The following is a 119205-nucleotide window of genomic DNA, read 5'->3' on the forward strand; positions in this document are numbered from 1 at the left end:
AATATCAAATTTGGGCTTTTCTGAAATCGGCCACAAATTGGGAAAAAAAAAATTGAATACATGGGATGTACCCACTTGGGTATTTTTTTTCTAAATGGAGAAATTATTTTTTCATTTATACCCTTTCTTTTCTTTATTTTTCCCACTAAATTCCAAAAACTTTCTCCATTAGGCAATCATGTACCTACATATGATGTATTTTCTCCACATATTGATTCAGATACATGGATGCCTGGAACCTACTAATCTCGCAACATCATAGTAGGTTGTGGTTTTATTAATCTCTAATAAATTATTCTTGCACAACTTACATTGAAAGGGGAATCTCTCGTTGTAGTAAAAATCATTTCCTCTTACACAAATATCAAAAATCGAGTCAGCTTTTATTATATATATATATATATATATATATATATATATATATATATATAATGGGGAAATAGGCTCTCCAGCCGTAGAAGAAAACATATTTTCTGCTACACTTATATTCACATGATAGGTCCCACCATTATTAAATAAATAAATAAATAAAAATTACTGTGAAGGTAGCTGAAGATAATTTTCTCCTACAACATGAAAAAATAATCTCCCCTATAAAATTGATAAATCCCACATTTATTTGTTTTTACTGAAGAGTTTACAAGTTCACGAGAAACTATTAACCCTTATTTAAAACCCTTTTTTTATGTCAAAATTATGCATAATAATTAGTTCTTCTAGAAGATTTACACTTTTCATATTACAGAACAACTTCTATTAGCCCTTTTCTTATCCATTTTTCTCTTCAACTCATTTGTCTAGGGCTAGGCTCGCAAAATCATCCTTCAACGGCAAAAGTAATCATAGATGGAGCTACAATAATGGTACTTGATCATGTTCGTTCATTGTTGGGTAGTATATGCAGAGTTTCATGTGAGACAGTATTTCCGAAGATTAAGGTACGAGTATTACATAGACTACAAAACGAGAGGGATTGAAGTGTCAAGTCACACGCAGCATTGCGTATAAACAACCAACGTTACGAAAGTACCATGGAAATTTAAAACTATCGTAAGGCTAAAGCAAGCAAAATTTCTTTGTCCACATATTTATTCACCGGAACACGTAATGTTGGCAAACTAAAACAGGAGAAAATTAAGTCATTCGTTTGCTCTACAAGATATTGATGCCTAAGAAACAGCATGTCACTTTATCATAAACTTACATGGCTACAAATGTTAAAGACATTACTAAAAAAAAAAAGGAACTAAACTTTAAACTGAAAGTAACTAAAATCCCCTACTTCTAGACACATACTGAGACCAGGTAGTGCCTTGTTCGGGTGTCCCATAGGGGTGCCCACCACTTGGCTGTATATTGTTTCCACGGGGAGAAGGACCCAAATGAGGGTCAAAATTTCGTTGGCCACGCGTTACATTCATAGGGGCATGCATATATTGCGTTGACATAATTGACTGATGGGGTGAACCCGCAAATGATTGATTCAGGATGTGAGGTCTAACATGAATGTTGTGCATTGTCTGATGGGGAGGAAACTGATTATGTGAGGTTTGAGGCTGCCATTCAGGTATATCATCATCATCATCATTCCAGGGTTGAATTGTTGCCCCAAACTTATCCTGCCAGTTTACTGAAGATACATTTGCTTTGTTTTGCCCATATCTCTGTACAAGCTCCCTCATTTGTTCTACAGGACGCGATGGAACTTGGCTAACCGAGTGAAATGGGACCGATCCTGGTCCCATAGGTTTTTGGACCAAGTGTGATGACGGATTTGAACTGCCAGAGAAATTGAACTCTGGGAGGTCATCCTCAACTCGGGCCGGTGCAGGCCCAAATCCGGGAGGAATATCATCATCACCATCAGATGGGGGTCCAGTCTCGGTGGGCTTAAAGCCCGTAGGGGGCACTGCTTTTTGAGTGGAATTGGCATTTACATTTGTATCTTGCTGTCTCCTATTGAAGTGTTGCCTTTTAGAGCTATGTTTGTGGTGTGATGAAGTGGTGGGTGATATAGACGTAGTTAAATTAGTTTTCCTCCATACAATAATACCAATTAGGCCATTATCAATAGAATTAACAGCCTCAATTTGTTCCTTTGGAAGTATCTTGCTAAGCATTTCAGCTGTTTTTTTATGAGGTGGGCAAAAGTAAAGTTCAACTCCATGGACAGGCTCGGCAAATCCCACTCTCTCGTCTGAAATGTACGATTCAGCCACCTGCATGCAAAATTATCTAATATATCAAAAACAATACGCAGCTAAAAAGTAGATATGAGAACCAATCTAATAATCATCATTTTACCTCACGGAGTGTTGCATGCTCGTCGGGCGAAGACCCTCTGGAAACAAAATGTAAAACCTGCCATATAAAGAAACTTTTTAATTATACATAGCCCAAAATGAAAGTCACGTGAGAAAGTTTCATCAGCTACACTAATTCCCTTAAAAGGAAATATTAATATCAAAACAGCATGTAACCTCAGTCAGGCATCATATTCAAACCAGTTAACCACGCTCATATCCCAACATTCTAATGGTCCCATGCCTGTTATCGATACTAACCCAAAGACTCAGATTTGTTATCCCCGTTAAAATAGGAGAGAATTTTCGGGATGGATTTTTTACACCATTTTTAATATAAAACAAATTCTTAAATTTTTCAAACCCCCCCCTCTTCTTTTTTCATTTTATCTGTCAAAATACTTTTTAAAAATATATCTGATTTTCATGAAGACAAAGGCTCAAAGGATGAGAAGCTTTTTTATTCAAGTCACCCGATAACATAATATATTTACCAAAAACAATCTAATGTCGTAATACATTTTAAGTGGCATTGTTAAAAGCTACACAATCCCAGTATTCAATTTTTACCCCCATAACATACATTTCTTGTTTCCTAACTTTCTACTCCAAAAAATACACCATCCTTCCAGCCTTAAAAACTAAGCGTCATTTGTCATACACGACCACCAACCACTCCACTGCCGCCTTTATCTCATCAACAAAGGAAAAGGAAAAGCAGCAAACAAATTGTGCTAGTAAAAATACTACACTTTAGATGCGGTGAAAGAAGGAATTAGCATCAAACTGCAACATAATTTTTTTTAATCATCGCTTTCTGCATGGATGTTGAGGTAAACAGACAAGATAACAGTCTAGCACAACAAAAGGAAACTTGAGATACCATGATAGCACGACTTCTTGAATGTTGAAGCTCTTGCAGAAATTTCCCAAATGCATCAAGTCGAACCCTTCCCTTGATCTCAAGAAACCCAGGCCAGTCTTTCACTGAAGTTTTCTCACCACTTCACAAAGAATATAACGTAAGATCAGAAAAAAGCACTTAAAGAAATATTAATTCTCTTCAAAGAATACATCTCAAAACTACATTTTTGGATAGAAATAAGTTAAAAATGATGCCGGGTGGTCCTCAACATAACACAGCGACTCCACCACCCAGATCTCTCCAATTGAAAAGGAGGAGGAAAAACAAATAAATCCATCCAACTCTAAAGACAATATTGTTCACCGTTTTCAAGACAATCAGAAAACAACATCTAAAATCCATATGTTTTGGACTGGTTGAATGACACAAAAAGCACAGAATAATATACTATGAAGTTAACATGCCTACTTACCATACCAACAATTAGGAAAGAAGTTGGCAGCAATAACAATTACAGTAATTGTCTAGAAGTGTGTTTAGTTAATGCTCATCAAATATATAACTGAAACTAGCTGCTTAAAAGAAACTACAAAAATCAAATAACTACTATTTAAATAGTACCACCCCCACTTTGGGGAGGGGGTGTCTAATGTCAATTTTGAATCTTGTGAAGAAAGAATGATATTCACAAGACAAATGTTTAACAACCTGACCAAAACCATATTCACAGACAACAATACTCATTCACAGTCACATAAACCAAAAGCTCCAACCAACAAAAACTCAATTAATTTTTTTTTATAAGATGGCATGTAAGAGTGCATGAAGTTAAACCATAGTACTTATAAAAGGAGAGAAATTAAAACTAAGATTCCAGACCCTAGAGAAATCTCATGAGGCTTGTTTTTCATAAATATATGCATAAGACTAATGCTTCTGCACAACTGGCATTGAGTTCAACTAGACTATGAAATTTTGATCCAGTGAACACAAAGGACCACATTAAATAAAGGATAACAAATATTTAATGCAAGATTACATGCAGACTTAAACAAAACCATAAGTCTATGCCAAATAAAAAAAAAGCAGTAGTATAAATGAATGAGGAAGGCATATATAGTTCCAAATTCTAATATCAAATGGGAAGCAGGATCTACATGACAAAGGAAGTTGCTCGGTCAAATAATCAAATCCAAAGTAGCAACTTATCGTAAAAATGTACCAAAACAATTAGTAAATTACCTTTTATAGATGCTTACGACTGAACTAGTGGTAGACATATTGGGTTGAAGCATTCCCTCCCAGAGGCATTCACCCTTAGTGAGGATTGCAGTTTTCGAATACGAATTATTATTGCCATATCTCTCTTCTGCAAGAAGCTGACTGGGTCTCAACTCAGCATCACCGGAAGCAGACTTCATGTCATCAATGGACCTTTCCTTGGCACGATCATCCGTCGACTTCATGCCAGCTTGCTTTTCACCGTATCTTGTATCAGAAGAAATGGCCCCAGATTCTGCATTAACCCTTTTTTCCTCTTCAACATCTGCATTTACACATGTGCTCTGAAACTTCTCAGACTTATCACGGGTTACATCAACTTTCTCACTTGGAGCTAAATCAGAAGATTGAGATTTAGATCCAACCTCAGAATCATTCTTGTCTGAGATACGTGTCACTTTTCCAGAATCTTCTGGTAAATTTTCAAATGGTGGCTCAAAATGAAGGGATTCCATGAATTCATCAAGAGAGACAATTGGCGGAAGAAAGTCAGGGTCCTTCAATGCATCATCTGTCATAAGCTCTTGCATTGGATCAGCCCCATCATTGGAAGAAATGGTAATGGAAAATGGATTATCATTTTGTAAATTGCTCTTATCACCATCAGTGTTCACATCACCTTTGACCACATCAGGCTTGGAAGGAGAAGAGCCGGCTTCCACATCATTTTTATTTGTTTGGCTTCGAGCAACTGACATTGTGCCACCAGAAACCTCCTCCACTGACACATTGTCTTCATGTTCAACTTCCACTTGAAATTCACCTTTATGCGTTTTCTTAACCAAACGTCTAATATCACCATCAGAATCAGGTAAAACCACCATTTGAGCAAGCTCCTCAGCCTTGGCTATCCGCCATTGGGAAAGCTCTTTTGAAGCAAGTTCCTCTGCAGTCATGGAACACAATTGTTCTGGAGGAATTTGACCAAACATAACCCTTTCTCTTAGTTCAGGATTGTTGCGATCTTTCAAATTGAATAAAAGAGACCTCCCCTTCTCTTTGTACTTCTTATTCACACCTCCAAACAATTTGAAGAGTTCTTCTTCTATCCTTAACGCTAAATGTTCAGGTAAAGCGACCGATTCCTTACAACCTCCACCTATTTCCTCAGGTTCCAGTCTCTGCTCTATGTTAGTTTGACTTCCCCTTTGATTTTCCATGTCCACCATATCAGATACTACCCAGGAAAGACCATTTCCTTGCAAAAGTTCATCTTTCATAAAGAAACTGTCACTGAAAGGAACATCATCCGTAGTCAAAGTGTAACTTGACTGAAAGTCTTGCTTATCACAGTTCAAGACTTGCATAGAACTCATTATATTTTCATTGTTTGATACATTTGTGGATCCCGCTTCATAGTCCTTGTGTTTTTCAGAAGAATCTTCATTAGATGTTGTTCTATTTCTGTGCTCCCCCATCACATGGTCAACTGAATCAGCTGCAGAAAAAGCGGAATTAACGGATTGAGAAATTTCCTGCCTTCGCTCCAGAGGAGTATCAATAGATGCAGATGCTGACCCGGGGCACTGGGAGCTATTCTCTAATTTACCTAGAGTATTGGCAGCATCATTAAGTGTATGATTGTTTGTGACCAGAGGTTTATCTTGCTGAGAAACCAAGGCCAGAGCAGCAGCTAATGACTCTCTCATCTTGGACCTAACACTTTCAGATGATTCAGTTTGAACCTTGGAGGATTGTTTCATCAGGGTATTCGGACTTTTAGAATTCAAGGACCGAGGAGTCCCAGATTTACTGGAAGTCGAATCCATCTGTGTTTTTCTCTTACTAGATGCTGCTGAATGTTGGGGCCTGGAGGCACTTGACAAGGATTGCATCTGTGGAGAACCTTTGTTTGATGCATTAGATACTTGCTGCAACCAAGGTCTGTGTCCCATTTGAGCAACTCGCTTGCTAGATGTCATGGAGCTACCGGACAATTGTTCCATTGGCGCCTTCCTCTTGGGAGTTGTTGGCAGTTGCTGTGGCCCCAGATTACTTACTTGCGCTTCTACCTGCCCACTTTGCACGATTGAAAGGGGTAAGCCCTGAGACCTGGGTTCCCTAGGCGAGGCTCTCAATAATCCAACATGATCATTTGAGGATGACTGTTGCTGTGACATAGGATCACTGGATACAGGACCCAAGAGTCCCATTTCCATCTGTCTCCCTGATGAATCAACTTTATTCCCAATGGGATCCAACTGAGTCATCTGCATGCTTGGTAACGGCTCTGAAACCAGGTTGTTGGACATCCCAGACCAGTAGCATTAACCATATAGAACACACACACAAAAAAAAACACAACGAGACCTGAAATTATATTTTGACATGAAACAGTTAAGAACACGTTACCAGCTTCATCATCAAGAAATACTCAAATCAAACGACAGACTAACAGAACTTGTCCCATAGCAACACAATTTAACAGTCTTCAATAAAGATAAAACAAAATCCTATCCCAGTGTTTACTCAAACAACCATGCAGTGGAGCTCAAAGCACATAGAAAATTAAATTACAACAACCGTTTATTCATCAAAGAAAAGCAAAAAAGAACATTTTCTAATTTTCCACAAATCCATCCAGGTGATTTAATTTTAATAAAAGGGAAGCAGAAGAAGCAAAAGTTATGAATGGCATCAACAAGCCTTACTTGTTCTTATAACGAAGGAAACTAATCGATAGAATGAAATGAATCAATTATTAAAGGGTACCTACCTTGACACCGTAATATCGTGAGGTAGCGAATTATCGATGAGCGCCGCTGAAAGCAGAGAGTGTATGACTGCAAACCCTAAGAGGATGTTCGATGAGAGAAGAAGAAGAAGACGATATCGAAAGCGCAGGCACGCGAATAACAAGTTAGCCGCATCTCACATTCGTTCGTGATCCTTCTATAAAGTTTTTCCTTAAACGCATCGTTGCAATAGCTAGTTTAGTTTTTCTTTTTTTAATTAAAATACAAAGCAATCCACAGGTTTAGCCCAGCTTAATTTTTAATTTTATATTTAAGTGTGAGAAAGATATATATATAAAGAAAATTATCGAAAGAGAAATTGGGATGTTTTTTTTTTAATTTAAATTTTAAATAAAAAATACTAGTTTAATTAAAATGATTAACTATTCTATATAGGGATAGGATATTGTGACACACAAGTTATGTTACACCCATGTGACACCCAGTCAATCTCGCCGTTAGATCGCTTATGTTGATCCAACGGTTATATTTATTTCCATCTTTGTATGGTCATGATTTCCCAAATTTAATATTTTATATTTATTTCTACCTTTGTATAGTTATGATTTCTCATATTTAATGCTTTCACTTTAAATTTGGGAAATCATGATCATACAAAGATGAAAATAAATATAACCGTTGAATCAACATAAGCGATCTAACGGTGAGATTGACTGGGTGTCACATGGGTGTAACATAATTTGGATGTCTTCTTTATAATAGTACAGTGTTTGGCTTATTTTAAAAGGTGAGGTCTCTAAGCATGACCTGTATTTTTAATAAAATAATATAAATACACATCAAAATATTATAATATAAAAAGATTAATTTTTAAATATATAATATTGAAATATAGGTTTAAAGTAATTTATTAAAATATAATAAATTTAAATTTAAATAATTTTTTAAAATACACTAAAATATAAATTTGAATTTTAAATATTAATGTTAATTAAGTGCAAAATATATAATGTATATTTAATATAAAAGTGAAAATTAAAATTTGATTTTTATAATAAAAAAATAATAAATAAATATAAATATTATTAAAATTTATTTTTTAAAATTATTATATATATTTGCACATATAAATGAATTTTCAATTACTTTATTTTTTGGTAAACATTTTCAATTACTTTAAATTAATTTAAAATTTAATTTTATAATAAAATTTAATTCATTTTTAATTTTTTACTTTTTTCCCTTTTGATTCAATTTGTAAAATTCTATAAAGCCTTAAAACACGGGTTGAAATTTTCTAAAATAAAATTTCAATTTTTTTATCTTTCCAATTTTCTTAAAGAATCAAAATAATAATCTATTTTTAATTTTATTTTAATAGATAACGAGTAAATATACACGATTAAAGATTTGTCTTTTTCCTTGACCAAAAAAAAAAAGATTTGTCTTTTTCTTTTGATGCAATTGGTTATGCCTCAAAAATTATCAATTGTATTGATCCGTGCAAGTTGATGTATATTTAGTCCTTATTTTATTTCCATATTATGTAAAAGCCTTCTCAATTTGAAACTAAAATTGATAATTTTGAGAATATGAATATTTTTTAGAAGGAAATTTCAATTATAATACATCTAAATTCTGCTCCCATGCAGTCTCAGCTTTCCAACGTAAGACACTAGAATGTTTTGCATTGAGAGAACTCTCCTCTTCTTTTTATCTAGGCACACAAAATAACTTAATAGGAACTCTCCCTTCTCACCTTCCCCTGCACAGCAGCTGCAGAGTGCCTTGCACCTGCAAGGTCAGGCTAATATGACTTTCCCCTGTAATAGTTGACTTGGCTCACTCTTCCACTAGCTTAGAACCTATAAATACCCCTCTTCACCACCATGAACACACACAATATCACTGTTTTCATGAGTTGTTACTCTGTCAACTTAAAGAGCCATTGCAGCCTTTCAAACACCACTTCTATTTTATGAAGCACTGACACTTCAAAAACTCTAACGTGTCGTGTCCGACACTCTTCGACACTCCAACACACATTATAGAGATTCAAAAAAAAGTTCAAAGGTTGTGTTGCGTTGAGTTTTTAGTTCCAACTATTAGATTTGTTAGATTATAATTACCATTTTATTGAGTTTAATATAAATATTTAGGATATCTTATGTTTCTTTGCAAATTTGATGAATATTATAAGTTTAATTTCATTGTTTTGTTAAATTATTGAATATTAAATATAATATACACTACATAAATTAAAAATATTATTTAATATCAAAACGTGTCCTAACGTATCAAAATCTAACATTTTTTAGAATTAACGTATCGAAGTGTTGTGTCGTGTCACGTGTCCCGTGTTGGTATCAGTGCTACATAGCTTCTATTGATACACAATGCACTTGCACTTGGTACCTTCTTATATAGCCTTGGTCTATATCATTGTTATTAAAAACACCCCTACAATGACCAGTGATCATTATACGTCAACACCCCTTAGGGTTACATACTTGGCTCTCTAGCATCCCTAACGGTTCAATAATTAAATTGTTAATATTTTGAGTTATGGTTTCAACTATTGTACTCTTTCAACTTTTTTATGAACAAACAAAGTGGCCATAACCTATTATTTACTTAATAGAATATGTCATGTTTTAAGTTTTGATAGTGCAAATCAGTCCTTATATTTTTTAAAAATAAGCCAAGACAAGCTTATAATTTAGCTTGTGTCAAGCAGGCTTAAAAATATTTTTGTTACAAAAATATAATCTATTTAGGTTAAAATCTGACTTAACCCATTTTACACCCTTAATTATAATATTTAATCTTAGTTATTTACAATAAGGTATGCATCGGTACTATGTATCTATTAATTTAAATTTTTATTAAGGATAAAAAGTAAATAACGATAAAGATGTTTGAAGTTATTTATAAATATTATATAATAAAAAGTAAGGAGTCATTGCAAATTGATAAATATTGTAATTTTATACTTTTTGATTCATATTTTTAAAATTTTAAGAAATAATTATTAATAATAATTTTATAAAATTATATTCTTATGACCTAATTCTCCTTTAATTATATGTGAAATTTAAATTACACAATAGTCTTCAGAATAATATCATTACATGTTTAAGCAAATATCAATTTCTATTTCACATTTAACACTTTATGATACAAAGTATTTATTAAAAAAATGTCCATAACTAAATCAAATGATATAAAAAATAAATAAATTTTGGTTAAATTTATTTATTTTAATAAAAATTGATTAATTTGATTTGAAAATTAAATTTTTATCTTTTTTGGTTTGGTTTGAAACCAAAATTATACTTTTTTCCACTTTAAAATACTGAAATTGCCCATTTCACATAAAGTGTTTAATCAGTTATCGTGAGTTTAAATATCTAATAGAGTAATACATCCATCATGTTACAAGAAAACAAAAATATTTCCTGCGGAGACAAGAATTGATGGGAGGCCATTGATTTTTTTTTCTCTCTCCCAATCACGTTAAACACAAAATTTCTTGCCATGTAAATTATCCATAGGTTAAAACATTTAAGTCATCTGCTAAAAAAAAATAAGTCCGATTTCAAAAAAAAAATTGGTAAAAAAAAAAAGTTTCTTTTTGATGTGATACACTCTCTTTTTTTTTTAAATGTCTTTTGTTGAGATGTATAGTCCCACATTGGTTGAATGTGCAACTAATGTGGAGTTTATAAGGCCTTGGGCACTCCCACCCTTTGAGCTAGCTTTTGGAGTGGTGTATCCCAAGGTTCTTTACATGGTATCAGAGTCTCGCCGCCCCCCACTTTCTCTCGTGGAGTTTCTTAGCACAGGTAGGCTAGGCCTGTTGCATTGCCCACTCTTCAAGCCTAAAGAGCTCTTGTGTGAAGGAGCGTGTTGAGGTAATACATCCCAAGTTTACATCTTTCGAATAAATGTTTGTATTATAGATTGAGATTATTTTATTATGAGCTGTAGTTTCTCCATTAAAGTTTCAGGAATTCAACTTTTTAATGAAACAATCACACTTCGTAATATGATAATCATAATTTTGTTAATAATTCGTATTATAAAATATATTAGTAATAAAATAGCAACATATCATTGCACAGTATGTACGAAAGAAAAGTGACTTCACTTTGTGAGTAATGTTCTTCTCGCAGAAAAATATCCTTCAGAGGTCTCTCTTTTTTATCCCTTACTCTCCATTTTTTTCTCCCATCGAAGTTCTCCTTGAACTTTGAGAGCTAAGAGAAACAAAACTTCTGTGCAACTATAATTCCCATTCACTTACAATTCCTGTAACAGTGTCAGCTATATGATAAGTAGAATACAGAAAGCCATTGCCACGAATGAACCAACTTAAGTTCCACCAAGAAAATGAAAACGTATATATGAACAAAAATGAAATGGAATGAATGAACTCAGAATCAGACATCCATCCAAGGAAAAGAGTAGGCAGCATAGGAGACGCTTTACAAAACTACAAAGTATGTATATGACTATATGTATATAACTAGATTAGGATGAGGTACTGGCTAGGCCATTATCAACCCCCGAGACTGATCCTGTTACATTCTCACCCACTTCACTCTTGCAAAGCGGGCATAATGCATTCATCTTCAACCACTTGTCTACGCAGTCTTTGTGGAAAAGATGAGAACAAGGCAACTCTCTCAGCTCATCGTTATTTTCATACTTCGCCAGGCAGATGCAGCAAACCTGCAGACAACCATAGAAAGTACAACCATACCACAGTCACGGCAAGTAGACTAACTCATCCAACACAAAAAAGAATCGAAAGTCATCACCAAAAAAAAAAGAAAAAAAGAATTGAGTCCTGATACAAGAAGAAAGGCATACAGTGACGTAGGATTTTTAAGAGACAAATTCAGAAAAACTTGAAAATTAGGAGTCTATTTCAACAAACAGCTGAAATAGCAAGCAAACAGGGCTTTCAAAATTGCAATAACCATAGCACTAATGCACACAAGAGAGAAACAATAGCAGACAATATCCAATGAATGCTTGAATTCAAAAGTGATAGAAGATTAGATAGGCAAAACTAATCCAGGACAAAAGAGAATGATATAGGTAGGAAAATAAATGGGCCTCCCCATTTTGATTCAATTTACATGATGAAACTGCATAGTAACCCATGAACCACAAAACCTGCTGTCATTCCAGAATATCGAATGATTACAGAAACTAAGCAGGTGATTGTAGATTTTTCGCTCTGCAATTATCAAAAGTTGATGACAACAGCACTAACACCAAAGCAAACGCTCGTTACCTGATAGATGGGCATATGTGACAAAAAATTTCTTAAGATTCTATGATCAGAAAAAAGTTTTTCAGAGACAACAGTTACCCAGTCTCTTCAAGGAACAACATAATGAATTAGAACAGGCTTACAAACTATAACCTACAAGCCTAAAATTGTTCACTCCATAGACCAAGCCAAAGAATCAGAAGTTTGATCAGATGCATGGTTTTTCATACACAAATTTACAAAGTGTGATTAGACAAATAATGCTAGGAGTTAGGATGTTATAAAGTTTTACTGAAAAATCCTGGATAAATAAAGATCAGGTTCTACTTACTGCATCTTCTCCAGAGACCATTCGTTCCTTTTCAGTTCCTGCAGCTACAATTCCACCTTCACCAACGGCTGAGTTGCTTTCATCCCTGCTTTTATTTTTCTTCACTTTGAACTTGTAAGTCGGCAGAGCATTGATAGAGTCAGAGGTTGCACCTTGGGTTTGTGTCAGATTCTCTCTAACCCCGAGGATGGAAATTATACAAGGCAGACAGCAGCAGATTGTGGCACATAGAATGAAGGGCATAGCATAACAGATGCAGTTGAAAGTAAGAAACACTACACATAACCTGCCAAGCAAAAGGAAGCAGATATAATCTGGAGTCTCTGAAAAATCAGAAGATTAAATGTAAGAGCTGCTGAAAGGCTATACCTGTACAAGTTAGGAGCTTCATCGGCAGATGAATGTCCTCCAAATATCCATACATTTCCAACAACAAACCATATAGCAAAAAAGCAATCTATGGCAATTTTCAAGTATTCCGCAAGTAGCTTCAGTCTGCTTTTTAAGTGTAGGCAAGGGCTTAGCAACTTCATAAACTACTCACAAATGGAGTTATAACCATTGATGATTTAACAATAAATTTTCAAAAATGAATGAATAAACAGGGAAATTCAAGAAACAACCTTGACTTTTTTCTCAATTATTACAGATAGGTTCTCAAATCTCCTGAATTCTTTAGGCTAAGACAGTATCGTTTCTTCTCAAGAATACCCTTAACATACAAGCACTCTCCATTAAATCCCGACTAGCGAGGGTGGGGGCTCTTACCATACAACCAAAAAAAAGAAATACAAATTTCAAATTTTTGAATGTACAATAACATTGATGCGATGCAAAATAGCACCAACAAGACCTTATTCTCATCACATGTTACCAGTACACTAAATGCTGATGGTAAATTGATATACCATTTCCCATTCAAACAGAGACAATGATTGTACTGAAGGATCAAATAACAAGCTCAAAGTAATCCACCATTATCATAGTTTGATTAGTTAGAAAAGGGAAGCACCCCGAGAGAAAGACATGGACTCAAGGAAAGAACATTTTGTTACATAGCTATATATTTGCTCATACAGAAGAGGGAGGGAAGGAAATAATGTCCAAATCAGAAACCCTACCAGGCCAAAAGCTAAAACTTGTGGACTAAAATGTTCAAATTCAGAATAGATCCTAGGCTCTCAAACCCATCTTCAACAATAGTAAAGAGGATTAAACAACTATTGAGCTCTATTGTGAACTGAACACCAGAGCTTTCATCCTTTTCAGTGTTTGTTATGGAGAAAGCAACTTTGGAGACACAGGAAAACCAAGCTCTGTGAAGGCCCTAGTTTAAATAAGACACAGAAAAATAGCAACTAACGAAACATTTTAGGGAATGATAATCTCATGTATTATTTAATATGACCACGTAATGTGAGACAATCACAATCTTAACAATTTATGAACAAATCAACGGACAAGATCCATTCCCAAATATTAATTTAAGCATAAGCAATTAACAATGACAATAGCAATTGGCAATTGAATACCTCCTATTCATCAACCATGAATCTCGATTGCTTCTAGATGATGGAACATTTTCTCCTCCTCCTCCGTTTGTCCCTGAAGGAGAGGTTTGAGATGATGAATCTTGCTCTCGAACACGGTTATTTCGATTGTGATAATATCGCCAAGCGAGTAAAGGAAGGGTAGCAACACATCCAGATGCATAACCGACAATCCATGCAAACAAAGGGGTACGAGGATGCTCATGCTCATGCCTTGACAAAGACAAAACAACAACAGACGCAACAACCTGGCTTACTGTGAGGATTACCTCAATACATATCCATAACCCTGAATTCAATACACTATTATTATTATTACTACTACTACTACTAATACTACTACGCCTACGTGTCCTAGAATTCGATCCATTCGAACCACCACCACCACCACCACCAGGTACACCAAAATCTATGCTATTAACACGTGTATTGTCATGAGTAGAGGTAGAAGTGGAAGCTGAAGCTGAAGCTGAAGCATCGGGAATCGCACCCGTTATGTCAATGACATGCGACATCAGCAACGGGTAAGTTTCAGGTGGACCTTCAATAACGACGTCGTCCATCTAAGTTCACCACCAAAGGAAGCATAGCATTGAGCTGATAAACATTACAAAATCAAAAATTACAGTGATGCCATTTTTGGTTGTTTCTGAGAATAATTATACAATGTTTGAAAAAGGAGGAAGGGAAAAGGAATAAAGAGGTTGGTTATACCTGAAGTGATTATTGATTTGCGAAAGAAACACGTTAGTTAATTAAATGACGGAAAGTGTTGAATGATATTCAAAAACGATCCGGCACTCAAAGAATCCCAATCGAAACGACAGAGAAGACGGAAACGGCAACGATGACGGTTGGGAAGGAAGTGGGGCCCCTCTATGTATGACGGAGAAGGCAAAGATCGTTTAGCGTCACCACTCACCACTCAATAAACCTTTTGAAAGCCAGTACCACCGTCTCACACAGTAGCCTCATAGATTATTCCCAAATCATAAAATCTTTCCCTTTTCTTTTCTTTATTTATTTATTTATTTAGAATTTGGTCATTTTAAATGATATAAGTTATGTCATATTAGGAGAGAGATAGACACAGAAAAATAGAAATCATGGAAAAGAGAAAGTGAGTGATTTTTTTAATTTAAAATTTAAATAATTTTTTTTCTGTGTGTCTGTCTCTCTCTTAAAAGGACGGAGTGTTATGTCATTTAAAATGACAAATATTTTTCCCATTTATTTATTATGTTTTCTTTTATTTAGTTTTGTTTATTGAAAACGGGAGTCCAAAACGGGTTTAGTTTAAGGATTGGTCGGCCCAGCTTGGAGCAGGCCGCGCCGGTAAGTTCAGTGGGTTTCGAATATTGAGTCTCATCGCCCAAAAGCCCTTTATTTCAGTTTGGGTTAAAGACAAATTTTGTAAGAGCCGGCTTAGTACTGAAGGAAATGAAAAGGTTATTAGTTGATATTATTTAAAGTTTTATAATAGTTATATTATAGGAAAAGTAATTGTGTAATCTTATAGAGATTCATTTTGCGTGCCGTAATTTCTTTTTTCTTCAAAAAGTGTGGATCCCACAAAATGTTGTGTGTGTAGAAAAATTTGTTGTGTCATGTTAAATGACAATTACAAACTCCTATTATTTATAAGTATTTTTTTTAATAAAGTGTTATTCTTGATGATTATTAGGATAAAAGTGACTTAGATTGAGTTGAATTAGGTTAATGAATCAATGTCAAATCTTAACGCATAAATCTTATAATTTGGGTCATTTTTGTATCAAAATATTATTTATCAATAGATAAATAGAGTTTAAAGACTGTTAGAAACAAGAAATGGAAATAGCCATCACTTAATTGGAGTAAAATAGTTGTAATTGTTCGAAAGTGAACACCAATGTCAAGTTAAGGAGCTGGTAATTGTATCTACTAAGCTAATGAAAAGAATGACTGGCAATGAAAAGATTAACATTCAAGGTAAAGCCCAATGGAAAAACTCAAAGGAGGTGTGTATGTGTGTTTACGGGAATGGTGAGTGCTCCGAAACACAATGTGGGTGATTTGGCCCCTTTAGAAGTATTGTTCGAGTGTTTATACTGCTCCCTAGATAGTAATTTGGGGGAGGGGGGAGGAGTGGTCCTAGAGTGCGGCAAGTGATGATTGCGGGTGAAGAAATGGGCTACAGGATCATGGGTCACACACCTCACGTCCGGGGTTGGTGGGCTCATGTCTTAGACGGTTAGATCGTGGGAAGTCTAAATCAGCCTTATGCGAGCTAAAGAGTTGGAGTCATCCCGAAATAATAACAAAGATAATAAATGTGTATACTACTTTTATGGATTTAGACACTCAAATTTTCTTTCCTTTCACTCGAATAAATTGTAATTATTACTTGAACTTATGACATCTTTTTAAAATTAGTTTCATACTAATTACTAGCCTGTACTTAATTGTTAAAAAGACATAATAAATACATGAGAGAATCAAACTTAATAACAGAAGCATATATAATACAAATAAATAAATAAAATTATTAGTATTGGTATACTGAATTGGTATAGTGATAAGAGATTTAGGTAGCTTATATTAAGTTATGCATTCAATTTCTACTTGTATAATATATATGAGCTTATCGTTTCTCAAGCTGCTTGAGATAATCTTATCTCCGACTAGTAAATCATAACCGTACAAAGATGGATCAATAGAGATAAAAGAAGAGAGAGAAAAAGAGAATCATAACTATTTAAAGATGAATCAATTAATATAAGAAAATAAATAAATAAAACGACGTAATTTTAAGATAGCCGAAGATAAACTTATCTCAATCTGCTTGAGAAATGTTTTTCCCAATATATATATATATATATATATATATATATATATATATATTAGCATTTGATTAAACTGTTTAAATATATTTGAACGAATAATTATTATCTGTTAATACCCAAAATTCTTAAAAATACATACTATCTATCGGTAATTTAATAATTTTCGGATCTGTGTAACGAATTACCCAACTCCTTTAAAAAATACAGGCGTAATGCATCTGCACAGACACGCGTATGAAGCTGTCATGTCCATAGTTTTACAGGCTTACTTTACTGTCCTGACATTTTCCTTTATTACATACGCTCCGTTACACGAGTTTTCTGTCCAAAATCCACTCCTTCCGCAAATGCATCTCAAAATAAAATAAAATAAAACACAATATTATGGTAAGTCCACCGTGCCAATTAAATATAGATATTATTGTTTCTTATTTTGTAATAAATAAAATTTATTTTCTACGCATATAAATATATATGGGCCACATGTTTATTTATTTATTTATTTTTTTGGAGTTACCCCACCCTAATTACCTCTTTGAGACGAGTTGGCTCCCTCCGGTATCCCCACAAGCTTCGACTCTTTGAGCCGGCTATGGGACTAATCCGGAGTGCGGGGTCAGTGATGGCTAAAGGTTCAGCCCCCTCCCCAAGAATGCATTCAGCGAGAATCGAACACATGTCCAACCCTACTAACTCAGCGCCAAGGAACCAACTGAACTGCATCTATTGAGTATTTTTTTATCTTCTCCTCATATGAAATACAGATATTTTAATATGTGTATATAAAATAAAATTATCATGTATAAAACATTATTCCCTTAAATATATCATATATGCCAATACAATGTAATAAGTGCCATTATCACTATTTGATTATTTTATCCACAGACAAGGGAAAAGAAGTTAAAACCGGCACATTGCCTCATTGTACTTTTTTTCTCTTTTGTTTATTTTTTAGTTCCATGGAGTTGGATTGGATCACATTATTCATTAACAACACGAAGAAACAGCTCAGACTCAGAGGGTTTCATTGCCCAAAATCACACCGGAAAACTTCCTGATCTGCAAATATCACATTCCCTCTTTTTTTGATTTGCGCAACCCTCTCTTTTCTAATAAATTCAACCACAATTTCCTTTTCTCTTTTCTTTATTCCCGAGAAAAATCAGAAATGGCGGGTTTTTAATGTTAATTACTCTCTACCCTTTTTGTAATGCATTTGCATTTTCTCTTTCCCTTTCTCTTCCTCTTTTGGCTGTCACCCACAATCTTAAAGATTTGATTTTTCACCAATGAGTGCTGCAAAATCGCAAATTTCCCTCGTCCCATTTAAAATCTCCATCTCAATCTCATGCGGTTTCTCTCACATTGCTGGGAATTTTCGCTTGCTTCCATGACTGAGATCTAGGGTTTCTCATCCTGTTTCTTCCTCATTGTTCCCTTTCAATGCTCTTGTAGAAGAAGAAATCAACGTTTTTTGGGTTACATTGATTTTGTTCTTTCATGGGTTCCATCTAAAGCTTCGAAATTTATCGCTTTCAGCTACTGGGTCGCCATGCTCAAGCAATTCCTCAGTAAACTTCCTCGCAAGACATCGAAACCCGACTCGGACGAGTCATGCCGCGGTGACTCGTCACGCTCGAGCTCCTCCCGGGAGGATTCGCCGCGCGCCGCCGGTAGAAACAACCGGTCAAATGCCGGCAGCTCCTCGGGTCGAACCAACTCCGCGAAACGAACTTCCTCGTCGGCGGTTTTTCCGGCGAGCACCGTGTCATTGATTGAACCGTTGGTGCCGTTCAAGGATGTTCCGAGCTCGGAGAAGATGAACCTGTTTATGAGCAAGTTGAGCCTTTGTTGCGTCACGTTCGATTTCACTGACCCCGGTAAGGATACGGTGGAGAAAGATGTGAAGAGGCGAACTTTGGTTGAACTTGTTGATTTTGTGGCTTCTGCTGGGTCCGTAAGGTTTGGTGAACCTGCAATTCTTGCTATGTGTAAAATGTGTGCTATTAATCTATTTCGAGTTTTCCCGCCAAATTATGGGTCGAACCGTGGTGGTGAGAATGATGATGATGAGCCAACGTTTGATCCTGCTTGGCCACATTTGCAGCTTGTGTATGAATTGCTGCTTAAATTTATTACTTCTTCGTGCCTTGATGTCAAGGTGGCCAAGAAGTATATCGACCATTCGTTTATTTTAAGGTTGTTGGAGTTGTTTGATTCGGAGGATCCTAGGGAAAGAGACTGCTTGAAGACAATTCTGCATAGGGTTTATGGGAAGTTCATGGTGCATAGACCCTATATTCGAAAATCTATTAACAACTTGTTTTATAGGTTTGTGTTTGAGACTGAGAAACTCAATGGGATTGCTGAGTTATTGGAGATTTATGGGAGCGTAATCAGCGGGTTTGCTTTGCCCTTGAAAGAGGAACACAAAATCTTCTTGTGGAGAGTTTTGATCCCCTTGCACAAGCCAAAATCTATGGGGGTCTACTTCCAGCATTTGTCCTACTGTGTTACGCAGTTTATAGAGAAGGAGCCCAAATTGGGGAGCATTGTGATAAGGGGTTTGTTAAAATATTGGCCAATAACAAATAGTCAGAAAGAGGTAATGTTCCTGGGTGAACTTGAAGAAATTTTGGAAGCAATTAACATGGTAGAGTTCCAGAGGGTCATGGTCCCATTGTTTTGGCGAATTGGATGCTGCATTAACAGTTCGCACTTTCAGGTAGAAATGTACATATTTTATGCACATATAGTGAATCCTTTTAGTAAATCCTCACTATCTACGTAGTGCTATGTTATTTTCTTATAGGAATGAATGAAATCCATGCCCTATAACTATAGCTTGCATGGTGCTCTATGATTTGCTTTTACAGTCATATTTCTGCAGTAGATTATTAAGCAAACTAGCGAAGACCCTCTTATAGTCTCTCTAACATGTAGAGGAGAGCCTCTGCTTTAAATCGGGTGTTCCATGTTTCACACCATATGGGACTTTTGCGCATGTGTCAGTCTCATTGGGTTGGAAACAGCAGTTCATCCACACCAGGGAGATTGAAGCGAGTCCCTTATTTGCTTGGTCTGAGACACAAACTCCCATTTAAATTGAAGGCATTCCCCTCGTAGTAACAGTCTCTTTGCAAAAATACAAAGATAAGGTTACATATAATCGACCCTAACTCCTATGTGCAAATTGGGGAGCCCTGTGAACATGGGTTTGGCCTTGTCCCTCATAGTAACCTGGCTTTTAGGAGTGGGCTCTCCTCAATGTCAGCAGGTATCATAGCCTGGTTTATCCGTCCTTAATGGAATTGATGTAGGACCATGAGTCCCATATATTGGTTGGATGTGAGTCACTAAACTTCCATTTATGCAGAGGTTTTCCTTTACGCCATAATGCTTTGGTTCAGGTTCAAAGTCAAAACTTGTTGCAACTTTTGTTGAGGGATTCTTGTATTTAGGTGCTTCTTTTGATTGCATTAATTTTGGGTCATGGGTTACTGATAGGATGTGAAAGTAGTTTTTCTTGTTTCTTTAAAGCTCAGCTCTCCATATTTTCTTGAAGTATATTTCCAAGTTCCTTGAACCTCCACTTCGGAATGGCAGCTGCCTTTCTTGCCTTTTTTGAATCAATGATTTCATTGCTGCATTTTTTCTCTATCTCAGTTGTTTCGTTCAAAATGCTTGTTGATTGCTAAAACATATGTTTTTTTTTATTATTATTATTGAACATGGATTATTTCAGGTAGCTGAAAGAGCCCATTTCTTATGGAACAACGACCATATAGTGAACTTGATTGCTCACAACCGTCAGGTGATCCTGCCCATCATATATCCAGCTTTAGAGAGGAATTGTCAAAGCCACTGGAACCAGGCAGTGCTCAACTTAACTCATAATGTTAGAAAGATGTTCATGGAGATGGATGAGAAGCTGTTCTTGTCTTGTCATTCTCAGTTTAAGGACGAAGAAGCAATGCTAAGCTCAGCAGCTGAGAAGCGAAAGGAAGCTTGGAAACAACTAGAGCAAGTAGCCAGTCTTCAGCCTGTAATTGGAAATACTGCTGTTTTAGTGTCTCCAATTTGATAACCTGAAAATGTATGTATGTATTATGTATCTCAGACCCCCCCCAATCTTTATCTCTTTCCTCCTCTTATGGTGGAAAACCACAAGAAAAGTGGTAAATGGCTGTTACTGTGAGTAGTTTCTTTTTTGGGTCCTATATATATGCTTTTGATGCTTCTGGCAGCCGGATGTTGTAACTTGTAACATACTTTTGATTGGGAATGTATGGTAGCAATTTACCTCCTCCTTATAAGAGTGATGAGAAGGACCTTGCAGCTGATCAAATCATTTTCTCTCTAAGAAAATCTGCTGCACGCGCCCATACTATGTAACAAGTGAGCTTGGACCTTGGAGAATAACCAAGAAGGATTTGCTATACAGGCATTGCAATTACGGAATTAATTAAATAATTATATAGTACATGGTTACTAGTAATTATTTTTATTTTTACGGGATCAAGGTCGAGTTTTTATTCTTTAAACCTTGTTCTAATGTGTCTGCTACCTCACAATTGTGAGTTAAAAACAAGGTACCCCCCGCCCAACACGGGTTAAAGCACCATTTTAAAATTTTTGAGCAAAAAAATTGCTCAGTTAAAGTTGATTGGATAAGTTTTTCCAAAGTAATGCAGTCAAACATGTCACATATGCTAACGGGACTCGTGCCACGTCAGCACCACATAGGCAGTCTCATTATCGTAAAACTTCGGAAGGTCATAACTTGTGATTCGGGTATCCAAATCAGATGATTTTTTTTTTGATTTCACATAACTTTTCGAGATCTACGCAATGACATCTCATTTAACATATTCTATCTCTCACAAACATAATTTGAAGATCTTTTGAATTTAAACGCGTGATTGTGGTACAATTGTTACCAATTCAAATTATGTTTGTGAGAGATAAAATATGTTAAATGAGATGTCATTGCGTAGATCTCGAAAAGTTATGTGAAATCAAAAAAAAAATTCATCTGATTTGGATACCCGAGTCTCAAGTTATGGTCTTCTGAAGTTTTATGGTAACAAAACTGCCTACATGGCGCTGACGTGGCACGAGTCCCGTCAGTGTCAGTGATGAGACTAGTCCCGTCAGCATATGTGACATGTTTGACTGCATTACTTTGAAAAAAACTTATTCAATCAACTTTAACTGGACAATTCTTTTGCTCAAAAATTTTAAAATGGTGCTTTTCCCACCTAACACGAGCTTATTTATAGTAGGCCCGGAGTTTGTGAGCCCTAACCAAAAAAGAAAAGAAAAAAGAATTGAGAAGTAATTTAAAAAGAAGATAAGAACATAAATAAAAAAAAACTTTTTCATTATTAGAAATGGAGCACCCAGTGAAATATTGGCAGGGAGCTTATTAAAAAGATCCCCCCAACACACACACAAAAGAATCTAAATACGCATTTTGACAGTTGACAATATCTGACTACAGTTGTTGTTATTCGCTTCATTACAACTACACTTCAATTATCTTTTTTTATTGCTTTGTAAAATTGCTGCTTCGAAGATATAAATAACCGTAAAGTGAAAATTTAGGAGTTTCGGAGCCCTGCGATTGATTCATGGGACATTGACCAAACTGACACCCTTTCAATAAAAATTTATCGGATTGTCATGCCAAAATTTTTTTTTGCCAAAATGCCACGTCACAATTCCGCTGGTCTGACAAGCGAGAATGAACTGGACACGTGACAGCGTCTGAATAGTCAACCATTCTAGCTAAGCAGCTCAGCGCGAATGACAGAATACTGACACGTGGCAGAAGTACACAGGCATTCTCTGCACTTGCCTGTACTTCTGCCACGTGTCAACATTCTGTCATTCGCGCTGGGCTGCTTAGCTAGAATGGTTGACCATTCAGACGCTGCCACGTGTCCAGTTCATTTCCGCTTGTCAGACCCGCGAGATTGTGACATGGCATTTTGACAAAAAATAATTCTGACATGACAATCCGATAAATTTTTGCTTAAAAAATTACAATATGGTCTTTGTCCCAAAGTTTCTTTTTCTTTTGGGTCAAAAGAAAAGGCTGGACTTACAATAGTTCCTTGGTCCCGGTACATTTTTTTCTTTTCTCTTTTTCTTCCCACTCGAACTGGGTAGGTCTCAATTCCTGGAAAGATTTTTCTTTTTTTAACACAGCTTTCTTTATGGCTCTTTGATCGATCGGGATTTTTTGAGATTTTAATTTATTAATATGGTATTTGATTCATAATATTTATCAATGGAGGTCATTTAGTGAAGCGAGAGAGACCCAGTGTCACTGAGTGCTGTGACTCTCCCTTTGTGTCACTCACACATTTTTTTTTTTTTCAATTGAGTTACGTCCCCTCTCCTGGAGCACTTATAGGATTGTGCTAAATGAAGAGATAAAATTTGTTTGTGAAAGATAAAATATGTCAAATAAAATGTCATTGCGTAGATCTCAAAAAGTTATGTAAAATTTAAAAAAAAAATCATCTGATTTGGATACCCGAGTCAAAAGTTATGACTTTTCGAAGTTTTACAATAACGAGATTAATGAGATTGTGCCACAATTCTATGAGTGTCCCAGGAGAAGGGTCGTCACTCAATTAAAAAAATATAAAAAAATAAAAGAATGTGTGAGTGACGCGTGGGGGAGAGTTGAGGCACTCAGTACCATTGGTCCCCTCGCATCACTCAATGACCCCTATTAATAAATACCGTGAATTAAATACCAGTTTAAAAAATTAATGGGATAAAAACCTCATATGGGTGAAAGAGCCCTTTCTTTATAGCAGTCAACATGTATTACATTTTTTACTTTACACAATTGGTTCAAAGTTCAATACTTCAAGATTGAAATTAAACGACAAGATAATTACTATTATTTATATATAGAGTGCATGGTTTAAGCATCTCCATGTGGAGGAATTCAAACTAAGATAGAGTATTTGTATAACCAATCCTGAACATCTATGACAAAATTTTGCCATTCACGTTAAATCCTTTTGAAGCTTGCCTAGAGTTTATGAATTATCACTCATTGCAGCAAATGGAAAAGTGCATGTTGTAAAAGACTAGAAGAAATAAAAATCAACTGTATGTAATTTTTATTACACACTAACGTTTCGGTACAGAAGTAATCTTAAAAACAGCTACATGGCTTTGTTGCATTATTGGCAACCTTAGTACTTCAACTCACTGCCATCATGTAACAATCTCACGTTACAAGGAGATCTGGACGAACCAGAATTTTTTTTTTTGCAAATAGGACGAACCAGAATTTGATACCATCTTACCCGTTACCACTCCCAATTAAACCCTAAACCATCTTACATGTTATAAGTGGGGATTAATAACAAAATTTAAAAGGTAAAATATATCACAACCGATGATAATATTACGATCACTGTACCAGAAATTCCGAAGTCATCCTTAGTCTTTAGAGATGCTTAATTTACACTTGAACCTGGAAGAGTGACTGCACAGGTTTTGGAGACAGCTTTGCCACACAATTGAACTGTCACAGGAAGCAAGAGTCACTGTCAAGTAATTATCTCAAGACCTTTTTCAGTAAAGCTAAGGACAGGCACATTATTTTGCCGGTTCATATACTTTAATCCGATGGAAAATAGGTTAAAGAAAGCTGAATTGGAAATCCTTCAATACCCCGTTTTCTAAAGAATTATACAATTACAAATATTCCAAATTGGACACGTTTTATATTTACAAAAAGGGGCCCCGGAAAAAACGTTCTTCTGAAGCGTATAATAATATTATGTATGTTTAGTGATATATAGTGATTCTGGTGTGTGACTAGAGGAGTTAAAAACTTAGTCAAACTGAAAAAAGAATAAGAGCTCGTAATATTATGTGCCCATTTCTAACCTTCTCTTGTTTATATTTCTCACGTATAGCATTCAGGGGACACCCTTTGGTATTAAGTTGCAGATCTTTCAGCGCTAAAACAACAGTTTTGAGCTCTGAAGCTTTGTAGTTTGTATAGTGCTCCAGAGTTGGATTCTGCAAATAAATACACGTGACTTTTTTAAATTTATTTACGTCTAAACAGGGGTGAATAGTCAACTTGAAATTAGGTAGTAAACAGTTCATACCCATGGATGTTCTGACTGGTTGAGGGTCCATCTGGCAAGGAATAGAGCAGATGCAGCTATAAGAGAAGGTAGAAACTGCAAGAATCTGTATTCAACAAGAGTAAGCTCCGCTAAATAATTTGCCAGGAATTCCAGTTCAACACGAGGAACCTGTATAAAAGGATAAAGTTGACCAAATTGATTTGCATTGTTCCTCTCAGCATAATAGAATCCCTTCTGAAGTTAAATTGTGGATAACAACTATAGTACCTTGTAAGAACATTGTGCTGCTTGGATGAATCTCCTGAAGGCCAAGATAAGGTGAAGGTCGTCATAGTTCAATGAAGTTTTAACTAAGTGGCATTTCCCAACAAAACGTGGATATAAATATGTAGTACATACCTGAGAAATGTTTTGGTTGTGGGAACAGATAATTGAAAACGCAAAAGGTTTAGTACTTCACGTTCCATTTTCAATACCTGTCAAATGCACTGATTAGGTATTTTATACATCAGTCATCATGAATACTACTTGAAAAAAGCTATACAACCAAATACTATACCTCTTCTTTTGTGTATGTATTATCTGTGATGAAGCAAAATTCCTCCACTTGAGGAGCACAAATCTCTTCGTACTTTCTTAAAGACATGAAAGAAAAGAAACGTCTTAGACCGAATGATATAGAAAAAAATAGATATGATATTTTACATTGTCACTTATCAGCATCCCCAAATGCATCAAAGATCAAGGTTTTCGTGAATAAAATTAGAAGTTTATTATAGATTTATTAATGTCCAAAGAAAGTTTCATTACTAGCTTGTTACAAAACAAGATAGAGTACAAAAGGACAAATTCCATCGCACAAGGTTCCCCAACTTTATAAAGCTAGGGGAGAGGGTCAAATTATACACAATTTTACTCTTACAGTTTTACAAAGAGACTATTTTTTAAATTCAAATCCATGACCTTTCGATCACAAATGAGCAATTTTACCACTGCTCAAAGGCTTGTAAAAATATAAAGAAAATAATGAGAACAAAATTATATTATGAAAAATATGTAAAATTATCAACCCATACAACTCCAAGAACAAGTAAAAAGCCATTGGGATTGGTTTAGTAGTGAGGGGATTGGGTGGTTTGCATGAAGTCATAAGTTCGAATCTTAGTGCCACCATTGTATCATTCAAAACAAAAAGAACAACGATTAAAATAAGGGAAAATATACTCTTATGTTGTAGGAGAGAAAAATTCTCTCCTACACATACATCGATTTCCGTGTTACTTTTTTATTCTTTTATTCTTTTATTCTTTTTCTATAGTGGGTGGATCCCACACATGATTATCTCTATTGTATAAGAGAGTTCTCTCCTATTGCATGAGATTAATAAAGCCCTTAAAATAAATATATAAGGGACAATGAAAAATAATAACAATCATCACCATACTAGACAGAGGATGATAAACCGATTGTCATTATCAACTATTATTTTGAAAGCATTGATGCCCTCCCTAGTTCAGAGTTCAAAGAGAAGCATCAAGAAGTCTTTGAGCTTGGGGAATTTGCATCTTAATCAGGACCGTTACAAAGTATGGTACTTACGATGCAATCAGCATGCAAGTAACACCAAGCAACTGGAGCCTTTGTTTCTGAATCAAACTTGTTGAGAGAAACCGATCAATGAGGTTCACTGTCAGGTAAAGAGTGTTTGGAACCAACTTATATTCCTCAGAAACCTGAAAGAGGATACAGGAAACCTTCAGCAAACCCACAACCAAAACTTGATGGCCAACTCAATAAGCAGTAATTTGAGATTGTGCATTTCAAACATGACTATAGCAGGAACCTGATAATGAGCTATACATATTCAGCTCATTGTCAGTATCCTATCATTCAATGATTCAACTACGTTTCGATTCAAAGGCAGTAGATGAGAATTCAATGAAAAGATTATAGCGACGAAAAGGAAAAGCTAAAATGTCCTCAGGTATAGAAATGTACATAATGCCAGTCCAGACTAACCTCCACAAGCCAATCAATCAGAATTCCGCGCATGCTTGGAGTAGTATCTTGCTGCAACTTATCCATGTAGTTGGTTAATGGTCTCCTATCAAGCTGGAGAGATTTCACCAAAACTTACCATCAACTTTTTTTAGTGAACCTAACTATGCTTCTCTTTACTTAGCACTAAAATAGTATTACTTTGTAAAGTTTTTTTATGCAGCAATATTGGTATTATAATCATATTATATTGTTACTAAACAAAATCTCTCTGCTATCCAAGAATACTTGATTACACTACAGCGGATGCTATACACTGAAAGAATCTTATTATAATTTTATAATGTAGTCAAACCGGGACAATAGCAGACATAGCAGAAGCAGTTGAGGTTTACCTCATAACATTGTTTAACAGAAGCAACTGAAATTGTCACCAGTCACATAAACAAATACAATAGTAGCAACTCTCGGGAAAAAAAAAAGCACATTACTACATCACAAACCTCTGTGACCCGAATATTGTTGTATATATCAGGGGCATAAGAACTCCAAACTTGAGGATCCTTTAACTCTGAGTCAATGTCCACAATGGCCTTGCAATCTGAGGCTCCTAGCTTCTCACAAGCCATATCTATTTCCGCACAATCCAATCAAGACAACAAAACAGTAATTACGGGATGCTAACTTCTAAGATATTATCTTTCTAGTGAACTTGCGGCATCTAGTAACTTCTTTTTATGTGTTATCAAAAGGGCAATCATATAACATTGTAACTCCATGAACTTGAAAGTTCCCTCTATAATAATAATAGAATTTGCAGTCACCAACTAATAATTATAAGAAATACGGTTCAATTAATTAAGAAATATATAAGCAACAAAACATATTTTTGTTCGTCAGGTAAGAAGCTCAATAACTTCTATGTCCAGTAGCATTTCGTGCTTTGTATGTTCAACCATAGAGTTGCATAAATTTCATCTGTACAATTAGTAATTTAGTATGACGTGTTATATACCTAAAGTCTGTTGCATACTAGTAGTGACATATGAGATTATTTGAAAAACCTTTGCTTGGAGAGCTCAAGTGTTCATCAGATTTTTCGGAGTTTTCCATTGAAAGCTTGGTGTCTGCTGTAACATGTTCTCTTGTGCTATTGGACATACAATGTCCTGCTGGCTCTTCATCCTCCAAAGTTGCTGCAGCAACTGCATCATTTGATTCTACCGTCCTTACGGTGAATAATTCTTCAGCTAACTTTGCTTTAAGATCCTCTTTTGATGACGAAACTTCAATGGAGACACCTGAAGCTAGCTTTGTTTTTTTCTTCTTATTAACTCCTCTTGCCTACGTAATGGATAGTTATATGCAGACGAATTTGCAGCTTAGATAAATTATGAAAATCATTTATCGTGAGGAAATAAATGACAATGAATCAGATGTTTTTGCATTTTAAAATGAGAATAAATCACGGAAACAAAAGTTTACTTCCCTTATTACTAGAATTATAAAATATTGACAGTTTGAAATCTGCATTTGATGACAAAGTGAGTGTTTCATGCTTACCAGAACTTTTGATGCTTTAATAGACTTATCATGTGATTTTGCGCAGATGTTTGTTACATCTGTGAACACTGCCCTTTTCTTAGGCTGAAGAATAGCAGGAACAACCTCAGAATTTTTGTTCTCGGAAGCTGCCCTTTTTGGATTTACTCGAAGTGCGTTTTTTTGTTCATTTTTAAAGGACGGTGGTCTTGAGTAGGGGGGAATCCCTCCCAAGGCTCTAGCCCTTGCTCTAGTGATTCGGAGTGGACGCTCTTCGTCTTTGGCACAAACTGTATTTACTTTATTCATTGTGCGTGCCTCGAAGAAGAGCAACCCAATTGCTTTAAATGAAAATCTTGATCATACCTGTTCTTCAAAGACCAAATTTCCGTAAGATAACAGCAATAATAATAACAGTGCCTGAGATGCAAACAAACCAACAAAACAAAGCCTTGACGCTGCAGTAAAAGAAGAATGGCATGATATATCATATATGTTATGTTCAACAATGGGCTTCATCTTTTTAAATCTTTCCTCTGTCTATCTAATGTATCAATCGCACAGATTAAGGTACTCTTCAAACATCCTGTTCTTGATATTTACTTGTAGGAACAGCTCGGGCATCCCCGATCTCCATACAATTATACCTAATGAAAAGCTTAAAAATGAAAGCTAATTGTATCACATCAACAAGTCCAATTTAAATATATCTTGAAATCATCTTCAATTTAAAAATTTATGTTTTGGACTCGCATATACTCCGACCTGTATCTGACAACTTGTAGGGTGATAACTATCATGGTTACTTATTAGTGGTGAACCAATGCTCTTTAGCAAGGGATAACATCAATGGCTGATAACAGATACCATTATTTTTTTTTTCTGTCTTGAATTTGATTTATCAAGATATATCAGACATTAAGCAAATCATTGAAAACAGAAAATAAAATGAATTGTTTAATTTCCCATGCTTAGTCAAAAGTGAAAGCTCGCAAACAAAATGTATGAAATCAATGCTCGAAAAATCATTTTTACAACCATGATTTTAAGAAAAGTAAGTTATTCACGCTCCAATCCGAACACATTCAAAATTCTCACGAACAACGACCAAGCATTTTCATTTTATTCTGCGTACACTCTAAATTCAACGAGAGAAAAAAAAAAGAATTCACAAAATCCGCATGAAATCCCATGTCCTTAGACTCTCGTTGCTTGAAGCATAAAAGAAAAAAAACGAGCACAATTTATCTAGATACAAAGTAATGCAGCTCAATTCCAGATCTATACACCAACACAAACCAAAGCAAAACATAAAATTAACGCATTCAACATCAGAGGACAACAAAGTAAAGTTCCAGAAAGAAAATAAAAAATAAAAGAAAGAGAGAGAGAGAGAGAGTGAGCTAAGTTTACCTTTGCAATGGCAAGGTCTAGAAGAGAGAGAGAGTGTGGTCCGAAAAAGAGAGGAAATAGAGTGGCTGTTATAAGGGGAGAAGGAGGAGCGTGAGTGAGCGGGATAGAGCCACAGTTCAAACTTCAAAACTTGCAACTCTTCCGAAACGCTATTTCCACTTCCCATTTTGCTATTTCCACCAATGTCTCCACTTAAGACCAATCTTGTAGTTAAGGTTAAAACTTTTGGATTAGTGGGTACTTAGTTTATGTAAGACCAATCTTGTAATTTAAGGTTAAAACTTTTGGATTTGTGGGAAGTTAGTTTATGGGTTTTATAAGAGTTATGTCGTAGAAAAAATGATTGTGTTATGTTATAGAGATTCTTTTTGCGTGCCGTAGTTTTTTTTTTTTCTTCTTCAAAACATGCAGGTCCTACAAAATGTTGTGTGTGTAGGAAATTTTTTTGTGGTCACATGAATACAAACCTCTTAGTTTATATATACAATTATAATTGTTAGAATACAGAAATCAACGGTGATTAATTTAGTAGTAATAGTTGTAAAACTTTTTAGTAGTAAGTATAATCGCCCCTTATACTTAGTACTTTTTTTTTTCTTACTATTTCTTACTGCTAACTATTGACTTACACTAATCTAATGATTCTAATAGTTATAATTTATTAGAATTTAGTGATTAATTAATAAATATAATTCAATAAATTAGAATGGTTAAATTGACAAAAATCAACAGTTGAGTTAGTAGTAAAAGTAAGTATACTAATTAATGATTCAACCTTTTTTAATTTATTAGTTATAGTTACAACCTTTTTTTAGTTATACTTACAATTTATTAGAACAGTTTTTTGTCAACAGTTGAGTTGGTAGTGAAAATTAACGGTTAAATATAATCCAACTAATGATTCTAATAGTTATAATTTATTAGTTATACTTACAACCTTTTTTTTTACAACCTCTTACAACCATATCTTATCACCGTTGATTTTCGTCAATCAACGGTTATCATTTAATGTGAATTAATAATTAATTAATGAGTTTAATTTGCTAAAATGATAACCGTTGATTGACAGAAATCTACGGTGATAAGATATGATTGTAAGAGGTTGTAAGAAAAAAAGTTGTAACTATAACCTTGCTCTTTTATATATATATATATATATATATATATATATATATATAACGTATTTGAAATTAATGGATAAAAAAATTAATAATAGTTGTTATTACTGATTTCGAATTAATCTAATAATAAACAAATAGATGATAAGAATGATAAGTTTAAAATTATGGTAAGTCTAAAATTAAAAGCCGCTTCATTGTCATTCCAGCTTTTGAAAAATTCGGCAATGCCAGATGCAATGTTTAACTTAATTTGCCGTATCAAATTTTTGAGATACTCATAATTAATAATGAACGCGAAATTACGGCGCCGAATATACGATAGATTATTATTAACTTAAATGGAATTTTCATTTTATTTTTCTTTATTTAATGGGAATTTATAATTGTGATATTATCCACCTATTAAATTAAAATTGTCTGTTGTGTAATTTAGCACTGTGATATTTTTTATTAATGGAAAGAAATATTTTTCTCGTGAAAGAATAGAAAATGATTAGTTTTATGAAATTTGAACATTATGAATATGTTATTTCATATGTTTGACTTCAATTATCTACTGGCAATCAAATGACACGACGGTCAACTGAATTAATAGTGGAATTTATGAAAATTAAAATTAAAATCCATGACAAAGAATTTATGAGAATATTTGCACATAATTTACGTAAAAAATCTAGATTTGTGAGTCAATGTAAACAATACATGTAATAATATTTTCTTTTCTTTTCACAACAAGGAATAAATTATTTGGAGTAAAATACTTTTCATGCACCTACTTTCTTTGTTCTCCTATGAGTTTTCAAATTTTACAAATTCTAATCAAAGTTCGACATTTTGAATTGAGATATGTTATTGAATTTTAAATTTATGTTTGGCATACTTTTCAAAGTTCACGCTCACAAAAACAATTAATTTAAATTAAAAACCGAGCTTTTCTCGACTCCGAGTCAATAACCTACGTATTGTTTCCCGCAAACAATAATAGGAAATGGTGATGGTTCCTAATCAATATAGTATTCAACGTAAATTATCAAATGTTTCTTCAATATTAATATTATAATCAATATGGTGTTGGGGCTAATCACACACCATTGAGTTTTATCCAAATTAGTGACTCTTCCGGTTATTGTAACAGGATAGGCTGTACTGCCACGTGGGATGATATCAATGGATGATGATCTTGATGCCATTAAAGCGTGTTTTATCCATCAAATAATGATAGTTTAGTTGACATTAGGAAACTGAGCAGGTGAGATAAGAGCATGTGTTTAATTATCGTCTTTGAGAAGGGTTTAAAATCTTAATCCCGATATCCGTCCCGAATCGGACTAGTCGCGAAACGATGAACCAATTGAAATATTTTCAAAAATTAAGAAATGTGTTTTATCCAGAATAAATTGGATGGATACCTATAAGACACTTTGACACTCAAATCAATATTTTAGTGATGAGCACAAGTAATTTAGAAGATGATTATACTTGAATTTTGAGTCTCTAATATATAATAGCGGCATGATCCTCTTGTTGTCTTATTATATAGTCTTAGTATAAGAACATGTTTTTAATTAGTAGATTATGGTAACTTTGTCAACCTATCTCGTCGGTGCAATATGTTTTGATGAGCTATGATGTTTAGATTTGATTGGAATTTCGTGTCTACTGTCAACCTTTAGCTATTGGCTATAAAAGGGGCTTATGAGTCATGTGATTGTGCAATGGCGCAAGATGAGTTGTGCGTTTTAATATTACGTGTATGTGTTATTTGTGTGTTTTCTTCCTTACTATTGAGCCTTTGGACCATTTATAGAACTGAACCTTTCATGATGTTTAATGAATCAAGATCAATTACTCCTCAACCTGTTGCTCATGCCATAATACGAGGAGCAGAATGTATTGTTGTCACGAAATCACATTTTCGCGGGATATATGTCCACGAGTATTGTTGTAGTAAAAATTTGTGGATTAGCATTCAGTATAGCTCCAGATTAATTATCATTCGTGTTAAGTAATCACTTTTTTCAAAAACTTAAGTTGTAAAAGAGATATATAAATGGTTTAATATTTTATATTGTATATATAATATGTCCACACAAAAGTTAAGGTGAACAATATGACAATGATCGGATTTTAGACCACTGATTACATAAGATGTTTAAAATTAATTTTATTACAAATTTAAGTTATTAAATGAAGACACAGTATATAATTAACTGTGTTAAAAAGTCTTTAGCAGTGCGATACCACATGTATCATCGTTACTGTAACATTCTTTATAACTAACTATTATAGAAAATATTATATTATTTCTTAAATTATATTTTAATAATAATAACAAGAAATATAGAGGAATGTAAACTTAGGAAAATCAACTGGTTACGATCACTACACTGCCATCAACAATTTATACTTATTATTACCACAATAATTATATTAAACTTTTAAAAATATTGTGATAATATTATAATCAAAAAATTATTCACAAACATTAAAAATCATAACGTTTAATGGAACATAATTGATTCTTGCCAAATATTTAAGTATAACACATATTTGGGTATTAATGATTTTTTATTTTTTATAATATTTTAGATATTTAAATAAGCATGTTACATTTGTTTGATTGCATTAATCATTTTTTACAAATATGAATTTATAAATATAATTTCTTTATTATATATATATATATATATATATATATATATATATATATATATATGGGAAGTAATTATGATTACTCTTCATTATAAAGTTCCATTTTTGACACTCTTAATTATAAGTTCAAAATTTTACCTAATTACATTTATATATAAGGAGAAGTGTGTGAACTTAAGTCCTTTTAAGAGAGATACATACAAAGAAGTAGCATCCACATCTTTATTTTTTGTCTTATTTTTTTGAGTGAGACTCACACATCTTTGTGTCTATTTATCTCTTTAAAGGACCTAAGTTTGTGTCCTTTAAAAGGACACACACTTTTCTCTTATATATTTATATATATATATGGAAAAAATATTTCTCAAGAAGCTTGAGATAAGTTTATCTCTGGCTACCCTAAAACTACGTCATTTTATTTATTTATTTCCTTAAATTAATTTATTCACCTTTAAATGGTTATGATTCTCTTTTTCTCTCTCTTCCTTTATCACCATTGATCCATCTTTGTACAATTATGATTTAATAGTCGGAGATAAGATTATCTCAAGCAACTTGAGAAACGATAAGCTATATATATATATATATATATATATATATATATAGGGCTTATCGTTTTCTCAAGCTGCTTGAGATAACTTTATTTGTGGCACTAAATTATAATCGTACAAAGATGAATCAATTAATATAAAGAAATAAATAAACAAAACGACGTAGTTTTGGGATAATCAGAGATAAATATATCTCAAGCAGCTTGAAAAATATTTTTCATATATATATATATATGGTTTAATGTCTCTTATATAGTAGGAGATAAAATTATCTCCTATTACCAGGGGTGGTAAACGAACCAGTGGCCTTTGACTTGGCTCGTGAAGGCCTGAGCTTACATGTCTAAAATTGTTTGTTGGAACCAGGCTTGAACTTGTATAAAAGTTTGTTTAATAAAAAAGCTTCAGGCTCCAATTCAAAAGCTCGGTCATAGAGCCTTCCAGACTGACCTAGTATATTAATTTATATTTTTATTTTATATTTTTGTACTACATTTATTGGTTAATACATAATTTTTGAATGATTTTATTCTATATTATGTTGTTTAGATGTACATTGAATTTATGAATATTTATTGAATTACTAATGTTGTTGATTGTATATTCTATTTGGATAAATTTCTGTTGTCTTATTTTTTTTAAACAGGCTAAACCATATTTTTATTTTTTGTAAATAATTCAGGTCACAGGTCGATAATTATATTCATAACAGGTAACACGTTTGGTCAAGCTGACACATTTAAACATAGGCTTAGCCTTTTAATACCAAAGCTTGGCTCGGCTTGACCCATTAACACCCCTACCTATTACACACGCTTAAAAGTGTATGGGGCCCATATATTTTTCTCTCTCTTCTTTTCAATTGACCCCATATGGCCTCACACACTTTAATAAAAAAAAATTTGTAAAGAAAGTTTAATTCAACGGTTGAACCCGCTCATAATCTAGTTACTTCCATACCAAGCTGCATGCAATAGTTTGACTAATTATCCCCCTCTAAATCTTATCAATCCTCCAAAACAAATATGAGAATATACTCAACACTACCTGTACTGCTATACAGAAGGCAAACAAAATCACAGTGAAGGTCTCATCTCTAGATATTAACTTATTTGAGAATGTCAGACCTGCAATCAATCCTCTCTTTTTATAAAAATGAAAAAGGAAACAAATGATGAAGATAGCATGGGAATCGGTACGTGACAGGGGAGAAAGAATAAGTTTTCTCTCTAATCAATTTGCGTTGCTACATTATTTTAATCATCTTCGTACGTTGCTACGTTGCCAACTAATATAAGAATAAATATCATTTTTGGTCCCTAACAAAAAATTTGGTACTCGCTTTAGTCCATTATAAAAAAAATTAGTCACCTGATCTGTATGAAATTCAAAGTAGACCCATTTTGGTCTTTTTGAAGAACTAATGTAGATCTTTTTTGAATTTGTGGGGATCACGATTTTAACTAAATTGATCCATTTTAAATTTTTTAGGGACCTCGCGACTAATTTTTTTTTGTAAAGGACTAAAATGGAGACTATATTTTTTGTTAGGGACTTAAAAAGGTATTCACTCCTAATATATATTGAATCAAGAGATAAAAAGGACCTGCAACCAAGAAAAAGAAAAAAAGAAAAAATTGAAATCATAATTTTATGTTCGCACTTGCGAGAATTTGCCTGCAAGTGGGTCCGCTACTGCCTACAACATGAAAAACAGAAAACTCATATATATATATATATATGGTAAAATCATTTCTGCAGCCGCTTTACGTACAACAATGATAGGTGTATGGTTATGATTCCCCACATTTAATGCTTTCATCCTTTGCATGGTTATGATTTTTTGCATTTAATGCTTTCAAGTATATATATGGTAAGTATTTGATTACTGCACGCACAACGGCTGCAGACATATGAACCCCTATATATATATATATATATATATATATATATATATATATATATATATATATATAAGGAAAGTTATATTTACAACCTATTTTCGTTTACAACCTCTTACAACCATATCTTAACCGTTGATTTCTACCAATCAACGATTATCATTTATTGCGAATTAATAATTAATTAATGAATTTGATTTGCAAAAATAAAAATCGTTTATTGGCGAAAACCAACAGTTACGATATGGTTGTGAGAGGTTATAAATGAAAATAGGTTATAAGTGTAATCTTCCTCTCTCTCTCTCTTTCTGCCATCGATTATAACTATGTACTCTGAGGAGTTCATAACTATAATATAATTTTTTTTGTCTCTCTCCACGTTAGCTGACAACTTCTAAAGAGAGAAAAAAAATAGTTTTAATATTATAACTATGTACTACCCAGAGTACATAGTTATAATCGATGACAGAAAAAGATTTTTTTGCTGCAACTTTAACTATATATATATATAGAAGAAAGATCCGTTACAAATTTGTTTTACAAATTACACTAAGTATGACCGGTCATACACTCTTGATTGAAGTATGACCGGTCATACTTAGTGTAGTTTGTAAGAGTTTGTAAACAAAAAGTTTATATTTGCAATTTTTTTTTTACAAACTTGTCTATGTAAGGGCAAGTTATATTTACAATTATTTTTTTACAAACTTGTCTACGTAATGACGTGGAGAGAAAGGAAAAAGTAACTTTAATATTATAACTATGTATTACCCGTAGTACATAGTTAAAATGGATAGCTTGAGATAAGCTTATCTCAAGTGGGTGGAGAAATATTTTTTTCATATATATATATATATATATATGGAAAAAGTGTTTATCCTTTTAAATGACACAACTTATATCCTTTTACTCTCACAAAGAGATGAGACCCATATCTTTTTTTTTTTGTCAACTCGCTCTCCTCCTTTTTCTATCTCTCTCTCTTTCTTAAAATGACACAACTTTACATCCTTTAAAATGACACACACTTTTTCTTATATATATAGGGTAAAGTATTTATTCAGTCACTAGATATAAGTTATCTCCAGTGACCCTCAAAACTACGTCGTTTTGAATTAATGAAGGGTCTTTTCTTAATTTTGTTTATTTTTTTATCAGATGAATTTTATCGAAACACTCTTCATTAATTCCCCTAAAAATATAAAAACATCCTTCATTAATTCAAAACGACGTAGTTTTGAGGGTCACTGGAGATATCTTATCTCCAGTGACTGGAGAAATACTTTATCTATATATATATATATATATATATATATATATATATATATATATATAATCATTTCTACAGCCACTTTACGTACAACAATGACAGGTGTATGATTATGATTTACCACATTTAATTCTTTCCTCTTTTGTATGCTTATGATTTCTCACATTTAATGCTTTCACATATATATATATGTCAAGTACTTGACTGTCGCACATACATCAGTCACAGAAATGTAAAGCCCCCCTACACACACACACACACACATATATATATATATATGAGTTTACATTTCTTCAGTCGCCAACAGTCGATTATTTATTATATATATAGGTGAAAACATTAACTATAGGGAAACATAACAATACAAAATGTGAAAACATTAAATATGAGAAATCATAACTATGTACCTGTCATTGCTGAATGTCAAGCGGTTGGAAAAATAATTTTACCACATATATATATATATATATATATATATATATCTCACTATAATGTTTTGGGACATCTAATTGTTTTCAGATTCTTAATTAATAACAAGCACAACATTACTATGCTGAATATCGGATGGATTATTATTATTTTAACTAGATTTTATATTTTATTCTGCTTTATTCAATGAGAATTTATATATCTCTTAAATTAAAATTGCCAGTTAAGAAATTTAATTAGTACAAAGATTTTTCATGAGATTAATCGGGAAAAAAATTATTTCTGACCCCTTTTTCCTCCTGAAATAAATAGTTTTATGAATTTTTCGCATTATATATATGTCATTTCAAATATTTGACTTAAATTATAGACAGGCGGTTCAAAGACACGACGGTCAACTGAATTATTATTAGAATATGTTAAAATGAAAACCAAAATCCATAACAAAGAATTAAAATGAAAACCAATATATCTGCACATACTTTATGTAAAAAATATAGATTTGTGGAGTAACATATACCACTACATGGCAATCTGCAGGCTTGCCAAGTTTACAGGCGGCTTCATTGGATTTAACTTTTTTATTGGAATATATAAATATAATTGAGTTGTATAATAAGTTAAGTGAAATTAATATAAGTGGAAGGATTAGGTTGAGATGTGATATAGGACATAATATTGATTGTGGTAGCTAATTATTAATTGATTTATGATATGTCAGTAATTTATTAAACTAATACACTAAATTTAGTTGCTCAAATTAAATGAAGCACTTATCATTAATTAAGTAGTTGTTGGCCAATGATCCACGAAGGCTGGGGTGGGAGTGTCCAAGGTTTTATAAAGGTCATATTAGTTGCCCATCTAATCAATATGAGACTATACATATCAACATGCTCCTTCACACAAGAGCCCTTTGTGCTTGAAGCGTGGATTATGCACAGGCTCAAAAGCTTGGGATACACCACCCAAAAGCTAGCTCAAGGAGTGAGAGTACCCAAGGCCTTATAAAGGCCATATTAGTTGCTCATCTAATCAATGTGGGACTATATATCTCAACAGCTATCATTATGGGTTGACAATGTGAGGCTCCTCCGAAGAAAAGGATTGGCGGCTTCACTGCTTCGATAGAAAGGCTCCAAGTTCTATTTCCATAAAGAAAAGGCAATAATTTCAAAACAACTTTGTTTTTTTCTTTTTTTTTCTCTTTTGTAGAGTAAAAGCAACCTTAGACGTATCTTTCAAGTCTCAAACATAAAAGTCACATCTCAGTAACTCTTGATTTTCGAAACCAGCATGCAGTAATATATATAACTATGTATTTTCAGCAATTACCGATGAAGAATATCACGTTTGGCTTATTTGAAATGATATATAATAAAGGCCCGCGTTTAAATCTTTCACTATGAAGAAAGCATTTTCAATAAGGACTTTAGTAAATAAAGGTTGCTCTGTATTTCAACCATGTTATTTATGCAATTAATCTACAAAAACAATCTCAAGTCACCTATGTAAAAATCAATAGAAAGACTTTGTTGCCTTATCACTTGTCGACAATAATAAGGGGCATCCCCCAAAATTGATTATCCCCCTATTATAAATACAAATATACTACCAAATGGTAGTAGTTCAGTTGGCGCATGGGAGCTAAGTAGGTGGGGATGAGAATATGTGTTCGAATCTCTCCAATATCACTTTTGGGAGTGATTTAAAACCTTAATCCCTTAATCCTGGACCCGTCCCGAATCGAATTAATTGCGAAGCAATGAATCGATTGGAATATTTTCAAAAATAAAATAAAATAAATAAATACAAATGTGCTTAACACATAATGACATAATACACATCTTTTACATGAATAAATTTACTTGTACAACGTTAGAGAGTATCTTGCATATATATCCCCACCTTATTCCAATAAAGATCCATGAATTAAAATTGTATCAAATCGGTTGTAGAGAACGATAATTTCCAATGCACTCGTAGCTTGTTAAGAAATTCAATGACTAGTGCGCTGTTTTTTTCTTTTCCAATAATATTATTACTATAGTACTAAGATAAAAGCAAACTAAACCCTATTGTCCATATATACTGATCGGACCAGATACGGTTGGGATGACCCAATGCGTATTAAGTCCAAATCACACACGGTTGAGACTTCTTGGGAGGTTACTAGCCTGAGCCTGGTATTGCTGTTGGGGGATGAGCTTGAGCTCTTTGTCCTTTGTCCTTCACGTTGCTCCAGATGGGGGTACCTGCGAAGACACTCCGATGCTTAAGTCAGTATCAGAGGCATGTGTTTATATTGTGAAAGTAAAGGATGATCGTACCTTAGTGGTACAACGTATGTTTATATAGTAGTCGAGATGTATGCTTGTAGGATGCCTTTCTTCAGGGTGAAGGCAAAGGTTCCTTGGTACCAACGTAGTGTGGCTGTCAGTGTTTAAATGTTGAGGAGCTTGCCGCCATGGTGTCTAGTAGTAGAGTCATAGCGAGCTAGAGCTGTCCATAATTTACTGGTGTGAGGGCGCGGTGGTGTTGCCTTGGCCCTTAAGTTTATTGTCTGTAGAAGGTATCTTGTTGCGTGGGGAACAAGTACATCCTGCATGTCGTGAGGAGGTATTGCGCCATGTAGGACGCGATAGGGTCATCGTGCTGGTGTGTCGCGATAGGGTTATCGCGCTAGTGTACCGCGACAGGGTTATCGCGTCTGTGCGTGCCCTTTATGCCTTTATTCTGGGTCCTATATGGGCTTGGACTTTCATGTGTTTATTAGGCTCTGGTTAGGCCTATATTATATCCGGATCATATATATAACTATTTCAGGCGCGGGTTGTGGTCCTTGGAGATGCACGTGGGTGGTTCAAGCTTGCAAAGAAGCAGTAAATTAATAATTATAAGACTATAATTGATGCTTTTGCAAATCTAAATAGGTTTGGAAAGAGTAGGAAAAACCTATATTACCCCATTACAGTGACAGGTTGGAATTATACATGGGGTTTTAATTTTATCATATGACAGAGGAATGGAGAAGGCTTTTGCAGAATTTGACTGCATGTCTATACGCACGGCTATGGGTATATATAGTTCCTCACCACCATCACTTTCCAGATAGTGCTTTGCAACTTGATGTCTTATGTCCCTATCTAATAACGTGACTTGCCAAATATAACACTAATTAAGAAGAAAATATATCAATAATTCAGAAAGCAAAATCTTTTTCTGATTTGCTGAAGAAACCCCCGAGAACTTGTTAATCCGTAAAAAGTTCACCGGAAAATTTTCCCTATAGAATACAAGTTGTTTGACATTAATTGAACATTCAAATAAATGTTAAAATTTGATAATCATCTCAAACTCTTGTCTCCGTTTCTCTTTGCATTAATATTGCTAAATTTCAATTGGATCATATTTATTTAATTAATGTCTAAGAAAAGGGATATATTTAAAGTTTTGAGGCAGGGGGCACCTGCACTTGTGCCAGCGTGTGCAAGTGCAGGCACAAATATTTGAAAATAAAAGAATAAATTATCTTTTAGGTCCTCAACAAAAATTATAGGGTCTAATTTAATCACTTAGAAAAAAATCTCGACTCGTGATTCTCTTAATTTCAAAATAGACCAATTTGATTGAAATCGTGATACCTCTGAAATTCAAAGAAGATCCACGTTAGTCCTTCAAAATGACTAAGATGAGTCTATTTTGAATTTCAAATGAATCTCGAGTCGAATTTTTTTTTCTAAAGGATTAAATTGAGTCCCGTAATATTTGTTGAGTATCCAAAAATTTTAAAGGAACCACTTATTTATATTCTTTTGTTTTTAATACATTTAAAATTTTTTAAATTTATTTTTGGAGGCGCAGCTCCCGAATCCCAACCCTAAATATGCAGACATAAATAAAATTTTCTAGGTCCTGGGAGGAGAGGAGAAAATCAAATAATTTATCATTTATAAACATAAATTTAAAATAAGAACATAACAGAAAAATAAATATAAGAATTTTGAAAAAAAAATTATGTATATCTTAAATTTTTTTTTCCTAAAATCTTATATTTTTTTATGATAATAATAACTATTATAAAAACATATGTTTGATTAAGTTTTTTCACGAGAGAAGCTTCAAAAAAAAAAAACATTTTCTTACTAGTTTTAATGTGAAGAACGAGGACGCTCGTGTGTGGCCGTCTATCAATATCTCATTATGACATTCTTCGTGTGGTGCAATAAAGAAGTATGTGTTTGTGACATCATTTATAAGTCTTGACTTTTTTGTAACATAATTTAATAATGATATTTTTATATGCAATTTGAGTAATTATTGGTTGAGGACTATGATGTAATCTTTTACATTGTACATTGAACTGAACCGGTTGTAACTAGAATGAATGCAAGAAGGTGGGAATATGGATTAATGAAATGAATAAGAGGAGAATAAAGAATACGTAAATATTTCTATGAGAATTATTTAAAATATTTTATGGCGGACGTGGGCTCTCTTTGTTTTATTTTGCATTATAGACGAATTTCACAGCATGATATGATCGATGTTCCATGCATCGGCAGCTGCACACACAAATTGTTAGTTTCTTTATCTCAACTGATTTAATGGTTATCCAATTAATTTGGTTTGAATTGGACAAAATGATAGAACAAATAAAACTCTTTCTATCAAATTCGTCATAAATTGCTAGCTGTGTGAAAATATTATATAAATACCTTTGAATAAATTATTGTTGTTTGATAAAATTATATTTTTTTTAAAAAAATTGATTATCTCACAACTCTTTTTAACATGTTCAAGTTACATGAAAAATCTTAATTATTTATCAAAATTAACGGTCACAATTTTCATAACGAAACTTGCTAAATGAAAAAAAAAACATTTTAATTGTCAATATTTACTCTATCAATAAGTAAATAGAAGAACATTCTCCAATATTTTTTTTTAATTATATTGAATTTGCAATACATGACTGCATAACTTGAGTAGTAAAAAGTGAGAAGTTAGTCTACGTCAACATCACAACTTGCTTACAAGGAAATTATTTTGATATTCATATGTTTTTCAAAGTAATTAACATTCAAGATGAACTGTTTTATTTTCTGATGACATTTTATATTTTAAATATTTATATATAAAATTAATTATTAACAATTATAAAGTAAACACCTTAAATATTGTACTCTTATATGTTAAGGTTTATCTTAATTCAAACTGCATGTGCAAAAGTGACAAAGATGTTGAAATTGATATTGAATGGATGGTTATTGAATTTTCTAATGAACTTAAATGTTTTGGGATTCCTAACCATACGTTTGCATTGAAAATGGATGTTCTGGTGATATTGCTAAGAAACTTCAATCAAGCAAGAGGTTTGTGTAATAAGACAAGTCTTATTGTGATTGATTTGCGATTAATGTCATTGTGCTAAAGAAGTTAGTGGGAGTAATGTTGGAGACAAAGTTTTTATTCGTGGAATGAACTTGGTGCTTTCTGACGCGAAATTTTCAGTAAAGTTTCAAAGAAGGAAGTTTTTATTGACTCTTTGTCTTGCTCTGGCTATTAATCAAAGTAGGGGCAGACATTTTCTTATATTGGTTTGGTTTTGCAACGCCGATTTTTTTTGTCATAAACAATTATATGTTGTTAAATCAAAAGTTAAGCGAAGAAATAGTTTGAAGATATTAATTTCCAAAAATAAAGGTGATCTTGTGCCGTATGACAAAGAAATATATGGGTATGTTTAATTGTGTTCTATTTTTTATTTTATTTTTTAAAAAATCTGTTTTGTAGAATAGTTATAGAAATATATGTTTTTTTTGTATTTTTTTGTTTTAAAATTTAAAAGTCTAAATACAATAAAAAAAAAACTCAGATATATTCTCTAAATTTGATTTAAAAAAAAAACAGTTACAATTTTTAATTTTTTTTTTTTTACAAAACAAGTCTTGTTAAATGGATTTTTTTTATTTTTGTTTTGAAAACTAAAAAACTATTTTTAAAAACAGGATTCCATCAGAGGGACTATAGTCTTCAAAGAGATTTTTCATAAAATTTCAATTTGATGAATCACTTATTGCTTGTCTTTTGTCATTGTGTATTTTATTAGCATGTTATCTAATTAGTGTTTTATTTTAAAACTTCGTATGATGGGTCTATCAATTTTACTATCTCCACACTCTTATATGATATTATTAAACATAATCTTGAAAATATTGATGATATTTCTCATCATGTTAATCGTGGGTTATTTTTAAGACAATTAATTAATATTAACTAATCAAGTAAAAAAATTAGGGAATGAGTCATTTTCGAGAGAGTGCTAAAAAAATAAAAAAACAATTAATTCGTTTATAAATAAATGAGATATCATATTTGCATAAGAAGATTTATTTATTCTTTGTCACGCTAATATTTAAATAAGGAAAAGGAGTAATGTAATGTAATCACGTTCTCAACATACATACAAATTGGACATTTAATTATGGGTAGAGTGTGTATTATTTTAAAAGATGTAAAGTTAGGTTATTTTAAGTGAGAGAAAGAGATAAATCATGGAGGAGAGAGAGCGGACAAAAAAAAAAGTGTAGGTCCCACCTCTTTATGAGAGTGAAATGACACAAGCTATATCATTTAAAAAAGAGAAACACTTTTTCCTTGAATTATTTATTACTCACATAAAATTATCATAAAAATATTTCTGCAATTACTGTAGATAAATTATCTACATTTACTCATAAAACGATGTCGTTCTGAGATTGAAAGATTAAAAAATTATAATTATAAAGACTATAATAACCCTGAAATAAATTAAAATTACAAAAATAACATGATTTCTGTCTCAAAATGATGTCATATTGAACTTATTGCAGATAAAGTGAACCCGAAAATTATGTAGGACTTACATAGAATCATGGGAAGAGGAAGAGAAAAAAAAAAATGAGTCTCATACATCTTTATATTTAGATATGAGGCAAGTTATATTTACAAACTTTTTTGTTTACAGACTATACTAAGTACGACCGGTTATACTTTAATCATGCAGTGTACGACCGGTCGTACTTAATGTAATTTGCAAAAAAAAAATTTGTAAACGGATCCTATCTCTTTAGATAGATATATATATATATATATATATATATATATATATATATATATATAAAGATAAACAATAATCTCTTTATTTATATTATTCATTATCTAAAATTGTCTCTCCAATGTAAGAAATAAGACAAAGATTAGAACTTGATTACACATTAACACCAACCAACGTTACAAATATACCCACACACAGAAACCGACTCAGAGAATGAAAGGGAGGACAACAGAGACAGACATGCGCCTATTCAAATGAACAGAACACAATAATCACAAAGTAAGAACCTTTTGCTTTTTATTGCTCTCTCTCTCTCTCTCTGAAAAGGACTGATTCTCCTCTTTGCTTTTACATCTTTTTTTTTCCCCAGAGATCGTGCTGGTTCTGCTTCTTCCCTCTCACTCTCACCTCTGTGTTAGTGTAGCAGCTATGCAGAGTGAGATTCGTATGCGATGGCCGTGCTGAGAATGGCTCAGCCTCAGCATAACAATGGCAACAACAACAACAACAACAGCAGCAACAGCAACAGTGTGAGCGAGCACTTGGTCAAACCGGTCCTCCATGATTTTCTAGGCATGAAGCCAAATGATAATTCACCTAAAACCGCCGATATGAGGTTGTCGGAAGTGTCGACAACCCTGTCTGTTGCCGCCTCTTCCGCCGGTACACGTGGCCCCTTCTCCACCACCTCTGACATCGGTTCTGGTGAGTGACCTGTGATCCCTCTCTCTCTCTCTCTCTCTCTCTGTAAGTGGGGTATCTTGGTCTTTTTATTCTTAACATATTTATTTTTGTGTCTTTTGATTTGTTTTATTTATTTATTTTTCCTTAAACATTTTTTCCTTCATTCTCTAATGTGTTAAGCTTTCACCTACTGCGTTTTTAGTTAGCCAGAGTTTTTTTTTTTTTTAAATGGCATGTAAATTTACTGTCATGGTTTTTCTTTACTTTCTTTTGATTTGCAGTATGGTGTTTGGTTTGATTCTCTGTTTCTTATTTCTACAAGTATTATTTCATTTACTAATTGAGACTGGGAGAATTGTATTTATGCTTAAAATTTCTGTTGTTTTGGACTGAAATTTTAATCTAGCTATTATTATGTGTTGTTATCGTTTGTGCATTGGCTAAATAATGACGATATCATTTTTTTAGTTTTTTATTATAATTATTGTTATTGTATCGTCTCACTTTTTCTTTTTTTTTCCTTCTTGGTTTTTTTCATCAACAAATGAGCGTTCTTACTCCTTAGTACTCATTTTTTCTTTTAAAGAAATTATAGTTGAAAATACAAACTATTTATAGAAGTTTCTATTATCTTGTAAGGATTTTGATTTCTATGAATGTAATGTTTTTGCCCTCATCAATTTGGTAGAAAAACAGGTAGGAAATCATCTTGAGGGAGTTCCATTCTATGGTCCTAGGAGTGATTTTTCTGGCAGTGAGATGCCTAACAGACTAGTGGGAAACAAGAGAAGTAATTCTGATTCTACTTTTATGGGTTCCTCCCGAGATGCCTTTCAAATGGTCCCTGACTCCTTTCAAAACTCACATATGATGAAGGTTACTTTGAATTATTTATCACATAATTCTTCTTCTCCAATATTCTCAATAACCCAAAAATGAAAAATACTTGTGCTTTGGTCTTCTTTTCTTTGATATCTTGAGTTTTGTTTTTACGCAGGTACTCCGGAATGCTGCTGGAGGAGAGAGGTCTAGAAGGGCCAATGATGATGAAGTGTTACTTGGTATGCAGTCACCGAAGCCAACTTCTGCTTCTCAGATATTTCAGCCTCCCACCAGTAGTAAGATTGATGCCAATAAATGGGAACGATCTATTCTCATGAATGTTGGCCCTTCCATGCATCATCCACCGCGTGGGGGACAATTGACACCTTTTGTACACCAAATAGCTTCAAACAAGATTAGGGATACCAATGCTGGTCCTTCATTTATCTCTCAGCCAGCAGCTGATGAAGGATCTAGAACTGGAATCAAGGGCCTTGGAATTTTAAGTTCTATAAACGCAACTGCTACTGCCACTGAGAAAACTTCTTCTGCAGCGCTGCTTGGTGGAAGTAGGCCAAAGCCTCCAACTAATATAATAGAGTCATCTGTACCTCAAAGGTAAATCTATCTTATAAATACAGTGGCTCAATTCCCCATGGTTCTTTTTATTTTTCACTACCTTTACCTCGGAAAAAGGAGAAGCTGCTTAATTTTATATCCTTTGGTATTGACAGCAGTCAACATGGGCTAACATCTGCCAGCCGCCAGATGACTATTTTTTATGGAGGTCAAGCTCATGTTTTTGATGATGTCCACCCTCATAAGGTTTGGCCTCTGATTGTAAGCATGGCATATTTGTTTGCTGCATTTAGTTAAATCAGGCCTGAAATTAGTTTGTATTTGTGGATCATTACAGGAAACAATTTGTATTTTAAAATTCAGTTTGTGATTTATTCTTGTGGGTGATTAAACAATTGTTCTTTCTATTAGTAAAAAATTGGAGACAACATTTTCCTCAAAGCCCCATGACATGCAAATTTTAATCTCTATCGGAACTTATACTGTAATTCTGATTTTAATTGAGAGACATGTCTTGATATTCTGAGTTGATTTGCATTCCACACTTATGTTATAGTTTCTACAACTTATTTTAGCTACTTATTGCAATATCTGGTGACTCTGCTGAACCTATAATTGCTGCTAGAAAAGACTTTATAGCAAGCGATAATACATTTACTTAAGTATTTGACCCAGGTGAAATCACTTTTGAAAATTGCCTTTTTCTCGAACTGATCGAACACTTACTTATTCAAGCTTTATTCTAGTTTTCCAGAATATATATTCTGTTATTTTTTAATAGAATATATTTGATTATTTTTATGGGTTTAATTAAGACAGTACTATTTAAAGTCGGTTTATGGTTGCATTTTGTATCTTCTTTTTTTCAGGATTTTTTGTCTTGAACTATTCAAAATGTTTCCTGCTGAGATTTGGAAATTTCCAAAATTCTCTTAACATATTGCCAATGCTGAGTTAAAGCTAAGTTCACTCATCTGTGTGCAGTAGCAGTATTCCACATGGGATTTATTGCTATAGCTGTTTGGATCAAACGTGAATCTATCAAAAGAAATTTGGGGCTGGCTTAAAAAAATAAAGATTGTGTTAGACTCGCACACAGACTTCGATCAGGAGATTAGAGCATTTAATTGCTGTATGTTGTTGATGAAAAATTAAATGAACTTTCATGGCTTGGACTTGGAGAAGGTCCAATGTTACCTTGTGTCTGGATTTTGATGATAATTTTTAGTGCAAATGATGGATCATGTTGTGTGTTAGAGATTTAATATAATATAAAACCATTTATGTGCCTTCATCTAATAACTTAAGCTTTTGATATAGTTGGTCTATAACATGGTATTAGAGCCTCCATTGCCAAGTTATTTAGAGTTTTGATTTTTGCCGCCTCCATTCTTCTAAACAAAAAAAGGAAGTTGATTTTAAGAATTAGTCAAGTGGACCTTTGTATTTTCCACACTTCAAGCCCAAAGCTCTTCTGTTAGGAGGCATTTTAGAGATCTAATATAATATAAAACCATTTACGTGTCTTTGCCTAGCCATATAAGCTTTTGGGATGTTTGGTTATGACAATATACTCTTGGTACTGAAATGATAAGTTAGCAGCAATGGGAAGTGAGGATCTGTTAAGCATAAGCATGAAAAATACAAACTTGCCTGATAGAATTGATCCATATTAAAAGGAGGTCATAGAAGAGAAAATGAAAATTTCTGCGAACGTAACTGTCATTTGAGTTCATAGTCTAACATAGAAAATGCTAACCATAAAAGACACAAACTTGCTTAATAGAATTGATCCATATTAGAAGGGGGTCATAGAAGTAAAATTGCTGCAAACAGCAGTAAATGCCAACAAATTTTGGAACTCAAAGCAGTAAATGAGATTCCAATGCTGCACCAAATTATGACTTGGTTAGCTCCTTTGTACAGATACTGTTCTTCTGTATATCTGTTACAAAATTGTCTTGTACACAGCACAAATAGTGTATGTATGTTCCGTACGCAACAACAAAAACAATAACAATCACCACCAAGCCTTATCTCACTATGTGGAGTTGGTTACGTGGACCAACCGATGCCATTGGGTTCAAAACCAAATTTTCTGTAAATGGTTTTTCCTAATGTTATCCCAGGTCTTCCTTTGTCCAGTTTGCATAATAGCTAGGTTTGAATTAAGTAAAGAGCAAGCTATGATGTTCTTGAAAATTTTCAAGACCATATATGTTTGCTTGGCCTTCAAAGCCTCATAATAGAAAGTCTTTTATTTTTCACTCTGTTGAGTCTTTCCTTTGATCTGAAATTTTATGTATGCAGAAATAGGCAGTATGGTTTCTTGTTTTATCATGACATCTGCATGTTCTCTGATGTATGCAGGCAGATGTTATAATGGCTTTGGCTGGGTCAAATGGTGGATCTTGGTCAACAGCATTCTCGCCGAAATCTGCTGTAAAGCTGGTTAATGGTAGTAACTTGCACAGTGGAGAAAATGAAACAGGTATAGTGAGTAATGTCCCATTCCCACAAGAGCTTCATGGGAGATTGTCTATCATTGGCAGTTCTAGCCATGCCATTGGACCTGGTGATCGAGTATCTACTCTTGCAGGTAATCCTCACATAGTACATGGTTTGATTTGGCTACATTCTGCTGTCATATCATACCTTCCAATAGGAGAATACCGATCCTTGTGTCATCCTTTTGTTGACCTTATAGGCCTTGCTTTCTGAGTTCAGTCAAATATTCATCACATCCTTTCATATAGACCTTGCTCTTAAACCAACTCTAAATATTTTCTTGATTTTGGTTGTGGCATGAACCATAGAAAATGCTTCTCTTGTATAGGTCAAATTTTCATTTCTTTTGACCTGTTCAATTTGTTGTTGATTGCTAAATAACTGATCATAGGGGGACACCAAGGAAGCATTTTAGCTAAAGAAACAAGAAATCCGGTTCAAGCAACAGATGCCAGTTCTGAAGACAAAAGAGCACAGTGATATTGAGTTTGAGGTTGAAAGGTTCTGTTACTATTTATTCGAAGGCTCAAGAATTTTCTCTTTATTCTGAATACTAGTGGGTGCATCCTCTTTTGTCAAATTTTCTTCTGATCTTTTAACTTATTATTATTCCCCTTATTTAGTCTTTTTTCTTTATGTGGGAAGCAAGAGCAGGATGTTTGTTTAAAGAGGCCTAACAGAGATATCAGATAAATTTATGAAGTGCTTTCAATTGTTAAAAGGAAAATATCTTATATTTGCAGTTCCAAGACGCCATTCACCTTCACCTTATATCAGGAGATGCAGCTCCTTTATAGGAATAACTTCAGATTATGAAACCTGAGAGGTGCCATTGCCTAGTCTTATAAACACTATGCATCCTACAAAAGCCGTTCTATATAGTGAACTATGAGGAGAGGAATCTCTTTGGGTTTTTAGCGCTGATCCCGAAGATCTTAAAGAGCGTACGTGTGCTAATAATATAATGGGTTGATATTTTCATTTAATTATTGGTTCTAATAATTGGTGTACAACTCAACTTTTGCATCTAGTTATTTACTTTCATCATCTAAACTCAAATAAGGCTACAATGATGAGGGACATTTAAAATATGTAATAATTAGTGAATGGTGTTAACTATCTTGTTAATAAACAACCCCTTTTTTTTCCCTTTCTGAAATGGATTTCGACACAATGGCGTACAAGTAAAAAAGTATATTTGTCTTGGGCCTTTGCCCTTTCAACCACCATAAAAAATGTTAAAATGTAGTATAAACCCATCTATATTACAACCATAGATGGTATTAAATCCCAATATATTGCCTACAACTCTTAAAAAATTGTACAAAATTATAACCATAAAAAATGCTTTATTTTATTGTCAAATAAAAATTGTACATAGTAGTCAACGAATATGAATCATCATATCCAAAACTGCACCTCATGCATTTGTTTTTACATGCAGATGATCTTGTTCAATACATGTCTTGAGGACAGCATGAACACAGAACCACACTGTTTTAACCGTGGTACAGTAATTTGTGCAACTCAACCTCTAAGATGTCAGCGAGTTTCACTTGGAACTTTGACACTGAAACCTCTCATTCTTTGCACGTTCTTCCTGCCATTAAAGAAAACTATTTATCAAGTCAAAAAACAAAACAAAAAAAAAAGTAAAAAATCGAAGCTATAAGAATGACAGTAAGCAATCTAATGTGTACAGTAGTACAACGAACGAAGATTCCACCTAAAGCGCATATTTAACAATGTCATTCTTAAATTAATGGATGCTTTATACATACACAACTATCGATTATGGAAGGAGGAAAAAGGCCCACATGAAAATTAAACCCATGAATAATTGGAACAAAAATTTCCCCAAAATGCTCAACTCTGCACCACCTACGCTGCCATCTGATGAATAAGGAAAAAGCTTACCTGAAAAGCTTTCAACAGAGAATAGCAGCGCTTTTGCTCCCCGGTTGCTGCAGCATACCTATCCTTAAGATCATTGCGAATTCTCTCTTCTTCTTGAAGCCCTATTTGAACCTTTTCTAGCTTCTGCACATATGTGCAGCAATTAAAACTTTTAATCATTGAAAGGACATTTAGTGAACGAATATAAACTAAAGGAAGATCATAAGAAAAAATCACTTTATAGTCAGTCTACTAAAATATTAACATCCACGGCAAACCGAAAATATAAGGACTTTTAGTATTAATAAAAATATTAGGGTTTTTCTCCATAAAAGTCTCATGAAATTAAACATGGAATTAAAATATTTATTATCTAAATTATAATCGTAAGGACCTAATTGATAATGTATGCCAATTGGCAAATCAGAACGGAATGAATTTGCTTAACTTGGCATTTTAACCAATTTTTGGAGTTGCTTATAGAAGTTACAATTAAATAAGTCAAGTGTTTTATTGTAATTCTATAAATATATTTAGATACCTCCTGTGTTTGGAAAATATAAGCCCAAGTTGCTTCTAAAGCTCCTGCTGACATTTTTGGAAGTTATTTGTGCTTTTTATTCTTTAAATACAAAGTAATGCAAAACATTTCAAAAATGACAATACTCAGATTAAGTTTTTTATACTTACCTGAAGATCTTTATCTGCTTGTGGTACTATTTCCCGAAAAAAGCATAAATGTGTATTACTTTTTACAACTCAACCTTAGGAACTAACTTAGGATTGAATCATTGTAATTAAGACTAATATATATGGATACCTTGTGTGGATTGTCCAAGCACACAATTCATCCCTAATCAAATTAGTTTTAGAGTTCCTTAAATCAACATAACACATCAATAGCTGCTGTCAACTCTTCCCAATTTATCATTTACGCATACCAGAAAATAGCTATACCTGTTGACTTCCCTTGACAATTCCTTCCATGGAATGAACAAGTTTAATACGACCATCAGTGCTACTGAAGGCCTCTTGAAACTGCAATAAAGCGAAAATATAATACATAACAGCAGATTCAGATAACATTTAAAAAAACACAGCCAGATTATTTCTTAACAAACAAGACAATGAAATGTGAGGTCAAACAACTTTTATTCTCTGCTACAATAAGGCTTTGAGTTTGTTAATTACCAAGAGACAAGAGGTATTCTATAATGACCCTAAATGGTAAATCTTAATTAGAGATTTAATTTAAGGATTTAAATTCCATAATTAGATTTAGTGAGTGATTCCGAGTATTTTGACTGTAATCATGACTATGTTATGAACAGTGCGTTCTACCGGAGAATTTACAGTTTTGTGAATTAACCGGTAGAGCTTAAAAAGAGCAAAATAATTTTAGAGGCATAATTTGATAATTCTGACGACAAATATGAGTTCAGAACGAAAAATTGTATAGTCTGGCACTTTCCGTGAAAATCTCGTGAATAGTGTTTCTACCGGGTATTTTGTACTGCTGTTTAAGCAACCGGTAGAGCCCAGAAACAAATAATTGATGAAATAAGAATAAGAAAGTCCAATATATGCCAAGCAAGTCAATATAGGCCCAAGAAAATGATAAGTTTATAAGTTTAAGTTTCATAAGTAAATGAAGTACAATTAGTGATTCACAGTGCATTTCGTCAAAAACGGTGCAAAAATCATACTGTGAATTATGAATATTGTTTTGTAAGAATTAAAAAGTAATATAAATGATTTTAGAAAAATAAAAATATATTTGTAGCTTTGAGTTAGTCCGGGTTAGTTTAAGTGAAAATACGCGAAAGAAAAATACCCAGGTAAAAGGCCACATGTGCTCACCTTCTTAAGTCACTTAAGTCTCATTTCCAAATCAGTTTCTCTCTCCTCTCCTCACTCTCAAAACCGAGCTGCAGCCATGGGGGAAGGGTTTGGGGTTGTCTTCTTCCTTCTTTGATTTCTCCATGGTTAAGCCACCAAATCTTTCACCCAATATACCAATCTCATAGGAAATCGTCCAAGGAAGCTATTCCACCCCTCCATTTGAGCTGATTTCGTTTGTGGAGGGAGATATTCATCACTCCATTTTCGGTTACTATTCATTGGAGGAGAAAAAGTGAGTTTTTGATGAAGTTTGGCTTGGAGATTGCTCTCTAGGCTTTGTACAAGTGTTTAGAGGTAAGAAACCTCTACTTCCATGATATTATTTTGATGAATTAAGTCATGAAATCTATGAGCATGTGTGGGTAGGGAATAATTGATTTTAGAAATTGAAATTGATAATGGTTTGTTGTTGTTTAAGAAGTTATATGGTAAAGTAAGCATCAACATGTAATAAAAAAATTGAAAAGCCCATGGTACTTCCCTCCCTAGGTTTCGGCCATTATGGGTCACATAGGGTGCATGGTGCAAAATTTTATTTGATATATTTAGAGTGTCTAATGTGTTGGAGTGAGTAGGAATTTGGTAAATTAGTGTGAAGGCCAAAGGGGAAAAAAATCCTTTGTGTCTTGATTCCCCATGTTTCGGCTATGGAGAGTGGTGAGGGACTTGATGTCCCAACATTAAGTTGGAACAATATGGAAACATACATTTGTATGTGTAAGTTACATGTAATTAAAAAGAAAAGAGCCCTTGCCTATTCCTTATAGAGTTCGACCTATAGGGTATTTAGGAATATATTTTGTACATTTTATTTTAAATAAAATGTGTTGCAATAAATTGTAAAAAAATGATGAGTTTTGAAGAAAAATAGCATGAATTATGTTGAAAATTCCTAAGGGAATGGGTGATTAAATTAAAGAATCCAAACGAGTATAAGGTGGTCTAGACTTGTGTATTGGCATAACATTGGCAAAAACGTAAAGAAACGAAAAGAAGCGATAAAATGTATGCCTTATGTGAAAGCTAGGCATGATGGCATTTTATTAATTTGTATTTGTGGATTCTTGCTCTAGGTGTACCTAGGGACTAAAAAAGAATCAAAATCTCTTGAAGATATATAAGTAACTTGAGCCACAAGTAAGCTGATTGTTAAAGCTTCAAGAGGTAAGCTCTATGTTTAAGGAGTCTTTTCCTGCTTGAGTGCTCCATCATGGTTAGTGAACTATGGTTGGACTGTATGACTGTCATTAGATGCTTTGTATAGATGCATTCATATAGAGATATTTGATAACATGATTTGTTTTGCTCTGATATGACTTCTGTAATATGATTTCTGTAACAATCTCTGGCCATTGATTGTATAGTACCCGGATGTCCGCTTTGGGGTCCTCCCTCGGGACTGATGGTGTACACCTCTGATATGTCTGGTTCCGCTTTGGGGTCCTCCCTCGGGAACATGTGCGTTGATTTCCGCTTGGGGTCCTCCCTTGGGAATGACGACGCACACCTCTGATATGATATGGATAAATCCTCTGTTCTGTTATGATATCTGTTATATGTTGTATTCGTATACTCTGTATCTGACTTTCGTGCAGGAGTGAGCCAGGGGTATGGAGAATTCTCTATAAACCTGGAGCTTATTGAGATTTGCAATCTCACCCCTCTTTGGGGACATATTTTCAGGTGCCCAGATTCCCGGTGAGTCCTCACTAGGCAGGGACACGACACGTGGCTGAGGCAGTTGACAGATCGGATTTTGAGTGGCTGTAGGCTACTACCTTTTTGGAGTGTTTGATGTATTTTAGTATTTTCGCATTTGAGGGATCATGATATTGATCCTTTATTGTGTATATGGCCTGTATATGTTTTGTACATGTCTGTCGCTTTGATGCATGTACATTTGGGTATTCAGGCACGTTATATGATGAGGTAGTATTCAGATATGTTTACGTGTTGGATTGCATGCTGTTAGATATAGTGGCACTGAGCCAAGTTATGCATGCGCCCATGGATGGGCATTTGATTATAATTGTATAAACTGTTTATCAGGAAATGCTTCTGTGAGGGATTGGAAAATCCCCAGTTGTCCGATTTATAGAGGAAACTCTGCCCGATTTTCGTTTACGACGAATGAGAATTTAAAAAGAAAAAGAAAAAGTTAGCTCGTATTTTCAGAAGTTAAGTCTTCCGCTGTTTTCTGTTTTATCATATGTATGTTAATTGAACCGGCTCGAGACGGGGATGGTACATATTCATTGTAATCCTTGTTGTATTAAACTACACAACATTGGTGCTATTATATAGCAAACCAATTGAAGAATACAAAGAGACACACTCAATGTGGGACTTCTACACTATTAACACTAACACTCTTAACACTCCCCCTCAAGCTGTAGCATATAGATCATATGCTACAAGCTTGATACATAAATAATACTCCCATTAGGAACCAAAAACAACAATGCTACATCAACAAAATGAAATGACCATGTACAACAAATCAACTGGAATGACCATCAGTTTGAAGAGCTGACAAAGAGACAGTGCTGGAATGGACATCAGAGCATGGATGGTGCCAGAATTATCATCGGCAAGACAACTGAGCTGACCAGGACATCAGCATCAAGATCCATCTCAGACATTTCATTTAACAGTTGGTGAGCAGCCGTGGTTTCCCCTTGACTATGCTACAACCTTATTACAAGAAGACCAAGTAACATAACATCAAAATAAATCTCCTAAATGAGAAACCAAAAATCAACAATGTGCTAAAAATGGCGTCGAAATGAACATCAACATGGAAGATGCCAGAATGATCATCGGCAAAGACAATTGTGCTGGAATGACCATCAGCAACATGGACAATGCTCCCCCTCAAGAGGAACTTCTAAACAGTGCCGGAATTATCATCGGCAAAGACAATTGTGCTGGAATGACCATCAGCAAGCAACATGGACAGTGCTCCCCCTCAAGAGGAACTTCTAAACAGTGCCGGAATTATCATCGGCAAAGACAATTGTGCTGGAATGACCATCAGCAACATGGACAGTGCTCCCCCTCAAGATGGATGATGAATAGTATAAATACTCCATCTTGGGAAGAAAGAAGATTAAAGAAAAACAAAGCTTCGCAGAATCGAAAAAGTCGCTGGAGACGGCGGTAGGTCGTCGAAAAAGTCGTCGGAGACGATGGTGGATCGCCGAAAAAGTCGCCGGAAAGTCATCGGAAAAGTCGTCGGAGACGGCTGTCAACGGTGGACGACGCGGTCAACGGTGGTCGGTCAACGACAACGATGGTCAACCCAACAACTTCCCAAGGATCATTCTTTTCTGATGTGACAGATCAGTCTAAGCTGCAGTCACAGAGCATACTAAGAAAAACCCGAAAAAGAAATAGCAACGGGAATCCCTCAAGGAGGGTGATATCTCTCTATAACCATATTGAAATTATGGAAAATAGAACTAAGTTAAACGGATTAAGATTCCTCTTGTTAGGCTCTAGATACCATGTTAATTACCAAGAGACAAGAGGTATTCATTGTAATCCTTGTTGTATTAAACTACACAACATTGCTGCTATTATATAGCAAACCAATTGAAGAATACAAAGAGACACACTCAATGTGGGACTTCTACACTATTAACACTAACACTCTTAACAGAGTTCAAGAAACTTCTTCCCAGAATATTATGTGGAATCTCATTGACATTGTTAAGAGATGTAATAAAACCATTCATGTGCCTTCATCCAACCGCTTAAGCTTTTGATATAATTAGTTCATAACATAGTATCAAAGCATCATTGACCAAATGGTCAAGAATTCGCCTTGCAGACTCCATTTTTCTAGATAAAAATTAAATTTCAATAAATAAAAATAGGCTAGTGCATTATCCACGCTTCAAACTCAAAATGTTGTTGCATGATATTAGAGTAGCTATATTGTATACTGGACAGCTGTGTTTATAGTCACAGCTGTACCCAGGGTTATTTGTGTAAATAGCCAACATATTAGTTGGTAAACTGATGGTGACGTGTAAGCTTGTAACAAACTTAGTTGTCCTATAAAGGGAACGCATGTGTACTGTTTTCAAAATATACAGAATAATATGAACTATTCATTCTCTCTCATCTTCTCCTTCGTTCTCTCCTTTCTCTCTCTCTTTCTTTGCTCACTGATTTCTCTGATGGTATCAGAGCTCTCTTTCTGAGGGCCTGATACAGATCCTCTCACTCAATGTCTTCCGCTTCGCAACCACGTTCTCCGTCAGCTTCAGCCACCGGAACAACCGCTGGAAATGGATCAACAGAAATTCAAAATCGATCGTCTTCTCCGTCGTTGTTCACTCATCAAATTTCTGTTAAGCTAACAGAAAGTAATTTTCTCCTCTGGAATCAAGTTGTAGAGCCGGTAATCACTTCTCACCAACTTCATCACTTTCTTATGAACCCTAAAATACCTCTTCAGTATGAATCAGAGCAAGCTCGTGTTGAAGAAGTCATTAATCCTCTGTATACTGAATGGCTTCGTCAAGATCAGATGCTCTTGTCATGGATCCTTTCTACTGTTTCAGAAGAAGTCTTGAATGAGATCCTTGGCGTTAACCATGCATACGAAGCTTGGGAGCAGATCCACAAGTTCTTTCAAGGAATGATGAGATCTAAGACTCATCAGCTCATATCTGAACTTCGTACCATCAAGAAAGGTGGGAGATCTGTAGCTGAGTACCTTAGACGTGTAAAATCCATCTGTGATGAACTGAAAGCTGTTAAAAGTCCTATTTCTGTAGAAGAACAAACTGAGTTAATATTAGCTGGTATTCCTCTTGATTTCAATGCATTCGTAACCTCTGTTAGAGCTCGTGAAAATCAATACTCACTAAGTGATTTGAGAGTTGAACTCATTTCCTACGAAATGATGCTTGCAAGGCAGAATGAAACTCTTCTGTCAGAATCAATGTCTGTGAATGTAGTTCAGAAAACTCCTACTGATCAAAAGGAAGTCTCTAGGTCTGAGTTAACACCTACAAGACCTCCATTTGCTGCTATGGAAGCTAACCAGAATCAGAACATGTACAGTCTAAGGCCTTATGGTTCAAATAGTGAAAGAGGCAGAGGAAGGTTCTATGCTCGAAGCAATAGAGGAGGAAGAAGTCGTGGACGTAGCAATATCCAATGTTAACTTTGCTATAAGTTTGGACATGGAGTTCAGACCTGTTGGTATAGGTTTGATGAAAACTTTATACCTGAGTTCTCTCCACCTGAAGCTCCTCATTACTTTCCATCAACACAGTCTTCGTTTCAGAGATCCTATCAATACAACAGAACTCCTACATCAAACCAACCTCAAGCTCTGTTGACCACAAATCAACCTCAACAGCAATGTAATCAACAAGCCACTTAACAGCAATGTAATCAACAAGCCATTCAACAACAAGACCTGAAATCAGCTACACAGTGAATAAGGCTTGCCAATTCATGTCTCAACCTCTTGAAGAACATTGGGCTGCTGTCAAGCGGATTTTGCGTTATTTGAATGGTACATTACATCATGGTATGCTGCTGCAACCATGTAATCATAGTCATCTGTTTTCTGTCACAGCTTTTTGTGATGCAGATTGGGCTAGTGACCCTGATGATCGACGGTCCACCTCAGGTGCTTGTGTCTTTTTTGGATCAAACTTAGTTTCTTGGTGGTCTAAGAAGCAAAATCTTATTGCTAGATCCAGCACTGAAGCTGAGTATCGCAGCCTTGCCCTTGCCACAACAGAAGTATTATGGCTTAAATCTCTTCTTCATGAACTCCAAGTTCAGTTTCGTACACCCCTTGATTCTCTGTGATAATCTCAGCACGACGTCTCTATCTCATAATCCTGTCCTTCATGCCAGAACCAAGCATATGGAACTTGATATCTTCTTTGTCAGGGAACGTGTTCTTGCTAAGGAAATACAGGTCTGTCATGTTCCAGCTCTTGATCAAGTGGCCGACACTCTCACCAAAAGCTTATCTGCCTCACGGTTTGCTGTTTTGAGGGACAAACTCAGTGTGGTGGATTCTCATAGCTATCTCCATCCACCCTGAGTTTGAGGGGGCATATTAGAGTAGCTATATTGTATACTGGACAGCTGTGTTTATAGTCACAGCTGTACCCAGGGTTATTTGTGTAAATAGCCAACACATTAGTTGGTAAACTGATGATGACGTGTAAGCTTGTAACAAACTTAGTTGTCCTATAAAGGGAACGCCTGTGTACTGTTTTCAGAATATACAGAATAATATGAACTATTCATTCTCTCTCATCTTCTCCTTCGTTCTCTCCTTTCTCTCCCTCTTTCTTCGCTCACTGATTTCTCTGACATGAAGGGGCATTTATGAGATGTAATTAAATCATTTTATATGCCTTCACCCAACAGTTTAAACTTACGGAATAGTTGAATTTTGATAAACATAACTTTTAGTACATCCAAAACCAAAATGTACTACGATATCTTGCTCAGGTGGCATCAAAATTTATAATGCATAATCACATAGCTTAGACAGTAACTCAAGTATTCGTATTGTTAAAATTTTATGGTTTAGGTAGAGACAAAGAAAGAGAAAGAAAAAGAATATTCAATGTAAGCTTATATGATATGTGTGTAATAATGTACAAAATACTGACCCAATGGTCTTATTTTTTATATTAATAATTAGGTGGAGTACTAGTGTAGTAATCCTAGTACAAGCACAAGCCCAATAACATTAGCCCTAATGAGAAAATAAAATAAACCAGGAAATACAACAAATAGGATATAACTCCTAAGATTGCTTCCTAAATTAGAATATTAGATGACTAATTTATTCCACAATATATTCTAAACTCTAAAGGTGATTAAAATATTTAAAGATACAGTAAAATATTATGAGATATTTTGTAGATGTTCTAACTCTCTCCTTCAGGAGAAAGTTCACCAAGTTTTAAACTTGCTACAAATGAGCGCTTCAAAAAGAAAATAACAAGTATAAAGTTGACTCTGGGCTCCAAAAAACACAACTGGAAAAACAACTAAGGAAAACTGAAGATTCAGAATAAATGAGCATTGATGAAAAGATAACTCAGCAAGATGCCTTAAATGATCATTAACCTAAAGAGCTAGTTGTAACCTAAGAAAAAGAGACATAGCTGAGATGATGCTTGGCAGAAAGCAATTATACAGGAAAACATAAACTTCTCCAAGTCCAAGAATAGAATTTGGAAGCTTCAAACAAGAAGAAAACTTAAGTGACCCAATTAACAGAAATTAAAACTGGAAATTAAATTTGGGGCTGGGGTGAGTCGCAGCCAACATAAGTCACCATTGGAATGATTGTCGACAAGAAAACAAGTAACCATTACAATGATTCATCAGCGAGAAAGAAGTATAAGTGGGTTTGGGTCATCTTTCTCACTCTCCCCCTCAATGCTATGCCTGCGTTGGAAAACCAACAATAATACCATTCAAGGGAAGAGTTTCAGCAAAGATGAAGATTTAATAAGAACATAATGAGAAAAGAAGGAAAAGGGTCACCAGAAAGTGAAGCACGATGAAACAACAGAAGTAGAAGAAAAAACTACAGATTTGATTGTGGCATGTTTGGTGCACGGCCAATGGGGAACAAAATCATGAGGATAAAGACGTTGTTGTAGTGGAGCTCCAAATTTTAAAGAACTTGGCAACAGAATAATGATGGGACCAAGTCATGAAGGATGATACTACTCTGATACCATAATGAATACTCAATACTCTATAAGATTATATTGATATGGTGTGTACTGTGTACTAATGTACAAATATTGACCCAAGGGTCTTGTTTATATTAATAATTAAGTCAAGTTTTAGTGTAGTTTTACTCTATGTAGCACCGATACGACACGTGATACGACACGACACTTCGACACGTCAATCCTAAAAAATTATGGATTTCAACACGTTGGGACACGTTTTAATATTAAATAATATTTTTAATTTATATAGTGTATATTTCATTTAATATTTAATAATTTAACAAAAAAATAAAACTAAATTAATAATACCCATCAACACGTTATAAAGATGGAAGCTTTAATAAAAAAATAAGAACTGGGATGAGAGAGAGATATAATATCAGATAGAGAGATCAAATCATATTAGAGAGAGAGATCAGAGACAAGGAGATACAACAAGAGCGTGATAGGAATTGACAACAATGATGCTGAGACGATCTCTTATCTACTTAAGGGGAAAAAAGACAAGAAAATAAAATTGATATGATCATGTGGAAGCTTTATTAATATATTTTAATTTAAAATAAAAAAATTAAAATAAAAAATAAAAAAAAATTACGAAAATACCATTTGACCGTGTCGGACACGGTCAAATTCGCGTGTTGGAATGGTCAACGTGTCGGAAAAAGTTGACTGCGTGTCCGACACCGTGTCGGAGCGTGTCGGACACGACTCTCCCTATTTTTACAAGTGTTCATGCTTCCTTGGTTTTACTAGTACAATCCAAGCCCACTTATATATTAAAGACCAACCCTAATTAAATAAGGAAACATAATATGGGAAATTGCTCCTAAGATTGCTTCCTCTATTAGATGACTAATTTATTTCACAGTATATTCTAAAGATCATGTAAGATATTCTAAAATATCAAAGATTCAATAAAAACATCAAGAATATTTTGTAGATAGTCTAACACATACGTATCTCAATTGAAATGAAAAATTCAATACCAGTTATTGTTGAAATGAAATGAGAGATTAAAAAATGGTTATTGTTCTAGTAATCTTTAACGCTGATAGAATCCAATGGTGACAGCATAAAAAAGAAAATGCTCAACATATATATTCTTCACGGTGAATGATTATAATGCAGCTGAGTTAGACTCTAGTTTCACAATAAAAAGGTTTCAGTTAAGAGAAATAGTAAGGTGCAAAGATACAAAATGCTAAGAGTTTACAAGGAATATGAAGGTAACATGAAATACCAAGTCGTTGAAAATTAAAAACCAAAGAGAATAAAACTTTAAGAAAAAGACAAATTCAAAGCAAGGACATATCATTGGATCAGCAGAAGCACCAAGCAGTAAGCACATATACTACAAGCAGAAGAAAAATTGAGTAGATGCAAAGCGTAAATATTTAGCATTTAAAAAAATCACCAAAGCAAATGCTAACGAAAAATTTACAACATGCTCAAAATGCTCCAATGAATACCTGTGAAATGATCGAATTCAATAAAGATATTTCCTTTAACATCAATTCTTTCATTTCTAGAAGAGCATTGTAGGTAGCATAGTATTTACGAGTTTGTCGATGTTTTCCCTGTAGATTGACAAATACCTATAATAATTAGAACCACCATAAATATGATTGACTAGGTTTAACAACAACAAAAAATACCCCACCCCCAAACTAAACTTTTTCTCTTTTCCCTCTTTTATAATCAACTCTCTTTTTTAGCAAAAGAATTTAAGAACCTGGATTTGAGTATATAGTTCTGAGAGCCGGTGTTCATACCTGCCCAGACACGAACAAAGAAATGCCCAGTAAATGATATATTTAAGACAACTGGGTTCTGTATTCTTATCTAGCTAACCCTATCGGATCAGACATGCATGACATTGCTTTCCTCTCTCCCATGCACCAACTCCATAGTTATTTTTTTAGAATTCTCTTTCATATTACACATTCTATTTCATGTCACACAGGGATACATTTGTAGCAGGGACATATCTCCCACATAAATGAATATATTTTAGAGACTAGTAGGGCTGAAGTAAAAGTAATTGATAAGAAAATTTCCTATCCAATAAGAATGAAAAAGAAGATTAATCAGAGATATTTAATTTTCAATCCAATTTTAAGCATTATAAGTTGCTTTCTATCCTGTAATCAAGCCTTCCAAAGTAGTTTAGGAAACAAAAACATTGTAGAAATTAGGAATATAAATTTAATATAAAAACAATTCTGTAGACATTCATTGAATTCTTATTGTCCCTATCTCAAGTTGAAAGTGAGTTCTAATTGCACACAATTGGAATGAAGTAATGTTCACATTCTACTCCATTAGTTTTAAGGAGTAAAAGAGCATTAGAAAACATGTGCAAATGAAATGTGAAAGAAAATATCCTGGATGATTTTTAGTTGCACAAAACTAGTACCAGGCAAAGGACATAATCAACTTCATTCAGCAAAGAGTATTAAGGAGTATAAGGACAATGGAAATCATGCACAAGTGAAAGGTGAAAGAAACAAACATACTGGATGATTTCTGATTGGCATGGTTGGTCATCAATTTGTCGTCTTACTGCCACAATATCCCTCAGTCTAGCAGCAAGTTGCTACAGAAAGAGAAAAAAAGCAGGAAGCTTATAGTAATTGAAATAATGGAATAAGCAAGGATCAAGAACTAATCAAAGTAAGTGTCACAAAATAACAATGAAAAAGAACAGGAGAAAAATCCACTCCCTAATTTTTTTTTACCTTTTTCATCAAATCAAGTTTTTCAAGTAATTCACTAGAAGAATGATGCAGCCCATCAGAGAGGCTCTTGTAATCACATTCATTTGCTACTTTCCTCTCTAATTCACTAATCTCAGCTTGAAGTTCTGAATGTTTAGAATCACGACTAAATTGAAGGTGTTTTTCCTGCCTTTCTAGATCCTGAACTAAGAGTGAATAGTATAAGCAACACATAACATTCAATATTAGATGATTAAAAAATTTAGATAAATTACCTGCACTATTCTTCCAGTTTGATAAATTGAATATTAAATTATAACAAAATTCACCTTCAAAGACGTCATTAAAGAGATCAACTTGTGCACCGCAGAATCAGTACCCTCCTTGTTGATTCTATCCCGTAGATGATCTAATTGTTTCACAACATTCATCTTCCGGAGATTCTGTAGTATAAACATAAATAGAATAGCCAAATAAATCCATCTAGAACATAGATGTACATATTACTGAGGATAGCACTTAGAAATAAAGCAAAGGAAGTGGTTATCCAATTTCTGTTAACGTTAACAGGTCAGACAGGAAAGGCACAAAACAAACAATAAAAGAAGATTACAAAAAGGGGGGAGGGGGAATGAAGGCATGTTATCATCACAGAGGAGTCAGCTTCGTATCTAACATCTTATCCATCTCACCAACCAGTTCATCCAAGTTGCCACTCAATGTCTTTATCGAAATTTTATGCTCATCCTCTTGACAAACCTATGGTTCCAAATGATACGAAAAATCAGCAACTGAATCAAACAAATAATAAACACAAGGTAAATGCGGAATGTTGCAACAAGCATACTACATAATCAGAATAACTCAAATGCTCATCCTCCAAGCTTCCATTTCATTGTCATCAAATAGGTACATAACCAATACTTTCATTTCATGAAACTATCATCAGAATGAGATATTCAAGAGTTTCAATAACAATTAGCAAAGAGTCTAATACCTCACTGAAACAATGTTCTTTTGTTGATGAAAGGCGTGACGTAAGCCATTGAATAACAGGAAAAAGAGCCTCAGTGTCAAGATCTCGAACATGGGAGGGTCGAAGCGGGTGCGGGCATCCTACTAATCTTAAAGATTCCTCAATGCACTGTGAGTTTTCATCGTCTCTGCAACCCAATTAAACAAAAGGGGAGAAAACAACGGAGAAAGGCGAGTTAGGGGAATTGAGCGCTGAAGCAAACCCTAACCAATTTGATTGACAGGAAGGAAGAAAGAGATACTTGCATTATGTTGTTGGCGTTGGCGTTGGCGTTGAGGGCGGCGATGCACCAAGAGAGGCCACCGGCGATTTTCTGAAACGGTGGTGCATCGGAATTTGTGGCGTCGAGATAGCCGGCTGCATAGAGCAGCTCCAAAATCTGCTCAACAGAGTCGTTGTCCTCCTCCATGCGCTTAACACTTCAGTGTTTCTTTCTTCTTCTTTTTTCTCTCCTCTGGTTCTTCCTTTCTTTCTTCTACTTTTGTGAATTAGAGAGTCTTAAATTAAAATATTTTATTATTATGGTAGAAGAAAATGAGAGATTTATTTTTTAAATTTAAATATTAAATAAAAAATAATAGTTTTAACTAAAATGATTATTCTTTAAAAGGGTTAATATTTTCGTTATTATTATTGTTATTATTAGAAAAAAATATTTATCATTTTAAATAACATAATTTTATTAAAATGATCATGTTTTGACATATATTTGATGGTTTTTAATATTCTCTACCCTCCACAAAATTAGGAAGAGAGACAAAGAGAGTAGGGCTGTTAACGGGCCGAACCGAACTGGGTTTTGGTCTTAAAAAGTTAAGCTTGTATTTAAATGTGTCAACCTGACCAGGCCTGTTACCTTTTATGAATATAATTTCAGCCTGTGACCTGTCTTATTTACAAAAAATAAAAGTCTGGTTTAGTCTGTTTAAAAAAAAAAGACAACAAAATTTATCCAAACAAAATACACAATCAAAGCACTAGTAATTCCATAAATATTCATAAATTTAATGTATATCCAAACAGCATAATATAAAATAAAATCATTTAAAAAGTCTGTTTAATTAATAAAATGGAATGAAATGGATTGAGGAGAGAGAAAGGGCTATCACAAGTAGTATAAAAAATAAAAATTAATATATTAGGTCAGCCTGAGAGACTCTAAGACCGAGCTTTTGAATTGGAGTCTGAGGCCTTTTTATTAAACGAGCTTTTATACAAGTCCAAGCCTGATTCCAACAATTAATTTTAAACATATAAGCTCAGGCTTTCACGAGCCGAGCCAAAGGCCCCTGGCTCGTTTAGCACCCCTAAGTATTGTGCAAGAAGAGAAAGAAGGAAATTTTTTTATCAAAACACAATAGTTTCACTTAAAGTAGCACAAAATTATATTATTATTATTATTATTATATGGCGACAATATTTGTCATTTTAGAAAATATAATTTTGTATCATTATAAGTGAAATTATTGTATATCGATGGATTTGTACCTTCTTTTACCTCCATAATATTCTATTTTTCTCTCTGCTCTTGATTTTATAAATGAGAGAGAAACTAAAAACCCACCAAAAGAGAGTACTTTCACTTATGAATTTTTTGTCCTCGATCTCTTTTTCTTTTTCTTTTTTCTTATTTTGTTAAAATCTCTTTTTCTTTTATTTAAACATATTTGGTTTTTTTTCCTTCTAGTTTTATTATTATTACTTTTAGGGTGTGTTTGGTACAAGTATTTCAAAGGGATTATTGGTAAACCTTCTTTGGTAAATGCAATTACCATGTTTGGTAGAAGGAACAAAAATCAGTTCTCGGATATTCAAGGATTACCGGTAATTTAATTTATAAAGAAAAATCACTATTCAGATTACCAAAAATAATATGGTAATTCAAAATACCAAGTAAAGGAAAATCACAACAATAAGTTTTGAGACAAAAATACCCCAACACACATAAAAACCTAAACCCAATCTATCAATTACAAAAGTAAAAATAGTTTGGGGTTATTTTTGTAAATTAACCTCATATTTCAAGTCATATTTCGTTCTAAACCAAACATGAAATCAGTAATCTTTACCCAATATTTCCGGTAATATTTTGGCGAACCAAACATCTTTTTCGTAAGATTCCAAATAAACTCAATTTATATTGTATTCCCATTAATCGTGATTTTCGGATACCAAAAAATTTCTCTCATACCAAACACACCCTTAGTCTTTTTTATCACTGTTAAATAAATATAAGCAAAATAAATAAAAGAAAAAAAAATAAGTTTCCAACACATTTGGTCTTATTTTTTCTTTTTAATTTAGACTTTTTTTTAGTCTTTTTTTTGGTAAATTTTTTTAGTCTTTTTTGTTACTTGTTGTAAGTTTTCAACAAATTTATTTATTTTTTCCTCTATTTTTTTGTCCTCAGTTTATTTTCTTCTTTTTGATTTATAATTTTTTCTATTTTTATTTTTTCCTTTAATTTTTTTATAAGTGTTATAAGTTTCTTATATATTTGGTCTTATTTTTTTTCTGTTATTAGTCTATTTTTTCTTTCTTCTAAGAAAGATAAAATAAACAGATTAGTTAAGTTTTTAACAATGTTAAGAATGAGTTTGGATAAAAAAATCATAGGTGATAAGTAATTAAAAATTTTATAAAGAATAAGTGATTCAAAGTAAAACAATAGGAGAATTTTTGAACTTTTATCTTAAGAAAGCAAAGTAACTCAATAATTGTACTTTCTAATTCGACTTTCTAAAATTAATAAACTGCAAATACATTTATGCTCGATCTCTGAAAATTAATTTGGTGGTCTCTCTCCTCTCTTCTTTCTGTCTACCCGGCTCATGTGAGCCGAGTTTACCAAATATTCACTTCTGATCTCTTGCATTTTTTTTTCTCTCAATATTTCACTTACTTGTAAGCCCATATGTGTCCTTGTGAAATTGATAACGGGTCTCATTATGTATAAATAAATATTTAATTCATCCTTCTTTAGATTTCTCTTATTTTTTGGATTTCCTATAAAATGAATAAAAAGAAGTTTGTAATTGATGTTGAATGCACATTAAAATCAGTCCAATTATTCTGTATTACTTGAAGGGAGTCCTACAGCAACCCCTTATAAGTCCTTGCACTCTATACATACACAAGACATGCATCATAAGTACTGCGATCAAAGCCCTGCAAATTCCTCAAGTACATTTTCTTTCTGAGTTGAAATATAGTAATAGATGTATGCCCCATAATTGAATGGCCTGTAACGGAGAGGAACCTTAATGAGTAATGACCACCTCGTCCTTTGGCACTACAAAAAGCGCAAACGAGTACCTCTCTTTATCTCCACTCATAACCACTCTTGAGTGTGGTTGCATGACGCCTCCCATTGCTCCATGCCTATTCATTAGTTATCATCATAATTATAATTATTTAATAAATTAATAAATCCATAAGATTTGTTGGGTTTAGTATGCTCTTTTCACTTAAGCCCAATAGCTTTAGTGAGAGTGAGTCCAAAATCTAATTTTAACCCATGAAGCTTAGGGTTAGTTTTAGATTGAGTAGGATATATAAACTTTTTTTTCTCTCTGCTGTCTCTTCGGGTTACAGACATCAGAAACACACCAAATAGGCAGAAGTTCATCATCTGAACAGTTGCCCACACGACCCCCCTGATCCCCTTGAGTCAGACGGGAAGATCAACCGTAGAGCGAAATTGCGACCGTTCGAGATGCGTTGCTGCTAGATCGTGGGGCTTGAGAAGGAAAACTGAACGTGAGAAATTGTCACGCTCGCTACTTCACCCCAAGTAATCAAAGCGATGTCTTTATTCTTCATCACATCGTTACGATGAGCTTCCGCGTTTCTGATCTAATGATATACATTCATTAATTATAAGTAGCTACACACTAGGCACTAACTAGTATATGATGTAGAAAGTGGAACATCAATTAATATCTACACTTCCATTTATATGTACATACCTTTAATATATCACCAACAATGACCACAAAGCCATCTTGGGTTATATTTAATTGAATCCATTTGCCTGTACCCTGGACTTCATTTTGGAATAGAATGGTTAAGGCGCTTTTGTGTGAGCTACAAGGGCAGTCTCCGAGCCATTGTTACTTTCAGGAACTTTGTACTTGATCAACCTTAAACTGCTAGTGCCCTTTCATGTTTTTCAATGTCTGAAGTGTAATGCTTCGGAAGGCCATAACCATCCACAATCATCTTCATGATAAGGAAACTCAGTTCTAGCTTCTTTGAGCTCATCGACTTCAATGTCTCGCTGCATTCATCATCCCCAAGGAAAATAATTTAAAAGAAGAATACATGTATGTACTAGTTAATAGTAGTTATTTCTCCACCATAGTTATTGATTTATTGTAATGGTCCCATGTTCAGTTTTTGGAATACGTACTCCAATGTGTTTTTAGTTATATTTATTGAATTCTAAATATATATATGGAAAGTGACAATGAGTGCCGGCCATCGTATATTAAATGTCAAAACTACGTTTGAACCTCAAGCATTTATTTGATGGACAGAATTCATACTTAAAAGAAAAATTAAATCATGTTTTTAAGAGTTTTTTTTATTCATGCTTATATAAATTTTATTTTATTTTATATGGATTGATCATAAAAAAATAAGATTAGAAATTAATCAATCTTACACAAAAATTAAGTTACCTGTAAAAATATAATATGAAAAGTGATATAAAAAAATTTGATGAAAGTAATGTATAACAAACATTATTCTATTTAAATCTAGAAAGAAACCCTTCCTATTCTATTATAATTCAAAGGTGAATACACTTTTACTTAACCACTTTATAAACGATAAAAAAAATTCAACTATTGTATATAATTTTATATATTTTAAATGTGCATATGTCGGAATATAAATACACTTAACTTATAGTATTTTTATTTGTTATGAGCATATACGTTACAATGTACTTCGATTGATAAGCTATAGTTTTTATTAGTTACTTTTTTTTATTTTCAATTTTCCATAGCGAACATTTCAAAATAGGGTGGGAATGAGAATTTAAATGGTTTTCCTCAATTTTCTATTTGTATCCATTTAAACAAGAGTTTAACTTTGATAAATTGGCAGTATAAAACTTTTTAGAGGAAGGTTATGTTTACAATTTTTTTTTACAATCTCTTACGACTATATCTTAACACCGTTGATTTCTGCCGATCAACGGTTATCATTTATTATGAATTAATAATTAATTAATGAGTTTAATTTGCAAAAATCATGACCATTGATTGACAAAAATTAACAGTATTAAAATATAGTTGTAAAAGGTTGTAAAAAATTTTTATAAGTATAACCTTCCTCAACTTTTTATACTATTGTACTAAAAAAAATAATTGATACATTATTGTACTAAATTAATACTTATGCAATGCACAACATGATTTAAAAAGTAATTAGTATATAATAAATAAATAAAAATTAATAGTTCATTTTACATGATTCATTTAGTTGTGTTTTTTTAGATACAAAAAATTACTTCTTAAAGCTGAATTCATATTCCATAAAATTAAAATTAAAATTTAGATTAAGTAATAAAGGAATTTGTTTTGTCCCCATAATCACAAGTTTCGAATTCGAATCCTAATAATAATAAAAAAAAAAAGGATCGTGTGAGAGTCATTATCAATATGGATCCAACAAAAACCAAAAACCAAACCGAATTAGTTGTCTAGTCAAGACTCGAGTAGACATGTAGGTTCAAAGAGAGAAATGGCAGCAAAAGCAAAAACCAAATGTATTGAAAACAGAAAATAAAAAACAGGCCCCATGCCATGAGTTTCATGAAGCATACAACTACCGAGTAACTAAAGGGGAAAGAAAAACGTACAGCAAACTATAATAACCAGTCCATGATACAAGAACATAAATAAATATCCAAGTTAAGTTTTAAATAGAAGATGGGACGACAGTTTAGGGAAGACAACATTACAAAGGTTAGTAGCTAAAGTTACATAGAAAAAGGGTAAATAAACTACAAACATGTGTCATCAACACTGACAAAGACCTTACTCCATTGCCAGAATCGTCACTTCCAGAGCTTGATAAACTTGTCATGACTGGCAGAAGCAACCAAACCATGTACACTTGAAACAGCCAACGCAGTAATAAGACCATCATGAGCAGGCAGTGTCATTGTCTTGTTCTCGTTCATGTTCCACAGCTCCAATGACTACACAGCATTTACTAAGTGTAAGAAGCCAAAATTACAATAGTATGGATCACATTTACTCTCCACTCATCCAGGATAACATACAACCACAAGATCATAGCCCCATTAGCAGCCACATCATTATAACAAATACAATCTACTTTCTTTATGTATTATCAAAGTAACTTTCATAATCAAATAACTTTTATTCTGTATATTTCAAAAACATCTTTATCATCCATCATACTCAGGGACACATGTGCATAAGGTGCTCATAAAAAGGTTCCCCACTCCTTTTTGATAAAGCTTGAGACTCACAAAAACCCCTTTGTTACAAAACCCTATTCTTTGTGTCCTAAATGCCATATTAGGGGGCAAAGATGACAAACACAACCAAAATATTCACCAATATCAAAAAGGAAAAAAAAAAATTAAAAATTCAACAAAAAGAATGTAGACTTGCCTGGTAACAGCCAACGACCAGTAATGAAGGGTAAGTTGGGTGGAAAACACATGAGTGAAACTTATTGCCGTTACAGCTGAGCTCATGAACACATTCCCCTTCACTCCCTGTTCCAAGGTTCCAAACCCTGACAGAGTCCTCACTCACAGATGCCAGCGACTCTCCAGACGGGTCCCAACACACAGAATGTATTGGTTTTGTGTGTGCCTACAATCATAGGACAACATTCCAATGAAGAAAGTCAATCATCCACTTGGGACAGTATCAAAACAATTAACTAAATGAGGAACGTAAAACTGGCAGAAATCACCTAGACAATGAACATACAAGCTCCAATGATGTTAATTGTCAGGTTATATAAATACACTGTTGTCAGAGGGGTTTGGTTTTTATAGCAACTACGACTAATGTTTCTTTCCTTAACTTTCCTCCAGCAAAGACAGATAAATTGGCAGTTTGTTTAGAGGCTGGGAGCAAATGCAGGTGAAATCATCATTGAAACAACATTATAATTCTTATAACGTGAGAGCATATCTTGGCTAGACTCATCAACTAAGGCTACAACTCCATAATCAGCATTTTTCACAAGCAAGAAACTCAATCTTAGTCTTGAAGAGCAACACGAAGACAAGGTAAAATTACCACTGTCAGGATGATGAAAAAAATAGCAACGAATATATGGTAATAATAGACAATTGTGCCAGATCATATAGTAAACAGATACTTTGCGACAGTCACAAAAATTATAAATTATAACCAAATGGGTAGCTATCAACCCCCTCATCTATTAAAATTGTGTCTCCACAATTATGAACAAGCCCAAATATATAAAACAAGGATTTAATAAATTCGCAAAATTAATGAAGGCAGAAAATGGCTTAAATATAGGCATCCGATTCATTACATAGAAAATTTTATATGCGCATATCTTTTGGCCATCTTGTAATATGTTATCACTAAGACAAGAAATGATCCAAGTTACTCTCCTGACTAAAAACAACATTCAGTATAAATTTCAAGTTTAATTCTGAACCTCTAAATATAACCAGATAAGATAAAAGTGCAAAACTCACTAACTCTGACTCAAGCAGAATTCCAAACCTCTCATTGAAGGCATTTATTTTACCTCCAACGGAGAAAATAAAAAATTAAGCAAACCAACCTTTAATGAATATCGGCATGCTTGAGTCTCCACATCAAGTATAGACACTATGTTATCTGCAGCTGCAGCAAGGTATCTCCCTAGACGAGGTTGAAATCTCATCTGGGCAGTGCCACCCTAATCAGCAAGAAAATTGTCAGTTAGCGGATTTAAATGAATACATCATCAAATTAATACAAAAGCTACTACAGAAATTTTATTTTGCACAACAAAAAGGGCATCGTATTACCCAAGTTCCAGCAAAGGGTTGGACCCACTGTGTAAGTCTTGGTAGCTGAGATATGCATATAAATAAGATAATAATGACTAAAATTCTACCTTGGAGACTCTAGCACAACTGCCATTGTTTATGCTCCAATATCGTATCTCACCATCACTATCACAGGAGCAGATCAGGTCATCTTTATTTGGGTGAAAATCTAGAGACATAACAGATGCAGAATGTCCCGTAAAGGTGCGAAGTGAATAACCAGGCTGCATAGTAATTACAAATTCAGTTAAAGCAGAATACCAAGTAGAAAAAAACACAATTCACCAACTTCTAAACAAAGCCAAACAAACTATCCAAAACTGCAATCATTAACAACATCCCAACAAATAAATAGACCTAATGTTCACATCTACATAAAATAACAGGAAAACTTTTTCCGAGCCTTATACAACTATAATAAAAACAATACTAAACATTTATCTAGCAATCAGAAAATTATGCATAGATCACATGATTTTTAGAAAAAGACAATTAGAACATTAGAACTCATGGTGGAACTCAACATCTATGTTGAACACAATACAATCTCTATAAACTTCTAATTGCTAGTAACAGTAAATACTACAAACAATACGAATTCCTTAAGCTTCTAAAGCACTACTCTTGCACCATGAAAGAAAAAAATATAACCTTTTTGCATAACAGTCTTTGAATAATCAAATTTTTCATTACAACTCACCATGAGGACCATAGCATTATAGAATAGTAAAACCGCATCTAGGAACTCATACACCAGGAAACACAGCCATTAAACAAAAACATATCTTGAGGCATAATATACTTCAAACTCAAAACTTAGTAGTTATTATGATATTATGCTACTGTTTATAATTTCAAATAAAACAAGCACATCAATAAGTTGTACTATCTCACTATCTACATATTTTCAGTGAAAGATGGCCACCTACACATCTCTATAACTTCGTGGTGTGGCACACTTCAAGGCATGGCAAATATTAATATTTGCAACATGCAAAGTCAAGTTACTTCAACCCTTTATTTCGAAACAATTTCTCTAAGGTGTATACTATCACAGTAAAACAGCAAAGGAATCTACTAACATTGTCAACATCCCAAACCCTGACAGTTTTGTCAAATGAAGATGTTGCCAGACGAGGTATGTTTGGACTGAAACGGACATCAGTGATCAAAGCTGAATGCTCTTCAAGAGTAGCTTTTTGCTTTAGAGAATCTGTGTACCATAGAACAGCCTGCATTACAAAACAATCAGGAGGGAAACGTCATATTGTTCCATATCTGAATAGAAAAAAAAAAAAAAAAAAAAATGCTTTTTTTGTTTTTCAATATCGTTCAAGCAGGACAGCTGCACAAGTTTACAGCTAATTTCAGGTGGTTGAACAAAGAAAGTACTAAATAAATATGCTTATCAAGAACAATGCTTTCACTGACCTTTTTGTCATGGCCACCACTTGCAAGCAATTTCCCATCAGATGAGAAATGGCAACAAGAAACTTTGCTTGTGCTTGCACGTACAGAATTTACATCAGAAAATGTGAACCCTGAAAACAAAACAAACTCATTCATTTAGCTTCTGACTTCTGAGTCATTGCTTCTTTGTGCAAGTCAAGGAATTAAAGAGTGACATTACAGATCCACATATAAAAGAGAACAAAGCACACCTCTTCTAAATTCTAAAACCCACATACATTTATCAAAAGGAAAAAAAAGGAATTGCACATTACATAATAAACATTCTAGAGTGTATTTGAGAAAAAAACAAAAGAGATATCACATGAATCATTAATTGTTGATTTCGGTTTAAGTCAAGATTCGTATTTTATTGTAATTCACCATTAACATAACAAGTTATCTATTCAAAGAAAAGAATGCAATCTTTTTGCATTGGAGGGAAAATTAGACATACACATAGACTTGAGAAACTCTTTTGCAAGGATGATGCCAGAATATTATGATCAATAAAAAATGGTGTTTACTGCACCTTTGCTTACATCCATACAACGACCAACAGTATCTCTAGGGTCTGTATCATCATGGGATAAAAAAGACTCAACATTTTCATCTAGAGATCCATCCTCCACAAAGCGATCCACATCAGCCTGCAATTCAAGATCCTTATCACCCCACTGCCAAAATGGAATGGCAATGAGTCTACACGCAAGGAACTAAATCATTCCTTCCATCAATTGAAATGCACGGAAAAGCCACTCACCAACTGGTTTGACGGTGATGTAAGAGTTCCAGTGCCATCAGTGCCAAACATCATTAGAGGCTTTGAAGAACTGCCACTATGAGGCAAAGCAGGCATTGATATCACATCTCCAGGCGTGTGAGTTGAGGGAGTCGAGGGAGCTGAACTTGGCGATGGGCCTGTCGTATTTGCAGTTCCAGAACTATTGGCAGGACCTGAAGAAGATACAGGCTGCTTTCTCTTTCTCCCAATCTGGTTTTTTGAAACCTTGAAGTGCATTCAGAAAACCATGTTAGGAACCTTTTTCATACTCTTCGTAAGGTACATAAATCAGAAGTCTGTCAAATTCAGGGATAGAATGCATAACCATGTGTTTAATAGAAATAATTGTCAAAATATTCTGCCAAGACATTGGCATTTTTTCAATATATACAGTTAACACTTACAAAGAAACAAACAAGTAGTTGAAGTTATGATTTCCACATTGTTAAGTGCGGAAAATAAATAAATGCATAATAAATAGCCTCTTCATTTGTAGCTTTGACAAATGGATCATCACATATCTGTTCAGAAGGGTTCAAAGAAATAAGTAAAAATCTTTTCCAACTACTCAGTTTTAGAAGTTGAGGTTAAGGAGATTATATTTTGCAATACTTGAACTCAAAACCAGTGAAGAATACAAGGAAATAAATTCGCCATCCCTTATTCCAAACTGCTTCCCACCATATAAATTCTCAAAAGTCAGAATCATAACACAAATCAGTTGCAATGTCCAAAATTATAAAAACATAATAACAGTAAAACTAAATTTATGAGGAGACCAACCCTGAAAAGGAAGATATGCAAACAGCTATATAGACAGGAACAGACATAAGAGGATTAAAAAGGAAGTTAAATCTTGATGTGACTATGTTAGGCATGAGGCCCAGCCACGACAGAATGTTGAGTGTAGGACCTGGAAGATTTGTTCCTGAAGGAATAAAAAATAAGAGTCCAGACGCTAGTTAGTTATAGTAGTTAGGAAAGTTAGGATCAAAGAGGATTTATATAGGCAGGAAGTGTAGAGGATGATTGGTCAGGTTGGAATAATAGTATGTGTGACTGATATTTCTCAGTGTAAGGGTATTACCCTTGTAGAGAGGTCTTCTCCTTGTATTCTTTCTCTCTCTCCAAAACAGAATAACAGACTCCATCTCTCTGGGTTTTTTTTTTTCCTCTCCCAACCATACATTCTGCAACCCCTATTCTATTTTCAAACGGATACCTATCAGACTACTAGTTTTAGGCAAGGAAATTTTTAATCATGCAACTGAACGTCAGAGCTTACAATTTACAGAAAGATAAATGGCTACTTCAATATACTTTAGAAAATAACCTGATTGTGAAGAATAGAAATTCGCTAGCCATATTTGTCAATAATTTCACATTCTTTTAAAAGTCAGAAGAAATATATTGCCCAATGATTCCATACGCAATAAGGACCCAAGAAACGAAGTATTGCTCGAATAAGCGTGTGATATCGGCAACTATAAAAGGACTGACCTGATCATTTCCCCTAAATGAGTTTGACATGCTACCATCCACAGTGACACTGCCACCACCTCCCCCTACTTTATCTTGCTGATGCATGCTATGATTTGATGTCTGGGATTGCGGATTCGAAAGAGCATGCTGCTGAAGTTGCTGTTGTTGTGCATTGGTGCTTGACTGTTGATGTTGCTGCTGTAACTGAGCCAGTTTCAACTACACATACAAAAGCTTTCAGGGGATGGATATCATGAAACTTTTCCTAAATATAAGAAAATTATAAATAAAACAGTTTAACAAATTACATAAGAACTATACTCAAGATAGAAATATAATTAAAAGAAAACTACCACCTTCATTAGAATATCTGTATCTCCACGAGGAAAAGGAGGGCCACCACCTTGAAGAGGTGATCCAACATTTGATACCACATCACCAACAGTATTTGAAAGACCATCCTTATTTAGGCCCCCCATATTCCTATTACTCAAAAGCATTCTGAGTCTTCTACTTTCTTCACTGGCAGATGGTGATGCCAAATTTTGCTGTGCAAGCAAAAGCTGTTGCTGATGCTGAGGTGTCAACATTTGAAGTTGATGAAAAGGCTGAGGAGCCTGTATGAAAGGTTTTTGTTGCTGGAGTAGACCAGAGCGTAGTTGCTCGAAACCCTAACAAAGGATAGAAAAGGCTTAATAGTGAAACTTAATTACTGAATTGATCAGTCTCAACAATTAAAGATGCTGCGATGAAAAAAAAACTCAGTAGGATGATTGATAGAGACTTCAGAGAAGAGGCCACCATTTCTAGAAGATGATGGAGGTTTCGTAGGGTCAACAAATACAAGCAAAGGTGAGCTACATCTGCCACTTGGGCACAACTCAAGTAGCAAGGATGGTACAAGATTAGGTTAGAGGTTCATATGCTATGTACATCGTGAGAGAGAGGAGGGCCACATCCTCATATCACTCTCTGCAAAGAAGACTACAGAACACAGCAATTTTGAAGGATATATGATATGACATCAGATTAAGATAACATAATATATCCACCAGGAGAATAACATTAATTAAAATAAATATAAAATAAAAAGATTACTCACTGTGAGTGGCCACCCTTTCAGAGTCAAATTGTTGTCACCTTGATTTGATCCTAACACAAGAAAATCTCGTTTACTCCATTTATGTGCAAGGATAATAATAAGAAGTCATGGAAAATTTAAAATTAGATCTACATCCAACCATGAACAAACTACAAGAAAAAAAAAAATCAAACTCCATCACCTGCAGCAAACCAGTTACCAAATAACATAAATCAGTAAGGGGGAAAATGATGGGAAAATACCAGGAATTGCTATCAAGGATCCTTCAGGACCCGCAGCTCTGGGATTTAAGATGGGATTAATCTCACTCTTAATATCCTGATTCAAAGAGGCAATCAGGAAAAACAGCTGATAAGAAATATAGGAAGTAATGAGATTACTTAAGAAAAAAGGTATACCATAGTAGACCCTGGTAATTGCTGGCTACGAGCTTGAACTTGTGGAGACATCCCACCAGCAGCACCGTGCAAAACTTGCCTGAAATCAAGAAATTTGGTGCTAACAAAGTCAAGACCTTTAACTACAAAGAATGCTGGATGCTAAGACAACTGAACCCAAAATACTTCTTTTTTAGTAAGGAGCAGATGAACATTGATTCTTCAAAGGCAGGACGTCCAGAAAAGACTAGAGGATAAAAAGATCATCTTTTTGTTTCACATTAATAAAGTAAGCTTCATATCATAGTGTTGAGATATATAGTCTCACATTGGTTGTATGAGCAACTAATGTGGAGTTTATAAGGCCTTGGGCACTCCCACCCTTTGAGCTAGCTTTTGGGGTGGTGTCTCCCAAGGTTCTTTACATGGTATCAGAGCCTCGCCGCCCCCCACTTTCTCTTGTGGAATTTCTTAGCGCAGGTAGGCTGGGCCTGTTGCATCATCCACTCTTCAAGCTCAATAGGCTCTTGTATGAGGGGGCGTGTTGAGATATATAGTCCCACATTGGTTGTATGAGCAACTAATGTGGAGTTTATAAGGTCTTGGGCACTCCCACCCTTTGAGCTAGCTTTTGGGGTGGTGTATCCCAAGGTTCTTTACAATTGTATAATATTTGTACAAGAGTTCTCTATTTAAAGAGACTAAAAAACCTAATGGGCTAAGCCCAAATACACTTATAGAGTATTATAAGTATTACAAAATAATAATAAAATAATTCTATTATTTACAATACTCCCCCTCAAGCTGAGGAATGGATATTTATCATTCCCAGCTTGGTAGTAAGTTCTTGAAATCTATCATTAGGAAGACCCTTGGTTAAGACATCAGCCAATTGACGACCAGAAGGAATATATCGAGTAGTGATCAGTCCACTGTCTAATTTCTCTTTAATGAAGTGGCGATCAATCTCAATATGTTTGGTTCGATCAGGTTGAACTGGATTGTTGGCTATACAAATAGCTAACTTGTTATCACAAAGTAACTTCATAGATCCTTCATATCTCACCTTGAGATCATCTAGAATGATTTTCAGCCATAATAACTCACAGATACCTTGAGTCATAGCTCGAAATTCTGCTTCTGCACTTGATCTAGCAACCACATTTTGCTTTTTACTTCTCCATGTTATAAGATTTCCACAAAGAAAATACAATAGCCCGAAGTAGACCGTCGATCAATCACAGATCCAACATAATCGGCGTCTGTATAAACTTCTAAGGATAAGTTTCCTCCTCTCTGGAACAATAGTCCTCTACCTGGTGTGCCTTTCAGATATTGGAGAATTCTGTCCACAGCTCGCAAGTGTTTCTCCCTCGGATCATGCATAAATTGACTAACAACACTAACTGCATAAGCTAGATCAGGTCTGGTATCAGAGCCTCGTGTCCTGGGTTCAAATCTCGCCGCCCCCCACTTTCTTTCCGGTGGAATTTCTTTCTTCGCACAGGTAGGTAGGCCTGTGCATTGTCCACTCTTCAAGCCCAATGGGCTCTCGTGTGAGGGAGCGTGTTAAGATATATAGTCCCACATTGGTTATATGGGCAACTAATGTAGGGTTTATAAGACCTTGGGCACTCTCACCCTTTGAGCTAACTATTGGGGTGGTGTATCCTAAGGTTCTTTACACATAGTATTTCATATCAAACTTAAATTAGCTAAGCCAGAGACTAATTAAGAACAACTACCTTGAATCTCCAGAACGACTAAAAACAATACGCAATAAAAGCTAAAAAAATTTAAATAGAGAGAGAGAGAATCACCCCGAAGGCTGGCCAGTAGCTGCAGCTGATTTCAATATTGAGGCATGATTTGAGTCCAAGAGTTGACCCATGTTCTCACCAAATCTTTGCTGTATAATATACCAAAATAAAGCAATGAACATATGTGTCATAAAAACAGCAGTTCATCTTATAGTAAGATATAACGTGAACATCCCCTACCTTCATTGCCGCATCATCCAAAGAATCCCTCTGAAGGGGCAATTTTAACCTCTCTTCATACATCTTTGTTGCCAGTGCATTTGCAGTTCCAGGGTTTCCAACTAACCCATTTGCACTACCATTTAAGAGATGAGCCCTATCCCTACTTTGCTGTTGTTGTGGTGGTGGTTGTTGTTGCTGTTGTTGTGGCTGCTGTTGCTGTTGTTGTTGCTGCTGTTGCTGCTGCTGCTGCTGCGCATGCCTCTGCAACAGAAGCTGTTGCATCTGCATGTGTTGCTGCTGCTGTTGTTGCTGCTGTGACTGCTGGGGCTGTGACTGTTGCTGTTGCTGCTGTTGTTGCTGCTGCTGTTGCTCCCTTGCCTTAATTAATTGGGTCTGCAAATGGAGTTTCACAAACCATAAACTTAAAGTAGTACCTCAGTATCATTTTCTCTTATCTTAGAAATTCTTCCGTGATATTATAGATTCCAGTATGCCATTTCGCAAGAACAGCAAAGATAATAGATGATTAGCTATAGATACCTGAAGAAGTTATCCAAACTGAAATGGTTGGGTACTTCTTAGTTATTACTCGGTTAAAACAATATAGTCTATAATTTCTACAGTTTAATAAAGCGACCAAAGCAGCCCAGTTTGGACCAATTTGCCTGTTTAGCACCACACTAAGGCGCAAAGGCCCCTCACAAAACTTATGAAGAGACATAAACTGATCATGATACATTAAAAAGGAATCTGGAGATGAAAAGGAAATGTAAGTTCTCATCACAAATAGGAGAAATATCATTAACCTAGCCAGGCAAGTGAATTTATAACAGGTTGAGACACATCATAGAACTAGAGACTCATCAAGTACACAAATAATCACAGGCTCAAACGAGAGATTGTAGTGTCAAATTATACTGCAAGTCACAGCAACCTGGAAATAAAGATTAAACATCTTTCAACAATATTCAACATCCGCGTCACCTTCATCCCAGACTAGTTGGGATCAGCATTCAATGAACCCAAATAAAAGTAAGAACAGATTGAGGGAAAAGAAATAATAAACAAGAAAATTATTATATATGTATATATGTATATATAATAAAAAAAATTAATAAATAAATAAACATAGAAAAAATCTATCCCTCCACAAAGCTAATAGCTTTCCCCCGCTCTGCCCTAAGACAAACTGTTCGCCAATCTATTTCTCATTCATTAAGTCTTGTTTAATTAATTTTCCCCAAGTAAGTTTAGATTGACCTCTTCCTTTCTTTATGTCAGCTCTCAGCTTATGTTCTTTTTTTTTTGGTAATCACTCTCAGCTTATGTTCTTAACCGAGCATCTAGGAGTCTGCAAAAATATGCCCAATCCATCTCGATCCATGTTCTCTCGTCATTTCTTTCACGGTATTACTCCATTTTTTTGTCAAATATCTTTATTTATCATCTTTTAACAATATTATTGAATAAAATCCGATTCTAAAGAAAAGATCCTAACTTTCCTTATAAGCTAAACTATACAAAGAAAGCAAAGAACAGCTAACCGAATCAGCAATTAGATAAGAGGTGCAATAAGGTTAGCTAGAGAGACTGAAAAGTTATACTCAAAGGAATGCATAAAGTTATACAAGAAAAGGTATAGTTCGACTTTTTCAACAGCCAGTCACATTCAATTCAAAATGTGACTATGTCACAATACTGCTTTTTCTTTGCTGAATTTCTAGCACCCTCATTCTACTCAAATTTAGCATGAAAGAAGGTTGCATATTCAACCCAACCTCAATATAAGATGCGGCAACCTCTGAGTGCTTCTCATTAGTCCTGGCAATAAATATGTCCCAGAAAACCGACCACCACTCGAACAAAAAACCACCAGGGGCATCAATAGCTGCAATCCCATATTGCCATCGCCAATAAATAAATAAAATGGACAAAACCAAAATGGAAGTACAATAAAGATGCCAGCGTTAAATCCAGCTTCTTTCTTTAATAAGATCGAAGTTTTAAGGCAACTCACCAACAGGGTCCGAAGATACTTTTCCTTCAGCTTGAAAAGCCTGAGCAGAAGCCTTCAAATCCCTCTTTACTAGGTAATCATGGATGTAAACATCTAACCTAAAAGCTCACAGAGGAATAACAGGTTGCATCAGCTAAGTAAACAGGGAGAGGGAAAGATTGCAACTTTACATCGACCATTTCACAAAACAGACAACAAAAATCCGGTGAACAACTACAGAAAATCGAAGTTCAGCGGCAAAAATTAGCAATATCTAATAAAATCCAGTAAAGTTGCAAGGAACTACAAACCCTAAGAGATACCTAACAAAATAAAAAAAATGGTACTTTTACTATACGAAATAAAGTACAAAACTGAACCACGAATCGGGAAAAACCCATAACCCAAATCAGCAAAGGAAAGGGAAAAACAATTTAAGCATGACCCAAAAAAACTCATGCAGAAAAAGTGATACAGAAAAAGAAAAAGATTGAAACTTGCATCTTATCAGCTTCCCAGTTGGTCTGAGACATGGTTGTGGAACAAAAAGATGAGTCTCTGTAGAAGATAATACTGAGGGGTTTTGGATGAATGAGTTGGGTGTTGTGAAACCCAGAAGCAGGAGCGGAATTTTCTTGCTACAGCTGCGACAGAAGCATTAGACAAGAATGGAAAAAGGGACTGTGGATAGACAATGATGCAAAATAGAAAGGAGAAGAAGAAAATCCGATGGATCAACAGAAACAGCAACAACGCCTCTATATTCTAGGTAACATTTTGGAGAGAAAAATATTATTTATACGTTTTATTACAATAAAATTAAATTTATTCACGTTTGATTATTTATATACTTTTGAATAAAAGAGATTATACTTATTACATCTCTTTCCTTACAAGTTAACAACCTATTACAATAAGTGGCGGAGCCACGAATTTGTAAATGTTAAAATTTGAAAATTCAATCAAATAATTTTTTTGGCTCAGGTCGTAATGCTGGCTCTGTCACTGTTTACAATGTCAATTTAATAATTATAATTTTTTAGATCATATTTATTAATTAATTATTAATTTTTAATAAAATAATTATTAAATTGATAAAAATCAATTATTAATATTTATTTATAAATAAAAATAAATTATAAATATGACCTCTCTTCTTTAATTATAAAATAAAAGAATTTGTTTCTTGAGATTTTAAAATTTAACTTTTGAATTATGTAATATTATCTTGATGATTATGTACGCTACATTTTGGATAAAAATATATTTATAAATATATAATTCTATAGTTCACATTCATTAATATTTTGAGATATATATATATATATATATATATATATATATATATATATATTCAGTTTTATTTTTCTTGTATCACATAAGAGAAATCATATTTCCGATTCTTACTTCGATTTCAGTATTCTATTTTTTTTTTAAAAGTAAAGTGGATCTCACCATTTGTTCCATGTGTAAGAGACAAGATTTCTCTTACGTGGCATAAGAAGAATAAAACTCATATACATTATATGTTAAAGGTGAAATTGAATAAAAAATTAATTTATTTATCCTTATGTATTAGATTATAAACAACTTTTTTGAGAATAGTTGAAAAATAAAGATTTTAAAATATATTTTTTAGAAAATAACACATGTCAATTTTTATTTTTTTATTATAAAAATATTTTTTAAAAAAATATATATGTTTTTATAATTTATGTTTTTTATTCTACTTGAATCAATTATACATTTTCATTACAATCTTGATTTTTTTTTATAATTTTAATAACAAATTGCATTATTGTTAATGAAAATAGTAAATTATAAAATTATAAACAAAAAATCAAGATTGTAATGAAAATGGTAAATTATAAATATTAATCATAGATTGAAGTGACAAGAAATTTATCCATATTAATTAAAATCAAAAGTTTCGAGTTTGTAATTTTTATTTTTTTAAAGTGGGGTTAGATACCTGTATTTTAATAGAGTCAAGAAAGACCGTCCAATCTTTTTAAAGATTTTTGAAAAAAAAAATTATATATCATCCATCAACAAAATTCTTATATCAAACTGCAGGATTTGAAGTCATGTCTTTATGAAACATTGATCAAACCCATGATGCTTAACTTTGTTGACTAATTTTCATTTTTTACAACCGACACTCTTCTTTAGTTCTTTTATTAGAGCATAACTCTAATCTCGCTTGCTTGAAACAAAACTTAACAAGTTTGTAAAATTTATAAAATATCTTGTTTACTCTCGTACTGAAAATTAAAGAAGAGGTTATATTCACCATCAATTAAACTTATTACTTTTTACTATTTTTTTTGTAACTGTCGACTTAATCAAATACACGCTTGTCATTTGATATAATTTTTTCTCTCTCTTCCATCATTTACTCTTTCTCTCAACTTCTTCTTTCAATCATGTTTTAGATTTTCAGAAAAAATATTTATATAGTTACTGTATATAAATTATCTGTATTTATTCTCAAAACGATATTATTTTGATATTAAAATATTAAAAAATTAAATTATAAAAACTATTATAACTCCAACCACAGAAAAAATGAATAGTTAATTTTTACTATCTAATGGTTATAGAAAAGGTGATAAGAAATGATAAAATTAATTGATAATAAATATAACATTTCTCAAATATTAAACGAAGATGAAGCATAATCTGTGCCTAACTTGAAATGCCAACAAAGAGTTTACCCAAAAAAAAAATGCCAATGAAGAAAGAGCCGTAGTACCATGCTTCAAAAAATTTCTCCTATTTCAGGTTCAGTTGCAAACAAAACTAAACTTTTTGCGTTATCTTGAAAATCATTGGGACAAAGTGTTTAGATTCAAAAGAACCAAAACTTTGCCTTAAAAAAAAAGCTTTTGGAATCAATTACAGAATACACATATACAAAAGAACAATTTGGGACAATCATTAATTTTACACGATTGGGGAAATAAAATAGCAATATGCTACTGTACTCAGTTTATTTTCTGTAATACCACAATTGAATTATTGAATTTATCAAGACACATTTTATCACGTGAAGTTAATTGTGTCAATTGGACTAGTCTTCTTGATTGAGCAAATTTAATTCACATGAATCTACCATGTGGCAAAATGTTTGTAATGTTAAAGTCTTATACTATTGAAATCATTTGATCCAGTCATCAGGACTCACGTCCTTTTACCACGTGATAAAAGGTGTCTTGTTAAGTCTAATAATTAAATTTTAAGAGTGACGGGATGGAAAAATAATTTTTCAGGTATGACATTCTCACATTTATTATCTCAACATGTGACACTTTAATTGTTATCCAACTAACATACTCAAATTTCGATTACATCAATCAAAATCCGAAGACTTCCTTTCTCTATTCTTCATAAAAAAATAAATAAAAAAATGCCAAATTTTGACAAATTCAGTGTTCATATGCTTATGATTTTTTTGCTGGATTCGTCTGAGGAAAGTGTTAGGCCTTCGTTGTTAACTCGATTAAGGGCAGAGAATTTTAGAAATTGACATCATATTTTTTTTTCATATAGTTTTTTTTTCTGTAATCTTTTTTATATATCAATAAGGATGAAATTGTCATTTTAATTTTTAATATCATTGTAATACTGAAATTTGAACTTATAACTTTATATAAATTATTCAAATTCTTCATCACTAAACTAATGAGATAATTATATTTTTTTTTTAAAGAGTTTAGTGTTTCTTTTTGTCACACAGGAAATCTACTCATAAAATATCGCTTCAGAATTTGAAAAGAAATTTTTTAGAATGTTTTGAGATAATTAAAGTCATGAGGGATAAACAAAATTCTTACAATATTCTACGTATTTTTTCTTTAAATCCCAATATAATAACGTTTTATGGTTGTTAGATAAAACTTTACGTGAGAAATATTTTTTAATAATAATTAATGAGATATGATATTCTACTTACTTTCTTTTTATTTACCTTATCTACTAATCTTTAATATCATTATATTAAAATCTAAAAAGGAGAGCAAAAAATGAAATTTTGATCAAACGATATTAAAGATGACCTTACCTACTAATCTTTAATATCATTATATCAGAATCTCAAAAGAGGAGAAAAAAATAAGATTCTGATCAAATGATATTAAAGATAAATAATTAAGGTAGGTAATATATATATAGGTTTTTTGACCCTTTTGCCTCTCATTAATTAATTAATAACCAGTTTGCCCCTTCCCCGAAACTATCCACCATCCTGCCCCCATTTAATCGATCAAGTTGAATTTATAGTTGATTAAATTGACAAAATACAGGAAATAAGAACCCCGAAATTTAATCGACTACAAATGCATCTTGATCGATTAAATTTCGGGGAGATTTAATCGACTAAACATATTGTTTAGTCGATTAAATTGCGCAGGATCAGTTTTCTAAAACCCTCTCATTCTGCAAAGGGGGTTATTTTCAAACCCTAATCGATTAAGAGCCCCCAAAATACCATCTATTCAAGAACCCACTGAATCCACCCCTTGTTGTCCCATTGCACCATCATTGGTTTACTCCTTGTGAAACTGACATTGTAGGTAACGTTTTGCCACTTGCATTGTGTTTTAAGTTTTGGTTAATTTTTTTTTCTCCTTTGCATGATATTGATTCTGTTTTTTTTTTTTAATGGTAGAACGTTGTTTGAGTTTTTGTGGCTTTATGTTATGGTCAGGGTGTTGATCTTGATGTGAGGGGTAGGGTTATGGTTGTTGTTTTATGGTAGGGTTATGGTTTCGGTTGGAGGTTAGGGTTAGGGTCTCTGTTTTTACTTTAGGGACAGGGTTAGGGTTTTTGTTTTATTTTAGGGTGAGGGTTTAGATTTTGATATTGATTTTTGAATTTTTTTTGATATTGTTATTGTCCAATTGATTTTTGTTATTGTTATTGTCCGAGTTATTGATATTGTTTCCACTTGCATTGTAGGTACGCTTGTTAAAATGGCTGGCCATAGAAGATCAAGATATGTCGAAAGTGAGAGACGCACGAAGCAACGACAAGATCAGCCGTCTTCGTCAAGGCCAAAAGACGAAGAGCCTGCTACTGTCAACCTCCCATTTGGATACTTGTTTGAGAATGATCCCTCGGTTCATGATACATTTGTATGTGACTATGTGAACCGACCTTTATGTCCTCCGAAATCATTGGATACAACATTTTTTAACGCGGAGGGATTTGACACTGTGGAGATGTTGGAGGCAACACAACTTAGGGCTTTGGCTGAGATGTTGTGTCCGTATTCAGAGCTGATGGTGCGGGCCTTCTACCCTAACCTCAGCTATATACAAGGTGAGTTGAGGTCGAGGGTCTGTGGGGTGGATATCATCATGACGACTCTGGTATGGTTGGAGTTACTGGGCTATGACTTTGATTTTGCGCAGACTGTTGAGTATGGCGCAGATAGCAGTGTAACACTTCCTGGATATTCCCGAGGTGATGCCGTGGAGGACGCCAGGAGGCCTGATATCGGACGTGGGCGGAACATTCACTACACGGTGGGGCTGCTTAGTGTAAAGTCTTGTATACTACATTATGTCATCGCCCACATTTTGTTTCCGCGAGCTTTCAATCATTCTAGGGTTTTGGAACATGACATTCCTATCATGTGGGCTATCCGACATAGTGTTATGGTGAACTAGAGGCACTATATCTGTTGGTTTATGTTTAAGGCCAAACATAAGGGTGCACTTCCATTTGCTTGTCTGGTACAGAGGATATTGATTCACTTTGGTGTTCCCATGGATATTGGTTCATTTAAAACTTTAATTTACTATCTTACCACTGCTAACAGGGTCAACACGAAGTGGTGGCATAACCTGGGAACTTAGGTTTTCTGAGTTTGTGTCAGCGTCAAAATTTCCCTCTACGTCCGTATCTGTGGTGTCACCTAGCGGAATAACACTCTCAGGTTCACCGTCGTCATCACTGTCCATATCCTCCTCATGCTCATCCTCGTCTATTTCACTCAGTGTTATCTGACTTAAGACAGGTGTAGGTGCAGATAAACCGACGACTCTGTCTTCTTGACTCTGATTTCTTTCATGCATAGGTGCAGATGAAGACTGACCACAGTCCATTTCAACAAATATCTCAATAAAATTTTGAAATTTTTGGTCAACAGTTGCATCTATGACACATTCCACATCTTCATCGTCACATATATCGTTACCAATGTAGAATATAGCATCCTTACCAACAGTAGACTCTACCCTGCGATCATCCGTTGAACGCATTGGCTGCCTTGTAGCCCCAATTTTTGGTGAATTCTTCCCTTCAGCTTATTGTACGTAGTGCCCCGTTTGATTTTCAACATTTTCGTCTTTCCTTCAAATTGAACACCATTGGTGCCTTCATAATGCTTTCCATCATAGTATATCATTGTAACATACATGTTTGGATTTGAGCTCATCTTTCACACGAATTTGGGAGTAGGGTTCGGATTCTTGGGGCAACAAATGAGAATATAAGTGGAATGACAATGATTTCACAATATTAAGGGTTTACAGATGGTGTGATGCAATGTAATCATGATTAGAAGGATAAGAGATGACAAACAAGAGATATAGTGGGTTACAAAACGAAAATATTTCAAATGAGATCGAGAAATAGCTGCATATAGGGTTTTCTGCCCAATTTAATCGACTAAATAATATGTTTAGTCGATTAAATCTCCCCGAAATTTAATCGATCAAGATGCATTTGTAGTCGATTAAATTTCGGGGTTCTTATTTCCTGTATTTTGTCAATTTAATCGACTACAAATTCAACTTGATCGATTAAATGGGGGCAGGATGGTGGATAGTTTTGGGGAGGGACAAATTGGTTATTAATTAATTAATGAGGGGCAAAAGGGCCAAAAAGTCTATATATATATATATAAAATAATGGGAAATATTAATCTACACACTAAAAAAGATATAGGTCCCACTTAATTTTTTTTTCTCTTTTCCTGTGCAATGGGACCCACATAAAATTGTGAGCGCAACATGAGATAAATATCTCCTGTCGCATAAGAAAATATAATCCCTAAAATAATATATCCATGATTAATTAAAAGAGGATGGTACTGCTTTGTAGTGTGAGAAAATTTTGAAAAGTAACGAGTATAGTTCTTTTTACATTTAAAATAAGATAAATGAAGGTTTCATTGTCCTAAAAAAAGTTAATTATTTATTCAATAGAATAATTAATTAATTTATTCAATAGTATAATTAATTTACCTTTAAATTATTTCAATATTTCATATTTTATGTTAAAACAGTGTGTATATGTGAGAAATTGAATTTCAAAAAATACAATTAATTATCTTTTTGTAAATAAATTAATTCAAACTTTTTTACTATTTAATTATATATTGTTAAGAGATTAATTTTTTGACTTTTATAATTGTTTAGAAAATCTATCTCTTTTAATTAAATTTTTATTATTATCTTTTAAAAATATTCTCTCAAACGAACTTTAATTTTTTTATACTAGCATATTTCTTTTGAAAAAGATAATTGTTGAGCAATTTTTTTATTTAATCTGACCGCCTAATGAGAGAATTTAAATTTATATTTACATCCTTATTTGAAAATTTAAAACTGTATCGTCCCGTGGTAACAAATTCAATATATATTTTGAATTAATTTGTTTTATGTTGTATGAAATAATGTATTTCCTACACACATAAAAGTGTAAGGCCCATATGAGTTCATGTGAAAAAAAGAGAGATAAAAAAATATAAATCTCATATATTTTTATGAGTTTATGAGATAAATTTATGTCTTATAATATGATAAACACTAATCTCTATATATTTTGGTAATAAAATGAATTTTATTTCTAGCATAACCCTTTATCTTTTTCTTTTTTTTAAAGAAAAACATCCTTTATCCTGCTTTAATTATAGAATAACATGTCCATTAGCGTCGAAATAACTGAGCATAGTCATAACGTATAAGTAATTTTATTTTATTTTTTAAAGGATAAGACTCGAGTCTTGAAAAAATACTTGAGAAATTGTATCACTTTAGTGTTTTGAAAAAACAATTTTATACATGTTACCAAAAAAAAAATTATACCTAAATAATATAAGCTAAGAAATATGAAAAATAAAATAAAGAGTGTTAAAGAATACACATTTTTCCCAAAAAAGAAAAGAAGAAAGAAATAGCATGTCCATCATTATTATATTTTCATTCAACCGAACAGAAAATTGGAAGCTTTTCTCTGACAGGATGCAGATATCATAATGGCGTTCCTCCATTAAATTACAGATCTATCCCTTAAATCCTGTCAATTTTTCGTACGAGGCCATCACTTTTTAGTTAAATTACTAAAATACCCTGAGAATGGTTAATAATAAATTTGGTTTCACACTTTCACATTCCATAGTTTAATTTAATGAATTTTTTTTTTTTTTTTTGTTAGAGAAATTTTGTTTCTGTCACAGTCATTAAAGAGTAAGTGAATCTTATTATAATAAAAAAAGAAAAAAAATTAATGAGATTCACTTACATTTTATGTGAAAGAAACAGAAAAATAAAAGATTAAATCCTTAATTTAATACTTTTAAGTTGTATGTATGTTTTGATAAATCCAAATTCAGTGGGCAACCATTTCATTCATACGAAGCCTTCATGTTTTAGGAAAATTTCGAATACCAACAAATATTTATAAATAAATCCTGTTGGGTATATAATAAGTATAGCTTACGAAATGGCTCCGGTCCATCTAAAACGTGTTGTGAAAGCGCGTCTTCATATAAATAAAGGCAATCATAACTCTTAAGCTTCGGCTGGCCAAACTATAGTTAATAATAAATGTGACGATGAATTTGTAACTAAATTAACACTATATATGTATTATGTACTTTATAAAAATAACAAGGACTTCCATCGCCTCAGAACCTGTATATTTTCTTTCAAAATTATATTTGAGGCGTAAAAAACGAGTTACACGGTAATTATATAAGTTTTGATAATTTTTTGAGTTTTTAAATTAATTTTGGGCTTTACTTCTCTCGTGTTATAGAAGAGAAGTTATTTTATGTTGTGAGATAAATTAAATGAGGCCCACTAATTTTTTTAAAAAGAAAAAAAAAGAGGCACTTCTTTTTATGTGAGTGTAACATGAGAGATGAATTTTATGTAACATAAGAGTATAATTTTCCATTAATTTTATACGGTAAGCATAATTAATTTTCTGATTATTTTTTTTTGCATTTTTATAAATTCGATTCTAAACTTGACATTCATAAAATTTTTAAAAACAAACATGCTTACGTAGTTATGTTTGCACTAGGGGTCTTCGTGGTCTAGATTGGATCGGTTTTGGAGGTAAAAATCATCCGATCCAATCATTTCGGTTTGATCATATAATCATCCATTCAGTTTGGATTTATTTTCAAATCCGATCTGATCCAATCCAATTTTTTTCGGTTTGGATTGGATCGATTTTCAGTTTTTTGAAAATTCTAAAATTTATTTCATGATTATTGTGCAAATAATATGTTTTGTATAAATGGGCTTTGTAGTTTTTTTTTTAAATACAAAAGCATTAGTAAACTATAATATAGTTTTTTTTTTTACAATGAGATATGAAGCTCTACAAAGATAAAATTTTGTTGATGAGGTGTGATTAGATTTTTTCTTGGATTTAGTTGATGGGTTAATGGGTCTTGGGTTTAGAATTTTTTAGGTTATGTTTAGGGAAAGACCCAAATAGGTAGAGGGGAATTAATATATTGGATCGGTTTGGATTGGATCGGTTTTCATCAACCTATCCAAAAATCGATCCAATCCAATTAAAATTTGCGGATTTTTTTTCGATTTTTGATTTTTCGGTTTTCGGTTTATTTTGTTATCGGTTTTTCGGTTCGATCACCGCGATTTGGATGGGTTGATGAACACTCCTAGTTTGCACAACAAAAGTGATTCTATTTTAGTGTTCAAAAAAATAATTATTTTAAATTCACTTGTAAAATATTATTTCAAACACAAGTTAATTCTTTTAACTTCAATTTTATAATAAAAAAATTGGATTTATATTTTCTAAAATTACTTTAAATAACTTTGTCTAATGTTCGCCGAAACAATATCATTTTGGAACGAAAAATCATAATTTGTAATTTTAATTTATTTCATGATTATAATTATTTTTTTGGTTCTAATTTTTTATTTTTTCAATCTCAAAACGACATTGTTTCAATGAATATTAGAGAGAATTATTTAAAATAACATTAAATATATTTTTTCAAAAAAAATCAATATCAAAATCAAAACTCTGTCTATAAATACACGTAAACTCTGCAAAGTGCAAAGACATCCTTATATAAGAGTGACTGTATGCATATTGTGCCGGGTGTGAAATTATATTTTGAGTAAATATTATTTTTGATCCTCAACAAATTTCACGATACCTGCTTTAGTCCCTAGCAAATAAAAAAATTATTTGTGGTCCATAAAAAATTCAAAATAGACCCATTTAGTTGAAATTATGATTCTTCACAAATTCAAAAAAGATCCATATTAATACTTGGAAAGGACTAAAATTGATTTATTTTGAATTTTTTAAAAATCGCGAATAATCTTTTTATTTGTTAAGAATTAAAGTAGACATAATAAAATTTGTTGAAGACCGAAAATGATATTTATTTATTTTATTTTTTTTGTTTCTATAATCTATATAGTATACATGATCCGATGATAGAAACAATGTAAAATACAAGAGCTAAAGTGGCGCAGGGGCAGGCAAAGGTAATTTAACGCATGTGGGACTCTGTAAGGTTGCACAGTGGCCAGTGATCATCGAAAGTTTTGGATTCAGTCTTCAATCTCCATAACTTGGAACCTAGTTCTTTTTTTTTTTCTTTTTTCTTTTTGGTAAGCGGAACCTAGTTCTTGACATAATAGACACTACAGACTATGAACAACACACGTTAACTGAAACAGTGGTGTCGCAAGCTACGCAAACACAGTACAAAATGTACAATCCATAAACTGCTTCATTCTCTTCTCTCTTCCAATATCACACGTACGCGATACCAAGGTTGATGTTTTAAACAAGCGTGTTCGTCGTCTGGATTGGATCAAATTTGTAAACAAAAATTATTCGATCCAATTTTGATCATGTAATCATCCATTCGATATGAATTTTTTTTCAAATTCAATTTTTTTCGGTTTGGATTGGATTTGATTGGTTTTTGATTTTTTGAAAATCTTAAAATTTGTTTCATAATTATTGTATAAATAATATTTTTGTATATATTAGCTTTATAAAAAAAATTCTTTTCAAATAAACAAGCATCAATGAACAATAAAAAAAAATTTGATAATGAGATATAAAACTCTACACAGATAAAACTTTGTGGATGAGATGTGACTAGGTTTTTTCTTGATTTTAGTTAAAGGGTTAATGGGTATTGATTTTAGAAATTTTTGGGATATAATTGGAGAAAGGCCCAAGTAGGTAGAGGAGAATAATATATTGGATCGGTTTGGATTGGATCGATTTTTATCAATCAATCCGAAAATCGATCCAATCCAAGTAAAATTTGCGAATTTTTTTTCGAGTTTTCAGTTCGGTCACCGCGATTTGAATCGGTTTGGTTCGGTTGATGAACACCCCTAATTTTAAACATGGTCTGGGGTAAAATCCCGGCGTTGCCCAAATATAAATATTTATTCAAATTCAACTTTATAATTGTTAAATTAAATATTTCTTTTTTTCAATTTATGGCAATTTATAAAAGTGAAAAACACTTCTCTTATGCTTAGAAGTTGTCAGAAATAATATCTTTAAAATATTTTTATTACTTGTAAAGATCTATTTATTTATTTTATTAGGATTTAGATTTGGTATGGGTTAAGCCTATTAATATTTCTTTATAGGGTTTAATAAGTATAATGTTGCATGATATAAGAAAAATTTCCTACACTCACAATAAAGAAGAGAGAGAAAATAGAATGATGAAAGAGAAAAAAAAAATGTGGACCCCACCTTTTAGTTGTGTGTGTAAAAAAAATTTCATGGGTCATGTAACATTATACTCATAAAACCCTTCTTTATATATCGTATTCTCCTGAATCAATTCAATATACAAATTTATTCTAATATTTCTCTCGTCTCTTGTTATTTTACAGAAGTGTTTTCTACTATTGGTGACACTTCGAAAATCATGTCTCTCCTTTAAAAAAAAAACTCGTGGGCTCACAAAATATTCTCTCTACGGGAATCTTGAAATCTCTCCTATTACGCGAGAGGTTAGAGGTGTAAAGCTCTTTATAAAATTATTAAAATCCATTTTAAATGGCGTACATCTTTGAGTATTACATAATCAATAATTATTCTTTAGTTTAGAGACAACAACATATTTCTCGATATGATAGGGTTCCTCAAGAATACTAAGTTTGGTAAGTTAATGTAGTGATACGAGGTGTATTGTAGTGCCTCCTCAAAATTTGTCAATTTGGGAGGGTTACTCAGCAATACCAAGAATCCGGGTAGTAGATAGAATGTGTTAAATTAGATTTTGATTTAAATAAGTCAAATTTAGATAAAATATTTTGAGTCTGTTATAACATATTAACCCGATGTGGGTTAAATTACAGATTTTATCTATATTTAAAAATTAAAAGATTTTGCCTTAGTTTGCTAGTATATTTAAGCCTATCAAATCTTCAAAATCTAATAAAAATTAGAAAAATTTATTTTTTTATGATTTAAAAGAATTAACATATATTTTTATTATTTAAATAATAAACCTATCATGTTATATTTGATTAAAATATACTACTAGCATTCATGGTCGATATGGTAGTTGTTGTAGGACAACACTACACTGTCTCTGGTTCGAATGCTGGTAAGTTAAGAAAATATACCACGTTAAGGATGACTGAACATAGGCTAGGTCATGGACTTTTAATAAACCATCCACTTTATTATATCCCTATAAAAAATATGGTGGACTTAATTCTGAAATAATTATTTTTATGAATAAGAAGTGTGATTTGAAAAGGTATGTCTTTTCGTTGTCAAATGTACGTGTCTTTTCGTGTCGAACGGATGTGTTGTTTTGTCGTAGAATATGTACCTTTTGAATCGTGATCTTACGTTTTTTTATAAATAATAGGTTGAGTTTTTTCAACCGTATTTGCATTCTTCTACTTCTGTGTGGTCAGACATAAGTTGAGTTCGATGGGGCTATTCAATGTGGAAGTGCCGCCACAAGAATAGAGGCAATGCATTCTATCATGGGATTCAATTATCCACGAATCTTGGGCACCATAGAGAGGGCAATATTGTTTTAAGGACACAGTGTCTAACACTAGGCTCAGATTTTTCTTTGTTGCATTCACATATTTTCGTAGGTACACTTTAACTATGTATTGTTGAATGTTTAAATTTCTTGTGTGCATTTCATGAGATTGTGAATATTGTTGAAATGATTCCTCTAACATAAATTAACCCCTCTTAATGATTTTATTACAGATAAATAAGATCCAATTTGTTAATGTTGGCTTATATATTAATAATATTTATGTTTGGGTACAAATCAAACTCATTGTCTAATGTACATGTTGTTAGGATGGAAATGCACTGATTTTATTGTATAAGTCAAGCTTGTGAAAATTTGTTTTTATAATAAAATGCCTACTTTTTGAATGTGAAATGATATCAATTTGTCTGAAGTAGTGTAGGTTGTATGGTGATACATTTTGTGTGTATTTGGCAAGTTCTTAGAGATAATTATAGTTAAGAAAGTGGGTAGACAGCTTAGCACAAGGTGGCCCCAAAAGGAAAAAAACAGTTAAATGCTCTTGCAAGTTGCTACCATGAAGCTCTATTGACTAATGGATCAAAGTACAGTGGACGATGAAGATCACATAAGAGTTTGGGACTATAAAAAGCACAAAGAGACACATCTGCAACACTTTTTCTGTTCCTCCAATTCGCATGTCTTGTCCAGGATAATGTGGTGCTAGGCTTTTTCTTTTCCCTTTTTTGATTTTTAATTTTTGTAATTTCCTTGTAATTTTGAATTTGTACTTGGAGATTTTGTGCATTGTAAACTGACTTTGAATCTTGGATTTGTATTCTCTAGTTTATTCTGAAATTTTCTAGTTTATCTAACTGAAGTTGTGGACCAGTTATGTAATTTGGATCAAAAGTTCTTTTATCTTCTTGTTAATGGATGTTTCTTGCCTTTTATTCTTCCTCTTCGCTTTTGTTATGGATCTTGAATTAATCACGAGCTAAATTCATTTAGGATTAGATGTACTGAAGCTTCATAGGAGTTGTGCTTTATGAACTAGATTGATCTATGAACACATACCTAGTTTGTGCATTGTGAAATTCATGCTACTGTCAATTGATATTGATCTGGTCAAATATCAATTGACTACTTGTGAATAATAGTTGGAAAATTATCGTTATAGAAAACTCAATGAACAATGGAGTTAACACTAAGAATAGTTGTTAATTTCACAACTTGAGAACCTTTGTTTTGTAAATAAGTTTGAATCAAGAAACATAGAAATGTGTAGTGTTGAGTTAAGCAAAATAATATCCTGGAAGGTAAAAACATGTTGTAGCAGGTTCGGTTGGCTAGGGAAACTGTTATAGCAGGTTTATTCAGTTCATGAAATTGTGAGTCTAGAGAAGTGGAATCTCATCTAATCCTATCCATTAACCCAATCTTTCTCTGTACATGTACTTTCAATAGTAAAGCATTAATAGTTCATAATAATTTTTGTACAATTACTTTGTCATTTACTATTATGAACCTGACATAAAGGCCCATATTCCAGAAGGTCAAAGAAAGGCGAACGACTAAGAGGAAAATTAAAGAATTATTCTTTAATTATACTAATCATGGTGCGACAACAATAGATCAAGAACTAGACCCCTAATGTTCCTAAGAGACCCATAAGTCCACTCTTATCTCGTAACCCACCTATAAATAAGGGGTTAAGCCCACCAGGTATATACTTTTGAACCATCTATCTCTTAGCTATCATTATGCACACACTCCACGCTTTGTCTATGTCGACATTATTATAGTGCACAATGATCCGCTATTTTCTAAGGTACATATCTCATAGGTACCTGAGAGGGCATATAGATAATATATAAACATATCAATCTCTGATTAGACATCTCAGTCCTTCTAAGATAGAACATTAGCACCGTCTGTGAGGACGATAAATTTCGATTCCCGCCTAATTCTGCTGAGCACACTTAAAGCAACGATACACAAACTTAAGCAAAACCACCATCTCTCTACAACCTTTCTCTTTCCTCCTGGTCTTTCGTGATACCCAAGAAATGATCATACAGAGAATACAAACAACATAAAAAGGGAAAAAGCCAGGGCTTGGACCTGTGAACAGTAGCACACACAACGGTGAATCCTGAAACTCAATATAATGTATGATCTTCAACATCAAAGGCTCGACCATAAACTATAAAATATAAAAAATACAACTTCTGCTACTCAAGAGTTTAGACAGTACACTCATACAATTCTATATGAGGGAACAATATCTTTTTACTCATTCATTTACTACTTGTGACCGTGTATACTTGCACGCGAGTTCTTGGTTGAAATTGCATACCCACTTAAGAACCGAACACGTGTTTGACTATGTTGTCTTTATCTCGTTTCTGTATGTTTTCTATAAATTTAATTGGAATACATTCTTACAAGTTCAAAAATTGTAGGCTTGAATATGCTTATTCTCCTTTTCAATCATCTTGGCATTAATGTATGTTAGTCTATAGAGTGAGAACCCACTTCCTATACACATTCAAGAAGTCAATTGAATTCTTTGCCTAATTATAATTTCAATCAATGTTATCAGACCCAACCCAGTCATTGAACTGGTTGGGGTATTGGGTCATTGGTTCAACCGGTGAGTCACTGATCGAACCGCTTGAACCGGATAAATAAATATACTTTTATATTTTAATATTTAATTTTTTTAAAAAGATTATAATATAAAAAAATATTTATGGCATCAATAAAACTGACTATTCTGTTGGGGTTAAAGTGGTTATTATGTTGTAATTACATGGAAATTTCTTATAAGTCATTGGTTGACATTCATTGGCTAAAGAAATATACTAGTTGAAGATTATGGAGATATAAAGCCACTTTATTTTGAAAAAAAGGTTGGGCAGGGTCAGCGCAAGATAAGCGAATCCTGACAAGTTCAACGCTCAAATCATAATCTGATGGCGTGTTATCATACCCAATGGAGAAAATCTACCAAAAAAAAAGTACCCGTGATAATTTCGTCTGTTGTCATCCTCATTCTTCTTTTTTCTTATTCTTCTTGTCCTCTCTGTCTTTTTTCTTTCTTCTTATTCTATGGGAGTTGTGGGTGGATGGGCGATTAGGATGCAAAAGAAACTCGAAAGAAAGACTTTGATGAACTCCAAGAGCTCAAAAGATATTGTCAGTTTCAGTTTCATCTCGAATGAAACTCAGTACGCCTCCGGCGCTTCAGATCTACAATGCAATGGCTCCCGGTCCCTCATTGGGTTTGGCACTAGGGAGTTTTTTTTTGACCCAGCGAGTCACCAATTTTCGTAAAACTGGCCTATTCACTCCGGTTTACATCGAGTCACAACAGTTTGTTTACATGTCCAATCCATTACTCTAATCGGACCGGTCACATTACTTGTTTACCAGTTTTCGGTTCGAACCAGCTGGTTTGATTTTTATAACACTAATTTCAATCGAATTATTATGTTTAGAATAAAATATATCTTTTCATATATATATATAGGGCAGGATATTCTTACACCGGTGTAAGAGTTAGAAGTCTTACACTCAATCTTAACCATTGATCCACTTGCATCCAATTGCTCACATTACTAAAAAATTTGAGCCATTAGATATAAATGGAATCAACTTATAAGATTGAGAGTGTAACTTACACTGGTGTAAAATAATCCTGACCCTATATATATATATATATAAGGGAAATTATATTTATAATTTATTTTTTCATACAATTTTTTACAACCACTTTTATTATTATTGAATTAAAATTAAATCAACAGCTCTCATTTGATATTATTTGTGATCCAATGATAATAAAAATGATTTTAAGTGAAAAATATTATAAATATATCCTCTCCTTATATATAGAGAGAATTGAATTAATATAGGGAAAGATTATACTTACTACTTATTTTTCTTACTACTTCTTACTATCAAATCTTAACCGTTAATTTCTGTCAATCTAACAGTTATAATTTATTGAAAATTAATATTTAATTAATAAGTATGATCCCATAAATTACAACCATTAGATTGACAGAAATCAACGGTTAAGATTTAGTAGTAAAAGATAATAATAAAAATTGATAGTAAGTATAACCTTCCCCATTAATATATTTGAAGAGGAATTTTAATTGACACTAAAACAAGGATTACTCATTTTTTATCATAATTTCAGAAGGCCCGTGAACGACAAGTCAAAACCCACATTGCAATGACATTTTATGTTTTGTTTTTTTAAGGCGTGGGGGGACCCAACCCAAATTTGTAGTTACCGTAAATTCTAATGCTTGGGTTGGGCCTTGAATATGTTTATGCTAATAATTGTAGTTAAATAAGGAGCACGAGCCTCTTTTCCCTCCTCCCTAATGAACAGATTGACGCCTCTCATTGCCAAGTATTTTCTTCATTTTATATCTATTTTATGTAACATTATGAGATATCTCTTCATTATCAGAGTTGGAGACTATTTCTTATTTAAATATCAACTTAACCCTTATTATAAAATACTTTCAATTGCAAGAAAGTCCACTCAGATAAAGCAAAGTTTATTAGCATAGACATATATATACCTCATAGCAGAGTCGATATCACTCAAATTATTTTTCTTATATCCAAAATGTATGTGTAATAGTAGAAAAAGGTGTGTGAGCGAGGTAATTAAGAGGCCTACAAAACGGAGGTGTGAAAGGGTGGATACTGAGAGGTCATTCTCTGTGGCTGCGACACAGATCTTCATGTGTCAGCTTAAACCAAGCTGCTTAAAAAGCAACATACCGCTGAGATCAAGTGGCCCCCAACCCAGAACCTGAATCATAGAGATTAGAGAATGCTCTACTGCTACGACGACGTCCTTGTCATGATTCATGACGAGGGAGGAAGGAGGGGACCCCTTAACTACGACCTTATATACATATATCATCATCACCTCATCACTGCTCAAAACAAAATATAACAGTTCTGCTTTTGGCGTACACTCCACAACATATTAATAAAAACAAAATTTCACGTTACTGATATTTCTGTATGTATGTTTTTCTTCGATAATGATAATTGGATTCTACCTATTCAATGGTATATAAAATTTTAACACGAGAGGATTCACTTCTGTATAAGTAACAGTATAAACTGACAAAATATTGAAAAGGGTGTGTTCTATATATGTACACGTAGGCCCTGTGCGTTACATGCATGCACAAGAATTTTATTTTTTTTCTTTGCATGGTGATGGGCCAGTAATGAAGGTATTGCAGTAGCGACGAATATTGGCATGCATTCCGTTTGAATCGATTCAGACCTGATATTATCAGTACCTATGCCATGACTTGTCATGCCAATCTATGTTTTGCAAAGATACGCCCCCAATAAAAAACATGTCTCTGCTGTTGTTCACCCAGGAAGATTATCGTGGAAACTTAGTTGAGTAGATCACACTAAGCTATACATAAAACACTTATTACACTATCTTTTTTAATGGACCTGCTGATCATGCAAATTTGTTTTACTACAAGATAATAATGTATTAATAAAATTAAGTTCTTTTTTTTTTTCTTCTTCTAAAATCAAGTTCTAAGAGCATTAAAATTGAAGTTGGGAAAGGCGTGGGAGAGTTTAAAAGGCAGAGGCATGTGTGTATATGGACTAATGGGGAGAGAGACAGAGAGGTTAGTTTGTTTTTTTCATTGTTGTTGAATACTGTACTACTGTATTGTATATATTCTGTATTTTGAATCAAATGAAACCATACGTACACATGAATTAAGTCCCCTCCCTCTGCAAGAACGGGTCAGCAGACGCAGTCCGTACTGCGTTAACAAGCAGGGAGAGAGAGAGTGAATGACGTAATTAGTAACAGAGGAAGGCGTGCCTGGAAGCGTGTGACAATGGAATGGTATTTGGAATTTCTAAGAATATTTTGGAGAGAATCATAAGATAAGACAATAAGAATGAAAAATATCAAAGTTTATAACTTAAAGAATGAAAAGGTTATAACTTATAACCACAAAACTATATATATAATGACATCTGATAATAACCCCAAATTAATTAAGGTAATCATTTACCATGTGTCTTTTACAAGAAATTTTAACTTGTTTTTAGATTAAAAGATATATCTTTCATTTTGAATTTGCTGATGTAAGGCAATAATAAATAATTTGTCCTGAAAATGAATGCCTTGGTTATAAAATCCTCATTTATGATTTAACTCTATTGTTGGACTTTTCTCCATGAGATTGAGGAGGACCCTTTGTCATGTAAGATAGGGATAAGAAAAGGGAGAAAGGGGTTTTATGTACTAAAAAAAAAAAGAAAAAAGAAAAGGAAGAAAGGGAATATATAGTCTCCGTCAATCAATATTGATCAGAGGCAGAGAGATGAGAAGGGCTATGTATCAGAGCCTGAGGGCTTCTTAGCAACTTCCCAGTGGACCTTTGTCTCGATTATCAAAGTCATGGTCATGGAGTGAGTAAGAGAGAGATGATATCTGTTTCTTCATGAAACTCTCTCATCTTTACCGAATAAGAGATTTCATCTTACGTTTTACGTTGACTTGACTGCATCTAAAATGTTTTGTTATTTATTCACATTATTATTACACCAAACTCCCGCACATTATTGACTAAAAAGCATGCATCCCCATGCTTAACACAACCTTTCCATGCACTCTCCCTTCTTTCTTTCTTTTTTGAAATAAAAAAAAAGTGCGTGGTGATTATATAAGTGCAAAAATAAAGTGTAAAAAAAAATAAAATAAAATCAGAATTCAAGTGAATTGCATTGTTTGTAAATTTTTCCATCCTACGAAGCGTTTCTCCTTCCATGCTTTTCAGATTACAATGTATTTTCCCCATATTTCTTTCAAATTTGTGGAATTTATATAAGAAAGAAATGCTATTAACGATTTAATGAACTTGTTATGAATAAATTAATACCACCTTGGCAACAAGCAAAAATCAAGTGTCGAGAGTCTTCTAACTCTAAGCAACGTTGTTGACTTTTCAGTTTTGACTTAACCCTTTCACAGGCCTCACAGCAGCACCGTGCCGGGCTCCAAAATCTTAGCCTAGTTTGCCACCATCAAATACCATTAATGATTAAGTATCTCAGCCTAAGCTCTCATGTTATGAATTCCCTTTCCTTTCATCTCATTCGCAATAGTGCGTACTTATTGAATTATGCTTATATATATATATATATATTTTACAATAAAATAAGTCATTTTTAATCGTTGCCATTATATATCTTTAAATAACTATAAACAATCCCAATTCTAGTGAGATCCTTACGTTTTTGACGAGAAAATCTTTGTTACAACTGCTGTAGATACATCCATGTTAAAAGAGTACCAAGTTATTTACTCCATTGCATTAAAGAAATTTTCGGATTTGACGTGAGTTAATTAGTTGATGAGTTGGAACTTGGAAGGACAAATTCAAATAGTTTGATTAGATTTTTATAATTTTTTCTTTTTATAAATTACAGGTATGCTATTCGGAAGACAATTTTATTCAAGTCGGTAACATTCACATTATGGTGTGATTAGCTCTTCCAAAAGAGATTTTTTTGTATTCCCAAGACTTACCCAAGACTTTACTTAAGAAGAATTAAACATATACCACTTGAATCAATCTCTTTAGTAGATTTGATAAGTTAAATGCATTACATTAATGTAAATTTACACTATTATCTGACGAGTTTGATATCTTTTATGGGTTTACTTTTTCTGCAGTTACTGCAGATAACTTATCTGCAATAAGCTCAATATGACGTCGTTTTGGGGCAGAAATCATGATATTTTTGTAATTTTAATTTATCTTTATATTTATAATTTTTTAAGATTTCAATATCAAAACAACGTCGTTTTGGAAATAAATGCAGATAGCTTATCTGCATTAACTGCAAAAATATTTTTCCCATTTTTTATATGTAAACTTTATTGTTAATTTCATCAAATAACAAGTGACAAAACATTATTATATGATAATGTGAATTTAAACTCTAAAAATATTTATTCCCAAAACGTCAACGATGATTAATTGGGAAAACTATAAATTTATTTCATATCAAGATTACTCACTAAGGGTAAAGATTATGTTATAAAAGATAAAAGATAAAAGACACAACAATAAAATTAATATATAGGGTGTTAATTTCATATGATTAGGTTCAGTCAAAATTTTATATATATCTCAATATCTCTTTCCTTCAATATATTAAATAAATGAAATTCAATTAAAGCTTATTAATAGTAATATAAAGAAAGAAATAGATACAATTTTTTTTTTTTTTTTTTGGTACATATAGATACAAAATTTTAACATACTCAAGTCATGAAAAAATTATAATCAGATAATATCAAGCTAAATATAAAATGATAGTAAATTGTTAGTCTATCCTCACCCTATGCAAGTCACATACTATTCGGGGAAGGCTTTTGAACTATATTTTCTTTACATATTCATATAATTAACATTTAAAAAATATTAATTTCAAATAATTTATATAATTAACTTATATTATAAAACCAAAATTTATTTGTATTAGTTATTTTAAAATAAATTGTTACTTATAATATATTAAAAAGGAAAATTTTACTCATTTTAACAATTAATATATATGCGAAAATCAGACCGTACTAAGAGCCTGTTTGGATCTTCTTATTTTTAAGTTAGAAGTTACTTATAAGTTAAAGCTAAAAAAAAAGAGCTTAAAAGAAGAAGCTAAAAGCTGTTTGAAAATTACATAAAAAATTTCGTTTAAAAATGACTTAAAAGCACATATTTTAAGAAAATTATCTCTCTCTTTATCTTTATCACTCTTCATTTAAAAGAAAAGCACACAATTCAAGAAAAACAAATAAAAGCTTAAAAAAAGTTCCTCCTAGGAGCTTTTAGTTTTCAGTTTTTTTCTTCATTATAAAAAAAGTGCTTTTCACTATAAAAGTTTTTCCCAAAATCTGTTTGACCTACCTTATGCTTATAAGTAGCTTCTAGCTTAAAAAAGAGATGATCCAAACAGACACTAACTCAACTCGAAATATATGCAAAATATATTTAGCTTCAAAGCTACCAAAGGGCTTCATAAGGTCTATTTTGTAAAAAAATTAAAAACTATATTATTTTTTTTTGTTTTTATTTTTAGAATTAAATTTAAAGAATATATCCTAGTTATTTTTATTTTATGTTTTGACTTTTAACTTTCAAAATAAAAAAATATAAAAAACACCTATTTCATTAATTATTTTACAAAAAATAATTAAGAACAAAAAAATCACAACACAGTCGAACAAACGATGCTGGAATTACAAAATTGTTCATGCGGACAAAAAACACTAGGAGGTTGAAAAGCTAGTACAATTACGAAATTACACATGTTTATTATGTACTCTTGAGCAAAATGATATGGGAATTACAGTATGTCTTGTCCTTAACGGTCTTCCACTGATTAGCGATGTCTTTAGCGATCTTAACGGCATCAGATGCTGTTCCAAGAAGACCTCTTCTTGTGAACCCCACCGTATACAATCCATTCTCTCCCTTCCAACCTTCGGGAAATGACGTTTTGGGCATTCCATCTTTGGTGAAAGATTCACAGCTCTGCATGCAGTTTCATTCATAATAAGTAAATAACATATTATTATATATACTTGAAATTAAAAAAAATTGGGGCCATTTGTTAGTAGTTTAAGTAGTTGAAAATTGAAGTTTTAAGCTAAAAAACAAAAGAACAAAAGAGGGTACTTTTTAGGTGCGCTTTTACAAGTTGCTTAACGCGATATTTCATGATGGTTACACATCATGAAAAGTCACTAGAATAAAAAGTTTTGAATTTGTTAAGCGCCCGACCCAAAGTCATTTTATTCTATCAACTAATTTAACTCAAAAACTTAAGTTATTGGATGAGGCTATATTAATAATTTTATATATCTCAACATTCTCTTTATTTCTTGCATCAAGAAAAGAAACAATTTGTAATTTTCTGCTCTCTCTACACGATGTGATGACTGATAAGTGATAAGTCATAACTATTTCACAATAAGATAAAGCTAAAAACACATAAGATCAGGTCCATTTTTTTACCTTGAGCCAAGTGGGTACGTTGCTCTTGTATCCCGTTGCCAATATTATAGCTTGGAACTCATATTCTTGTCCATTCATAAATTTGGCACCATTTCTTGTTATCTCCTTCACACCTTCCATCACCTGAAATAAACCCAAAATTATCTCAGCTATTAGACTCGATATATATACAAGGTAAATTTGCAATTACAAGTACATTATTAATACTCGATGCATCAACAAATTAAATGTACGTGCCTTTATGTTACCGGATTTAATTTGTGCAACTTGTCCAACATCAAGGACAGGGGTTTTCCCAGTGGCAAGTTTGAGTTCAATTGGACCCATCTTGGGCCTCCTGATGCCATAGCGATCGGTGTTTCCCAACATGAAGCTAGCAACCAGCAATAGAAACTTGTCTACAAATTTTAAAGGAAGATATCTAAACAGTGCCATAGCTATTCCATAAGTTGACAAACCAAACATCTCCCTTGGCAGAACATGTACCTATATCATAAAATTAAGTCAGCAAAAAAAAATGACACACTTGCTTAGTTACCCAAAAGATAAAAAAATAACCAAACATAATTGACACAAATGGTAACAAGTATGAGCCCGAGTCATTTAACCAGAAGTCTCGAGTTCAAAGCCATGTACTGAAAAAAAGAATTTGGGATAGCTGCAACCTTTAATAGGGTGCACGAAGTGGATGTAGTCCAAAGGATGAATTGGTTGAAAAAACTGAAAAAACAAAAAAATAAAAAATGAAACTTACTGTGTCTCTTGCAACCATATAGGGGATGGCTTTGTGCCTGCAAAGGTCAAAGCTAACTTCCATTCCTGAGTTACCACAACCAATCACCAAAACCTTCTTGTTTTTGTAACTAGAACCAGACTTGTACAAGCTGGAATGAACAATGGGTCCAAGAAACTTGTCCATCCCAGGAATTGAGGGAATAATAGGCTCAGCATTCTCTCCTGTAGCAACTATAAGCCACGGGGAAATGTACTGAAAATCATGAGTTCTAACCACCCAAATTTCACAACTTGGATGAAACTCCGCACTGAGAACAGCTTGGTTGAACCTTGGGTGAATAGAGAATCGTGAAGCATAGGAGTCCATGTAGGAGATGAACTGGTACTTTGTAGGGTACTTTGGGAAATTACTAGGGAAACCCATTAAGGGAAGCTCACAGAACTCTTTGGGAAGGTGGAGTTTGAGACGGTCGTAGGTCCTGTTTTGCCAAAGAGAAGTTATGCAGTCACTCCTCTCAAGAATCACGTAAGGTACTCCATGATCAGAGAGACAAGCAGCTACGGCTAACCCTGAGGGTCCAGCACCTACAATGATAGGTCCTTGAACCCACACACACTTCCCTTGCTCTCGTCGTTCTTGGTCTTTACAAGACCCCATGTAATAAAATCTCTAGGGAAAGTGTTCAAGAATTTAAAAAGAAGCAGAAAGAAAGAGAGAAAAGAGAAAACTTATAAATATATTTATTTATTTAGTTTGAGTTCGAATCCCTTTTTGTTGCCTCGTATTGGTACACTACTATATATATTGTGACGGTAATGAGTGAGTGTGAGTGATATATTACGGAAATATAAAGAGGTAGGAGAGGGTGGCGTGAAGTGGGAATGGTCAGTGAAGTGATTGCATGGAAGGGGGGTGTGCAATGCATGCCCTTTTAAATGCATGCAGGCAGGGGATAGAGAGAAACAGATTTTGTGAGCAGTACTGAAGGGTAGAGAGAGAAATTGACAATATCCAACAAGCAAAGACTTGAACAGAGAGATGATGCAGTTGAAATTGAGGCGTGAAGATTAAGGAAATGATCTCACTTTTTTTTTTTTTTTTGAAATCGATTCTAATTATCTTTTTTGGAGGGGAGTTCGACTCTTTGAGTAGTTTATAAGACTAATTCAGAGTTCGGGTGTGAGTTCAAGAATTACGGTATTTATGCCTCTCCCCAGATAGTGTTAGTGGAATTTGAACCGAGGTCTTCTCCCACCACTCAGTACCCATGCTACCAGTGAAACAACTCATTTGAAATGTTAATTTATTAATTAATTTTTAAATGCTTCATTTGATTTTTATCCACGATAATAATTGACATAATTTTTTAATTAATTATTAATTTTTTAAAAATTATCGTTTTCAGATTAACAGAAACGAAGATAAGTATCAAACTTTTTAAAAAAAAATTAGTAGATACAAACTTTTTAATTTGATATGACTTTCAAATGATTCTGTAGCATATTCATTACTTCTTTTTTCTATTTTTATAAAGAAATAAATAGATGGAAATTTATCTTGTTTCAAAGTATTTTAGGGGGGAGAATTTGTTCAGAGACGTTTCGTACGTGAGGAATTTTTTTTGACCTGGAAGAAAAATTGCAGGAGAATATGATGAAATTTTTTTGTTGTCGGATAAATAACGAAAAAGTATTTGCTTGGATTAATTTTACTAAGGTATGTTTTGTTGATTGTAAAAAAAGATAAGAATATTTACCGAATTACCTTTTCCACACCTAAACAATGGCTCACCAATCGATGTTTGATAAATGTACTTTGAAGCAGGGTATTTTAGTCACAACAAAGCGACAAGAATTTGTCACTGACGGAAAAAAAAGGTAACCACCTCTACGATTGCATAATTTTCGAACCCATTCACGAACAAATTGAAAACACCATAAACTTTTTTCCCAATACATTTTTTTTTCATTCCTCCTACCAAACGTTGCTTATTATTTTTTCTATCCTATTGTCCTGGCTAATTTTTTTTGCCTCCCTACCAAACAGTCTCTTAGTACAACCGTGGCGGTTAGTATTAAGTGAAACGGGTTTTTGTAATTATATATTTTAAGAAATATATAATTATAATATTAATTTTTCTTTTTATGTCAGTGGACAGTCCAACAATTTATGGTGAAGAAAAAAAATAATTTTAATATTATAACTATGTCTGCAAAATATATAATTATAATATGATTACTATATATAATTATAATATGACTATTGAACTGAATACTTGCTGTAACGATTGTATTAAAAAAAAAGGTTGTTTTGGGGGGCCATCTCAAACTCTGTTGCTTTCTGCCGCTTATAGCAGGCATCAGACTAATTAAGAGGTGAATTATACTGCAAATTTTCTGATGAGTGAGCCTCTTTTAGCTCAACCCCTTTAGAGTGCTGGAGATTGCCCCCAATAGGCACATGATATCTCTTGTTGGCTAATTCATTATCAACCAGGCCCGGGGAGGTTTATACTGACTGGTTTTAGTTTGGTGATCCGTATCATTTATAAGACTGTTTCAAAAAGCTTGAGGCTGTGAAACAAGATTTGGAGTCATTCACGGTTCCAACCCACACACACAAGGGACGAAGAGTTCTTCGAAGTGCGTCTGTCAGCATTAGGAATAGGTGGTGCTGCGAACCGTGAGAACAGAGTATATATATATATATATATATATGCGTGAGAAAAACTTCTCGTGTTGCATATTGTTGAAGTTCTCTCTCTCTTTCAAAATTGCCAAAAATAAAATAAAAATTGAGTGAGAAAGTAAAACGAGGAAATAGAAAATAAAACATGTTAACCCCAGCAAAATCTTTTTTTTTTTTCTCTCTTCCAAGATAGACAAAAAATTTGAGAGAAAAAGTAATTCGAGGAAAGAGAAACTAAAATAAGGAAAGATAAAATAAAACATGTTAACCCTAACAAAGTCTTTTTTTCCTGTAACATGGTGTATATATATATATATTATTATTATTATAAGAGATAATTTTATCTTTTATACATATAAAAAAATATATGGGACTCATGTTTTATCTTTGTCTCTCTTCCTTCACATGAGATTCACACACTTTTATTAGTTTATGTATGCGTAGGATATAAAATTTATCCCCTGCAATATAAGAAACATTAAACCCTATATATATATGGGGAACCTTACTACCAATTAAGTTTACCACTTCTTACACTAAATCTTAACCGTTGATTTCCGTCAATCTGGCAATTATAATTTATTAGATGAAACTTATTAATTAATTATTAATTCTTAATAAATTATAACCATCAAATTGGCAAAAATCAATGATTAAAATTTGATGGTAAAAAGTAATAAACTTAATTGGTGGTAACTATAACATGCCTCAGATATATACCAAAAATTGAAGCTATTAGATGAAAACCACTTTCATGATTTTACATTTCTTTATGTGTGGCAGAACAAAAATTGCATTATAATATGTGAAATACTATTCTCGTTTTACATGAAAGTAGGTTTCTCATGACATATAGAGAAACTAGGTAAAACCCATCTTTAAAGGGTAAAAAAGAAGAAAAAAAAAAAGAGGAGGTGCAATTTTAAAAATGAGATAACATGAGATAATTATCTCATATAAAATAAGAGTAATATTTTTCTTATAATATATCCAAGCAATTAGATGTCTAGAGAGGAAGATACACTCAACGTGCACAATGATACTTTATTTATTTTGGATAAATCACAAATATTTTTTTGTGAGAATCAATCCTATTCGAGTATAAAATATCCATGTTATGATGGGATTAATTCTTAAATTTTTTTTATCTTATATTTATAAAAACTTAAATCCAAAATTTTGGTTAAGTGAAATTAAACATGTATCATTGACACTGCAACAAACTCTTTTTCTATCACATCGATACTTTAATTCAACGACGAAATGAAATCCGAATAACTGACTTTCAGTGAATGTATTATAGTGTTTTGATACGGGAATCTACAGAAACAGGCACTGAGATTCATATGCCAGAAAATCTACCATGGAAAAGAATATCTAGCTAGGGACTAGGGATCGACAGGGATCTTCCATAGAATATACACTTAGTTGGAGTCCATTACTCTACTATTCAAATTGATATTACAATTTGCACATAAAAAGTTGACATCATTCTTACGTTATTACTTTTTAGCACATTTTTCTAAACTATTTTTTTTGTCAAATAATGAATCAAATAGTGTAAAAATAATTTATTTATGTGCAAATATTATTTTCAGTTATAATAGTGCATGTGGTTGCCGTTTTGATACATATATATATCATTTGCATGAGGAGGACAAAAAAAAAAATATTTCAAGGGGTCTACACATGAGGTAGGGAGAGAACCTAGATTTAATATTCACTAAATACATTTTTTATAAGGGATGGAAAATTTTAAATGTGACTAAATCTCAATTTAGAATTAATTGCATAGTCACTTTAAAAAGTTGAAATTTATAGAAATATTCAGGAGCAAACTTATCTCAAAAAAGTAATTATAATAAAAAATATCCAAAAGGATATAATTGTGTTAAGAAAACTTCAAAAAAGAAAGAGTCAATAAGAGCAAGCACCCTCTAGCGCCAACAATCTCCGCCCTGATTGGAGCCATGCAAGTTGAAGTTATCGTGAAGCTAGCACGGACTGACAAAAGAACACAGAGGGCCATTTCACTTTCCATAATGATGTATAATTGAATGGAAACAACTAGCAAGTGAAGCTTTCGAAGCACGTACCAACGAGGCAGTGTGTGTATGTATATAAATATATATGGGATTTGCATTTATTATTTAATATGATACAACAAACTTGTTTACACACATAACATTTTGTAGGGCCCATACTTTTTGAATAAAAAAGAAAAAAAAAATTACAGCACGCAAAACGAATCTCTATATCATTACACAATCACTTTTCCTACGACATAACTCTTATAAAACTCAATATATATATATGTGCAAATGCTTTTAATAAAAATGTTACATTATTTACGCACTAAATTGATACATTGTTGTTTACCTTTTTCTTGTGTTGTTTGGTAAATAATAGAAAAAATATGAAAATTGTACGTAATCGTTATTGTAATGAAAAATTAAAAGACACTCACTAATCTTTTTCAAAATTGTTGATGATATAATACCTAACTAACAAAAATGACCTTGTATTGCTCCATTTTAATTGTTGAGAACGTAAGCGGTGCGAGAATGATAACGAATTGAGAGATATTAACTAGATTTCGGTAAATGGAGTAGAAAGAAACTATTTAATACATAATAGCTATTTGGTTTATCTGATTGACAAGAGCTAACAAATATACAGATGCATGCAGGTGCATATATATATATGCTTTTAAAAAGAAAAGAAAAAACTCTGAAAAGGGAATTTGAAGGATTATGTATGTGGTTTATGAGACAACGACCAATTTAACACAATTAGGAGAAAAAAATATCAATATTCCATACCTCCCAAATTATCTTATGAAACATCACGGTTTAATTTTGTTGTTGGACCCAGCGTTTTTGTTACATATTAAAAGAACATGAATTAGTAAACTCACGTTCTTCTACCATTTGGCAAAATGTATGTAACGTTGAGACTAACATTGCTCACTCAATTTTAAGAGTGGATAAGAAATAATTTTTAAAGCATAGCATTTTAGGAATTTTTTCTTCAAAAAAATTTAACATTTTGATGGTTGTCAGGTGGTCTGAGTCTGTGAGACTGAATAAAGAGATGTTGGGTCGTTGGCGGCCACATTGACACTAACAGGTTCGGCAAAAAAATTTAATATATTATTATTTTAATAAAAAGTTATAAAAATATGGCCATTTTGAATCAATTTAGGCACACTATAAGAAAATTCACTTTTATGTGACGACAAAAATTGTCATTAAAAGATATAAAAATTGTCACAAAGATATTTTTGTGATGATATTTCACTTCGTCAACATTGATCACTAATATTAACGTCAACATTACATTAGTTATGATATTTTGATACAACACTAAAATATTCTCGTACAAATAAGGCAAGTTTGCCATCTAGAAACAGCCTAAAAAAGGTGAGACAAGTCTCGCCCAAAATAGACGAGACACGACTCACTAAGCTACTTTGTTTGGACAAGATCAAGCCCCTAAACTGTCTACTAATTAGGTGAGATTGGCCAAATTCTCCTTTATTTAAACTCTTCTACTCTTCACGCTCTTCACAACTCTTCTTAATCATAAGTACTCACTCCAAGATACATTATCACTTGCTTATTCATACTCTTTTTTGTATTTTTGTTTATATACTTAAAAATGAGTTCATTTTCTGATTCTGTTCATGTTGTTTTATACTATAATGGTGGGAGAGTGAAAGACCGACATGGTGTAGTTTTTGAAGATAGGAAAAGGCCAATACGTATAAAACGCAACTCAACTTTTGACCAAATCTCCTTCAATGAGATGTCATTGCGTAGATTTTAAAAAATTATGTGGAATACAAAAAATATCTAATTTAGACACCCGAGTTAAAAGTTATGACTTTCGAAGTTTTACATTTAAATTATTAATTTTTTTGTGCCATATATTAACACCGTGTGAATTATGCCTTAATTGGATGCGACTATGCATCCTGTTATGCCTAATCAGGATGCGGGTGGTCACGTCCTTTTTGGACGAGACCAAACATATAAATATGTAAATTAGTTCTACACTATTATTTATTCGTAATTTATTATTAAAATAATAATATTTTGATTTTTCAGCCTATTCCGCATAGTGAAAAATACCTATTTCCACTACGCTTTAACAAAAATAGAATGCAAACTTGTATTATCAATGTATGTACTTTAAATGTAATGACTATGAGAGGCAGAGGGCTGAGGCCCCTGAATCATATATATATATATATTATCAGATATTGTGTCATGTTGCATAAAAGGATCGAATAAGAGAGGAATATACTATACTCCGAGTTCAACAATGATCGATGCTACTCGAAGCACGAATATCCTTTTTATCGTATATATAGCTTTTTCTTGTTTCCGTGCTATTTGTGGCATGGCAGCTTTCATATTGGGACGACAGCTTCGTCAAACCTTTCCTAATTTTAATCTCAACTAACAAAGAATCATTTATTTCCCACTCGATAGGTACGTCCCACGCACTATCTCGCTAGCTACTGATTTTTGGTGTCAACCAAAACAAAAGCTACTGTTGTTCTTTTATCAGGTTTGCTTTTTCATGGTATGCATTCATGCATCATGCATGTTTTGATATCAATCATTGATAGTTTTGCTCTTTTCTGACAAAATGAGCTCTCTTCTCTTCAAAACATGGCTATCACTGGTGGGGCTGTAATCATTGTTATTTTGGTTAATAACAAGCTTGATCAATACCAATTTGACTTGCCAAAATGATAATTTTTTATTTTTAAATTTTCAATGGGCTTATGATTATTGAACTAATCCTGTACCCAATCTTTGACATATCTATATAGGTGGCGATGACTCTCCCAAAACAATTTTTTACATTTCAAAGAGCTAAACCGAAAATTTCTTATCAAAGGGAACATATTTCTTATCATTTAAATCAATGATTATTGATACTATTAACTATTTTTGGAATTAGTTATTTCTCTTGTTAATTATGTAAAGTTAGAAAGTTTTAGGTACCCCTTAATTTGAAGAAAGTGGTGATAACTAGAAGCATTAAAAATAATACATATTCGGGATAATTTTTTATATACACGGGGTGAATACTAGTGTGTATATTTAGACAACTAAAATTAAATTATTGTATACCTTTTTATGCCACACAGATTTAAATGAATATATGTTGATGAATACTTTAATAGATGTAACAGTATACATTAAAAGCATAAAAAGTCTCTTATTTTATTTTTTTTGGTAGACAAAAAGTCCCTTATTCAATTGTACATAACAAGAAATTTCTCTTTCTCTGGTAGCCCAGAAATAATATTTATACAATTCAAGGTGCACCACTTTTCTCTGCAAATAACTCTTCTACCATTTAGATATTAAAAGACCATAATTTAGTTCATGTCATTACCAATTTAATTATCGGAGGCAAGTTCTACGTGTTTGCTCTATAGCGCGTTTGGCCGCACGATTTGTAGGGGGCAAAAGTGCATTAAAATTATTTTTTTGTATAAAATATAACATATTAAATCAACAATTAAGATCATTCATGAACCATGTGTTTCTTTAGTCTACTAATAAATCGTGTTTCGATTTGATTACCAAAAAAAAAAAAAAAATCGTGTTTCGATTTAGTAAAAAAATGTGAAATGCCTTTAGACTTTCAATGTAGTAACATTTCTTTAATTCTTGATGTCAAATGTTACTATTTTTAAATAATGATTTTTAATATTATAAACCAAGTTTAACCGAGGAATTGCATGTGATTATAGGATAATTCATTGGTAAATAATATTTAATCTAATTATAATTTTTTGTTAAAATTGATAAAAAAAAATTTGGTAAACAAAATTGATAATTTTTTCTATCCATATATGAGTTGAATTCTTTTAATCTAAACTTTTCTCAACCAAAAACCAAGTTTTTAGACCATTTTACAACACACAAAAATAATATAAAACAGATAAATTATTCTTGAAAATGTTAAATATCATATCTAGTTAACTTGAAATTAATTAAATGTCCAGTTAAAACAACATAATAATAATAAAGTAAAAACTGAAGGGGCCTCTAACATTATTATCGATGTCCTCGATTATATATCCAGCTAGTTGGATTTGGAATAAATCGGAAGGAACATAGAAATGACCAGAAAAAGGAACAAATCTGTAATATCATATATCTAGCTAAAATAGATAAAAATTTGGGATTTAGATATAAATAAAAATAAAGGTGCTGGTTTAAATAGAGATAAAAATTTACTTTTTAAGAAAAGTGGATTACCATAAGTAGCACCAAAGAAAAATTCTCAGAAAAGATAGAAACAAAACCTAAGACCTAGATACTACCTAGTTTCGGTCCAAAGATTAAACACAAGTTTTTTTTTTTTTGAAAATAGTTTAAACACAAGCTTTGATATCTATCGAATCCTCTAGAGTCCATAGTGGAAACACTCGGTGGCTGTGCACTGCTTTGAAAATTTGAACGGGAACCCTCGTCCCCTTGCCATAAGAGACCCAACAAAATCTACTTTCTCAGATTCTATCATCACCCAAATCTAGCGTTTTCCTCTAAAAAGAAGTGAGTCAACCACCTATTTGACTCTATCTAGTTCGTACCATGTTTCATGAGAAATATCTTTCTTTTTTTTTTGGAAACAAGAGAAATATCTTTTTAATAAAGTCGATAATAATAAATATCAAGAGATCTCCTATAAACTACTTTTGAATACTAATTTGTTTGTGTCTCCTTTAAAACGACAAAAATGAAATTTTTATAAAGTAAATTTGTTTATAGAGAGTAAATAAATAAGGGTCACACTTTACAACCGAGTAGGAAGTTTAATTTGGATAAGGTTCTTCTTTTAAAATGAAATTCCTGCCATAAAAAACATTTCAATTTAAAAGTTAACGAGAGTAGGTAAACATCAATTAGTAATTTTATATTATGCTTTTTAACACCTGCTATAAGTAGTTATACATCGAGTGATTGTATTTTGCAATACATTTTTTTAAAGTATTTCTGGTTTTATATGCTCATTTAATTTAAATGTAGCTTTTTAAAAAAGAAGAGTAAAAAAATGGTATTTTTTTAAGCCAATGTTCCTGTCTTTGAGCAGTAAGTCAAAATAATCCCTCCAAAATTTAATTTTATTCTCCACTTACAACTTATGTTTTCACTTTTGCATGTCTCTTAATAAATTTTTTTAAAAATATTATTTTATTTTTAAATTCAAAAAACATTTTTACTTACAATTAAGTTTCACATATTACATTCAAACATAAAATAGCTTTGCCATTTAAAACAATTCATCATAATAAAAATAATAAATAAACAAGGTCCTGCTCACCCAAACATATCCTTAGGCTTTGTTAGGGAGTTAGTTTTAGGAGGGAAAGGAAAGGAAAGGAAAGGAAGAGTTTTATTAGTCCATTCTCTTGTTTGTTAGTTTAAAAAAATGGGGGAAGGAAATTGAAGATTTTTGCAAAATCCTCCAAAATCCCTTTCACCCGTAAAATTAAAGTTCCCCTAATTTTGGGGATTTAAGGAGAAAAATATTAAAATTTACTTATTTACTCTTAGTAATAAAATGTGAAAACTACATATATGTGAATCATTTTTAAATGTGAAACTATTAGAAAAGTCTCAAATACCTACAGAATTTATCAACGAAAAAATTTCATAAAAAATAAAGATGAAATATTTAAATAAAATCATATTAAGTCAAAAATAAAGACAAAATTTTTCCGTCAAAACTAGAGATGAAATTAGAGACAGAACAAGATTTTGTCATAATCACTGACATACGATAGAAACATTTCTCTTAGAATTTCCGCCAAAATTTAATCAAAATTCTTGATAGAATTTAAATTTCGACGAATGATTGAAACATTTCTGTCAAACTTTTCAACGAAAAATAATTCCGTCAAAATTTTTGATTAAACACATTTTCATACAAAAAATTCGACAGAAAATAATTGCGTCAAATTTTTTTAAGAAAAATATTTCGGTCAAAATTTTCGACGAAAAATATTTCACTCAAAGTTTTCAACGGGACGCATTTAAAGCGAAAATTTTGACCAAAAATATTTACGATTTTTTTTCCGTATATTTCAGTAAAAAATTTCGACAGAATTTTTTTTTTGTCAAAATTCTTTATGTAATCTAAATTCTCTCGAATCATTTCCCTCAAAAATTTTGACGAAAAATATTTCCATCAAAATTTTACACAGAACACATTTCAATTGAGATTTTTTGATGGAAAATATTTCCATAAAAAATTTTGATGGAAGAAAAATTTCCTCAAAATTCTTTACGAAATTTAAATTCCATCGAAATTTTGACAGAACATATTTCCATCGAAAATTTTAGACAAAAAAATATTTATGTAAAATGTTAAGAGTGTTAGTGTTAATAGTGTAGAAGTCCCACATTGAGTGTGTCTATTTGTATTCTTCAATTGGTTTGCTATATAATAGCACCAATGTTGTGTAGTTTAATATAACAAGGATTACTATCATTTCCTCTTGTATCTATGATATTCAACATGGTATCTAGAGCCTAACAAGAGGAATCTTAATCCGTTTAACTTAGTTCTATTTTCCATAATTTCAATATGGTTATAGAGAGATATCACCCTCCTTGAGGGGTTCCCGTTGCTATTTCTTTTTCGGGTTTTTCTTAGTATGCTCTGTGACTACAGCTTAGACTGATCTGTCACATCAGAAAAGAATGATCCTTGGGAAGTTGTTGGGTTGACCACCGTTGTCATTGACCGACCACCGTTGACCGCGTCGTCCACCGTTGACAGCCGTCTCCGGCGACTTTTCCGATGACTTTTCCGATGACTTTCCGGTGACTTTTTCGACGATCCACCACCGTCTCCGACGACTTTTCCGACGACCCACTGCCGTCTCCGGCGACTTTTCCGATTCCGTGAAGCTTTGTTTTTCTTTAATCTTCATTCTTCCCAAGATGGAGTATTTATACTATTCATCATCCATCTTGAGGGGGAGCACTGTCCAAGTTGCTGATGTTGTCTCCGCTGATGTTAATTCTGACACCGAAGTTCCTCTTGAGGGGGAGCACTGTCCATGTTGCAGATGGTCATTCTAGCACAATTGTCTTTGCCGATGATAATTTCGGCACTGTTTAGAAGTTCCTGTTGTGGGGGAGCACTGTCCATGTTGCTGATGGTCATTCCAGCACAATTGTCTTTGCCGATGATAATTCCGGCACTGTTTAGAAGTTCCTCTTGGGGGGAGCACTGTTCATGTTGCTGATGGTCATTCCAGCACAATTGTCATTGCCGATGATAATTCCGGCACTGTTTAAAAGTTCCTCTTGAGGGGGAGCACCGTCCATGTTGCTGATGGTCATTCCAGCGTAATTGTCTTTGCCGATGATCATTCCGGCATCTTCCATGTTGATGTTCATTTCGACGCCATTTTTAGCACATTGTTGATTTTTGGTTTCTCATTTAGGAGATTTATTTTGATGTTATGTTACTTGGTCTTTCTTGTAATAAGCTTGTAGCATAGTCAAGGGGAAACCACGGCTGCTCACCAACTGTTAAATGAAATGTCTGAGAGGGATCTTGATGCTGATGTCCTGGTCAGCTCAGTTGTCTTTGCCGATGATAATTCCGGCACCATCCATGCTCTGATGTCCATTCCAGCACTGTCTCTTTATCAACTATTCACACTGATGGTCATTCCAGTTGATTTGTTGTACTTAGTCATTTCATTTCGTTGATGTAGCATTGTTGTTTTTTGGTTCCTAATGGGAGTATTATTTATGTATCAAGCTTGTAGCATATGATCTATATGCTAAAGCTTGAGGGGGAGTGTTAAAAGTGTTAGTGTTAATAGTGTAGAAGTTCCACATTGAGTGTGTCTCTTTGTATTCTTCAATTGGTTTGCTATATAATAGCACAAATGTTGTGTAGTTTAATATAACAAGGATTACTATCATTTCCTCTTGTATCTATGATATTCAACATAAAAAATTTTGACGGAAAA

The 119205-nt window shown here is 33.1% G+C and overlaps 8 protein-coding genes and 1 pseudogene across 14 annotated transcripts; 2 read left to right on the forward strand and 7 right to left on the reverse strand.

Moving 5' to 3' along the window:
* Nucleotides 1–1085: 1085 nt before the first annotated feature.
* On the reverse strand, nucleotides 1086–7292 carry LOC133291872 (uncharacterized). Its single transcript, XM_061490206.1, has 5 exons — nucleotides 7166–7292; nucleotides 4411–6759; nucleotides 3187–3307; nucleotides 2305–2361; nucleotides 1086–2219 (listed from the first exon to the last, which is right to left on the reverse strand). The coding sequence occupies exons 2-5, from the start codon at nucleotides 6699–6701 to the stop codon at nucleotides 1269–1271; spliced, it is 3420 nt and encodes a 1139-aa protein (XP_061346190.1). The 5' UTR covers nucleotides 6702–6759; nucleotides 7166–7292; the 3' UTR covers nucleotides 1086–1268.
* Nucleotides 7293–11441: 4149 nt separating this feature from the next.
* LOC133291890 (E3 ubiquitin-protein ligase At1g63170-like) lies at nucleotides 11442–15243 on the reverse strand. The gene is made up of 5 exons (XM_061490244.1): nucleotides 15025–15243; nucleotides 14293–14907; nucleotides 13130–13255; nucleotides 12761–13046; nucleotides 11442–11879 (listed from the first exon to the last, which is right to left on the reverse strand). The coding sequence occupies exons 2-5, from the start codon at nucleotides 14871–14873 to the stop codon at nucleotides 11679–11681; spliced, it is 1194 nt and encodes a 397-aa protein (XP_061346228.1). The 5' UTR covers nucleotides 14874–14907; nucleotides 15025–15243; the 3' UTR covers nucleotides 11442–11678.
* Nucleotides 15244–18553: 3310 nt separating this feature from the next.
* On the forward strand, nucleotides 18554–21319 carry LOC133291939 (serine/threonine protein phosphatase 2A 57 kDa regulatory subunit B' kappa isoform-like). 2 transcript variants are annotated; one of them, XM_061490295.1, is made up of 3 exons: nucleotides 18691–18749; nucleotides 18780–19863; nucleotides 20884–21319. In XM_061490295.1, the coding sequence occupies exons 1-3, from the start codon at nucleotides 18691–18693 to the stop codon at nucleotides 21220–21222; spliced, it is 1482 nt and encodes a 493-aa protein (XP_061346279.1). In that variant the 3' UTR covers nucleotides 21223–21319. The 2 variants fall into 2 exon arrangements, with proteins under 2 accessions (XP_061346280.1, XP_061346279.1); XM_061490296.1 differs by having other exon boundaries at nucleotides 18554–19863.
* Nucleotides 21320–24630: 3311 nt separating this feature from the next.
* Nucleotides 24631–29119, reverse strand: LOC133291940 (cyclin-A2-2-like). The gene is made up of 11 exons (XM_061490297.1): nucleotides 28832–29119; nucleotides 28333–28612; nucleotides 27772–27899; nucleotides 27290–27382; nucleotides 26870–27003; nucleotides 25830–25905; nucleotides 25670–25746; nucleotides 25538–25571; nucleotides 25289–25438; nucleotides 25062–25196; nucleotides 24631–24693 (listed from the first exon to the last, which is right to left on the reverse strand). Exons 1-11 carry the CDS (start codon nucleotides 29117–29119, stop codon nucleotides 24631–24633), a joined length of 1458 nt encoding a protein of 485 aa, XP_061346281.1.
* A 16307-nt stretch (nucleotides 29120–45426) lies between these two features.
* LOC133291896 (protein TIFY 8-like) lies at nucleotides 45427–50522 on the forward strand. Of its 2 annotated transcripts, XM_061490251.1 has the most exons (7): nucleotides 45427–45525; nucleotides 45617–45951; nucleotides 46619–46806; nucleotides 46928–47370; nucleotides 47487–47577; nucleotides 49702–49930; nucleotides 50231–50522. In XM_061490251.1, the coding sequence occupies exons 2-7, from the start codon at nucleotides 45699–45701 to the stop codon at nucleotides 50317–50319; spliced, it is 1293 nt and encodes a 430-aa protein (XP_061346235.1). In that variant the 5' UTR covers nucleotides 45427–45525; nucleotides 45617–45698; the 3' UTR covers nucleotides 50320–50522. The 2 variants fall into 2 exon arrangements, with proteins under 2 accessions (XP_061346235.1, XP_061346236.1); XM_061490252.1 differs by lacking the exon at nucleotides 45427–45525 and having other exon boundaries at nucleotides 45579–45951; nucleotides 47490–47577.
* A 696-nt stretch (nucleotides 50523–51218) lies between these two features.
* LOC133291911 (uncharacterized) lies at nucleotides 51219–65598 on the reverse strand. 2 transcript variants are annotated; one of them, XM_061490267.1, is made up of 11 exons: nucleotides 65381–65598; nucleotides 65097–65262; nucleotides 64796–64858; nucleotides 64429–64542; nucleotides 64121–64300; nucleotides 63899–63978; nucleotides 63115–63154; nucleotides 62852–62959; nucleotides 52693–52773; nucleotides 51757–51879; nucleotides 51219–51439 (listed from the first exon to the last, which is right to left on the reverse strand). In XM_061490267.1, the coding sequence occupies exons 1-11, from the start codon at nucleotides 65542–65544 to the stop codon at nucleotides 51392–51394; spliced, it is 1167 nt and encodes a 388-aa protein (XP_061346251.1). In that variant the 5' UTR covers nucleotides 65545–65598; the 3' UTR covers nucleotides 51219–51391. The 2 variants fall into 2 exon arrangements, with proteins under 2 accessions (XP_061346251.1, XP_061346252.1); XM_061490268.1 differs by having other exon boundaries at nucleotides 51219–51455.
* A 2697-nt stretch (nucleotides 65599–68295) lies between these two features.
* On the reverse strand, nucleotides 68296–71191 carry LOC133291931 (probable 2-oxoglutarate-dependent dioxygenase AOP1; annotated as a pseudogene).
* LOC133291866 (transcriptional corepressor LEUNIG) lies at nucleotides 70928–83109 on the reverse strand. 4 transcript variants are annotated; one of them, XM_061490193.1, is made up of 18 exons: nucleotides 82874–83109; nucleotides 82394–82491; nucleotides 82155–82264; nucleotides 80395–80769; nucleotides 80215–80303; nucleotides 78416–78494; nucleotides 78260–78335; nucleotides 78018–78067; nucleotides 77272–77586; nucleotides 76934–77134; nucleotides 75413–75643; nucleotides 75182–75326; nucleotides 74632–74741; nucleotides 74283–74432; nucleotides 73269–73424; nucleotides 72951–73067; nucleotides 71789–71995; nucleotides 70928–71346 (listed from the first exon to the last, which is right to left on the reverse strand). In XM_061490193.1, exons 1-18 carry the CDS (start codon nucleotides 82903–82905, stop codon nucleotides 71203–71205), a joined length of 2685 nt encoding a protein of 894 aa, XP_061346177.1. In that variant the 5' UTR covers nucleotides 82906–83109; the 3' UTR covers nucleotides 70928–71202. The 4 variants fall into 4 exon arrangements, with proteins under 4 accessions (XP_061346177.1, XP_061346178.1, XP_061346176.1 ...); XM_061490194.1 differs by having other exon boundaries at nucleotides 75182–75299; nucleotides 75413–75658; XM_061490192.1 differs by having other exon boundaries at nucleotides 75413–75658.
* A 21946-nt stretch (nucleotides 83110–105055) lies between these two features.
* On the reverse strand, nucleotides 105056–107150 carry LOC133291909 (probable indole-3-pyruvate monooxygenase YUCCA4). The gene is made up of 4 exons (XM_061490265.1): nucleotides 106512–107150; nucleotides 105995–106243; nucleotides 105758–105880; nucleotides 105056–105274 (listed from the first exon to the last, which is right to left on the reverse strand). Exons 1-4 carry the CDS (start codon nucleotides 107148–107150, stop codon nucleotides 105056–105058), a joined length of 1230 nt encoding a protein of 409 aa, XP_061346249.1.
* Between the last annotated feature and the right edge of the window lie 12055 nt (nucleotides 107151–119205).

This window comes from Gastrolobium bilobum, unplaced genomic scaffold (assembly GCF_033153095.1).
Source record: "Gastrolobium bilobum isolate Gb01-03AN ecotype WA unplaced genomic scaffold, APGP_CSIRO_Gbil_v1 utg8480, whole genome shotgun sequence".
In the NCBI taxonomy this organism is placed as follows: Eukaryota; Viridiplantae; Streptophyta; class Magnoliopsida; order Fabales; family Fabaceae; genus Gastrolobium; species Gastrolobium bilobum.

Coding starts and splice junctions, on each gene's coding strand:
- LOC133291872 (XM_061490206.1), bottom strand. CDS start 6,701: ATGTCCAACAACCTGGTTTCAGAGCCGTTACCAAGCATGCAGATGACT. Junction 2,362..3,186: donor CAAGAAGTCGTGCTATCATG/GTATCTCAAGTT, acceptor TTTATATGGCAG/GTTTTACATTTTGTTTCCAG. Junction 2,220..2,304: donor AGCATGCAACACTCCGTGAG/GTAAAATGATGA, acceptor TTTTGCATGCAG/GTGGCTGAATCGTACATTTC.
- LOC133291890 (XM_061490244.1), bottom strand. CDS start 14,873: ATGGACGACGTCGTTATTGAAGGTCCACCTGAAACTTACCCGTTGCTG. Junction 13,256..14,292: donor TCATGGTTGATGAATAGGAG/GTATTCAATTGC, acceptor CTTAAAAAGCAG/ACTGAAGCTACTTGCGGAAT. Junction 11,880..12,760: donor TGGTCTCTGGAGAAGATGCA/GTAAGTAGAACC, acceptor GGTTGTCTGCAG/GTTTGCTGCATCTGCCTGGC.
- LOC133291939 (XM_061490296.1), top strand. CDS start 18,691: ATGCTCAAGCAATTCCTCAGTAAACTTCCTCGCAAGACATCGAAACCC. Junction 19,864..20,883: donor TTAACAGTTCGCACTTTCAG/GTAGAAATGTAC, acceptor GGATTATTTCAG/GTAGCTGAAAGAGCCCATTT.
- LOC133291940 (XM_061490297.1), bottom strand. CDS start 29,119: ATGAATAAAGTAAATACAGTTTGTGCCAAAGACGAAGAGCGTCCACTC. Junction 27,383..27,771: donor ACAATATTCGGGTCACAGAG/GTTTGTGATGTA, acceptor AAATCTCTCCAG/CTTGATAGGAGACCATTAAC. Junction 25,197..25,288: donor ACCAGTCAGAACATCCATGG/GTATGAACTGTT, acceptor ATTTATTTGCAG/AATCCAACTCTGGAGCACTA.
- LOC133291896 (XM_061490251.1), top strand. CDS start 45,699: ATGGCCGTGCTGAGAATGGCTCAGCCTCAGCATAACAATGGCAACAAC. Junction 45,952..46,618: donor CACCTCTGACATCGGTTCTG/GTGAGTGACCTG, acceptor TCAATTTGGTAG/AAAAACAGGTAGGAAATCAT. Junction 49,931..50,230: donor TCGAGTATCTACTCTTGCAG/GTAATCCTCACA, acceptor AACTGATCATAG/GGGGACACCAAGGAAGCATT.
- LOC133291911 (XM_061490267.1), bottom strand. CDS start 65,544: ATGGAGGAGGACAACGACTCTGTTGAGCAGATTTTGGAGCTGCTCTAT. Junction 65,263..65,380: donor GCCAACGCCAACAACATAAT/GCAAGTATCTCT, acceptor ATTGGGTTGCAG/AGACGATGAAAACTCACAGT. Junction 63,155..63,898: donor TGCCAATCAGAAATCATCCA/GTATGTTTGTTT, acceptor GTGTCTGGGCAG/GTATGAACACCGGCTCTCAG.
- LOC133291866 (XM_061490192.1), bottom strand. CDS start 82,905: ATGTCTCAGACCAACTGGGAAGCTGATAAGAT. Junction 77,587..78,017: donor TGAAAGGGTGGCCACTCACA/GTGAGTAATCTT, acceptor ATCCTTTGTTAG/GGTTTCGAGCAACTACGCTC. Junction 74,742..75,181: donor TTGTATGGATGTAAGCAAAG/GTGCAGTAAACA, acceptor TTTTGTTTTCAG/GGTTCACATTTTCTGATGTA.
- LOC133291909 (XM_061490265.1), bottom strand. CDS start 107,150: ATGGGGTCTTGTAAAGACCAAGAACGACGAGAGCAAGGGAAGTGTGTG. Junction 106,244..106,511: donor ATATGGTTGCAAGAGACACA/GTAAGTTTCATT, acceptor TTTATGATATAG/GTACATGTTCTGCCAAGGGA. Junction 105,881..105,994: donor TTAAATCCGGTAACATAAAG/GCACGTACATTT, acceptor GGTTTATTTCAG/GTGATGGAAGGTGTGAAGGA.